The sequence below is a fragment of the Talpa europaea genome (assembly GCF_964194135.1).
Source record: "Talpa europaea genome assembly, chromosome: 8".
Taxonomy (NCBI): domain Eukaryota; kingdom Metazoa; phylum Chordata; class Mammalia; order Eulipotyphla; family Talpidae; genus Talpa; species Talpa europaea.
Window position 1 is genome coordinate 85,718,832 of NC_140075.1, and position 144,179 is coordinate 85,863,010.

Genomic DNA, 144,179 nt, shown 5'->3' on the forward strand with positions numbered 1-144,179 from the left:
TTTTTTTTAACTTAGCTTTTTTCTGCCTTTTTTTTTTTTAATTTATACAAGAAAGTGGGTACAGGCCAGATCCGTGGGAGGGTGAGAGGATTCACCAGAGACAGAACGGGGAGCAGAACAGGCAGACTGATGAAATACACTGCTGAGGGGAGCAGCGGGCGAGACCAGAGAGGTCTGCTGCACCATGTGGGACCCTCACTGACCGCCCGGAATTGAACCGGAGCTGTAGAGGCTGCAGACAGCTTCACATGCTGCGCTCAACCGCCTGCGCCATCAGAAGAGGCCCGAGTTCTTTACATCTTGTATCTCTTATTTAAAGCTTCAGTTGCTACCATTTGATCATTAATTTTTTTAGTTTGTATTTCTGAGTTTTGTTGTTGCTCTTTCATTACTTTTTCTGAGTTCAATCACTTTGCCTGGCCTTTCTGAGTTTTCTTCTGAGTTTCATTATAGTAGCAATTTAGAAATCTGATAGGAAATAAAATCTTCTGGTCCTTGTAGTTGGATTCTGGAGAGTTGTTTTCTCCTGTGGTATCATAGTCCCCTAAGTTCTCCAGTTACTAAATGTTTTGGTCTGCCCATTACATTTCCTCTTCCTCTTCTTTCACTCCTTTTTGTAAATATCTGTAGCAGTAACCTAAAGAGTTAAACTGTTAGTTTTCCCTGCCGGTGGCACTGTGATTTTATTTGTTGGCTCTTTTGCTGTGTTCTGTTGGTACTGAAACCTGTGTTTGCTGTTACTGTGTTGGCAGGGTGAGGGAGGGGCCTGGAGGAGTCCAGCCACTTAAGTGCTTAGGTGGTGGGTATGACACTCCAGATACTCTTCCTCTCTGGAAACCCAGATTTGAGACTCGGTAGTTTCTCCTCTGTTAGCGCTCTTCATTAGCTCACTGCCAATTCTGAGTTCTAGGGGCTGGAGAGGTGCAATTTATAACGCCTTCTCTGGTGTTTTCATTACTGGGAACACAACATGTATGGCCCACTCTAGCTATTCTGTGTGGCTTTTACCTCTTTCTAGATAAATATTTTCAGGGTCCACACTGCATACACTCCCCTTCCTAGGGCCCTTAACTTTGTCAGCAGCCCTTGCAGTCTGTGTCCTTCCACCTCTGGTGCAGTCTGTACTGGTCTGAGGTGCAAGGGTTGCTTCAGTATCCAAACAGGGAATTCTCTCAGAAGTTTGCCTCTGGTCAGTTGTTAGACGGCCTTTTGGGAGCAAAGCAAGGAATCTCTTCTACTGCCATCTTGGTTTCTTTAATTTATATTTTATCTCTTCTTACGTGTTAGCTATTATTGTTGAAAATTAAAAACATGATTGGATTATTTAGGTATATGAGAGAATATAGAATGTGTGTATAGTTTAAAGATAAAATATAAATTATATACCCATGTACCAAATACCAGTGCATCTTTCACTCATATTTAATCCTTTCTTTTAAAGTTACATATAAAGGGCCTCCCTGGTGGCGCAGCAGTTGAGCGCTGGATTGCGAAGCTGCCCGCGGCCTCTGCGGCGCCGGTTCGATCCCCGGCTGCTCCTCGGCCACCGGAGGAGGGTCCCACATGGCGCGCAGACCTCTCCTGCCGCCCGCTGCTCCCCTCAGCAGTGTACTTTGGTCCTTCTGCCTGCTCTGCTCCCTGCTCTGGCTCTGGTGAATTCTCTCACCCTCCCGCGCTTCTGACTGTACCCAGTGCATGTATAAACAAAACAAACAAACAAACCAGCAAACAAATAAATAAAGCATGCCTCTATAAAAAAAAATAAAGTTACATATAAAATATAGATATGTTAGATACAGTAAAGACAAAATGAATGCCCTGTACCTAACACCAGTTCAAGAACATTATCCTAACTTTAAATTTTTTTATGTGTTCCTCCCTCTTACAAGTAACTACTATTGTTGTTACCTTCATTTTCTTTTTTTAGGTTTGCCACATCTGTTTTTATTCTAAACTTCTCCCCCTCCCCCTTTTGTTTTTGTTTTTGAATTCTGTAGATGGGAACCTTCTGCATTTGTTTACTTGCATTTTCTTTTTCCTTTCAACTTTATGGTCTTGGTATTCTCCTACAATGTTGTATATAAATAACTGTTGCAGTCTATATAACTACTGCATTCACTTTCACCGCTGCATGGAAATTCATTGTATGACTATTTTCCAGTGTGATAACTGTTAATAGATACTTGGGTTGTTTCCAGTTTTCTTTTGCTGTTGTAAACATTGCTCTTATGAACACTTTGCATAGGTATATTGGAGTACTCCCATACATGAGTGTCTCTAGGATAGTGTCTTTTAAAACTTTTTGTTATCACTTACAGTAAATAATTTTTACATTATTACTCAGAACTTATCAGATGTACATATGTAACAGTTTTTTTTGAAAAAAGTTATTATGCCATTTCATTAAAAATAATGATGCTAATGAAGGGCCACTAAGTTGATTTTTGCTATCCACTAGTGAGTTGAGAATTGCACTTTAAATAAAATTGTGCTAAAAAAAATAAAATTGTGCTGGACTTGATATCAAGCTAGAAGTGGAATTGCTCTACTAGGTATGTTTTCAGCTCTACTAGGTTGTACCAAAATGTTTTCCAGTATAATTGTGGCAGCTTACTGTCCTCACCAGTGTATACATGTGATAGTTCCATATTCTTGCCTATACTTGATACTGGTAGCTACTAAAGTCAGACAGGCTATTGGGTGTCAGTTGTTATCTTTGTAGGTTTTGCATTTCTGCTTTTGACAGGAATGTTTGTTTGCTGGCCATTTTTATTGTCTTTTCTCTGGAATGGGTGTTCATTTTTACCTTGGGCTGTTTTTATTTTTAGTGGCTAGGGGGGTTTTTGTACATCCTGAATACTAAGTCTTTGCTGATGGTCACAAATGTTTTCTTTGTGGATTGTCTTCACTTTCTTACGGTGTATTTAGTTAAGACTTAATTTAGTTGATTTTATTAGTCTTTTCCTTTTTATGATTTATATTTTATGTCTTGTTTAAGGAGTTAAGTATGTTTATGATATCATATAGGTGATAGAGATAGTCTTGCATGATGTAAAGATTTATGTGATCTTTCACAATTCTTTCCCTGGAATTGATTTTTGTATCTTCCCTTTTTATGCTACTGTTTTCTTTTCTCTAAAATTCCACTGTTCAGTATTCAGTTTAAGTGCTAGAATTTGGTGGATGCTTTGAAATAATTCTTTGAGTTACTAGTCTATACCTTGCTTTTGGAGTCACAAGAGAATAATTATATAAGAATGTTAAGAAAGTATGGATAGAGTTACACAGTAAATTTTGAAGTCTCCACTTCCCCCAAGCCCCATATGACATTTGTAAACATTTCAAAGTGATGCCAGTGTTTGCATGTGGTTTTCCTATACTGTTACAGACATTTGTTATGAAGTAATCTGTTTAATTATTTCCTTAAAATAAACAATTCTTTGTGTTTGGTATTTTGTAGTTTCACCATAGTGTACATTGAGTGGGGCACACATATATTTGATTAGTATTTAGACTACAACTAAAATTTGAACAATCAAATTTATTTTCAGTTTGGAAAATTCTCTTTGTATCTTAGTTACTCTTTCAGGTTTCTCTAATTTTCTGTTCCTTTAGTAGGTGAATTCAGTAGTAATGTAGCAATTTACTGTTTTTTTCCTATATCGTTCAAGACTTTATTCTTTCTATTGAGTCTATATACAGTTTTAATTTCTTAGATTTGGAATTGCTTTTTCATACACACCTGCATATTTCACTTCTCTCTTTTGTTTTATTGCTATTTCATAAAAAAAAAAATTCCCTTATCTCTCCTATCTTCAACATGTTCAAATTGACAAAACCTGTTTCATAAACCTAATGCCATGAGGTATGAATAAATATATTTTTTCTGTCATCAACTTTCTTACTGTGTTTTAGATTGTTGATTTGTTAGGATCACTTGCGTGGAGTTTTGTTACTATTTCTCCCCCATTATTAAACATGGCTAGGAGCCACTAAATAGTTTCCATAAAAAAATTTTAAAAACCTTTCAAAATCATAAATAAAGTGAAACAAGTGAATCTTAATGTATTCACTCTGGCCACCCAGAGTGAAACTATACCTAGTAGCTTCGAAACACAGTAACTGGACTGTATATTTAGTTGAAATAGGAAGATAGTAAAGGAATGTGGATAACCCATTGGTGCGTCCTCACCTGAATGCTTAGGACTGCAGACATAGAAACATCAATATTTATTTACACAGGGAGTGAGAGAAGGGAGAGCTGGGAGAGAGAGAATTTACTGGCTAGTACATGGCCAGTTGCAGCCTGTCCTAACTGGGATGTAATGTTGAAGGTGCAGAGACCAGAGTCTAGACAGGAACTACACCTGCAAGATTGCATCTGACCATGTGGAGTGTGACCATCTGTAGAATGGTCAGAGCCAAACTTGTGGGGGCAAGTCTGGGTGGGAGCTGTAGAGGAGAGGAGAACCAGATGTGTAGCAAATAGGTGCAACTGTGTGCTGCTCTGACTTTTAAAGCTCCCCTGATGACTCCACCAGCTCCTGACTCCCTGTCCCACCCCATTCCATGCTGATGTCAGAGGAGTGGAGTCTGCAGTCTAAGGATCCCAGTCTCTGGAGCTTTTTGGCTCTGTGTAACACCCCAAGTGCTGGCAGCCAGAGGTATAGGAGTGCTGCTAGCATGTTGGGGTCCACCAGGTAGAGGGGCTGGCAGCTATCAGTGGTAGCCTTGAAGCCCTGGATCAGGGGTGGCTGTGGTGAGGGCCAGTACCTTCTGCTGCCCCATTGGACAGGCTCAGAGGCCTTTTCTCTTACAAAACATTTCTATAAATTTGGGGGCTGAACACAACATGCATTTATTATATACCATGATTTTGGTGGTCAGGAATCTGGGCATTACTTAGCTGATTCTTCTGATTCAGGGTTTCACAAAACAACCAAGGAGCCATCCTGAGTAAGAATCCTGGGCCTCCCTTGTGGCGCAAGGGGTTAAGCACTGCACTATGAAACAATTCGCAGCCTCTGCAGCACGTTTGATCCCTGGCCAGCCAGGGAGCAACCACATGGCGCAGCAGACCTCTCCTGACTCGCCCGCTGCTCCCCTCAGCAGTGTACTTTCATCACTTTGCCTGTTCTGCTCCCCACTCTGTCTCTGGTGAATCCTCTCTTCCGCCCTCACCCCTGCATCTCAGGCCTGTATCCTAGCTCTTGTATGCATAAATAAATAATCTTTAAAAAAACAAAAAAACAAAAAAACAACAAAACCCTTTGGCCCAAAAGTGAGAGTTTGAACATTAATATGAAACAAATATGTTTGAATCTGTAAATTCATAATAATACTACATTAAAAAATTCTTAATTAGTTGCTGTTGGAACAACTCAGTATTTTGACAACTGGCAAATAAAGAGAGTGAATTATTTTTCCTACTTTATCTGATTTGTATTTTAGGGTATGTTTCAAACAGGTCAGAAGTTTCTTTGCATAGATATAGCCTGGCTAATAAAAAAGGAATGATAGTCTTAGAATATTAATATTTTACATCTCCTAGTGAGTGATACCTAAGCGAAGATCACCACTAACTGCTAATATCACAAAGAGATTTCCAGACATTAAATATGTCCTTTGGGAAGCAGTGCTACGCGTTGCTATAGTTTTATACTTAAGTCATAACACTGCATCTGATCTGACTTTTATATTTAATTAACAATTTATAGAGAATAGAAAAGACTAAAAATTTGTCAAATATTATGGGGATGCTGCCAACAGAATTCATGATGAGAAGCTATACAGGACCAACTTCTGGGTTGTTTCCCAACCCAAAATTCTAAGAATTGCAAGAAACTGAATAATAATAGAAAAGAAATGCAGCGATGATAAGTGAAAGGACAAGAAATTAATACGTCGCTCAAACCAGAATAACTAAAAAATCTTTGTAAAGGAGCTGGGGAAATGTGATTACTGACTTAATATTGAAAAGTCATCGTTAATTTAAAATTTGCTATGAGACTGGCTCAGATTTCCAGAAAGCTAGGTAGCTCTAGGTAATAGATATGTAGCTGATATTCTTTCATACATCATCTTTCCCTTTCCTTCTCTTTCTTCATCCATTTCCTCCTCCTCCTTCCCCCAAACTCTGCAAATCCTATTCCTATGCCCATCCCTTGGTGTCAACTAGTGAACTCTTAGTAGCTGACCTTCTGACTACCTGCCAAGTCTTAAGCCTGTATCCCACGTAGTCTTCATTCTTTTTTCCCTATACTTCATATGGGTTACTGTTTGAATTTTCATTACATTCTGACTCAGGGAGAGGTTTATTTTAGAGTTTAGCCATACCTTTTTGATTTATCTCCTTTTATGTTTCCTCTACCATAATTTAGTGTTTGGAATAGAAGCATCCTCATTGGAAGTCATCTTCATTTCTTTTATAATCTGACTTGTTTTTTTAAGCTCTAGTTTAGTGGCTTTTTCCCTCCCTTTGCTCAGATTTTCCCTCTTTTAATCCTGTTGGTATTATTCATTTCTACAGAACAAATCTGATTTTAGCACGCTAATTTTTATGATTACTGTCAATTAAAATCCTTAAACTGGGGCTCCCCGGTGGCACAAGCGGTTAAGACGCAGCACTATGAAACTGTCTGCAGCCTCTGCAGCACAAGTTCGATCCCCGGCCAGGGAGGTGACCCACATGGTGCAGCAGATCTCTCCTGATCTCCCGTTGCTCCCCTCAGCAGTGTATTTCGATAGATCTGCCTGTTCCGCTCCCCATTCTGCCATTCTGTCTCTGGTGACTCCTCTCCCCCACCCCTGCACCCCCCACCCAAATCTCTGGCCTACAGCCCAGCTTTTGTATGCATAAATAAATCTTTGAGAAAAAAATCCTTAAACCTTTAAGTGTGATAGTTGCTCTGCTAGTTGATTTCACTCATCTTTGGTTCTTTTGTCTGTTTGGGAGTACAGATATTCTTGCTAGTTTAACACACAGAAAGTTTTTTTTCTTTTTTGAGGTAGGACTAGTATCCTTTGCTATGTGAATTCTTACTGTTTGTTGCTTAAAACTTGGGAATCAAATACAGCTGTTTTGTTGAATGACTTGCATACATCCTTGAAAATCCTGCTGCTAAGTGATAAACCATAGCATAAAAACATTTTCATTCATTCATTTATTTATTTATTAAAGATTTATTTATTTATTTATACAAGCACTGGGTACAGTCAGAAGCGCGGGAGGGTGAGAGAAATCACCAGAACGGGGAACAGAACAGGCAGACTGACGAAACACACTGCTGAGGGGTGCAGCGGGGCAGCAGGAGAGGTCTGCGCGCCCTGTGGGACCCTCCCCAGCAGCCGGGGATCGAACCGGCACTGCAGAGGCTGCAGGCAGCTTGGCGGCCCAGCGCTCAACCGCTGCACCACCAGGGGAGGCCCCATTTTCATTAATTTAATGTTGCATATCAAATTGCTGATTGCACACATTGGAAAATGTTAATATAGCCAACAACAATTGAAAGTTAAAGGAATGCCCTTTGAACATAAAATGTAATGTAATAATAAAGGAAGATATACTTGCCAAAGGAGGAAGAAAAAACTTGATAGAAGGTGGTAGCTGTGGGGGGGGGAGGGGGAAGTCATTCTTTGGAAATACAACATTTTCTCTACTAATTTCAACCTTTTGAGGTTCATGATTATGTTGCATTCACTTGAGTCAAATTATGTTACAGAAAAGCATTTGTAGGGGAATAGTAGTCAAACACAAGTCCTTTAAGTAATGTGGAGATAGAAAATATGCTGAAAAGATTGAAAAGTATGAGATAACTCTTCATCCCCTTGGCATATGTAGACAAAGCAAAATGTTCTGAGCTCATCCAAATATGTGCAGTGTAGATTTGTTGCATATGATGTATTCCAACTGGAAACCATTTAGCTGAATAAATGATGTCTTAGCTGAAATCATAATGTTGCAATTTCATTCTTTATAGATATTTATTTTGTATGTGTTTTAGATGAACAGTCACTAATACCAAAAAAGGCCATTGATTGAAAGTAATATTTTTCAAGAGCAATTTCATTAATGAACTGAAAATTCATTATGTGAGATAAGTCTGTGGATTGAAATTATAGTTTCTCTTTCTATAAACTAGCTATTAAAATTTCTGATATTCCAACTAGGGAACTGGAAGAGTTTGATAGCAGAATCTAAAGTAAAAGCCTGATTTTATGAAACATTATTTAGTTGCTTTGTCTTTTATTCTCTTTTGGTATATTCTTGTATTCAGTACAACATTTGTAAGCTGGCACTCTTGTATCATTATCCAAGTTATTGATTAAAATGTTAACAAGGTTTGGCAATGAACAAGTCCTCTGATACATGATTAAAATACTTTGTAAACCATTAATAGACAACTTTGGGATATGGTCATTTAACCTTATAAATATTTCCCAATTTCTAGTACTATTCAGCCGTGTTCACTACTGATCTTGTAAAGGATAGCTTATCTACTTTATCTAGTGTTCTGTCAAAATCAGCCATTCTATAATTTGTACTGGGTTTTCCTGATTTAGTAAGCTTTTTATAAAGAAGGCATAAGAATGACTTGTTTATAGTGATGACTTTTGATGCTCCTAAATATTTTAATTAGTGACGTCTGAATTTACGAACGATTAATTCACTAATTTTATTTTTCTGCTTTCTGCTATTTTTAGTACATGACAGCTTTTACTTAAAAAAAGAAAAAACTTTTTTTTTTCCCCCCAAAAGATTTATTTATTTATCCATACATACAAGAACTGGGGTACAGGCAAAATTTGCGGGAGGGTGACAGGATTCACCAGAGATAGAGCAGGGAACAGAACAGGCAGACTGATGAAATACACTGCTGAGAGGAGCAGCAGGCACTACAGGAGAGGTCTGCTGCGCCATGTGGGACCCTCGCTGGCCGGCTGTGATCCAACCTGCGCAGCAGAGGCTTTGGGTAGCTTCACAATGCTGCGTTCAACCACCTGCGCCACCAGGGGAAGTCCAAGAAAAAACTCTTTAGGCATATTCTAGTGATGGGGAAAGCAGATCTATCTCATGGATCTTGAATTGCAGTATAGTGGCAGCTGTGTACTGTCTGTTGAAGGAAGATTTTTATTTGCATGAAGGTTGAGATAGTTGTGTAAACCTAAATTCTAAGTTCAGTTTCCAGAGCAGGATGATCATAGGTTGAGGGCTATTTGTTGCTGTGTATTTTAAAATTTTTAGATTGTTGAGATACAGTTGACACCCCCTATTGTGTAACTTTAAGGTACATAGTATGGTGATTTGATAATAAGTATATATTATAAAATGATTACCACAATAAGTTAGGTAGCAATTCATCACTTCGCATGAGTTTGGGTTTTTCAGATTTCCACATATAAGAGAGATCATAGTTTTTGTCTTCATCTTTTTATTTCACTTAGCATAATGCTCTCAAGGTTCATCATGTTGAAAATGGCAGGATTTTCTTCTTTTTTATGATTGAATATTCTGCATATACCACATTTTCTTCATCTGACAGACACTTAGGTTGTTCTGTGTCTTGGTCTGGCTCTTATAATGCTGCTGTAATGCATAATGCAGATATCTCTTCTGGCTAGTGATGTCATTTCTTTGGATATATACCCAGAAGTGGGATTGTTGGGTCGTATGGTAGTTCTGTTTTTAAGTTTTTGAGGAATCTCCACACTATTTTTCACAGTCATCAGTTTATATTCCTATAAACAGTGCACAAAGGTTTCCTTTTCCCATATTCTTGATAGTACTTATTGCTTGTCTTTTTGATGATGGTCTTTCTAATAAAGATAAGGTGATAGATACCTCATTGTGGTTTGATTAGCATTTTTCTGGTGATTAGTAATAATGGACACCTTTTTGTGTACCTGTTGGCCATCTATAAGTCGTCTTTTAAAAAAGTGTTCATTTAGTTCCTTTGGCATTTTTTAAAAGGATTGTTGTTATTTTTGCTATTGAGTTGTATAAGTTCCTTATGTATTTGGTATATTCATCCTTTATTGATACATGGTTTGCACATATTTTTCTCCCATTATATAGGTTTTTTCTTTTTTTTTTAAAGATTTATTTATGTATACAAGAGCTGGGGTACAGGCCAGAGATATGCGAGGTGAGAGGATTCACTAGAGACAGAGTGGGGAACAGAACAGTCAGACTGACTGAAATACACTGCTGAGGGGAGCAGTGGGCGAAACAGGAGTGGTCTGCTGCGCCATGTGGTTTCTCCCTGGTCTGCCGGGGATCAAACTTATGCTGCAGAGGTTGCGGATTGCTTCATAGTGCAGTGCTTAACCCCGTGTGCCACCAGGGAGGCCCTGTTTTTTCATTTTGTTGATGGTTTTGTTTGCCGTCTAGAAGTTTTTTGGTTTGATGTCCAACTTGTTGCATTTTTCATTTGTTTCCTGTACTTTTGGTCTCATAGTCTTAAAAAATCGACAAGATCTAAGTCAAGGAGATTTACCCCTTTATTTTCTTCTAAGAGGTGTAGTTTTAAATTGTACGTGTAAGTCCTTAATTTGCTCTAAATTAATTTTTGGAGTAGTGTAAGAGAGCGTTCCAGTTTCATTCTTTTGCATGTGAATATCCTGTTTCCCCATCACCATTTAAGAAGAGGCATATTTTCCCCATTGAATATTCTTGGCTCCCTTGTCAAATGTGAGTTGAACATTGTGTGTGTGAGTTTATTTCTAGGCGCTCTTGATTCTGTTCCTTTAGTCTATGTTTTTGGTGCCCATACCATACTGTTTTGATCACTATACCTTTGTGTTATAGTTTCAAACCAGGATGTGTGATGCCTCCAGCTTTGTTCTTTCGTAAGATTGCTTTCACTATTCTGGGTTCTTCAAGGTTCTATACACATTTCAGATTGTCTTCTCTATTTATATAAAAAATGCTTTTGGAAGTTTAATGGGGACTCTATTGAATTTCTACCTGTATGACTTTGGGTAGTGTGGGCATTTAAAAATATCCTTCAACTCTGAATGCTGGATATTTTTCCATTTATTTATGTTAGTTTCAATTTCATTAATGTCCTATAGTTTTCACTGTACAGATTTTTCACCATGGTTACATTTATTTCTAAGTATTTTGTTTTTTGGTGCTATTATGAATGGGATTGTTTTCTTGTGGCTATATTTTAGACTTCCTGATAACTGATCATTTTTGAATCTCTTAAGCTGTATTTCTATTTTCTGCAAGGAATTACAATTACACTTTTTAAAAAAAGATTTACTTATTTACTTATTTATTTATTTATTTATTTATTTATTTATTTATTTATTTATTTATACGAGCACTGGGTACAGTCAGAAGGGCAGAGGGTGAGAGAATTCACCAGAGCCAGAGTGGGGAGCAGAGCAGGCAGAAGGACCGAGGTACACTGCTGAGGGGAGCAGCAGGTGGCAGGAGAGGTCTGCGCACCATGTGGGACCCTCCTCCGGTGGCTGGGGAGCAGCCGGGGATCGAACCGGCACAGCAGAGGCTGCGGGCAGCTTCGCAACCCAGCGCTCAACTGCTGTGCCACCGGGGAGGCCCCAATTACACATTTTAAATGTTCATTATAATCAGAGTTTTTATGTTAACTAGATACTTTATAAACCATTTTAAGAATGTGGAAATTCAGCAGGTGAAATCCCAGAAACTTGACTTTTTCCTGGAAATTGTTCTTAATAACTTCATGGTTTTTTGCCTCATTAACTTGTTGGAAGTGATGGCCAAATAATGGAGTCTGGCAATTTTATTTATCTATTTATTTATTTATTTATTTATTTATTTATTTATTTATTTATTTTCTTTTTGTGCTTTTAATGCTGAAGTACAGATGTTACACTTATTTACAATTGTTAAAAATTTTTATCTTGACTTTTTGGTTTTGAATTTTCTTTTATCCTTTGGAGCTTAAAAAACATTGTAATGAAGTCTTTATAATGCTAAAAAGGCATTGTGTGGTGGACACAAGTGGTATTGATGTGTGCTGTTTTATGAAGGTTGTATCTTGAAAGAATATCCAAAGGGAAACAACTCACAGGAATTCTTACATATGGGCCTCCCCGGTGGTGCAGTGGGTTGAGTGCAGCACTGTGAAGCTGTCCGCAGCCTCTGCAGCACGGGTTAGATTCCTGACTAGCCAGAGAGATTCCCACTTGGCGCAGCAGACCTCTCCTGTCTTGCCCGCTGCTCCCCTCAGCAGTGTCTTCGGTCCATCTGCCTGTTCTTTTCCCTGCACTGTCTCTGGTGAATCCTCTTTACCCTCCTGTGCTCTGGCCTATATACCCCAGTGCTTGTATAAATAAATTAAACTTTAAAAAAAAAATTCCTGCACAAAATTGTTTTTGTTTTGAAGTTAATTTTGTTATGAAATAATATTTTCATCTCAGATTTATACTGCTTGCATTTTTAGTCAACAAATGTTTTACTGCTATCCATTGCACTCCGGTGGGCTAGTTGGTAGGTAATCGAGGGAGAGAACATACAGATAAGCAGGAAAGTCACCCCTCTGGCATGGTAAACTTTTCAGCACTCCACAGTAACCTTGTATAATAAATAACGCTCTGTGAATGGCTTTTTAGTCATACTACTTGTACGGTTTCAGAGAAAGATAAACATAAAAGTAAATGCTGCTTAGTTTCAGTGATTGGGAGTAATTACAAATTTTTGTTTCTTTAACATGGGTCAATAATTTGTTAACAGAAGAAAATGTCCCAGAAAAATATGAAAATAAGTTTCCTGGCACTGTTGTACTTCCCTCATTTGTATGTACTTGCAGTTTGAGTATGTGTAAGATTTTGCTACTTATTTACAGTTTTGTGTGTGTGGACTTGTATTTTTGCTTTTTATTAAATAGCAGAGGTAGGAATTTGATTTGACAAGATTGAAATATATGCTTGTTGAAGTGCAGAAATTGAGATGGAGGTTGCAGAATAGATTGTAAAATCATAGGAAAAATAATCAGGTTTTGCATCAAGTAATTTGTGCACTTGATTATAAAATGGTGTGAAGTTTTGTCCTTTTACATAAAGATTTTGTTCTTGGAAACGCTGAACATTAATTGAGGGAACAGAAAGAGAAAATTCTTTGCTATAGCACTTTGCCCCCTAATTTCCTGCAAACTTTATGAGGAAGAAGGTCTGTTGTAGTCCTTCATGTTAGAATATTGGAATATTCAGTCATATTCTGGTAGGACAAATTGCTCATTTATGAAATCTATGTTCTGGACTATTACTTTCAGATAAAAATTTTAATTGGTAGCTGAGGTTAGTAAGTTCTGTTACACATTGTTGACATACTTTATTGCTTCTGAAAACAATGTTCCAATGTTTAGCTGCATCTGGACTTCTTTGTTAATGGTCATTGTTTCTGTGGAGATTTTATTCCTTTAATCTTTGTCTTCTGTGAGTAATTTTATTTCTTTTTTTTAAAAAATATTTATTTATGCATATAAGAACTGGGGTTCAAGTCAGAGGTATGGGTGTGAGAGGATTCACCAGAGACAGAGTGGGGAACAGAACAGGCAGAGGCAGTGAAATAAACTGCTGAGGGGAGCAGCAGGTGAGTCAGGAGAGGTCTGCTGTGCCATATGGGTCACCTCCCTGGCCAGGGATCAAACTCATGCTGCAGTGGCTGTGGGTTGCTTTATAGTGCTGTGTCTGAACCCCTTGGGCCACCAGGGAGGCCCCTTTCTTTCTTTCTTTCTTTTTTTTAAAAAGGTTTTTTATTTATGCATACAAGAGCTGGGGTACAGGCCAGAGATGTGTGTGTGTGGGGGGGTCGTGACAGGATTCACCAGAGACAGAGTTGGGAACAGAACAGGCAGACTGACCAAAACACACTGCTGAGGGGAGCAGCGGGCGAGTCAGGAGAGGTCTGCTCCACCATGTGTGTTGCTCCCTGGCCGGCCAGGGATTGAACTCCGGCTGCAGAGGCTGTGGATTGCTTCATAGTGCAGTGCTTTAACCCTTTGTGCCACCAGGGAGGCCCCCCACCTTTATTTCTTTATAGTTAATTTTTATGTTGCTTTAAAGATCTGCCTTATATTTCTTTTGAATATATGTATTTACTACACACATTTACATAGGTTTCTTCAGTCTAACGCTCTCCCGGCTAAGCTATTTCGGCCGCTTACATAGGTTTCTTTGACTTGGAAGATTCATATCTTACAACAGTTTTTGAAGATTCTCATTTTCTCATCAAGTATTATCATCATTTTTCCTGTTTCTCCTTTGACTTAATAGTACCTTCTCACTCTTTTTCATGTCTTTGTTTTTCTTACATGTTTTTCCTAATATGTTCTTTTGTGCCACAGTTTTTTCTCATGTTCTTTAACTGTATAATAATCTGTTTAGTGTTTAGTGTTCTGTGTGTTTAATTTATAGTTTCTCCATGTCTTTTTTTTTTTTTTTTTAAAGATTTATTTTATTTATTTATTATACAAGCACTGGGTACAGTCAGAAGTGCGGGAGGGTGAGAGAATTCACCAGAGCCAGAGCGGGGAGCAGAGCAGGCAGAAGGACCGAAGTACACTGCTGAGGGGAGCAGCGGGCAGCAGGAGAGGTCTGCGCGCCATGCGGGACCCTCCTCCGGTGGCCGGGGAGCAGCCAGGGATTGAACTGCTGCAGAGGCTGCCGGCAGCTTCGCAACCCAGCGCTCAACCGCTGTGCCACCGGGGAGGCCCTCTCCATGTCTTTTTATTGATGTTTGTTTTTCTTTGAGAAACTTTTGTGCTTCTAATAGCTGGAAAGAGTATTTTTTAATAGTCTCTTCATATGCTATTTGGAATTTTGGGAGGCTATAATCCCTGTTTGTATCTGTTTACCTTTGTCCTTTCTTACAAGTTCATCTTAAGTAGAAGCATTATCTGTAAATACTGTGCATACTAGACTGGCTAGGAGGAATTTTTTGCCAGAGGCTTTCATTACTTTAAAGCCATTTTTGTGTTACTATTTTCTGTGGGGGTATATGTAAGCTAGACTGGCAGAAATTATAGACACAAATCTCAGAACCCATGGTTAATAAAATCTTAATGAAAACTAGCTGTTGAGTGTTAGGAAAAGAAGGCAAGCTTTCTCTTTTCCTTGTGTCAACATGGGGAATTAATGAATATTTTTTCTTAGTCTATTCTTTGCTGAGTGTAGACCCTTGAAAGGGCTCTTTTATGTACCTGTCTCATTTTCACTTCTCCATCTTGTAGCCCAGCATCTCTTGACTTAGCCTTAAATGACCATTAACAGTTTTCAGTTTCTATTTGATTTTTCCTTTCATCCAGGATTTTCCTTTAATTTTCAAAAACTCACCTAGTCTAAAGCAGCACAATTTTAGCTACATTGGAAGAGTGTTTTGCTCATTTTGGTAGAAATGGATTCTTCAAGTTAGTTTTTACAACTCATAATTTATAATTTAAAAATATAAATTATGTAAAAATATTATGTGCTCCTGGTGGGAAATTATAACCATTCTGAAGGATATAAGGAGAAAAATCACCAGAAAAGTAGCTGGAAGTCACTATAGAGTTAATGGTTTCTGATACGTCCTTTCACGTGTTTTCTAAGTATATATGACTGTGAACTCTGTCACATATAAGGAAGTTTTTTTCTCTATACAGTTTTATAACCTGATTTTTAACGTATATTTTATTTAAAATATTTTTTGAATGTCTTCCCATATTATATTTGAGACTTTACTGCTTGCTTAAATAGCCACATGCCTAAAACTGGACATATGGTTCTTTCTAGTTTTAAGTTGAATTGCTGTGTATTCCTGAGTATACTAAGTTTTGTAAAAAAACAAAAGTTTCTTGTGTTATCACATGATACTTAATGTATAAAATAAATTTTTTACTCATCTCTGGCATTAATTGGATTTGTTTCAGATTGGGGTAACAGTATTGTAAAGTGGGTATTGCTGAAATAAGGAGTGTGTTAATGAGACATGAGTCTTAGAAATAACTATGTATTGCAGTTTAAAAGGAGAAATTGCACCACAACTTTGAGATTTCAGTGTAGTCTATAAATTTAATATTAGAAAAGCTGTTGTAAATGGAGTTCCCATGTCATGAAACTCAGTTTTGATTTACTAGAGTATCTTGTCTTTTGGCTACTTTGAATCTTTTTTTTTGGTGAAAGGTGATTTTTTTTTCTATTGCAGATATTGAGGCCATTGCACTTCTGGTGTAATGACAGACTTGAGAATAGACATTTAGGTGAGTTTTTATATTTGGTGGCTGTTTGAGGAAATGATGACTAATGCTTTTTTCCCCTCATCAATGTGTAAAATCAAATTTTTAAGAAGTTATTGCAGGTGTAATGCTTGTAAACATTTAAACATATACATAAGGTGAGTACTTATTTTCTTTAAGTACTTTATACATTTTCTTATATTTAAGACTTTACTGGATGCCTCTACTGATTTGAAGTAACTTCTAGTGAACTAATTTTTAAAAATCAATTTGGATATGTTTTCAGATCCGTTATTTTATCTGAATGACAGTCGAAATTTTGGGGAGCCTGACTGAGGGAATATTTCACCATAAAGGATGTGGGTTTGTTTTCCATCGTATGCTCTCTGGGCACCAGCAATTTGGGACCACTTAAATTTGGGGGTTGGCATTTCCAAGATCATGCAAGTAATTTGATCAGTGAAGTTGGATAGTAAGAGGCCCCAAGAGCCGAGACAGATAGGTTATAAAAAGTCAGGACTTGACTCTTGTATGGTACTTCATTATATATTCATCAATTTTAAAACAATTTTTGTTTGTTTTTTGCTCAGGATATATTCAACATACAACATCCATACTTTGAAGGCTAGCAACAATCCTCTAGCCTTAAATTAGCAAAAGGAGTTCAGAGAAATGATTGTAGATAATTCTGTTGTGGAAAGGCACTCTGATTAAATACCAGTAATAGACTTTATAATTGTGAGATAGGGCCCATAAATAAACCATACTTTTAAAAATGGTTAATTTGTGGGTTTAAAAAAAAAAAAGATTTATTTATTTATTTATTTATTTATTTATACAAGCACTGGGGGGTACAGTCAGAAGCACAGGAGGGTGAGAGAATTCACCAGAGCAGGGAACAGGCAGACTGACAAAATACACTGCTGAGGGGAGCAGTGGGCACGGCAGCAGCTCTTGCCCCTTGTGGGACCCTCACAGGTGACCAGGGATCGAACAGTCTCTGCAGAGGCTGAGGGCAGCTTCGCAGCCCAGCGCTCAACTGCTGTGCCACCAGGGGAGGCCCTAATTTGTATGTTGTTTAAAAAAGCAATAGGAGCTGTTATTTCAGATTTAAAGAAAGGGAAATGTGGTATGAATAATGGTATGTTTGGAATGCAGAGTATTTAGATTTGGTGTGATCAGCTTACAGTTTTTTTTTTTAACTTAGGAACATTATTTTTATAGAGGACCTATAGTAATAGATTTTGGCTTAGACCTTATATCCACTCTTAGTAATTGAATTATGTTGTATCATTGACTACAGCTCTTGTAGTAGACTCTGGTATCTTATACATCTTTTAAAGATGTATTCATTTAGGTTTTTTTTGTTTCGTTTTGTTTTTTAAAGTTTTTTTAAAATTATTATTTATACAAGCACTGGGTACAGTCAGAAGCACGGGATGGCGAGAGAATTCACCAGAGCCAGAGCAGGGAGCAGAGCAGGCGGAAGGACCGAAGTACACTGCTGAGGGGCGCAGCGGGTGGCAGGAGAGGTCTGCGCGCCATGCGGGACCCTCCTCCGGTGGCCAGGGAGCAGCCGGGGATTGAACTGGCGCTGCAAAGGCTGTGGGCAGCTTCGCAACCCAGTGCTCAACCGCTGCGCCACCGGGGAGGCCCTTCATTTAGTTTTTCCTGACATTCTCTCAGGAAAATTTACAAAGTTAAGTGTTCTTAGGTTGAAAACAATCTTTCCATCAATTGATTGCCCTTTATAAATATGTATGTTTATTTCCACATCAGTGGAAAAATTGACTTTCAGTTTATTCAAATTTTAGTGATGATTTTTAATTTTTTCCTAGCTGTTCTTTAGAGTCCCCTTAATTGACATAATTTTGTCAATCAAAAAACAGAAAAATTTACAAAATTAGCTTTTTTGGTGTCATTTGTTTTAAATGTTCTCTTAGTCTCAAGAAAATGATGGCAGAACGAAGAGCAGTTGAAACACCGTGATAGTACAATAACAAGAAAAGAATTCAAATTTCTTATTTACTAGAAATTCAATAGTATACTGATCAAACTGCTTTAGATTTCTCTCCAATTATCTTAGCAATCGTTCTTTTAAAATTGTTTTTACTTAAACTTTTAAATGTCTAATTTGCTTTCAGAGTGGTTACTTACATTTCTTTTTTTATGTAGAAGAAATTTAAGAAGTTCAACAGTTTACTAAATTGAAATATTTGTAATATTTTCTAAAATGTATAATGATTTTTGCTTTTAATATAGTTTCAAACTGTACTCGACATTAGTAATGTTAGCTGTTATGTATTTTGGTGCATTATGTGGTCTTAATTATTTTAAAATAGTGTGCTTATTAAATGTGTCATGATTCTATAGAAGTTCCATACTTAGATCATTTCACTATCTTACCATTATTTACACTGGGCCTACTTTAATGTATTTAGTTTTATCCTTTCTGATTAAGCATTTTGATTGAAATTATAACTGTTCCTAGATTTTATTTTTATATCTGAATGTTTAGGTTTCAGGTTGTTTTATTAATATAAACATGTTTTGAAATCTTCCTGAATTTATAAAATTTAACTGTGATGCATCTCAATTTTTGCATGAGCAAATAAATGTGATAGGGAAACAGTTAATATAATCTTAAAAACTATGGTGAACAGTCACTATACATATTCACAATGAACACAGAACTTATGTATTGTTTCTCCATTGTTAATTTTTTTTTCTTGGTATTCTGCAGGGGTAGGAATAAAATTTTTAACCTCTTATTTTAGAGCAGGATTTTTAAAACATGAATACTCTTCAGGGAGTTCACAAACCTCCTGAAATATGTGTATACTAAAGTATCCCCAAGATGGAGTGTTATCTCTCAATTTCTTGAAAGATTTATGTCCGAGTAAAAGAAGTCATTGGTTTGGAGTGTGATTTGAAAATAGTTTATGATCCTGTGGATATCTCAGCCCTTCCTGGTTTACTTGATAGATAAATCTTTGTGAACAACTGTCTGTTAGTTGCATTCAGATCGGAACCAATTGAAGTTTAGTTTGTGATTAGGTTATAAAGGTTATTTAGTATTGCAAAGGGAATGTAATAATGTGGGAGAGATTACTATTGGTAACTTTGCTATCATCTCAAAACCCGAGCTACTTCATGTGTCCATGTTTTCTCACCTCAACAAATAAACATTGAATTGCATACTATATACTTAGAAAATGATCCCTGTCAACCTTGAGCTAAATATTAGCCTTGTCTCAAACTTTTCTTGCTCCTTTGCTTTTCCACCTCTCCCGCCCTTCAGAAATTTCCTGTGTGTACTTCCCCTGGATTCCATTCTCCTTTTGCTTATTTTTTCCTCTTATACTACTCTTGATACCTCTGAGTATAATGTGAAACTAAGGTATATTAATTGATACTGTGGAACTTACTCATTTTCGGTTTTTGGCCCTATTATATATATTAAATGTTTTGATCAGTAAAATTGTGATTATGATGGGCCTCCCCGGTGGCGCAGCGGTTGAGCGCTGGGTTGTGAAGCTGCCCGCGGCCTCTGCAGCGCCGGTTCGATCCCCGGCTGCTCCCAGGCCACCAGAGGAGGGTCCCACATGGCGCTCAGACCTCTCCTGCCGCCCGCTGCTCCCCTCAGCAGTGTACTTTGGTCCTTCTGCCTGCTCTGCTCCCCGCTCTGGCTCTGGTGAATTCTCTCACCCTCCCGCGCTTCTGACTGTACCCAGTGCATGTATAAACAAAAACGAACGAACAAATAAATAAATAAAGCATGCCTCTATTACCAAAAAAAAAAAAAAAAAAAAAAAAAAAAAAATTGTGATTATGATAATTTAGGAATGCTGAATGTAACAAAGTCTCAGTAGGGTTTACAATTTTAATAGCAATAAATTTTTAGTTGCTATTTGCTAATTTAACCCATTCTAATGTTGGATATTTATGTCACTTTAAATTTTCTTATATGTAATGTTGCTATGAGCATCTATGAACATGCTTTTCCTTGAAAATTTTTTGGGATAAAGAATCAAGATTGTTGGATTAAAGGAATGCAAACATTTTCTTGACTTTAAATTTGTCTTGATATTCTTGTTAGGTTTCCCTAGAGCAGAAAGAGTGTTCAAGGGGAATTGACTTGTGTAATGAAAATCCAAAGATGGGAGTTGTTGTTCCTCCAGACTTGTATGGGACCTGAAAAGGGGAACTAGAAAATCATCAGAACATCAGAACATTTGAGGAATCTTTGTTTCAAAGTTCTTCATAATCTCATGGCCTCTCTTCTCCCTGCACATTTGTTTCTTGATCAGCTTAATTTATTGGTTATGCTTTCTTAACACCTAGGCTGCACATCCCTGCGGCTTGCTTTCAAATGAAAGTCTTTCTTACTATGACTTGACCTGTTTTTAGCGTCTGTGACTGCTGCTAAGTACTTTAGACTGTCTTCTTCGTCAAAGCAAAAATCCAGTTATTACACATTTTTTTGGTCTTTTTTCTTTCATCCAGCTAAAACTAAGTAAACAAAACCTGAAACAAAGCTTGGGTCCTGTAGGCTGCGGACAGCTTCACAGCACTGTGCCAACTGCCTGCCCTGCTAGGGGAGGCCTAGCACAAGATTCTTTTTTTTTTTTTTTTTTTTAATTTTATAGAGGCATGTTTATTTATTTATTTATTTATTTATTTATTTATTTGCTTGTTTTTTTTGTTTATGCATGCACTGGGTACAGTCAGAAGCGCGGGAGGGTGAGAGAATTCACCAGAGCGGGGAGCAGAGCAGGCAGAAGGACCGAAGTACACTGCTGAGGGGAGCAGCGGGCGGCAGGAGAGGTCTGCGTGCCATGCGGGACCCTCCTCTGGTGGCCGGGGAGCAGCCGGGGATCGAACCGGTGCCGCAGAGGTCGCCGGCAGCTTCGCAATCCAGCGCTCAACCACTGCGCCACCGGGGAAGCCCTAGCACAAGATTCTTAACCCCCTTCAAGATTTTGTTCAAATTTCACTTTATGCATGTCCGGGGTTATATTAACATCATTTAAAAAATTTGCTTGTGGGGCTTCCCTGGTGGCACAGGGGTTAAAAGTCTCAGTGCTATCAAGCTATCACTAGCCACTGCAGCTTGAGTTCTGTCCCTGGCCAGGAAGCTGACCCACATGGCGCAGCAGACCTCTCCCATTTCACCCACTGCACCCTTCAGCAGTGTATTTCAATGGATCCACCTGTTCTGCTTTCCACTCTGTCTCTGGTGCATCCTCTCACCTCCCGCACCTCTGGCCTACACCCCAGTTCTTATATGCATAAATAATACAAAACAAATCTTTTTAAAAAATTGCTTGTGGATATATAAAATGTTAACAACTTTGTTCTCAGCTTCCATTTCTGGCTATTTTCCGATTTTTAGGGCATTGCTGGTATTCTTTGCATTTTTTAAGTGAAATAAAAATTAGTTGAAAGACTAAACTTAATAAGCCTAATTTTAGTTATCTTTATAAGATCCATTGGTCTGCCTATCATGGCAGTTAACACAGACAACTGTGAAAAGCAGTCATTTGTCTTGGAAAAATTTCTGAGTCCTACTAACATGGTTCTGGTGTACTGTTATATTCAGTAAACTCAGACTTATCCAAGGCAGGTGATTTCTAAGGTCTAAAATAATTCTTAAGATAGTGATTCCTCTCTTAAGGTAGAATTTGGTTTCTATATATAGCTTTTAGCTGTTTTCAGATTTTTTTTCTAATAATTCAAAAACTTATAAAAATCTCAGATTTATTAGTTTATTAAAAGTACAAAAGTTGGGCCTCCCCAGCGGCGCAGCAGTTGAGCACCGGGCTGCGAAGCTGCCCACAGCCTCTGCTACGACAGTTCGATCCCCGGCCGCTGGGCAAGGGTCCCACATGGCGTGCTGACCTCTCCTGCTGCCTGCTGCTCCCCTTAGCAATGTACTTCGTCAGTCTGCCTGTTCTGCTCTCTGCTCTGGCTCTGGTGAATTCTCTCACCCTCCCAAGCTTCTGACTGTACCCAGTGCTTATATAAATAAATAAATCTTAAAAAAAAATAAAAGGACAAAAGTAGACTTTTAGTTTTTATCTTCAGCATGTCATGGGATTTAATTTCATCTATTTACACCTTCTTTCACAGCTACTTTGAGATGAATTACAAGAATACAAACCAGTTTTATGTAGCTTATACATATTTATAGGAATAGCAATATTTGGAATTTAAACATTTAAATTTTAGCTGTAACTATGCGTATTTGATTAAAGCAATACCTTTTATAGTCTGGGATGGATGGTGATGGCTAGTTTTGCACTATGAATTGTTTGCAGTAAGGGATCCCTAGAACACATTTGAGGAAAGTATCTAATTTGTAATTTTATCCCAAATGACACATTCTAACATTTTGATTTTGTATTTCTGTATCTTTCATGTATCCCACCACATCTTGAGGCTATTAGTCACTGGAATAAAAGTGCCATCAAACTTGTGAATGGGCTTAAATTGCTAAATGAAGAAAGTAAACCTTCTCTTTTTTGTTCTTTGCTATCAAGAATGTGGTATTTTCAGTGAATATCCGGTGCGTTGGTAGTAGTTTAATGCCTCTTTATTTCCACATTAAATAGTATTCACCAACATTGTGCAAGAAAAGGAAAAAAACCTACGTTTTGATAAAATGACAAAGGTGGATGGGGGGGAGAATAGGATGTCTTTTTTTCCTTCCATTAAGATCTTTTCACGATTTAAAAAAATAGAAGGGTGTGTTACCAGCACTTTTTCTAGTTATGCTTTTGTTTCATAGTATATTTGAATTGCAGTTGGCAAAGTAATCAATATGTGATTTTGAACAACTAACCTGCTTAAATGATCAGATGAGGTTTGAAATGCCACTTGAATGAAAAGAGTTTTGTGTGTTTAATTTTTATATGACTGAGTTGTTTTTTTTTTTCTTTACATTGAGATTTTACAGGATCACATTAAGACGAGTACCATGGAGTTTTATGAGTCAACATATTTTATTGTCCTTATACCCTCAGTCGTCATTACAGTCATTTTCCTCTTCTTCTGGCTTTTCATGAAAGAAACATTATATGATGAAGTTCTTGCAAAACAGAAAAGAGAACAAAAACTTATTCCTGCTAAAACAGATAAGAAGAAGGCAGAAAAGAAAAAGAATAAAAAGAAAGAAATTCAGAATGGGAACCTCCATGAATCTGATTCTGAAAGTGTAGCACGGGATTTTAAGTTATCTGATGCCTTGGCTGTAGAAGATGAGCAAGTTGTACCTGTTCCATTGAATGTGGCTGAAACCTCAAGTAGTGTTAGAGAAAGAAAGAAGAAGGAAAAAAAATACAAGTCGGTACTAGAAGAGCAGGTCACCAAAGAAAGTGATGTATCAAAGATTCCAGGCAAAAAAGTAGAACCTGTCCCAGTTACTACACAGCCGACTCCCCCCTCTGAAGTAACTGCCTCAAAGAAGAAACCAGGGCAGAAGAAGTCTAAAAATGGAAGCGGTATTATAATCTATTCAGCTTTGTTGTGCAGTTGTATTTGTTTTAATATCTTTAGAATTTTCAAATAATTTTCTAGAAATTTGGATACTTTGTTAGGTATGGACACAGAATGTTGAACACTAAGTACACTTTCCTGTCTTTGTGCCTTTGCTTTCATTAACATTCATTGCTGATAGGAATTATTATTATTGACCATAAAGCGACATTTAAAACTAAGCTTCATATAAAAGATCTTTAGTAGAAATATGTAATGTCCAACTGTTTTTACTATAACCACCTGAGGACTTGTGAATATCAGCAGTTGGAAACATTTATTACAGTCAATATTTTATAATCACTGTGATAGGAATTAAAATAGAAAAGAAGTTAGATATAATTTCTAGATCTTGATTGGCTCATTTTGCAAACATCTGTTTTATGTTTAGGTATTTGGACTAAAGAGATGAATTGTACATTTTCAGTGTAGTTACATGCTAGCTTTAGACACAAACATAAATAGGTCATTGTAATATAAAGAGTTCATTCAGTATAATGATTTAGGTAACTCTAAACCAGTATAGGAATTCTAAGGTAGGACACTAAGCATGTAATTCCTGAAATTAATCTTAAAGGTTGAATAAGTACTATCTAATTTTTTTCTTTTAGTCGTTAGGGAGTGTGGGATAGGGTTTATCAGGGAAAGGGGTTAACAGGTGTAGTGGAAAGGATATGAAAAATTGCATGGTTATGTACAAAAATTACAAAAGGACTGTGTATACTGTTTGTATCTTATGGAATGTTAAATTAGTTATATTGAATTTTAAATATTGCTTGTCTATCTATGATCAGGCAATGATTACTAAAGAAATGAGTAAGCAAAGGATATCATTTTAGTGGGGGGGGGATAATATAAGCAAATAATAAAATTAGAATATGAGATGTACAAAGAACAGAAGTTCAGAAGCCAGAGTAACCAGTACAACTGGGAACTAGGGGTGAAAAACTTCATAGTGGAGGCAGTGCCTGAACTGACTTCTAGAATAGTTATGTCGCCTAAGAAATATTGGGGTTTCTTGTTCCACATTGGCAGAATATTATGTCACAAGAGTACAGAGTATCATTGAATGATGAAATGTGTATTAGGGAGTAGTTGGAAACAGCTGAAAAAGTATGCAGTGACTAGATCATGGTTTTTCTTATGTGTGTGTGTGCGCAGTGCTCAGGAACTGAAATGTAGCAGCTTAGCCATTGTTGGTAATTATCAACCAGGTTACTTTACGGGGTTAGACATATATCTTAGAAAGCTATCTTTGTCAGAATTTGGGAGGACAGATTCCATGAGGAAGTAGTTGATATAAGCTGATTAATTAAGAGGTTATTGTAGTTTTCCAGAGTGAAGGATGGAGGACTGAACTGTGGTAGTAACAGAAGAAATAGTAGATTGGAAAGGTCTACAGAGTAAAAATGACATAAGTTAACATATTGAGTAGGGTATGGCAGATGAAGGGGAGTGCAAGAGCGAAGCTTATTTGCCAGGTTTTAAGTTAGCTCAGAGTTGGCAAACTAGAGTAGCCAAATCCTAGTCTGCTTCCTGGTTTTTATGGTCCATCAACTAAGAATAGTTTTACATTTTAAATGGTTTGAAAAAATTTGAAGAATAATATTCTGTTAAATAAAGGTTTTTAATTGCAGCCATATACTAACATGTCTTTGATCGGCTTTTACTACAACAGAAGGTGAATAGTTATGGACAGTCTTTATGGCACACAAAACTTAAAATTTTTTACTTTTTGGCTCTTTATAGAAAAAGTTTGCCAATTCGTAATGGGTAATGTTTGATAGTACTAAAATAGGAAATACTGAAAAGAGTGCATATGCAGAGGAGAGCATTTTTAGTTGTATTTCATGTACCTCTGGGACCATCTACCTGGAGAACAGTTCAGGACATGTAAGTGTAGATGCATAAAGCTAGAATATAGATTCAGAAGCCTTAATCATGAGGGTAATAATTGAAGTCATGGTTAGCTGTAGTCTTAGGGAAGAATTTAAGTTGAAGACACAACCCTGAGGAACACCAACATTATGTATAAGGTGTTCAGTAAGAGCAACTCCCAAAGATTGCAAAGAAGTATTTCAAGTGTAAGAAGAGAATTTTCATGGAGCTGAGAGAGAATTCTCTATTTTATTGTGGTAGAATATATATAACTTAAAATTTACCATTTTAACATGTAGAGTTCTGTGGTATTAAAGTACATTCACATTTTTTGGTGCATTATCACCACCTGCCATCTCAAGAACTTTTTCATCTTCCCTAGTTGAAACTCCATGCCTATTAAAGACTGATTCCTCATTCCTTCCTTCCTCTGGCCACTGGCGACCACCATTCCACTTTCTGTCTATGAATTTGACTACTTAGGTATAAATGAAATCATACAACATTTGTCCTTTCATGACTGGTTTATTTTACTTAGTATAATAGAGAGTAGAGAATTTTAAAAAGCGGGTAGAGTATGATATGCTAAGAGAAAGTCAAGTAAGGATTCAAGGATATTATTGGTAGAGTATCCATTTTGGGAACACTAGGGACCACCCGAGTAACTTCTTTCATGGTTATACTGAAGGAAATGAAAACCAAATTGCAGTAAGTTGATAAGTGCTTGGTAGAAAAGGTAGTACAGAGCACTGTTTTGTCAATATAAGAAGGAAATGGGTGTGGTAAGGCTTTTATTTTTCAAGGTGGTAGAGATTGGACCATGACTGTATGTTGAATAGCTACCTGAGTGTAGCTCAGCAGTGGGCTATAAAAGGAGGAGCGGGTACTAGCAATCTAAATGAAGTTAAAGAACAGATGTAGCAGAGAAAGACAGAGTGATACGTTATTGGTGAGAGTTACATATCAATTAAAATTTTTAGTGATAAAAGTTTCTTTGAATTATAATTGCATTGTTTGTGGTATATTTATTGTTTCCTGTGATATTTCTCACTGATATTTTTCACTGATTTTAAATAAAGATGATCAGGATAAAAAGGTGGAAACTCCTATGATACCTTCAAAAAAGCAAGAGTCATTACCCCTCCATCAAGAGACTAAACAAGAAAGTGGGTCAGGAAAGAAGAAAGTGTCATCAAAGAAGCAAAAGACAGAAAACGGTGAAATTTGTCAATATGTATTTTATAAATATTCTAGAGATGTACACTACGACAAGGACCCTAGGGACCTCATATGTGTGTACCATAGAAACTGAAATACAAGTCCAGGGGTTTCTTTATGCCTTGTGGCTTCCTAGTGCTCTGGCAGATGGGCAAGGTATAAGTTTATGAAGAAGTTTATCTGAAATTTATGAAGGATAAAGCATTTATAAGTATTTTCTGAACTCTGTTTTGACAAGATAGGTGGCATAAGAACTTTAAAATAAAAATTCTGAAATATATATAGTTTTTAAATTGCATAAAGATTGATTTATTACTATCCTACATTCCCAATTGTTCCCAAACATAATTGGTATGTATATATGAGAAACATCTAAAAAGGTGATATAGCAGTTTTTATAGTTGAGGAATTGTCCAAAAAAAGCTTAGCTATGAATTTTTTTTGTAGATTAAACTGATTTTCAAATAATATTTGACTGGTATCGACTAGTGTTAGAAAAACGGTGAAAATGGAAAGGGAAAAGATGAAATTCTATTATTTGTCTTAAAATTATGGCATATCAACTAATCAGGTAGAAAAAATGTATTACCCAAAAATATTTGATAAGACTAAGTCTTTAAGTTTCAAATTAAAGAAGTGTACATGCCCAAAAGTCTCTTTAAAATGCTGGGCATATAGAGTGAGTTCCACATAGTTATTGACGTTTGTATCTCTAACCAACAAAATATCAGATTTTAATGTTCAAACGTTTAGATTTCTTCCCATTAAAATTAGGAACATGGGCTTCCCTGATGGCCTGGGCATTATCACTGTTATGGCCTGAGTGCAATCTCTGGCCAGGGAGCTAACCCACATATGGTGCAGCAGACTGCTGTCTCGCCCACTGCTGTTTTTAGCAGTGTATTTCAAGAAATCCTCCTGTTCTGCTCCCCACTCTGTCCCTGGTGAATCCTCTCACCTCCACCCTCTACCCTGCACCTCTGGCCTATACCTTAGTTCCACATGCACACGTACACGCACACGGAACAAAATAAGGAGGCTTCCTCCATTTTTAATGTTGTTCTGGAAGATTTAACCAGTGTAGTAAGATGTGCAGTGGAAATGAGAGGAGTAACAATTAGAAGTAGAAGGGTATCTGTGAGGAGCTGTGACTTTTGTACTTAGCAAGTGAAAGAAACTCCATTAAAAATTGAGTTATAAATTACCAACATTAAGTAAAAATAATTTCCTTTAGCACTAAATAAATGTGAATGGATTCTTAGGTTAAAACAGAAGAAAAGTGAGAACTAATTTACAAAAATGCAAAAAATGCATAAGATGAAAATTTCAGATATTACTGAGAGGAAATAGGCTACATGCTTTTAGATGACTTAATGATTTACTGTAAAGTATAATAGTGAGCTGGTACTGCTTAGAGTGTTTTGACTTGTTAAGTAATAAAATTAGGTGGTATTAGAGATTTAAAAATAACTACATTATCGACTTGTGTGCTTAATGTATTTATTCATTGTTACAAAAAACCCTGTGTCATTATGATTTTGTTGAATTTTATTTGCAGTCTTGGTAGATGAACCCCTTATTCATGCAACTACCTACATTCCTCTTATGGATAATGCTGACCCAAATCCTGTGGTGGATAAGAGAGATGTTATTGAGTTGATTAAACCTCAGCAAATAGAAGGAATCCAGAAAATGGGGGCTAAAAAACCGAAGATTGAAACTGATAAAGGTAATGTGTAGAATGTTACAACACATTTGCAATACATATTTTTTGCAAAAACACATTTTTTGAGTCTAATGGAATCTAGTCTGTTTTCTCAAGAAGTGATGAATTGCAAAGAATAGTAGTTTTCTAGTTTCACCTTCTTAATTTTGTAGATCTGGACATTGGAGTTTGATTTGCTTAGGGTCTCAATTTGCTTGGGGTGTTTTGCTGTCTGATGATTATTCCCCTTCTACTATTTGCTGTGAAGGCTATATGCTAATTCACAGCTTCCTTTTAAAAAAAATTTTTCATTTTTTTGTAGAACACTTAGAGTCACAGCAAATTTTGAAAAGTACAGAGATTTCCAACATACTCTTGTCCCCACACTGCATTATTATTATTTTTTTTTTTAAATGAGCTCCTTTGGGTCTAATGGGTGGCAGTTTCTTTAAGAGTAGGTGCCTAATATGAGAATCCTGGGGGAATTAAGGTAGGTGTATCAGAAGGTGTTTGATGCATGGATTTTTTTTTAAAATTAATTAATTTATACAAGTGCTGGGTACAGTCAGAAGCGCGGAGGGTGAGAGAATTCACCAGAGCGGGAAACAGAATAGGCAGAATGATGAAATACACTGCTGAGGGGAGCAGTGGACGTGGCAGGAGAGGTCTGTCGTGCCATGTGGGACCCTCGCCGGCGACTGGGGATTGAGCCACAGAGTCAACTGCTGCGCCATCCTGGGAGGCCCGATGCATGGATTTTTAATCAGATCTTTTTTAACTTCAATCTTATGTTCTCATCTTTTTTTTTTAATATGTCAATTATTAAGGTTAAATGAGTATGTTTGTGAACAGATTTAATGTAGACTAACATGCAAGACATTTAATTTTTTTTTTAAGTGAGCATACTGGAACTTCATACTGACACTTCAGTGTTCTGCATTTTGAGCAGATTTTTAGTTAATTTCATATTGTATTAAAGATTATAAAGGTGGTTTTTTTTCTGTCTTGACTGGAACAATTGTTATTTGACCTGAAATGTAAATCTATTTTCTCTTGGTTGTTACTTTCTTGGTCAGGGATTCTTGATGCTTACCTTTGCTAAAGTCATTACTTGTGTCTTTTAAATGTCAACCTCCCTCCCTTTTCTTTCCCCAAAGAAAATGCTGAAGTGAAATTTAAAGATTTTCTTCTGACCTTGAAAACTATGATGTTTTCAGAAGATGAAGCTCTCTGTGTTGTAGACCTGCTAAAAGAGAAGTCTGGGGTAATACAGGATGCTTTAAAGAAGGTAAGCATATTTTTGATATGGGTATATTTGGGAGCAGAGATTGGCAGTTCACCAAGCAAGATTTCTGTTAGAATGCTAAATTATTACCTGCTCCCATCCGTCATACCCCAAAGCACATAAGTCATATTTGAAAACTCTAGAATGCCTTCAGAAATTATTTCATATGTCCATAATAATCAGTATAATTTATTAGCTTAATCAGGTATCTGAGTCATCTGATGTTTTAACACAAGTGGATTACTTATAATAAGATGGTTTATATGATTGTAAGGTCATATGACACTTCGCTCAGTTGTACCTTGCTTTCAATAAAGTCATATGATTTCTGGATAACATGCATGGATTGTGACTGAAGATATCCACCATTCGCAGAACCTGGGAATCTGTTTTCTAGAGAGATTGTTGTGGGTGTATGTGATAGAATCTTTCTCAAATAAATTATTTGGATGGTGAATCATTGCTATAGCTGATTAAAATTTGTAAAAACAGAAAAGAGATCTGTGGAGTCAATATCTTAATTCCTGATGGCTCACATATTATTGCATCAACTATGTCATACTGGAGAAGATGACAGGTTTTCAAGTGTAACTTATATGACACTGATGTCTGGTATTCAATATTAGATTGTTGGACATAAAGCGTTCCTCTTCTGAAATGTACACACTTACACACACAGGTGCTCACATACACACACATCTAACCACTTACATACTTTAAACCTTTGATTGGCTTCCACTTTTTTCTCAAAGATCACTTTAGTCTGTAAGTCATTACCTCTCACATGGTTACCTTTATGGTCTGGTTGATGTTCATGCTTTCCTTCTTAATCCTCAAATTTAGTTTTTCCCACACTACTCCAAGGTGACTTTTAAGAGGTAAATAAGGTTACATCATCACTGTTTTGAAAACTCTTTAGTGCCTTTCTTTTTCACATTTAAGCCTGGGCTTGCTAAAGTATTAGGATTATATTCCATGTTGCTCTAAAACCTTATCCATCTCATGGTATTTCCCCTATCCCCCTAACTACATTTCACTCATTCTAGGTTTTTTCTGGTTCCTCCCCACTTTGAATAAGCTTAGCTGGAAAAGGGAAAATAGAGTAAAGGCTTTAGGGGTTGCTTAGTTGGAAAGATGTTAGGTTGTGTGTATATGCACATGTCTTTGTGTTTGAACTCCCAAGACATTTGTGTTTTTATTTAGAGTGTAGATTAAGATCCTGGTTCTTGCTTCAATTATGTGATTTTTCAACTTTAAATTATTGTTTTGGTTTATACTATGTATAAACAGGAGGCCTGCCTACTTAATTTTTCCTTGACTCCTCTCCTTTTGTTAATCCTATCATTCCTATTTATCAAAACCCTTTAATATTTAGTGTGTTCAATGACTGTAATTGTTTCATCTCAATTCTATTGTAAATGATAGATTTGAAGTTTCATATCAGTTCTTTTGAGTTAGCTTATGTATTCCTCTCTTGGTTGACTGGTTATTTTTCCTGGAAAATTTTCAGAAGGACCCACGGAAACTATATTTCCCAAATTCTTTGTTGTCTCTCTCCTTGAGTTATGTGGTGTAGGGTATGATGTTTCTGTGTTTCACTTTGTTTCCTTAGGAATTTTTCCAGTTTGCTTTACTGTTCTCTGTGTTCATACCACAGGTTATTGCCCAGCCTGAATTTTGTATTATTTTCATCAAACTACACTCTCACAATAAAAATATCCTTTGAGCACTCAACCACATGCTTATTATTCCTTGGACTTTTCTAGAGTCCATTCTCCTTACAGAATCCAGGGGTTCAGTTCTTTGATGTTCCGCAGTAACTTTACTATAATTATAATCTAGCTTGATAGTGACTCCTCTATTAATATCTAGCTTGATATTGACTCCTCTGTGGTCCTTTGGATAAAGCATGTCTTCAGTCTTGAATTTTACTGTCTCAAAATAATTGAAATAATGAGTATCATTTAAGCACATGTTGGATCATCTTGGCTTTTATCTTTCACTTGTTAGCCCCCCAAGATGTTGGTTTATATCGAAATACTTCTTTAAATCCCTACCCTGGACTCATGTCTCTTAAATGTATATTCTGTGGATGTCTTCTGTTAGCTGCTCATTGGATTATATATATATATATATTTTTTTTAAAGATTTATTTTATTTATTTATACAAGCACTGGGTACAGTCAGAAGCACGGGAGGGTGAGAGAATTCACCAGAGCCAGAGCGGGGAGCAGAGCAGGCAGAAGGACCGAAGTACACTGCTGAGGGGAGCAGCGGGCGGCAGGAGAGGTCTGTGCGCCATGTGGGACCCTCCTCTGGTGGCCTGGGAGCAGCTGGGGAGCAGCCGGGGATCGAACCGGCGCTGCAGAGGCATTGGGCAGCTTCGCAACCCAGCGTTCAACCGCTGCGCCACCGGGGAGGCCCTGGATTATATTTTTGAGATGGTCCTAATTTTACTTCTACTTTGGGTTTTGCCAGCTTATATTTCAGCTCCTATTTCTCTTATTTTGCCAACTCATATTTTACCTCATTTTATTCTCTTTCTGTGGTCTTAACTTTTCTCTTAGCTTTTTCTTGTGAATTCTGTTTTTTACTCTTACTTTCCATATCTAGAAAATCATGTTGATTTTTTTAATCAAATTTTTGTTTGCTCTTTGATCTTTTTATGGTGGTTTTTCTTCACTTACCTTTTTCTATCTTTCTTTTTTTCTATCCTGCATACCTACTATTTCCTTCTTTTTGATCAGTACGCCTCTTCCAGTGATGGGTATTTCTCTTGGATCATCTTTATGCTTGGGAATAGAAAATGTGGAAGGGCCAAGGGTAACTGATGTTCTCCTTGAGCTGTGTATTTTGCAAATGAGTTCTTTTAAGCTTTCCATTCTCCCATGTGAAAGATCTCACTATAGAAAGTGTCTCCCTACTCTGTCTCACTGATGAGTTGTTCTCTCTGAGTCAAGTTTGATTTCTTCTTTATTCTTTGAGACTTCCTTCCAAGATAATTCCTGCCTTCTACTTTGCACTTGTTCCTGATGTCAAAGCTGGAGAGGGCTGGGGGGAGATGTGGATTGTTGGTTTTACCTTTAATAACATACCTATTAACTTCAGAAAACTGTGCTTTCATGGCACCTCTGTTGTCTTGGGTATATTCTGACAGTTGTTGAGCACCTGTGTTTGATCTCCGCTACTTATGATAGTCTTTCCTGATACTTGATTCATAGTCTTCCTTTGAGCTTTCATAAGGAGAAGGCAGAAATTGTTATCTTGATTGTGGGTTTAAAACTGAAAGTCCTGTAGTTTTTTGTATAATCTGTTTCTTGATTGTTATGAATCCTGTTGTATAGTTCAGAATATATAATGACACAGTGACTTTTCAGATATTTCATTTTTACCCCTAATATTTCAATGATCAGTAATTGGCAGTAATTCTCTATATGTAACAGAGAACTCTGCATTCACCTGAGAGCAATTGCAATTAGATACTTCCTTTTCATAATTTTTAGTCACCCATGTTAACTATTGATTCTGTATTGATTTCTCAATTGCAGTCAAGTAAGGGAGAATTGACTGCACTTATACATCAACTTCAAGAAAAAGACAAGTTACTTGCTGCAGTGAAGGAAGATGGTGCTACTGCAAAGGATCGGTGTAAGCAGTTAACCCAGGTGAAGATATTCTTTTAGGAAACGTACTTTCTGAATCAGAAGCAATGAAAAATTTTAGAAATTGCCATTTCTGCTTTAATTATTTGTGTAATAAACTTTTTAAAAAAGATTTATTTGTAGAAGAACTAGGGTGTAGGCCAGAGGTGCGCAGCTCTACTGAAATACGCTGCACCATATGGGGGTTCCCCTTGCCAGGGACTGAACTAAGGCCCTACCAGTGATAGTGTTGAGACTTAACTCCTGTGCCACTAGGGAGACCCTATGTAATAAACTTATACCCAATAAAAGTTATCTTCTTTTAGAATTTTGGTGGTGGTAAAGGCGTGTCTCACTCTTTTCTTACATAATTTTATGGCATATTTTATTATAGCCTATAAGTTGAATTATGAGTAACAGTAGTTACAGATATCCTAATGGCAGAATAACAGAAGCATTTGAACATTGGGAGCATGTTCTTACTGGATTTCATCTGGAATTAGTCTTTATAAAAGCACAAAACTTGGTGTGATCTTGTTTAAATCTGATCTACATATAAGTATAAAACCCTTACATAGATTATTTATGAAGTTTCTTGTAATAAACATAACTTTTAATTAATGAAGTTCTTCAAACCTTAGTTTATTCTGAAAAGTAAAAAAAACAAAAATAACCCTTTAAAATTTAATCTTGTAAAAATTATGTAAAAAGATACAAATTTCTAGTTATAAAATAACAGTCCTGTTAGAACATGGTGCCTATAGTTAATACTAAATCATATATTTGAGCATTGCCGAGAGAGTAAATCTTAAAAGTTCTTATCACAAGAACATGAATTTGTAGCTATATGGTGATTGGAATAAGTAGACTTTTTTGTGGTGATCATTTTGTAATACAGTTGACCCTTGAACAATTCCGGTTTCAACTGCGAAGGCCCACTTATGTGCAGATTTTCTTGTAAATAGACTATGTGAACTTAAAATAATTGATATAGTGCTATAAATGTTACTTTTCTTATGCTTTTATTAATATTTTTCTAGATTGCTTTATTAAGAATACAGTATGTAATACATGTAACTTACAACATTCAATAACTAACTGTTTTGAGTAAGACTTCTGGCAGACTTCAGTAGCAGACTAGTAGGTAGATTTTGGGGGAGTCAGCAGTTACATGTATATTTCTGATCCATTGGGTTTTGACACAGTTAGCCCCCACCTTGTTCAAGAGCCAAGAAATTAGATGATTAGAAACTTCAATTTATGTGGTTGTAGTTTTTTAAGTATATTTTAATTAAAAATCAGATGACTGTTTTGATAATTCATTCATCTGTACACTTATGATGTGTGTACTTTTTTCTAAGTGTATTGTGTACATCAGTATAACAGTTTACAATTTTAAATGATGTAACCCTTATGGGTAATCACAGTTTACATAAAAATCTTTAGTTTTATTAGTTTCTTAGAACTGGAAATGTGAACTGATGATCATACCTGCTAGTTAACTTTAGAGTTGCTTGGTTTTCTTGTACTTTAATATTTGTTCTAGGAGTTCATAATACTTGCAATACAAAATGAAATCACCCTTTTAAGATTTGACTTGGGAATATGGTAAAAAATTGCTTTCTGATTTTTACTTTATGTTATTCCAAACTTTACTTCTACCATTAAGCATATCTTATCCATTATCTCTTCCCCTAAGAGAGACTTTTGTCCAGTCTGTTTTTCCTTTTTTCTGTACCCTAAGAGAGCTCTAGTACCTGCAAATAATAGAGAATTAAAAATGTTGCTTTAAAAATGTTGTTTCTTAAAATCAAGTCAGAATGTAGGATTTATTCCATTTTAACACTTTAACTTAGACCAGAAAGTGCATTTGAAATAAGAGTAAACAGACCCGCAAAGTGTTTATGAAGGGAATTGGTATAAAAAGTAGATAATATGCAGAAGACAATGTTTTTATTTTTTAAGTATTTAACCTTGTTTGACAAATACTTATTTCCCAATTCATGATTGTTTTAGTGATACTGTTTTCGTATGTTAAAAATGTTTTATTTTATAGCCTGTTACTTTTTAATAACTCTTTCATAATTTCTGGTGTACTCTAGGAAATGATGGCTGAGAAAGAACGAAGCAATATGGTTATAGCAAGGATGAAAGAACGGATTGGAACATTAGAAAAGGAACATAATGTGTTTCAAAACAAAATGCATGTCAGTTATCAAGAGACTCAACAAATGCAGATGAAGGTATATTTTTATTCTTTGCAATAAAAATGAATGAAATATCTGCATTCATTTAATTAGCAGATTTTAACTCTGCCTGCATTTGGGGCCATCCAGCTACAATGACTGGTTAAACTGACTCCTTGTACATAATAAGTAAGCAACTTTGGGAGGCTAGAAGCTGACACAGATAAATACTCCATTGCAATATAGTTAAGCTTTGGATGCTTGGAACAATGGTGATGAGAGAAGACAAGGCTGAAAAGGAAGACTTGTTAGAAGTGATAAGTAGATTGTGTTGAGTCTTAAAACAATTAGGCATTGTTAGGGAAGGAATGGGCACCAAGTGTAAGAGTTGTTACTTGCTGTGGTTCTGTAGTCTCATGGTGATAGTTCAGTGGGTCCATTTTTAATAAGTGTGCCCCAAGTGTTTCCAGTTTAGGCTATCCATTGATAACAATTTGTGAGAAACACAGTTAAGTAGTGTAGTTTTCGGAATCAGGTTTGGCATGAAGAAGAAAAGATTTACAGTGGTAAATAGAGGTCTTGACTTTAAAGAGGACCTTGTATACCTTGAGATTGGGGAGGAGTGTGTAAAGGAGTTTAAGCAACCACCTGGAGATTATAATTAATATTTTTTTTTTAAAGATTTATTTATTTATTTATTTATTTATACATGCACTGGGTACAGTCAGAAGCACTGGAGGGTGAGAGAATTCACCAGAGCCAGAGAGGGAAGCAGAGCAGGCAGAAGGACCGAAGTACACTGCTGAGGGGAGCAGCGGGCGGCAGGAGAGGTCTGTGCGCCATGTGGGACCCTCCTCTGGTGGCCGGGGAGCAGCCGGGGATCGAACCAGCGCCGCAGAGGCCGCGGGCAGCTTCGCAACCCAGCGCTCAACCGCTGCGCCACCGGGGAGGCCCTATAATTAATATTTTTACTAATAGTATGGAGAGTGCAACAAGGGATAGTTGGAAGGCTTTTGCAGGAATCAATGTTGGAGAGTAACATGAAATTTGAATGTTGAGTAGGAGGGAGGTGAGACCAAACTCTTAGTATATGGAACTGGGAGACAGTGGAGGAGGGAGGAAGAGAGGTAATAGAAGGATAACTCACGCCTAAGGTTTTAGTCCACATGACCTTCTGTTTCTTGTTCATGATTTCCACTTGTCTTCTGTCAGCATTTTTAAAAGTTTAAATCTTACTCTCTGTTTCATGTATCATCACTCCAGTTGGGTCTGGATCAATTTGTGTGTGTGTATTTCCTTTTTCTCCTCCCTTTTTCTTTAGATTGAAATATCTTTTTTACTGATAACAAGGTTTGGGTCAGCTTGTCAAGTGAATTTATAATACTCTTCTCTAATTGAATTTTGTGAAGTTAGTGATAGTTTGCAAAAAATTGCTTCCACTCTCTGCTAATCCTTCAATTTGGAAGCTTGTGTCATCACCTCAAACTGTAGGTGTAAAAAAATCAGACTCTTGATTTGCTCAGTAGTTTATGTTTCCCAGTATTTGAAGCATTATTATCCTTATGCTTGACTCCTTTTACTTCTCTCTCCCTTGCCCAGTATATAATTTGTCCTGAAGTTTTAAGTTTTTATTTCTAGTTACTTTTGCATTTTATTGTTACATGTCACCTTAGTTTATTATTTCATAGTAGTATAATTATGGCACCATCTTAATAGGTCTCTCATTTCCATTCCAACATGTGATTAGTGCCAGATTCTTGTTTGTAAAATATTACTATAATAATATGCTGAAAATTTAAAAAATACTTTTCACTATTGTCAAAGTCCCAATATTTTTCACAGAAACACCTCCAGTAACAAAAAAAGTGGATTAATCTGTTAGATTTTTATTCCATCCACTATTTTGCAGCTTTTATTTGACCCAGTCCTCCATTTTACCATCCCACGGCTATTTGAAGTACTCTCTTTCCCACTATTTGAAGAACTGATTGAAGGTTATTGAAAAACTGATTCTCCTAGTCTCAAGTGCTCTTTCTTAATTCCTCCTTACTGTTCATTTAAAAATTAGTGTAGTACTTGTAGAAATATGTTTTTATAGAGAATAAAAGGTGTTGAAGCGACTCATCATTTTTTTTTCCTTACTTGATTGTGTGTAGAGGTTAGGATATAGATTCCATGTGATAAATTTTCTGAAAAATAGAAATAAATACTTAATTTTTCTTAATTGAATAGGTTTATTAGACGTTATTACTAAAATTTTCACTTAGTAAGAACTATTTCTTCCTTATGTGAATAAAAGGTTCGGTGTTCTTTATCTTTTAATTCTGTGAATTTGAAATTTAAAATTAGAAGCCAGAATATTTTGACAAGTAGGTTTTTGTGTGGTGGTTTTGCCATCTATTTAGTTATGGTTTGATTTATAACTGAATATAAATGTATTGAACCTAATTTTAATTTCTAAACTTTTGATTGCTGAAATTTTTCATTAAAAATACTAATATAGGGCCTCCCCTGGTGGCGCAGTGGTTAAGCGCTGGGCTGCGAGGCTGCCTGCAGCCTCTGCAGCGCCAGTTCGTTCCCTGGCCGCCAGCGAGGGTCCCACAGAAAAAAACAAAACAAAAAAAAACTAATATAAATTTGAAATGTTCTAGGATCAAGACAGGCTTGATATATGAGTCTACTGGATAGAAAATAAGTTTTGAATTATCTTTTAGTTCTAAAAGATCTCCATATGTATTTATTTTGCATTTGCATTTCAAATATGATAGCAGCTAGCATCATTCTTGAATGCTGTGGTAACTTGTATTTACTTTGTATCCATTCCTGTCAAAATGTAATTTAGCCTGTAAATTTGTATGTATTTGAGAAGTATGGTCTAAACTTCATTCTATTGATTGCTTATGTATTCTCATCATAATAATGTTTCTTTAAAAAGTTAGCTTTGGCAGGCATTATTTTTTAAATCTTACATGTGTAAAATAATTTTAGTTTCAGCAAGTTCGTGAGCAGATGGAGGCAGAGATAGCTCATTTGAAGCAGGAAAATGGTATTTTGAGAGATGCTGTCAGCAACACTACAAACCAACTAGAAAACAAGTATGTTTCCAAAAGCTTTATTTTTAATTGAAGGCAGAGTGTATTCTTGAATCATTGAAAAATGTGCTTGATAGTAATTGGTATAGATGTTTCATTTTTACATTTGTTTCTAAAATGATTTAATTTTCAAAAGCAATTATCTTTTGCTGTATGAAAAAGTCTTCAGCTGAACTATTTGATAAATACTAGTGCCATCAGTGAAACAGTATACAAAGTTATAACTGAATTTATAACCTTAAAGCTATCTATTCACTTTAACAGTAGCTCTCAGACTTTTTTATTATGAAGAACGTCTGATACATTATAAAAACATGCTCTTTAGACCTAGCTCTAGAAGATTATGAACCGGTGGCTCTGAGGTGGGGCCTAGCAGTCTATATATTAAGACACATTCTTTGTGATAATGATATCAACTTATGCTGGGTCATACTTTGAGAAACATTGCCTTAAAGAAGACTAGTAAGATGCTTTCACAGAATAATATGAAGCTTATACTCTGACTGGTTTTAATAAATTCCTACTTCTGAGAGTAGTACGCATGAGTGTGTGTCATCCATTTTTCTTGATTTACTTTATAATGATTTTAGAACATGTGTAATTGTCATCAAAATGATTTGGGAATTGTACTCAACCAAGCTTTATTATTAGTGGTCATGTGTAGCATTCCTTTTCAGTTGGTTGTAAGTGAAATTACTAACTTTTCAAAGCTAATATAAATTATGTTTTGTTTATTCTTTATATGTATTTGTAATAATGAAAGATTCTAATTGGGTTACTGTTTTCAGGCAGTCTGCTGAACTAAATAAACTGCGCCAGGATTATGCTAGGTTGGTGAATGAACTGACTGAGAAAACAGGAAAGCTACAGCAAGAGGAAGTTCAAAAGAAGAATGCTGAACAAGCAGTTACTCAGTTGAAGGTCCTATATCCCCACATTTATTTATTATTTAATAAATAATGTTTAATTTATTGACCTAAATGTGTACCCAGGTTTGAGAAATGTAGTTTGATGATTAATGGGGTCCCATAGTCTAAGAGCTCTGCCTATGTCGACAAGTGTGCCCCCATGAAAGTCTTAAATATAGGCTTGAATTTAAAGCTAAAGATTTTTTGAAGGTAGGGAAAATGAAGTTAGCTGTCAACAGATGTAAACAGTAGAATTCATCTTACCTATGGGGCTTAGGGTATACATGTGTAAGATAAAAATCATGTAGTTAAAATTACCACTTATCCATAACTTGCATTTTTCAGTAGTCTATTTTTCTTCCATCATTGAAGTAGATTTTTCTTTGCTTGAACAAAGACCCAGTGTTCTAGTAGCTTTCACTTCGGCCATAACACATTTCCCTTGACACTGAATGGTACTTGGTACCATGACATGTCCATACTGTGAAAAAATGCATGGGATTGCTTAGGCCTATTGAGAGAAGTAAATCAATTATCTTGTGTATTACAGCATGTGCACACTGAGTAGAATTACCTCTTTTTCCTTTATTCGGAAGAGTTGGTTCATTTAAGTTAAATGTAGTACAGATTCCTATCTAGGTCGTTGATAAAATCATATACTAGTTCCAGAGTACGAGGGACTTAAAGGGCTTTGAGGATAATTGAATGTGAAAAATAATTCTTTTTTAATATTTGTCTCATGAGGTCACTTTACTGCTGGCATTTATAAACTTGGAAGTTCTGTATGGATATAGATAAATAGATAAATGACACTAAAGATTATAGTTATAATCGAAGGATTGTGCTATACTTCAAAATACTAGTTTTTGGCACCTGAGAGTTAGCGATAAAGAGAACATCCTATCTTTGGAAAATGTGATCGCTGAAGGAGAAAGAAGGGGAAACAGACTGCAGCTGAGTGGAGTATATATAGACATAGTAGCCGCAATACTGGGTCAGTAACACAAATACTGAGTTTCAGAAATACATAATCTAATCAGTGAATCCTGGGTATTTGAGGGTAGAAAGACTGGCTGGTAACATCTGTGCCTATTTCTTAGTTTGGGCATGTCTACCTATCTGATAGCATTTTTGTTTTAAAGATTTATTTATGCATACGAGAACTGGGGTTTAGGCCAGGGGTGTGGGGTGAGGATTCACCAGAAACAGAGTGGGGAGCAGAACAGGCAAATCTACCGAAATACACTACTGAGGGAAGCAGTGGGAGAGACAGGAGAGGTGTACTGCGCCATGTGGGTCAGCTCCCTGGCCGGGGATCAAACTCATGCTGCAGAGGCTGCAATAGCTTGATAGTGCTGAGACTTTAACCCCGTGCCACCAAGAAGGCCCCTATCTGATAGCAGTTTTATGATCCAAAAGTAAAGATAGAGGATGCTGTTTTTTAAATTGGAACCGTATGTTTATGCTGACTTATTCTTTCTCCAGGTTCAACTACAAGAAGCTGAGAGAAGATGGGAAGAAGTTCAGAGCTATATCAGGAAGAGAACTGCAGAGCATGAGGCAGCACAGCAAGGTAAGAGGAAGAGGTATTCATGTGTATACAATTCTGTGTGAATTTTCTCCCTTCCATATGTGAAGAAAATTTGATTTGGCAGTTTGGTTATATCTCAATAAAATTAGCATTAAAATTTCAGAGTACCTTTTTTTCTTTAACATTTCTTAGGATTTTAAAAATAGTCTCTAAACTAGTGTTTTCTGAAGCATTAAATTGCAGTCCATAATCCAGTAATGGAAAGCTTAGCTGTGTTTCTGTAGTTGTTTCCTTTTTGGTTCCTTGATGAACTCTTCATTTTTTGTTTCTAAGGACTCCCAGCGTTGTCAAGAGGTAAAACAGCAAGGGTATTTATTACCATTCCAAGTAGTTGGCTTGTAATTGCCTATTTAAAGGATAACTTTGACTACTCATTCTCAATTTGATGAATATAGTAGAGATAACAGAGTTTGTATTACATATATCAACACTACTCCGTTTATCCTACCAAAGAAGTAATAAACTAGTAAAATATGGTTTGAAACAATAGGCTTGAAGACACAGAGTTTTGACTCTTGAGACATTTGGTTTCCTCTGAATTTTTTTTTTCCCCTATAGGTTCAGTGTGTAAATATACCCAACATATTTTTCTTCAAGTTGAAATTTTTTTATCTGGTGAATATATAAATAGAATTAATAGTTCACATCCTGTGGTTTCTAAACATTTAACCATTGATGATCTCCATAAGATGCTGTTGTCTTTCATAGTTAACAGGCCTGATCTTCTTGCTTTCCTTTCTATTCACCAAAACTTGTCTTTTCAGAAATCTTGCCAGATGTTTTCTTTGTTTGCCTCTCCTGTTGCTGCTTCATTTGAAAGACATTATTTTCTAAGTACACAGTGGTTGCAATCTCATAATTCTTACAGACCAGGGATACCCAATTTGACTCTCTCTGTCTTAATTTAGATCCAGTTCTGAATTGCCTGTTCTTTCATTTCCAGTTTAAATCTTGAATGTATTTCCTTAACTTCTGGAGCTCTTTCTGTGTGTGTTCAATCATATGAACTAGATTTACATTATATGCTTTCCAGGCATTGTATCCATAATTCCAATTATAGATTCTCATTCAAACTGCCTGATGTCTTAACTGGGCTATAGAACTTTTTATACATTTTTGCCAAGCAATGCTGCCATTTTCTATCCTGAGGAAGGGGCTAGAAGTTCACATCACTTCATACTGAGTAATTCAATTGTTTGTGCAGCAGCCAGTCTTTCAAATTCATTTTTCATTGTCAGTTTCGAAAGTAGAATCCAGGACTGTCAGGTAGCTCAGATAATTCTTAGTAGGTTGTGTCTACTAAAGCCACAGCTGCTTCCCGCATATCAGGCTCTTTATAACTTTGTTCAGAATAGGGCAGCCCATACACCACAACCTCTTCAGCTACCAATCCCTTGCCCGCCATTCTTAGGTTAGCCTGAGTTTTATTTCCCAACATACTGGGAGGCCTTTTTTATATATTAAGTTTGTGTGTGTAATTTGTATTTCTATTAACATGTGGAGCTTATTTTTTAAATTAATAATTCATCAACTAAGCAAACAAATTTTGCCAAGAGTTTTCTATAAACTCGGTGTGCAAACTATGTAATATTAACAGTAAAACCTTACTCTGACCAGGACCATGTCTTTTGATTTTTCTTATTACAAAAAACAGGATGTCACACTCTCACGCTATTCCCACCTTTCCCATATTCTCCCTATGTGATTATGAACATTCATATCAACTTTCATTGTTTATATCATAATATTGTGTAACTACTGAGCCAGAGTAAATAAATAGTAAAACTGCCATTCTTAAAACAATTTTAAAAAATTCCTGGAGCTAATAATTGCTTTATGTTTTTAATTTACTTGATATTTGTTTAAAATTTTACCTATGGTTAAACTCTCCTTAACCCTTCTTCCTTTCCCAGCATCTAAATATATTAGATACTAGACACTGTTAGATTCTCAGATCTTTCTGGGAATATCTCTTCTGAAGTCTTTGACTCCTTACTGCAATACTTGTTGCTTTCTTGGTTAACAGCATAGCTGTCTTCCTGAGAGTTCTTTTAGTCTCTCTACCTGTATATTGGATACTGTTTTACCACCATATTTATTGCTTTTCCCCCTTTGTTTAATAAATATCTTTTAATTGCTTCATGAGAGTATGCCTTGAAGTACTTTTTGGAGGCTTTGTATATTTGAAAAATGTCTTTATTCTTTCTGTCTTCATGTTTAATTAGTGGTTTGGATGGTAGGGTTTTAGGTTGTACATAATTTTCCCTGTAGAATTTTAAAGGCATTATTCAGTGTTTTAACTCGTACTGTTTCGAGTAAGAAATATTATGTTCTTTTGAGTTCTAGTCCTGGATATGGCCATTCTGTGTTTAATTTTCAGAAATTCTTTTTTGAACTAATGTAGAACATTTGTGTTACATTCTGTTGTCATATTGTTAGGGAAGTAATATCGTACTTTTCTTAAAATATCAGAGCTATTCATATAAGTGTATATACAAATACCAATACACACATTATCTTCTCTTTTTCCCTACATTATATCTCTGTCTTTGCTGGACTTGGACTTGTTTACTTTATAGGGTTAGGAGGGGCAGCTCTCATGATACCGGGTGTTTCAACCTCCTGAACCTTACTATTTTTTTTTTTAAACAATTTCACATTCCTCTTCTGTGAACAAGTTAGTATTTATCTTTCTTTCATTTTATCTTGTTTTTAATTGCATTTATTTTCTGTTTGCATCATTTGTAGTTTGTGTTGGTTTTTCATTTTGTTTGTTGTTTTGGGGTCATCCTGGGAGGAGAAACAGACAGGAAAGTTTTACTTCATCTTTAAGCAGAACATTTATCATCCTTCAGCATCTTTCTCTGTTTTCCAGGAAGGAGAGTATAGAGAATTAACAAGAAATGCCCTTAATAGAGTACTTTTGGGGAAATAAAGAATGCTTTCAAGGAATGATGAAAGAGTTTTAAATATCCATATACATTCATTTCACACATATACTTTGTGCTATGCCTTGGGCATAACTGGATATAGGGAAAAGGTAATCTCTGATTTCAGACATCCCCCTCTCTGTGTGAGGAGATGAACTAATACTGTATGGCAGGTGCTGTGATAAAAGTACACATAGACTGCTCAGAGAATATGAAGGAAAGGAAGAAGAGAAGAGATTAAAGGAGGGCTTTCTAGAGTAGATAATGCCCACACTGGATATAATTAGCAGTGAACCGGGCAAAGGCAGAGACCTTGTAAAATGCAGTTTTTGTTACAGATTTACAGAGTAAATTTGTGGCCAAAGAAAATGAAGTACAGAGTCTGCATAGTAAGCTTACAGATACCTTGGTATCAAAACAACAGTTGGAGCAAAGACTAATGCAATTAATGGAATCAGAGCAAAAAAGGGTGAACAAAGAAGAGTCTCTACAAATGCAAGTTCAGGTATCTATGCTTTTTTTAAAATTAAAATTTCATTTGATTTTATCTGTGTAGAATAGAGAGCAAAGTCTACCTTATCTAATTCTGGAGTGGTGATAAATAATTACAATTCAGTTGTTGAGCAGTCGTCACAATAGAATGTGTTTGCTCATTGTTACACGCTTTGTAAGTTTAGGAACATCACAATACACTTTTCTATATTGTAAATTAACTCTCAGAATAGAATGCCTAGTCATTGTTTAAAATGATGCCTTTTGAAATCTTAGAATGATTTTCTAAGTATCAACATTTATTTGAACTCATTTGGTTCATATACATTGTTAACAGCATGCTTTTTCCTCCTCTTTGGTTGCTTTTTATGAAAGGATATTTTGGAGCAGAACGAGGCTTTGAAAGCTCAAATTCAGCAATTCCATTCCCAGATAGCAGCTCAGGTAATGGTGCTTTCTGATTGTTCATCATTGCTAATAGCTTCCTAGCTGTTTAAATAACCATCCAAGTGCCTGTTAAGTGCTAAACACTGGATTGGTAGTTGGGAGACTAGTCAGTGAATCAACAAGGATGATCCTGAGTGCTAAGCGCTCTGATAATTCTGTATAGTGCTGTGGGGAAACACTAAAAAGGAAAGCTCAATATAGTAATTGGGAGGTGATTAGAGCGTTTTACCATGGGAAGAAATAATACCATAATTCTGACATGAAACAAGAGAATTTTACCAAATGGTGTCAACAGTAGTGGTTATTATATTAAAACTGTTCACTATATATTGACTAGCCATAATAGAAAATCTTACATGCCTTCAGATGGTGGCATAATGCTCAGATTATATATGCAAAATAATAATTTCAAAATTTATATTTCAGTTTAGTGAGTGCTGGGCAAAGCTTCCAAAGTTTTGCAGGTGTCATTGTAATATCTGTTACTCTTTGGGAACAATGTTATGTAATATGATACATAACTACATCCTTTAGAATATAAATAATAAATCATTAAGAAGAAAGATAAAAACTTCAAGTACCTGTTTCCATTCTGTGAATTTCAATTCTTTAACCTTAATGTTGTAAATTGTAGAAGCATTAGTTTAGAATAGAAGTCTGACTTTTCTGTTTAAAATGTGGTTTTAACATTAAAAACTTACTTTTAAGGTTCAGGTAAGTTCAAACTCTCAAAGCATTCAGATCGCAAACATTTTTTTTATAATTGCTTTCTTTGTAGAAACTGTAGTCCAAAATTAATTAGCAAAGAAATATTTAATGTAGGAGAGAGTGTTATTGTATATATGGATTTATATGTATATGTAAATTAACTAAAATTAGATTGAGATCTAAAATTACCAACTGAGAGGTAACTACAAAACTTACTAGTAATTAAATACCCAGAGAACCTTTTAAGTACCTTTTAAAAATTAAAGATGAGCATGAGTTTTACCAAATGACTTTTCTTGTTAATCATGAACTATTACATTTCATTACTATAAGTTTTTAATGAGGAAATACTGCACAGAGATGAGAATGACATTCGTAGCTATTATTCCTATGTATTTGTTGTTATCAGAGATACAGTTTCCAGGCCTGTAAGTTTGTTTTACTTGAAATGTCTTTTGGAATTCCCTGATACTGGCTATTAGTGATTAAACTTGCTTTCAGAATAATAGCAATTACTTATTAAATGATCACTTATGGGTTAGATACTACCTTAACTTTATAAATATTCATTTCTTTTAAATTTTTAAAACTTTTGTGGTGATTGTTGTATAACTAATTAAACTTTTATGTTTACACTGTTTTTCTTTCTTAGACTTCCGCTTCAGTTCTAGCAGAAGAATTACATAAAGTGTAAGCCTGCCTTTCCATATTCTCTATACTTTCCTAGTTATCATTAACTGATGCTTGTCAGATACATTACCCTTATCATGTCACACTCTGACTTGTTCAGAAAAATACTCTCAAGGACATTGGGAGCAACTTAGTCACTGTACCCCACTCAGTGAGATGAGTCCTAAACATTACACAATCTATGTTTTTAATGACTTCACTGTAGAAAGAGTTTGGGAAAACTCATTTGGGCTTGAGAAGTTATTTGGAAGAGATCACTGATTTGGCACTAGGGGAAATAAATTAGTTTTTGTGTCTAATGAGTAGTTGTAGCTACTTAACTAAATGGTAGTGTGCCCAAAACAAAGTTCTGTGATTATGTATATTGCATAACTTGAATACATACGGCTCATTCAAATTTAAAAGACCTGAAATCTGTTACTGACATTGCCAGCCTTGAAGTATAATTTATATATATATTAGCGTATGATCTAGACATTTGAAATAGGAGTATGTTTTTAAAGAGTTGTTGTAATGTATATGACAATATTAAACTGAAAGATCTATAGAAGTGAAAGGTATAGTTATATGAGAGTAAGGCTGACCATAATTAAGACTTACTTTTTTGATTTCTGACTTGATTTGTAAATGTTTATTGAACGTACAAATATATTTCCTATTGAAGGATTGCAGAAAAGGATAAGCAGATAAAACAGACTGAAGATTCTTTAGCAAATGAACATGATCATTTAGCAAGTAAAGAGGAAGAACTTAAGGTACAGTAATTCTTATAAATGACTACAGTATTATATAGAAGCTGAATTACACTGATTTAGTAAGTAGTACAAATGTCTATAAATAATGGAAAGTACTCTAGAATTCATGTGAAAAGTGTCTATTTTCTATAGAGAATCCTCTAGCTCTTGAAGAAGAAAAGTTCAAAGGGTTTTTCTTCATGATAAAATTCACAATTATTTGGGGAATATATAAAAAAAAAAAAAATCAACCAGACAAAAAAAAAAAAAAAACACTAAAACAAAAAACCCCACAAACAAAAAACCTGGAATTGATGGTTTCTTTCTGATTTAAAATACTGTAATTTGAACCTTTGCTTAGGTAGAAGATATGCTTTACAAACTCATAGTCAATTATTTTAAAATATTTCTAATACTGTTTTTTCTTGTTATAGGATATACAGAATATGAATTTCTTATTAAAAGCTGAAGTGCAAAAGTTACAGGCCCTAGCAAATGAACAGGTAGCTCTTTATTTTTGAGCATTTTCTGTAGAATTTATTTGGTTTATGTTTATTTTTATTGGTATTGTATACCCTAAATTTTATTCTTATAAATAGTAAATATAATAACTTGTGTTGACTGATGGTATTTTGTTGGAAAAATCTCTTCTCTTTGACCAAGACTGTTAAAATCCATATAGATGTTACCATTTTCATATTGAAACTGATACTGGGCAAAACCAGGGGGGTACCCAAAGAACCCACACTGTTACAAATGATAACCTTTTAATCATTTTTAATCAGTAGGAGGTTTAAAGGGAATAAAGAGGAGTAGGGGAGAGAAGGATTTCAAAACACGAATTCCCTGTCAAACTTTGAGATTACCCATACCCTTCTGGGCAAAAGCCCAGTTAAATAAGAGTGCGGCCGCTTAGGCACAAAAGCATATCCACCAGGAGAACAAATCAAAGGTACCTCCTGGCAAAGAATGTAAGCAAGAAGTCTGGACAGAAGGAAAGAACCAAAGTTCAGAATGTATCACACAAACTGAATCCACCATAGTCACGACAGCATCTGCCATAGTCTGTACAGATTGGGTTGTTAGAAATGTCTGATCCTACTTTAACTTTATTCCAGATATATGAAAACATAACTTGAATATGTTAAGTGAAAGAGGTTTTGAGTGCTTCATGAGAAATGATATAATTCTCTTCTGATTCCAAACACAGGCTGCTGCTGCACATGAACTGGAGAAAATGCAAAAAAGGTGATTGAAGTATTGCTGTACATAGAGTCATTCATATATTTATGTTTAAGTATAATTGCAGGGAATGTTGTTGGTTATAGCTGACAGTTGTACACTGATTTATGTAAACTTTCTAAATATGTCAAGTATTTTATTTGATTCCCCCCCCCCCACAGTGTTCATGTTAAGGATGATAAAATAAGATTGCTTGAAGAGCAGCTACAGTGTGAAATTTCAAACAAAATGGAAGAATTTAAGGTGTGTGATTAAAGTTGTCAACTTACCTTCCTTATGTCATCCTTGTATGGTTGAGGTGCATTAACAAATACTATTTATGTATGTACTCGGTCTGAAACAGTGTTCCTGTAGTTAATTTGGGGACTCGAATGAATTTTATCATAGACTTATTACTTAGATTTCCCTTATCTGTTCTTATAATAAGCTTTTAAGATTTATTTTGCCGCAACCTTTTCTCCACTCTTTGTAGTTAATAGTATGTGATATGATATGTTGTTGGGGGCTTAGTAGAAACTATGGTTTCAGAGATAGATCATTATACAGTAATCCTACAATAAAACTGTAGACCTACTCTTTTTTATGGTCATGGACAACCAACTTGAGTATTTTCTAGTATTCAGGTAGTCGGGGTACAAACTCTACAGGTCAAAAAGATTAGCATTTTCTTTTCTTGAATAGGAATCCTGTGAGTATTTATTTGTAAATTCAGGGTTTCCCAGAATCCATTGGCAAAAATTGTCAACTGTTTGAAAAATCACATGAAATATTTCCAAGCACAGTATTAACACTGTGTTGGGATTAGCCATAAGACTGAATTAGGGGGCTCAGTAGAAACTACGGTTTTAGAGATAAATCATTATACAATAATCTTACACTAATACTGCAAACCTGTATTCTGGAAAACATTCACTGAAATTGTGGAAGGTGAAACCACTTGATTTGCATTCTTACATCAAATATATAATTCACCTGTCATGTTATGAGTACTGAAAGCAATAATACGGGTGTGATTTTTCAAAATCCCACTCAGATGATTACACTACTACCATTTCTTAATAAAACAGTGAATTGATATTCTTTCTTCCAGATTTTAAATGACCAAAACAAAGCATTACAACTAGAAGTTCAGAAGCTACAGATTCTTGTTTCTGAACAGGTAAGATTTCATGAATTATGAGGTAGAAATTTCCAGTATATAACAAGATCTGATTCTTCCTTTTTTTTAAAGATTGATTTATTTATGCATACCAGAACTGGGGTATAAGCCAGAGGTGCAGGGGGTGAGAGGATTTACCGGAAAGAGTGGGGAACAAGTAGAACAGGCAGATCTACTGAAATACACTGCTGAGGAGAGTAGCAGGGGAGGCAGGATAGGTCTGCTGTGTCATGTGGGTTGCTCCGAGGCCAGCCTGAGATCGAACTCGTGCTGTAGTTGCTGGCAATAGCTTGATAGCGTTGTCTTTAACCCCTGCACCACTAGGGAGGCCCAAGATCTGATTCTTAAATAGTAACCAACTCATTAATTTTGAGAAATTTTGCTTAAACTTAGAAGTCTTTTATTTTTTTATTTTTTATTTTTAGATTATTTTTATTTTTTATTTTTTAAAGGTTAACAAAAAGTTTATTTACCAGGAAAGAGGAATGAGGAAATGTACAACTCAGGGAGAAAAGAGCGAGATAAATTCTTAAATGTGTCCTACCCGTTCTGCTGACCTGGAATCACAAATGACCTGCCAAGACCAAACCTGCCTGGCCAAGAGCATGAGCCAAGTGTGCCCAACCCTACTAACATGGCTGGTTTTTATTTACAAACAGAGAAAATGGCTGCTTAACTCCGTCCTTGGTTCTTCGCCACTTCCTTTTGGGGATCCTAGGATTTGTAGTTCCCGATGTCTTGATGGTGTGGGGGTTCGCATCCACGAAGCCTATATAGAATTAGCTTCACTTTTTGCCATCATTTCCATGGTGTTGAAGATCAAATGTATGGATGCTGGGTATAGTCTCAGATGAAAATTTTTCTCAGGGTTCCCCTTGGAAAGCAAACCAGTCTCTCCAGGTATTGTCCATTGTGGAAAGCAAAAGTCCTCCATTCCTGGGAAATAGTTTATCAGCCCAAGCCCAAAAAAAAAACCCAAAAAACAAAAAAAAACATCTGGAGGCATTAGCCAAAACAAGACAGCAAAGATAGCAAATCACAGGAAAAATATTAAAATTGATTCAACTTAACGCAAAAACAGTCTTTCAACCTTGATCCCAAATTGTTTCAACAGCGTAGCGAAAGTTTGCAAACCAAATCTACTTTTAAAACCATGTTACCTATTTTTGTATAAAATCACAGGTTAGAATAACTAAACTGCAATTTCAGTATTACAGTGTTGACTCTTACTTAGGTTTTAACAAAAAGCCTGAATCTTTAAAAATATTTTAACTTTGTTCTGTGTTAGAAATGTTATCTTCTGTCATTAGACAAGAATAAAACCACTAACCTTCAATTTTTCTTGATGATATGATACCCTAAGGATTGGTATTAGAATAAAATTCCCCATCATATTTAATACACCTATCATATTTTTAAAAGTCCTCTGATAATTATTGAGCCAGCCTTCTATCAATATTTACTTTTAGGTTTTGTGTGTACTTTAGACATTTTTTTAAAACAGTTTTTACCATGGGATGGATTTTTCAAAAATGAAGAACAGTTTTTTTCTTTTTGGAGAACAGAAGCCATTTTTTATATCACAGATTGAAATGAATAATAATTTTATCAAGAACAGTTAACTGAGGGTCTCCCTGATGGCACAGGGGTTAAAGTCTCAGCACTATTAAGCTATCACCAGCCACTTTGGCCTGAGTTTGTTCCCAGGCCAGGGAGCTGACCCACATGACACAGCAGACCTCTCCTGTCTCACCCCACAACTCTGTCCTACATCCCAGTTCTTGTATGCATAAATAAATAAATACAGACAAATGTTTTTTTTTAAAAAAGAACAATTAACTGAACAAAACTTTATAGCCACATTTTTTGATTGATTTAAAAGAATTATTTGATGAGAGAGGAAATTCATTTTGTGTTACTAAAATTTTTCTATGTGGTAATTTTTAAATTTTTCTTGTTCTGAAAGCTTCATTTTTTTTTTTTTTTTTTTTAAGTAATCTAGAAGGCATGTAATGGTGATTTTAAGTTTTTGGTTGTAGTTGTGAATTTTTTCTCGTCTTGGTAGGCCAAAGAACCATCTTACTGACTTTTCCACTGGTCATTTTTATTGTTATTGTTAGTGAAAGAAGACATAAAGATTAGTATAATTTTAATTTCTTTCATATCCACCTTTCTTTAACCCCTTCTTAGCCAGCAGCCAGAATTCCAAGTGACAGTTGAGAGATGAACAGTTTAGTTATGTAAAAAAATTTAGTTCTTTTGCCCCATGGATTTTTATACTGGAGGATAATATTGAGCTTGCTGAAACATTAATCAAAAATGGTACCAAGTTGTTGTTTCTTCTGGTGTAGGAAGCAGAAAAATAGCAAATACCAGGTAATGTCACCTATTTGTACACTGAAAGGAATGCTCCATTTGGGTGTAGGCCTATAGATAGATGATGCAAATAAATGAGCTACAAAGATCTCATTTATTCAGAATAAAATAAAACTTTATTGGGGGAAGTGTTCTAAGGTTTCCTGTTTTATTATCTTGACTTTTTTAATCAAACGACAGGATGACTTTATTTACTCTTGATTTTTATGAGTCAGTGTTCAGCATTATTAAATAATAACTGCAGGAATAGTAAGCTGCTTTTTTCTTTTTTTTGCCTTGCCGTCTGGCATTATATTGCAGGAAAATTTATTATTATATGAGATGTGATTTTGAAAATCAGCCAATAGAAAAAAGTAGGATTGACCAGTAACATATATTTAAAGGAAAAAAAAAAAAAAACTGTTGACTCAGTGCTAGGCTGGGTCATTTTTGTACGACTGAATATTCCGAGCAATTGACTAAGAATACTTGTGAGACTATGACTTTATTAAAGGTAATTTTACAACTTTAATATTTGCTAACACTATGCTATATGCTGAGACTAGAGAGATGTATGAAGCTTGGTTCTTACCATCCCTTCAAACCTGATTTTGAAAAATGGCCATAAACTTGGCAGACAGTTAAGGAGCAAGCCAGGCTGAAGGAAAACAGTGTTAAAAGTCATGACAGTGTGTGGCAAAATTGATATATTTGTAGAACTGCAAATAATGCGGTGTAAGGAATAGAGAAGGATTTGTTAGGGCCTATTCATGAAGGACTTTGTATGCTCTGTAAGAACCATGAACTTGATCTAACATATAGGTAAGTCATTGAAGAGTGTTGCAAGGATGAATAGCCTTTTAGAAAGATCATTCTGGTAATGATAAGATGTTTGAATTTATGTGGGAAAGAAATATGTAGGACTGAAATTAAAATATAACTAAATGATTAAAGTGCAGATGAGTTGAACTTAATTTTTTGTGTGAGTTGGCAGTCATCAGGAAATAAAGGACAAAAGTATCTCAATGGACACTTTTTAAGTTGCTGCATGATTGGGTATTACTCATTTTAAAAACCTGATTTAATGTATTTTGATGACTCCTGTCTACTTTCTGATAGTTTGAAAATTCTTTCCCCATTGGAAAATTCTTAACAAAATTACCCTAGACTAAAGGTAGCAAGAAGAATTAGGGTATTGTGATATTTGAGATGACTGACTAAAAGTGATACCCTAAATTCAGTGAAAAGGAGTTAATTTTAGAAATATCTAAGAAGTGGAATCTTAGAATTTTGACTTGTCAATGAAATGTTAATAGCATTTGTGAAAAATGGTTGTGATAAAAGTGGAAAAAACTAAACTAGCAAAATTAGGAGAGAACAGATAGGGAATGGTATGAGTAGAAGAGAACGTTCAAACCTGTTTTTTAGGCAGTTTAGCTGCCCGAAGACCTCGGAATGTCAGGGAGAACAACCTGGTTCTGAACTCACAATAAATTATAATAGTGGGGACTTTTGTGTCTATTTGTGTGGGGATTCTAACAGGGTTAAAGGTGGGGGTTAACTTATATTTTGTGCTTTACAAGGAGGATGTCAAGTGTTGATCTTCAATTTTCAGTCTTGGTCTGCTTAGTGGTTATATAATATACGTTAAAAATGTGTTGAGTTTTATATAGGATTTGTCTACTTAACTAAGATACATATTATACCCTAATTTAATAAATTTAAAAAGGGGGGAAAAAAGGAATGCCTTAGAGCCTTAGATTTTTTAACTTTGAAGAACTGAATTGATAAAAAGAAAATAAGGCTGATTTTTTACTTACCTTCAAAATTTTTCTTCTGTAGTAACTAAAACATTAATCATGTGGTACTAATTCATTTTGCCAGTCAATTTTTCTGTTACTTTGTGTGGCAGCTTCTCTTGTTTTCCATTTATTAAGTCCTCAAGCGTGGACCATCTTCCTAAATTTTGTATCTAATTAAAACTAAACAATTTTCAAAGATTTTTATTTATAAACTAGTTTTACCTAATGGAAAATTGGTAAAATTAAACCTTTTTTTGGTGATTTTTTTATTTTAGCCTAATAAAGATGTTGTGGAACAAATGGAAAAATGGTAAGAGTTTATGATTTTCTTTCTGTAATTGTTAATGACTTGTTTCGGCTAATTTTAAGATGACAGAATTATTAACTACATTAATCTAAATTCTTAATTCTTTTTGTCTTTCATGATTTAAGAGGGTAGTATGCCACTGATTGATTTTGGTTTGACATTGCTTTAGGTTTGTGGAAGTTGTTTGGCAACTTTTTATTTGTTTAGGCTAACATGTAAGCATGAGTTACTTGAATCCAATTTACATACACACTGGTAAAGAGGAAGTACCCTTCACCCATGATCAAATATCTGTAGAAATCTTCCTATAATTAAGAATTTATAAGAGACAGTGGACATGGGAGTTGATCCCTTTAAATGTCTAGGAATCAACATTCTTTGATGCTTTGAAAAATAGTTCACATGTATGTTCTAAATTTGTAATTTTAGCATTCAAGAAAAAGATGAGAAGTTGAAGACTGTGGAAGAATTACTTGAAACTGGACTTATCCAGGTGGCCACTAAAGAGGAAGAACTGAATGTAAAGCATTTTGTAGATTTGTTTTTTCTGCTTTTCAGTGAACATGAAGGGGTTTTACTGTAATTTGTATAAGATTTTTTCCCCAGGGCCTCCCCGGTGGTGCAGCAGTTGAGCACTGGGTTGCGAAGCTGCCTGCAACCTCTGCAGCGCCGGTTCGATCCCTGGCCACCAGGGTAGGGATCCACATGGCGTGCAGACCTTTCCTGCTGCCTGCTGCTCCCCTCAGCAGTGTATTTCTTCTGTCTGCCTGTTCTGTTCTCCGCTCTGTCTCTGGTGAATTCTCTCACCCTCCTGTGCTTCTGACTGTACCCAGTGCTTGTATAAATAAATAAATCTTTAAAAAAAAAAAAAAGATTTTTTCCCCCCATAGTTTTTATTACTTTTTAATTTTTTTTAAAGATTTATTTATTTATGCATACAAGAGCTGGGGTACAGGCCAGAGGTGCAGGGGAGGGGCGAGAGGATTCACCAAAGAGAGTGGGGGGCAGAACAGGCAGATCTACTGAAATACACTGCTGAGGGGAGCAGCTGGGGAAGCAGGAGAGGTCTGCTGTGCCTTTTGGGTTAGCTCCCTGGCCAGGGATTGAACTCGTGCTGAGACTTGACCCCTTGAACCACCAGGGAGGCCCTCCCCATAGTTTTTAAAGTTAATATTACTCACATTTTGTGAATTTGTCTTTTTTCATCAAACTTCAGGTTTTATTAGAAATACAAAAAAAGGGTAGTTAAATGATGCATGGTTTAATGAAGTAGATAATCTGTTGTTATGGTTTGTAATGTATGCTTCCCCGTGGATACCCAGTTATAACTGGATGATAACTGCCATGCTTCTTAAGTTCTTGAAATAGTATTGGAAGTCAGAGAAAGGAGATACAGTTCTACTGTATGATTTTCACTATCCTTAAGAAACTTTACTAAGATGTAGTTGCTGGAAGACATAAGTTAAAAGATGTGTTTGAATGCAGGGAGAGAAATGAAAAATGGTATACTGTGTAGTTTTGAGGTTGTGGAAGTATAAATTCTTGGGATGATTAAGTTAAAAATCCATTTGACTGGCTATATAAGTAACAGAATTGTAGACATATGGAACAAGTATGATTTCTGGGCCTTGCAAAGAAGCTAAAAAAAAATGAGACTATAACTGTTTTGAACGTAACTTTTTTGTGAAAATAAAAGTATTTTGATGTATGTTTTTTAAAAAGGCAATAAGAACTGAAAATTCATCTTTAACAAAAGAAGTTCAAGACCTAAAGGCTAAGCAAAATGATCAGGTAATATATTTCATAGATCCTTCACCCATTCTCTTTTTTTTTTTTTTTTCACCCATTCTCTTTTAAAACAGTAGACAAACCTATTATATTTGAAATTAAGTTTGTTGTTTGTCTGTTCCTCCCTTCTCCAAAGTGGAATTTTTCGATAATAGTTTTTATTCTTGAATGATTAGTGACTTGATATCAGTAATAGAGGCTGTGATTTACTAATATCATTGCTTCTAATACTACAGTGATAAAAGGTTTTGTGCATGTGAATATAAACTAAGAGTAATAGTAAGAGAGACTACCTGAAATAAGGCGATTTTCTCGTAATTATTTTTTTCTTTATCTGGTTAGAAGGATTATTCAGTAATTTTAATGCCTATCTGTTGAGTTATCTTTTGGTCTGCATTTACATAAATAGCTTTAAAGCTGCTTACTTTCAATGCTTTCATGATTTTGACATTTAAAAAAAAAAAACAGAAAAGTGTTCCTAGGTTTACTTTTTCCATTTGGATTTTTGTGTAGTCAAATATTTATGGTCACTCATTTTCCTATTTCTGACCCATTTATATTTTAAGCAAATACTAAGTAGGATATCTTCCTATTTACAGGTTTCTTTTGCATCTCTAGTTGAGGAACTTAAGAAAGTGTAAGTGATGATATTAAATAAACTTGTTCAACTTTTGGTCTATTTTTTTAGTACTTAAAAGATTTCAACAGTTTCTCCTAGTGTGCATTAGGCTTCAGCCATCTGATAGTTACTGCTTAATTCTCCTTTAGGAAGGGCTTTCTCCTTTTTTCCCCTTTCTGTCTGTAGGATATGTTTTTATTCTATTTAAAATGGGAAGAGCTTTGGAGAGCCTATTTATGATTTCATGCTATTTTCATATCTTAATTGGTGGATCTTATTGATTTCTATTCAAGTTAATACTGCATTTCTTTTATCTAAGCATCCATGAAAAAGATGGAAAGATCAAGACTGTGGAAGAACTTCTAGAAGCTGAACTTCTCAAAGTTGCTAATAAGGAGAAAACTATTCAGGTACCAGGAAAGAGAAAGCTGTGTTTTATTTTTTGTTGATCAACTTTAGTGAATACCATTTAATTTCATGTGTTTGTCTGTACATTGCATTTTATGTCAATTTCTGTGTTTCCATTGTCCAATCTTGTCTGTTTTGTCATTGTCAAGGATTTGAATCAGGAAATAGAGGCTCTAAAAGAAGAAATAGGAAATATCCAGCTTGAAAAGGCTCAACAGGTAAAAATCCCAGAGCCATAGCATGAAAGATTTGTTAGTGTGTATATATTTACGAGCTATTTTTTTTTTTTTTTCTTATCACTTAGAAAAAGAACTTTTGGTAATGTGTTATAAGTATACTGGACTATGTGCTTTTTTTTTGCTTGATTTGAGAAATTTTTTTGATAACTTTGCTCCATATATTGTAGCCTTTGAAGATTCTTTCCCAAAAAATTTTCTGTATTAATGTTTCATTTTAGTTTGCCAACTTAAAAAAAAAAACCACTATGGCAAATCTTATTTTGGTTTGTTTTTAACTGCATGTTAAACTAAAATGTTTTGTATAGACAGGTATTGCTCAACCTTTGCCTGTGTAACAGGATATAAATTTAATTGGGGAATTTCAGAGGTAGATGAGGTTATTGGGACTAAATAGATTTTAGTGAATTTATTTATTTTTTAAGGATTTATTTTTGTTCATGCATACAAAAACTGAGGTTTAGGCCAGAGATTGGGTGGGGTGAGAGAATTCACCAGAGACAGAGTGGGGAGCAGAACAGGTGGTGTTCTGCTGCGTGTTTCAAGGCAGTGTACTGAAATGCACTGCTGAAGGGAGCAGTGGGCAAGACAGGAGAGGTCTGCTGCGCCATGTGGGTTAGCTCCCTGTCTGGGGATCGAGTGCATGCTGCAGTGGCTAGAGATAATGCTGAGGCTTAACCCCTTGCACCACCAGGGAGGCTTGATTTTGGTGAAGTTAATCTGAAAAGATCACATTGAAAAACTGATGAGATTGCATGGAAGAGTTTACTTATTCATTCTTCTAACAGTCATTTAACAATATTTACGGGTTCCTCCTACTTGAAAGCACTATGCTAGTGATTGGAGCTAATGTATTGAAATGAAACAGGGTATGATGAAAAGATCATACTCCTCTGATAAAGATTGAAAGTTCAGGCAAGTTTTCCTCCTAAGGAACTGACATCTAATTTAAAATTGAAGTTACTGTGGAACGACAGTAGGACATAAAAGGTACTATTGAATTGTGTATATTAAGGGGATTAAAGAAGGACAATATAGAGTACTAGTGAATAGTTGAGGACTGGATGGAGAAGAGCTCAGATACTTATGGTAGAGAGGTATGTAAACAGTTGCTATTCTAATTTTCATAATTTTAGAAGTATGTTATTTAGACGTATTATTGGTAACTGTCTTCCTTGCCACACCCTCTTCTACCGGCTGATATTTAATTTGTTACTTGTAATGACAATGGAGTGAAGCGACAGCAAAAATCAAGACATATCTCATTTTGGCATGAATAATTCAGCCTAGGTTCTTTGTACTTAGAATTGTATATATTCTAAAGTTTATCATAAGGTAAATTGAAAAGATTATAAAAGGCTGTTTTCTTTGTATTTCAGTTATCTATTACTTCTCAAGTTCAGGAACTTCAGAACTTGTAAGTACCATTATTTCTCATTTTCCCTTAATACAGCTTTCCCACAAGTTAAATAAAATAAAATGAATATCATAGCTGCTTTGATTTCAAGTAATATTTTAGAGAATACCAAATTACATTTCAAAAGTCTTCAAGGTCTTAAATTTTTTGTCAGAATCTAACCTGTAGTTTTTAGATGGGTGTGGGAATAGAGCAGGAGGTCCTAATTTTCATGATTTATAATCTGAATATGGCCTCAAACTGAGATGTTGATTTTATATGTTTTGTAGCCACTGTGAAATTGGTTATGTTTCATATCCAGCCCAGCTGTAATAAGCTGTCTGAATTTGCTGCTGTTGTCTTAAACAGGGTTATATGGGGTGATAGTAGAGCGACTCTAAATTATTCAACATCTGGGTTTTCAGTGTTCGGTGAAATTACTTTCTTTAATCATCCTTTATTTTTTAATTTAATAGCTCCAAAATCTTGTATGCCTTTGTACTAAAAATATTTTTTAATTTATTTTATCAATTTGGGCTGTGAGTATAACTAAAATATACTTATCCAGTCACCAGTGTTTTTGTTTTTTATACTTACATAACATTTTCATTGATAGTTCTTACTGATTTGTTGTCAGATTAAAAGGAAAGGAGGAACAGATGAATACCATGAAGACTGATTTAGAAGAGAGGGAGAAAGATCTAGCCAACAGAGGGAAGTGGTTACAGGTGAGACGTTAAAAACAAAAGCAAATATTTTTTTATGCTTGAATATCAGTTCATATCACATCTATTACTTTTCAGGATCTTCAAGAAGAAAATGAATCTTTAAAAGCTCATGTTCAGGAAGTAGCACAACATAACTTGAAAGAGGTATAGTATAAATAGATTACCAGCATATTACATAAGGAATGAGAACAGTCTTTATTTTACTGTACTAAAAAAATAAGAAGTTACTATGTTCCAAGTTTCTTTGCCATGAAAATCATTGTACCATAGTTTTGTTGTTGATTAAGTCAACTTTTATCCCTGTCAAATCACTTACTGTTTGATTTGTCCACCTGATCTTTGCTATCCTTACTTTTTCAGATGGTCATTAAACTCATCTTTAAGTGTCTGTTTAATTGGTATATCGATTTGTAATCCTGTAAGAAACAGACATTAAAAACTGAAGTAAATAAGGCAGATTTCATTTTGGTTTTGTTTTATAAGTGTCCCAATCTAAAATTTATCCATCTACCCATATAATTGTTTTTATTTTATTGGTGAGCAATTTCTTCTATATGTAGGTGTACACACACATGCTATGTATTGGTACCTGTCTATTTGATGTCAGAATTAAATATATGAAATCTTTTTTAGGCATGCCCTACATCACGATTTGAAGAACTTGAGACTGTGTAAGTACATTTCTAGCTAGCATTTTAAAGAGGAAATTACTATTACTTTCCAGAATGTGTTTAAATGTTATCATGAGTTTCTTCTAAGTCATTAACTTCTTTGTTAAGTAGGATTTATAGTCTGGAGGCAAATAAACTAAGCCTTTAATTGATATAATAAAATGGAGACCCTATAAGTGCTTTCAAATATTTTTGAAGACTTTATCTTTTCCAAACCCTTCAGACTCATTTTCTGAAAATCAAATTCCTCAAATAAAGTCTGGTTTTTGAGTGTTGTTTTTTTTTTTTAATGAACTATGCTATTATAAAAAGAAATTAATTTTTATATTTGCAGGAGTAACATCTCTGAGTTACCCATAAGATAGTCTTGGCGATAATCTTGATCATGAATATTGTGTCTTTCTAGAAAAATAATTTACTTATTGGGGAAAATAGTACACATGTCATATCCGTTATCCTGTGCTGAATAGTAAAAATGTTGAATCTAATCAAGTATCAGAGCCATTTTTACCTGTAAAGTCTGTTCTTTTAACCTAAATCAGTCAACAATAGTGAGAAGGTTATCTAGACTTCATCTTCCCCTCTTTCCTCCCATAGAAATACGTTTTTCAGGGATTTTGCTTTGATATAATACCATCAGTCATTACTGATGTTTGTCATAAGAAGTGGCAAGTGAACCTGTGTCTTATATGAGGATATTTATTAGGTCATTGTCATTTTGAAGATAAAGGGTATATTTCTATTCATGGTAACATGATAGCTCATTTGTACAAGTAATTGTTAATCCTGTGGCATTATGTAACTGTCCAGATGTTTTGCTTATAGAAAACTTTGAGTCACATTTGTGGCCTATTTGAACTAGATATGTAGATCATTAAAGTATGATTTTAGATTTATTTCTATTTCACAATTTTATTTTTTTAATGAATAGAATTTTGGGGAGTGTGTTTTTAAGTTTACAGAAAAAAATCTTCATACTTTTTTTGATTTAACAATGTATATTTAAGGTTTGCTGTTTTCTTTTGTTCTTTAAACCCACTCTTCATTTTTCATGTAGACCTAAAAGAATATTGAAATTCTTTCTAGGTTAAAGTGGGATAAAAATAATTTTCAACTCAACAAATATTTGAGCGTCCTCTGGCATTGGGAATAGCATTGGGAATACTGAAATGGCTAAAACGGTTTCTTGCCCTGAGGAGAAAATTAAACAGGTCACTTCAGTAGTGTTAACTATTATGCTAGAGAGCTCTTGATTAGGATGAAAAGGGCAATTGGGATTCACTTGGACTGGATATAGTAGGATTTACACACACACACACACACACACACACACACACACCCCACCCCAGATTAAATTATATGTAAAACCTCTTTAGTCCAAAGGGTTGGGCATGTTCTAACTTCCAGGCTTAATTAATTATGACTCAAGATCCTTGGGAGCAAAATTTATTTTTTTATTTATTTATTTATTTATTTTTTATTTTTTATTTTTTTTTTAATAAATTTTATTGTTATATTCCCCATACAATTGCAGCCCCCCCATTCTGACCCCAATCGAGCAAAATTTATTTTTTAAGTGGTAATATTTATAATTAGGTGATGAAATAATGGTTTTGTTCTTGACTTTTTGAGTTTTTCTTCCTAGCTAAAGCTATTAACAAATTACTAACTATGAAGTACACTGTTGAGTTTTTGGATGTCCTTGACTGAATTGAACAAATTTTTTAGTTATTGAGAAAGAGTAGATTCTGTCTTTTATTTAGGCTTGATATTGGAGTCTGGTTGTCCTTTTTTATATACACAATTAATATGAGATCTTTGTAAAAATTCTAGGTTGAAAGAAAAAGAAAATGAGATGAAAAGAGTAGAAACTGTGCTGAAAGAGAGGGAAAATGATCTTTCTAGCAAAACAAAGCTGTTACAGGTGAGTATGTTTACTTAAAATTATTGTGTGACTGGTTGTCTTTCATGCTTTTAAACAATTTTAACCACTATAAGAAAAAACAGAATACACAGTGAATTACCTCTTACTAGATATTGGGTCTCATTCCTGAGATAACTACTATTATTTATTTCTGTATCTTTTGAAGTTACACTTCCATCTTGGACATGCTATTTATAACAATATACTTTTTATATTTTGCTTACCCACCCCTTTAATGTTTTTGAGATCTTTCTATATAAGCATGTTTCTGTCTTTACTTTTTAGAATAAATATTTCTATTGAGGTAACATTGGTTAGCAGCACTGTATATGTTTTAAGAGTACAGGTTTATACCTCTACAAATGAATGTTGCAATGTCACACCCACAAATAAAATCCCAGGACCCCTCCAGCACAGTTCATTGGACCCCATCTGCCCTTTGGTTCCCTCCTTACCTCAGTTTTGCAGTTCTAGAGTTTGGTTTTGTATATTTCTTAGCTTAGTTTCTGTATTTTCCATATATGAATAAAATCATCCATTACTTGTCTTCTTTTGACTTTTCCTTATAGCATAATCTCCTCCACTTTCAACCATCTTGCCGCAGATGGCAAGATTTCAGCTTTCTCTGTAGCTGGGTAATGTTCTATTATGTATTATATCATCTTTATCTAGTCATCCCTTGTTAGACACCTAGGTTGTTTCAATGTAACTTGGCTATTGTAAGTATTGTTGCAGTGAATATAAGCGTGTATGTTTTTTAGTTAGTGTTTTTATATTCTCCAGTTAGATAGGAGTGGGTTAAATGATAGGTCTATTTCTAAAATTTTGAGAAGCCTGCATACTGTTTTCCATAGAGGCCAGACCAATTTACACTCCCACCAACAGTATATGAGAATCCCTTTTTCTCTATACCCTTGACAACACTTATTTCTTGTGTTTGGTATAGGTTATTCTAATCTTTACTGTAAACTTTTTTAATGGCTTCTTGGTTTTTCTGTAGTATGATTGTGTCATATATAGCTAATATCATTGGATTATTTAGTTGTTCCCTGTTGCAAAGTTTTATAGTTAATATCCTTGTATGTATGTTACGGACATACTAGTCAAAAGTATTAATGTTAAACTCCTAGAAGTGAAATTCTGGGTCAAAGGTTTATACAATTGAGTTAAAATAGAAAATGAGTTTATCCTTACCTTCATGTAGTTAATATTGAACATGCTTTACAGAACACTGATTTGAAGTGATAGCAAATTTATAGATGGCTGTGTTGTCTATACTAGTCTTACTCTGTTATATGTCTTCTCTTTCCTAAGTATGTTCATTTAAATTATGTTAGATGGCAGTAAGTTGACTTCCAAAAGTGTTTTTAGGGCCTCCCTGGTGGCGCAGCAGTTGAGTGCTGGGCTGCGAAGCTGCCTGCAGCCTCTTCAGCGCCGGTTTGATCCCCGCCCACCAGCGAGGGTCCCACATGTCACATGTCACAACAGACCTCTCCTGCCATGCCTGCTGCTCCCCTCAGCAGTGTATTTTTGTCAGTCTGTCTGTTCTGCTCCCCACTCTGGCTCTGGTGAATTCTCTCACCCCCCCAGTGCTTCTGACTGTACCCAGTGCTTGTATAAATAAATAAATCTTTAAAAAATAAAAGAAAAAAAAATTATAAGATGCCTTTTACAGGGCCTCCCCAGTGGCACAGCGGTTGAGCGCTGGGTTCTGAAGCTGCCTGCAGCCTCCGCGGCGCCGGTTGGATCCCTGGCTGCTCCCCTGCCACTGGAGGAGGGTCCCGCATGGCGCGCAGACCTCTCCTGCCGCCCGCTGCTCCCCTCAGCATTGTACTTCGTCAGTCTGCCTGCTCTGCAACCCGCTCTGGTGAATTCTCTCACCCTCCCGCGCTTCTGACTGTACCCAGTGCTTACACGAATCCCGCGCTTCTGACTGTACCCAGTGCTTGCACGAATAAATAAACAAACAAACAAACAAACAAATAAATAAATCTTTAAAAAAAAAAAGATGCCTTTTACATGTCAAGGGAAATTGCCTTTTGTAATAGTGTAAAATGATAATAAAAGTTTTCTTTTGATTTCATTTCCTCATAGTTTTAAGTCTGGGGAAGAAAGTTCTCTATAATCATAAAAATACTTCATTTTCTTCTATATATTTACAATTTAGTTTTTGTTTTTTATTTAGATATTCTATGCAGTTTATTTGAATTGTGAACTTTTCTTTAACAAAAGAAAGGTAGCCACAATATGAAGTAATTTGTTAGCAATTATCATTAGCATTTAGTAGTATCTGGAGACATTTTTACGTAATACTTACAGCTTGTGGAAGGATACTACTCATCTGGTGGATGGAGTCATAGATCCTATACAGCAGATTGTCTACACAACAATGAAATACCCAGTCCAAAATATCCCTACAACTTGCTCTATTGATTTGAAATACCTAATACTAATTTTTTTTTAGATATTCTGGATCTTTTGTTCTACTGAGACATATCCCACTCCCAGACCAATGCTAAATATTTTTTTTTTTTTTAAAAAAGATTTATTTATTTTTACAAGCACTGGGTACAGTCAGAAGCGCGGGAGGGTGAGAGAATTCACCAGAGCCAGAGTGGGTTGCAGAGCAGGCAGACTGATGAAGTACACTGCTGAGGGGAGCAGCAGGTGGCAGGAGAGGTCTGCGCGCCATGTGGGACCCTCGCCCGGCAGCTGGGGATTGAACTGGTGCTGCAGAGGCTGTGGGCAGCTTCGCAACCCAGTGCTCAACCGCTGCGCCTACGGGGAGGCCCTGCTAAATAATTTAATTCTAATTTCATAATGTGTTTTAATATAGGACTTATGCCCTTTAAAAATTATTAGTATTTTAGAATTTTTCTGCCTTGTATGCTATAGAAAACAAAAATCTTCATTAAATTCATGTGTTTAATTTTTGTTTAACTAGGTGGTACAAGAGGAAAACAAATTGTTTAAATCCCACATTGAGCAGCTTAAGCAACAGAACTACCATCAGGTAGGTAATGTTAAATGACTTGCCTTTTCATTGAAATAAAGTATGTGCTGTTTTATAAAATGTTTAGCTAATTTCCTTTAAAAAGAACCAGCAACAGTTCATTGTTTATCATATCCAAGATAAAATCTATAATTTATAAAGTATATGCAAATAATATCTTATTCCAGCTTTTATGTATTTGAGTAATTCAGATTTTTTAGAATACTTAGCAAGTCAGTTATAATCCTATGGAGGTCAATTTAGACATTTTGCCCTTTTCCCTCAAGCACTTTAATTGGAGAGAAAATAAGAAATGTGTAATATTATAAGTAATGGTTTGCCACTATTTAAAATACTTTTTAAAGGTATAATTCTGCTTGGTTAAAAATAAAATAAAAATGTGGCCTTTTAAAAGGTGTTTCCAAATACCCCTTTAATTAATTTTTAATTTATTTTGTAAACATAAAATGTGTTATATGCAAGCTGACTAACTTTTCCTAATGTTTCCTTTGATTTTCATTTATGGTATTTTTTGGAGACTGAGAGTAGTCAAATAGAAATTTATACAATTTGAAAACTTAAGATACTAATGCAATGCTTTGCACATAGTAGGAAACTGAAAAGTAGTTTATAAATGAAGAATGTAGATTGTGACAGTGAAGATTTGATATACACTCAGTATATTTTAGATTTGTACATGTTTTTATTAAAATTGCTTAGTAATGGGTATTTAGAATATATGGTAATATTACCTTTAGTGTTGTCCTAATTTATATATAAGGAGAGTTTTCATTTTTTTCAAGTCTTAGAAAGCCTTGTTTTGAAATGATATTTAACTCTTTTTAATAGGCATCTTTTCCTCCTCATGAAGAACTGTTAAAAGTGTAAGTAATAATTATGGTTCACCATTTGGGAAGTGGTAACTGTTTTTATGTGCTAAACAGTTTCAAATATTTAAACAATTTAAGCATTTTAAAGTAAGTTAAGTATTTAAAGCAATGTAAGGTAAGCAAATGGTCACCTAATTTTTACAGTTATATTTGGATTTCTTGAGCTGCATGTCAGTGAGCTTAGCTATGTTTTAGGTTGAACTAAAGAATCTTTTTTTTTTAAGTTGTACTTTTTACTATGGCAGTGTTGGTGTATGACACTGTAATATGATGCAGAGATTTATAGGTTTATACCTCTTCAAACATGTCACCACATCACACCCACCACTATATGCACCCATTGTCGTCTCCTATAATCCATTAGTCCCCCTTCAACCTTTGCTTTCCATCTAACCCTCCCTATCTGGTATCCTCTGTTCTACAGTCAGATTATAGGTGTGATTTTATCTGTTCCTTTGCTTTGTTTCTTTATATTCCACATAATGAGTAAAGTCATACAATATTTGTCTTTTAATGTGTCATTTTATGGTGTTTAGATTTCCTTGAATATTTTATTGAGATTTTCATGTTTGATTTTTCAGGCACTCAGAGAATATCTAACTTAATTGACGTGGGGCTTTACTAATTTACCTTAAATTATCTCAGCTGTCTTTGTGATACTGTGAAATTATTCTGAATAAGGCACATTTTGGTTTAGTGTCTGCATTTTAAAATGTCTCATAATCTTTATGGTTGCTCTCTTTTAAGGAGACTTTTGTTTTAGTGAAACATTTTTCTTTTATTGTTGTCTTATTTTTTTTTTTAAAGAGGCTACATTTTAAGGTTATTTCAGTTAAATTGGTATGTTTCAATGTGTTAAATGTCAATTACATTAAGTATGTTAGGTGATAGAAGTAATCTGAATGTTCTTCCATCTTGGCTTATTTATAAAGTTGGTGCTTTACTAAGTTAGAATTGTTTACTGTTAAATTGAGTCTTGATTTGTAAGGATCAGCAAACTTTTTGTAAACAAACCTGATAGTGGGCCATAAGTCTCTGAGTGGGTTTTTTTTTTTTTTTAATTTTAAAAAATTATAATAAAGTCTTGACTCAAGGATCATACAAAAACAGACTATAGGTCACACAGTGCTAGTTTTTCCAACCCCTTATATAAGGTCTTATTTTTAGGAAGAATGATTTGTAATTTAACTTTCTACCCAAGCTGCTTTCAACTGTAACAGAACTGAGTTGTGAATCTTTGCCATTATTGTCTGCATTTATGGGATAGAAGTCACTCATTATACAGAATGAGGAAATGACTCCTGAGGTGGTTATGAAAATGACAAGAGAACACCTACTTCACTTTAATATCATTCTTCTATTGTGGGTTAGCCACTTAAAGTAATAATTTATTTCATTTTCATTCTCAGGGGGAAAAATATATATGTATAGGTGGGAGTGCTTTATATCAGTTTTGCTCTCTGAAAAATGGCTACTTCATTGACTTATGTAAAAAGAAGCTGCAGCAGTTCATATGTTTATGAACTGTTAGATTTTTTTTTTTGGTACTAGTGTAAGCATGTCCTATTGTAAAAATGCATTTAAAATTCCCTTCTGAAAATTCTTGGGTAGACTTTTTGTGATAATAATAGCTGAGTTTAAAGAGTTCACCTAATAATACATTTTTCAAAGTATCACCTATTTGTTTTTATTTTGTAGTAACAACTGTTATATTCCCTGTTTACCTATAATATTGCTATATATGTTCATGTTCTGGTTTAGAATTTCAGAAAGAGAGAGAGAAATATCTGATCTCCAGAAGGAGTTAGATTCTTTGAAGGATGCTGTTGAACACCAGAGGAAGAAAAACAATGTAAGTAAATTTTTATCAGGATAAGACTTTTCTTTTTATTACTTTACTGAAATTTCATGCATCAGAATTTTTTCTTTTAATCTACTTACTTGAGATTTCTTAATGTTCATAAGAAAGTACTATTGTGTGTAACTTTTTGGGAAGAATTACAGGGATAATCATTGGAGATCATATTTTTAAGTGAGTAAATGTAAATCACCAATTTGTGTAGTTCTGAATATCGTTTCAAATATTGAAGCTGTAACTACATCTTCTGATTTTTTTTTTTTTTTTTTTCCCTAGCTAAAATTTTCTTTGGCTCTTTCATTCGGAAAAATTTTGTTCAGCTCAGTATTTGAAATGCAAAGATAATTTCAAAGTCTTCCAGACCTTTCTTTTTTAAACTGAAGATGATACAAGTTTTGGTAATTAAGCATGTTTGAGACCTCACAGCCTGCATATATATGTATGCTAGAATGGGAGAAGATAGTGACATAAGAACTTTTTCTCTTAATCATTTTACTGATAGACAAATAATGAAATTAGGTGAATTTTTAATATTCTCTCTCATCAGAAGGTGACATAAGTGGAACCCAAATATTCTTGGTAGAGAAGGAATTTTTAAACAAAAAAGTGTGATTGCTAAGACTTGAGCAAAGCTAAAATTATTATTGAAATCTAAGAGGGATATTAATAGTAAATTGATATGTGTTTTCTCCTCTAAGTTAAAATTTTCAAAGTTTGTGTTTGTTAATACAATGAGTTGACATGTTCCTACATCCTGAGTTTGTCAAAATTAGGTATGTGAATTACCCTTTGTGTGCTTGTGTGATATGACTAACAGCATTGCTTAGCCGAACCTGAGGTAAATTTGCCAGGGTACTGATAACATTATAACTTGGTTATATTATCAGGATTCTGAGATGAGTAAGGCATAATAATGACAGTATTATGAAGTAGCAACTGTAATGTTAGAGGCATTGAGCTTGTGAAAAGAGTTAGGATACTGGAGGCCAATAGTTTGCTGTCAGTCCATTCTACTTCTCCCACTTCATTTGCTCTGTTCATTTGGCCAAATTTCTTAATCTGCCTGAACTGTAGTTTACCCATCTATAAAGTGGGGCTGAATACCTCTTAGGTTTGTGGAGATTAATGAAAATTTATGTGAGGTGCCAAGGCATATAAAAGAGCATTTAACATTGATGATTATTTTTTCTTATTTTTTTGTTTTTGATGTTTGGATCTCTCATTCTGAAGACTGAACTGTAACATTGTTATTATTTATACTTGCTAATGAAATGCTGTTAAAATCTAGATTTGAATTTCCAATAGCTTCTATTACTCTTCAAAGAGGATATGTTTTATAGTTTTCGATTTCCCCCTTTGCCTCGATCACATAGCTCATAGAATGTCTTGTTGTTTTATGGTATACACATTTGGCCATGCCAAGAAAACATATATAAAATCATAGGGAGTTACTGTGTCACTCCTAGGTAGACTTGAAATATGTTAATTTAAGTAAGACATAATTAGAGAAAAAAAAGTTATGCTACAGTAGAAAATCCATGAGTAATACTGGTCCTTGTCTAAAAATCACTTGTAAACTCTTTGCTAAACTTGTGTATTTGCTCTGTCCTTAATCCTCTAATATCAGCTGTTCCTGAAATCATATTTGTAGTCTTGATGTGTGCTTTTACTTTTGAATGTTTTCTTCTTTCCCACATGTGCACAGTAATAGCTTTAAAGCTGGCATAATTGGTGTGTATACTAAAACATGGGAAGCAGGCATCTTTATTTTCTCATTCAGACTTCTAAACATTGCTTTTTATTTTTTTGCTAATATACATATTTTCCCATTGAAATAATTTTGCAGTAACCAGCATTTAAATGCAGTGCAAAATACTGATGAAATAAAAAAGCAAAAATCTTTCAATAATGGATAAACTGAAATCATTCTTTCTAAAAATGATTAGGACCTTCGGGAGAAAAACTGGGAAGCAATGGAAGCATTGGCATCAACTGAAAAAATGCTGCAGGACAAAGTGAACAAGACTTCCAAGGTTGTAATGCTAACTCCTAGAAACAGTCCACTGAACAGAGAAAATCTGCAGCTTGTTTTAAAACTAGACTTAAAGCATTTAATTTTACTGCAATTTAAATATAAAAATCTCCTTATCATCTACATTTGTCATCTCTACCATCTCTGCTTTTTTCATCCACATCTTGAAGCTTTAATTTTGGGCATGCTGTTTTGGGGGTTATAATTGTTTTGAGCTTGGTGATTACTGCTTTGACCCGAAGTGTCTCAGAAGATCTTCGCTACTCATGTAAACTCTTGTCAGACAGGGTATGCCTATTGGATTGTTTAAGAGAACTTTGATGAAAACTCTGAGCCAAAAAAAGCTTAACTGAATTAACAAAACACATTTAAATACCTAGGATAGAGTACCTGCAGTGAACTCTTCTAGTTATTAGGGTACACCAAGATAGTTCAGACCATGTGAAAAATCTTAAATATAGGGAAGGGATCAGTTGTTTCTATGTCACTGGGGTTGGTTCCTTAGAAGGAGTGGAGTTAAAACTAAAAGGTTTTGTAAAACAGCTAAATGCATGTTTGTGGAATATTAAATATAATTATAGAATAATTCTCTTGACCAGAATTTATAAAGTACTTCTGAAATGCATACCCGTCCCCCTTCTGTCTTTGAAATGGTGGTGGATAGTCTCCCTGAGTTCAAGGTGTTCTGTGGGCTTAAGATTTCTGATGAATTATAATTGAAAAGTTGTTTTTAAAGATTGAGAGCAATGATTTTGGCAGTTCAGTCAAGCATTTTGAAAATCCCCAAGAATAAATGTGAAGCAGAGAAATTGAACTTTGTGGATTGGTTAATAAAGATCATTAGCTGTGTTACTCAGCTTTGCATTTCATAAGTATTTGTGTGTCAGGATCATGTATTGAATTTTAAATTCAATGCAAGTCTTATTGTGTGGTACGTGAAGGACTTTTTTAAAAGTAGCATAGAGCTTTTATAAAAAGTTGTCATCAACTGTGTTTGTAGTTCTTTTAGTGTAATGGATTTGTATTTAATTATGTGCCTATTCACCTGGCTATGATTTTCATGAAAATCTCAATTTCAGACGGATAGCAGATGTAGAGATCAGAGACTTCTAGACCAGGGAATAGAAAAATCTAGGCTAGGTAGAACTTTATTATTTCCTTGTGAGTGGTTGCAGTCACTTCTGTCAGCACTGAGGGTTTTGGCATAGCTCCTGAGTGTTTCTTAACTTTGTTTTTCACTGGTAAGCGCTAACTACCCTTTAACTTTTATTTGGTTGTGACAATGGGTGTCTAGTACTTGCTAATCTCTTCATTTTGTCATTCTAGCAAGAAGTTATATGCCACCCTTCATGGAAATTTCTGCATATTGTGATTCTAAAGAAAGCTTTAATTTATCCATGCTTCCTCATGTGATTGGTGATGAGTATCAGAATTTACCCATATTTCAAAACTCATCACCAAGTGCTTAAGGTGTTGCATAGTCAAGGATCTGAAAAGAATAGTATTCAGCTTTTGTATATTTTAATGGAATTTAGAAAGTCTTCAGATAGCTTAGGTAATAAAGAGTGTTGACTGCCCCAGTACCACAGGTTATGCTGAGTTAGTAAAACATCTTTGTGTTTCAGATGACAGAAATACATAACAGTTGATTTACCTTAAATGTAGCAGGATGATTTTCCAGGATAATTTTTGAAATAGTAAATATTCTTTTTTTTTTTTTAAAGACCTATTTATTTATGCATACAAGAGCTGGGGCACAGGTCAGAAATGTGGGGAGGGTGAGAGGATTCACCAGAGACAGAGCAGGGAACAGAACAGGCAGGCTGACTGAAATACACTGCTGAGGGGAGCAGCGGGGGAGACAGGAGAAGTCTGCTGTTCCTTGTGGGGTGCTCTCTGGCTCGCGGGGGATTGAACTCATGTTGCAGAGGATGCAGATTGCTTCATAGTGCAGTGCTTAACCCCTCGCGCCATCGGGGAGGCCTGAAATAGTAAATATTCTTAAGTGACAGACTCAGGCTCACATGGAAGATACTTCATGTATAGTACATTTAGTTAATGCGAATAAGGAAATGAAAATAATGCAGTTTCCAATAATCAGTCTTTCCCATGTGTCTGAAATCTACAGTCAAACTGTAACAGTGAAATGAGAGCTTTTTATTAATACCTAAAAATGTTAGTACAGAATAAAATAGTCTTTTTCTTTGTGCCTGTTGATTATAAGTTAGAGACTTCCTTTAGTTATATTCTTTTTCCCTTGGGGAAGTTTTCAGAAGAGCTGGTCCAGTTTTTTTCCTAACTGATTTTCTTTAGATACTATTCTACTACTGTTGTGCTCAGGTGATAGAAGTGCTCTCTTAAGTAACTCTACGTTAGCAATTAATTATTTTCCTTGAGTGAGTGTATCTTATTTTACGTAATTAGGAGGTGTATTTCTGAGAAAGAGTAGGCTTTAATGAATTATTAAAAACACTCGATTTAGATATCTTTTTAAAATCCTGCCAGTAAAAGTTAATAAAGTAACAGCTTTTTCTGTGTACAGAATATGATTAATCTTTAGCTTTTTATTATGTAACTTTAGGTTTATTCATGTCACTAGATTTTTAAAAAGTGAAATGTATTCATCTTAAATCTATTGTAGATTTCAGCAATCAACTACAAATAGTGAGGGATTGATAGGATAGCAGTCTCACTAACTTGCCTGCTTTCTGATTACCTGCTGAATTTCACAGATGTTTTGAGATGATTTTCTTGTCTTGGTTTAGCTATGCATTTTATTAGGTCCTAATTTTTTTAAATCATGTAATGATAGTTTGAATATTAGATTTTTATTTTGCCTGGTCAAATCATTACCCTAATTTTGACAAACCATGGTTTGAATTAATAATTGATGTTTATTATACTTGGATTTAAAGTCAACAAATTTAGACCTGTTTGTCATACTTTAAATTTATAGCTGACAGAGTCTATCATAAGTGTCAGAGTTAGTCTAGTATATACTATCAGTTATTCTTTCTCTTTCCCTTCTACACTTTTCTACAGTTATTCTTTCTCTTTCCCTTCTACCACTCATCAAAATTATTTTTAAATTATTTTTAAATTATTTTTAATTTTTATTTAAATTTTTATTTTCAGCCAGAAGAACTGGGGTGTAGGTCGGAGGACCAGGGGTGTGTGTGTGTGTGTGTGTGTGTGTGTGTGTGTGTGTGTGTGTGAGAGAGAGAGAGAGAGAGAGAGAGAGAGAGAGAGAGAGAGGGTTCACCAGAGACGCAAGGGAAGCGGAACAGGTTTTTATTATGTGTAGAAGAACTGGGGTGTAGGCCAGAGGTCCAGGGGTGGGGGGTGGGGTGTGTGTGTGTGAGAGAGTTCACCAGAGACACAAGGGAATCCAAAAAGGTGGATCTACTGAAACACAATGCTGAGGGGAGCAGTGAGTGAGGCAGGAGGTCTGTTGCTCATGTGTGGGTTAGCTCCCTGACTGAGGATTGAACTGTAGTGGTGGTGATAGCACTGAGACATAACCCCTAGGCCACTAGGGAGTCCCTTTGGTCATTTTCTTTTACTTCAATTAACATTAGTAACTTCACCTGACCTTGAAGCTTGCCATGTGAAAGTGCTATTTTAATGTTGTCATAGTCCATATCAATGAAGCATTTTTGTGGAGAGATTTGTCAGCCAGTTAGCCTCAATTATTTTGTTCAGATGCGTATTTTTTTGCATGTGATTTAAGTTTCAGTTATAAGAAGTGTTTTTTTGTTTTTGTACATGTAGTTTAAAGATTTTGCTGTAGGAAGTGTATTTTTTTTTTGTTTCTTAATTGTTCCTGGAAGGGTGAACAACTTGATTTCTAATGACAAGGAAAATGTCTGTTATTAGACAATGCTTTTGCTTAACATAACACATCACTTATTATTTTTGATGCTTTAGAGATTTTGAAGACTTTCTTATGGAAGTATTTTGACATTTTAAAATAGGAAATTTTAATATTAATCAGTACTAAAATAATTTTTTAGAATACTTTGACTTTTCCTCCCATAGAACTTAAAAAGACCATAGTTTTTTTATTTCTGTAATCTTGTAAGTTTGATTTGATTCATCTTCTGCTTTAGGAACGACAACAACATGTGGAAGCTGTTGAATTGGAAGCTAAGGAAGTTCTCAAAAAATTATTTCCTAAGGTGTCTGTCCCTTCTAATTTGGTAAGATTAATTATTTTTTAGACGTGCATCAAGGTACTTTTGAATAATCAGCATTTGAACTCTGCATTTGGTTTCAATAGTGCACCCAAAGATGAACTAATTCCTTGATCTTTTGCATTTTTACCTAGGGTACTTTTACTTAGTTAAGACAGTGAGTTCAAAATTTGTTTCTGCTTATTCTAATGATACTTTCATTGTATTCTACAAAACATACATATGAGATATCTAGCAGAATATAAAGGGAAAGAAATAATAGTTAATAAACCAATCTGTTCTTAATGACTTTTTTCAAAAATTGAACTTAATTTTAAGTTGTTATTAGTTTTAGGAACACTTTTAAAATTGAATATGCAATACTATGAACTATGTTCTTTTCATTTCAACACTCAAAGATTTTGACCATCTGTTACAAACTTCTTCAAGCAGATCTTGAGGAAGTCTTGAAGATAGTAAGAAGCAACCTGCACTACTTGGGGGAGAAAAGTTGCTTTGGCTTAGAGAATTAATATAGGGAACATTTGAAGGCAGAGAAGGCCAATGAGTGTGCATGTAGTTTCCTAAAATGGTGGTGCAAATTTTTATTTTATCGAAAATTGCATGCACACTCAGAAGTAGAGAGAGTAGCATAATAAGTCTGATGTATCCACCATCATTTGGATTTCAGCAATTATCAACACATAGAATGCATTGATAGGTAAGCAGTTATGTCTTACCTCTTACCCTGCACTTCCTAGATTATTTTGAAGGAAGTCAAATATCAGAGCATTTCATCTGTAAATATTTCAGTACATTTCTAAGAAGTAAAGATTCCTTTAAAAATAACCATTTATTACAATTATAGAAAACATCCTCAACTTCATACATCTAGTGAGTACTAACATTTCTCTATTTGTATGAATTGTCTGTTTTAATGAAATGACATTTATTGTAGTTTGTATTAATTTTTTTTACTGAGGTATCGTTTTACAACATCACGTATGATTTAAGAGATAAAGGATCACACCCTTCAGGTGTATGTTACCACACCAAAAATGCTCCATCATAAACCATTGTTACCCTTCCCCACTTTCCTCTCCCCTCTCTCCCTCCAAATCTCATAGCCTCAATTCTGTCAGATTTCTAGGATTTCTTACTGGTTTGTTTTTATCTGACCCTTCGTTTTGTTTCTCTATATTCCACATATAAGTGACACCATCTGATATTTGTCTTTCTCCTTCTGACTTTTGCTTAGCATAATCTGCAGTTCCATCTATGTTGTTACAAAAGGCAAGTAGGGTTCACTACCTCACACCTTTAAGAATGTCTGATATTCAGAAAGTTTAGAAACCACAAGTGTTGATGAGAATGTAGGAAAAACTGAACCCTCATACATTGTTGGTGGGAATGTAGACTGGTGTTGCCCCTACGGAAAACCTCCCAGTATGGGCTTAGCTGAACTGCAACCCTATAAATATTAGGATTTTCCCGTATCCTTTGTGTCTTCTGTAAATTGGTAGTCAGTAGAAGCCTGATTCAGGCACAGTACTTTGGAGTAGGTTGGGGTCAGGGCAAAGCTACTTTACATAGGTAGTATTGTGCACTTTAAAAAAAAAAAAAAGATTTATTTATTTATGCATAGAAGAATTTATGCATAGGGCTCACGAGACAGAATAGGGAGCAGAACAGGTAGATTTTACCGAAATACAATGCTAAGGGTAGCTGTGGGCAAGACAGAAGAGGCCTTAAGCGCCCATATGTGGGTTAGCTTCCTGGCTGGGGATTGAACTTGGGCTGCAGTAGCGATAGCACTGAGACTTAACCCCTAAACCACCCAAGGAGGCCCAGGTGTATCAAGGTGATTCTGATTTATCATATATATTTCCTGCTCCGAACTTGGGCTCAACTATTTCTCCAAGAAACTCTTGGCTCTTCTTTCTGTAGATGGTAGATATAGTATAAATAAACTTAATGGCCGGTTTTATTTGTACTCTTGAGTTTAACTGCTTGCTTTGTAGATTGTATCTACTAGTATACATTTAACTTGTACAAGAAGTAGAATATTTTTTTTCCCATTGTAACTGTTGAGGGGTAAATTTAGGTGTGCTAAATTTAGTGGAACTCATCTATCATTTGAATTGATGAAATAACTTACTGGCTCAACATAATGGATATACTGTTGGTTCTTCTAGTGCTGTTCTTATTTTGAACCTAGAAGGGGTTGTTGTTAACATAGTTCATATTTAATATCATTATTCCTAATTTATATTTAATAATTATTGGGAATAAAATTTGAGAATTTATATGGTTTTATTTTTGAGTCAAAACTTAATGATTTATCATTTCCATTCCTTAAAAATTATATATCAACAGTATTGAATTTTATTTTTAATGTCACATTGATTTTTTATTTTTAATTTTTTAAAATTTTTTACATCATTGTTCATTTTTAAACAACATATGCTTCCCCCAACCCCTTCAGGTGTAGTACCCATAGACTTTTCTTCACCAGTGCACCTATGCACCATAACCACAGTCCCTTGTGCTCCTCCCTCCCTCCCTCTGATCCCTCCCTGTCTTCCTCCCCTGCTGTATGTGTCTGATTTATGATTGTCTGTTTTTGCTTTGTTGTGTTTTGTATTGTACCATTGATTCTTAATAGCTGTCTTATTCATCCTGAGCAGCCATGTCTTTTTGACACTATAAATATATATATACGGTGTTTAATATTTAGCTTTTGTTTATCCACTTGCTAAAAATTGAATATTTCTGCATGTAGTCTGTATTTAAGAAATGTGTTAAACTTTGTTGTACTTAGCACATAGCATTTTAGGCTTTTAAAGATAGGAAAAAAATGACAGGTTATTTTCTTTATAGGATAAAGCTATTGATTAAATTCAGTGTTAAGATAAATTAATATAATCAGCGGGTATAAAAGGGCTTTTTTTTTTTAAAAAAAATTTATTTATTTACACAAGCACTGGGTAGAGTCAGAAGCGCGGGAGGGTGAGAGAATTCACCAGAGCGGGGAACAGAACAGGTAGAGTGACAAAATATACTGCTGAGGGGAGCAGCGGACACAGCAGGAAAGGTCTGTCGCGCCATGTGGGACCCTCACCGGCTGCCAGGGATCGAACTGGTGCTGCAGAGGCTGCCGGCAGCTTCGCAGACCTGCGCTCAACAGCTGCACCACCAGGGGAAGGCCCCTGAAAGGGCTTTTATGCATGAAATAGATTATGTTTTACTGCTTGGTGTTCCTTTGTTGTTAAATCAGCATAGAAGAGATCTCAACTGAGGTAATCTTACCAGCCAGTTTTGTTTTTATGCTTATTTAATAGAGTATAGAGAATTCTAATACAGCCACATAAGTAAAGCTTTAAATTAGAACAGTTAGTTGAAATTTCATGTTTTTTTCTGGAGGGCAGAGGGGAGTAAGCTAACTCATGACTTAAAAAGTGGACTAAGAGGAAATGATTTAAAGTAATTAACACTGTATTAGTTGAAAACTGGATCAAGAAACAGCAAACATCTAGAATAACTCCAAAATTTAAAATAAAAGTTATTATATGTATCTTGTGTTTAAATTAGCTACCCTGCCAGTACTTAGTTTTGTTGATTTCAACAAATAACTGTTTCATTATGCTTTTTAAGAACACTTTGTAACGTTGTAAAACATACTTAATTTTTGAAGTATTTTTAGAATCCCTGGAGTACTTTGACAAAACTTGAAATTCTCGGAAATATTGTTAGTTGAGTTTTCAGTTTATGAACTCAGAATACTTTTTTTTTTTAAGATTTATTTATTTATGCATACAAGAGCTGGGGTATAGGCCAGAGATGCGGAGGGGTGAGAGGATTCACCAGAGACAGAGTGGGGAACAGAACAGGCAGATTGACTGAAGTACACTGCTGAGGGTAGCAGCAGGCGAGTCAGGAGAAGTCTGCTCGCCATGTGGGTTGTTCCCTGGTGGCCGGGGATAGAACTCATGCTGCGGAGGATGCGGATTGCTTCATAGTGCGGTGCTTAACCCCTTGTGCCACCAAGGAGGCCCCGGTTTTCTGTTTTTAAAGTTTGACTTCTTGTGCCCAAGATCAGCAGACTCGGCCAGCATAACCTCTAAGAATCCAAAGACAGCTGATGCAAATGCAAAAGGGAGTTTATTACGGGCTCGAGTCCAGGCTCACGGCACTTACCAACACAGTGGCAGATAGCGAGAGCCCCGAACAGAGGAAGCAGGGATCTATTATAGGGTCACGAGCGGCGCGAATTTTGAAAGAAGCTGGTAATTACTCATTGGCTATTACAAAGGCATTTTGGCGCGCACGGTTATAGTTTCAAACTGATTGGACGGTTAGTGATGCTGTCCCATTTATGGATAGGACTGCCCTCATTGGTGGCTGGGGTGGTCTGCTTTTTCGTCACCAAGTGGAGTGAGGGTTGTGACTATTGAAACTATCTCCGGAATGCAGCTGTACAAGGACTAACATATCAAGGTGGAGGATATACAAAATGGCGAAACCTTGGCTAAGCTTGGGACCACAGACTCTGTTAGCCCTGGTATTAGTAAGTGATGGAAACTGAGTTTGAGCTCAGCTCTTCTACCTGTAAGTCCAGACTTAAATTGCAAATAACCTGGTCAGGACAAATAATATTTAATTGTGATGATGGTACTTAGTTAACATTTTCAGTGTGTATTTTCAAGACTGGGTTATGTACCACTTCCATAACAGCATATTTTATTCTTTGAAATTTTGGAGGGAGTAGTGTTTGTAGGTCTTTTGTAATCTAATCTAGTTATTTAATTTTTTTAAACCTATTTAGTGTATTGGAAATTAGTTGTTTTGATTTTTTTCAGAGTTACAGCGAATGGTTGCATGGATTTGAAAAGAAGGCAAAAGAATGTGTGGCTGGAACTTCAGGTTCAGAGGAGGTTAAGGTTAGTTCAAGAAATAAAAGGATATTTTAACTGAACATGGAAAAAAAGAAGTAAATCAGAATTTTTTTTATGAATTTGGGAATGATAAAGCTGTAAGTAGAATAATGATCTTTTGAGGAAGTGTAAGGAGGTGATTTCATTTTGTGAAAGTTTTGGGTGGAAACTGTAAATATTCTTTGGATTTGTTTTATGTACAAAGGTAATTTTTGCCATTTAACTCTATCTTAAGCTTTTCTGAAACTGAACATTTAGCAATCTTTACTCCCTTTTCAAATTTAATTTTTTAAATTGTATCTTTTTTTTTTTTTTTTGAGGTAACATTGATGTATAATACTATATGTGATTTAGGAGTATAAATTCATACCTCTTCAGGTACATGTTACTACACCATGTCCACAACCAAAGCACCAATAATTCTCCACCATAGTCCATTGAGGCACCCTCCCCACTTTATAACCTGAATTTTAAAAATAAAGATCAGTTGAGGTACGTAGACAGAAATTTGTTTACTAATGTACCCCCAAATTCATCATTAGGTATTTTCAGAACCTGGATGCATTTTTATCCTTAACAAATTAAATGTGAGAGATTTGTTTGATTTTTGTATCTACTTCAGATGAAGATCTGTTTGATTTTACCATCCAGCTAGAGAGTGAGAAGTCTGTTTATTAAAAAATTTGTAATGTATTTTATGGTAAGCAGACTGAGGGAGTTCTAGCAAAAGCCAAATGACCAAAAAATCACTGACCTCCATTGGTACTTGAGAAGATTGAAATGCATTGTTATATTAAGTATTGTGTAATATCTAGCTATTTATATGTATATATTACAGCTATAAACAGTATTCATTTGTCTTACCATTAAGTATTAAAACGAATTTGAACCACAAATCTTTCTGGTAAAATGAGAATTTTTCTTTTTTCATTCTTTGCAGGTTCTAGAGCACAAGCTGAAAGAAGCTGATGAAATGCACTCATTGTTACAGCTAGAGTGTGAAAAATATAAATCCGTCCTTGCAGAAACAGTAGGAAATGATTTTTAATCTACATTTTTGTTTTTTTTTTTTAAATCATTACTTTATTCCTTTAGCAGCTTAAATAGTTTATCTTGGCATTAGAATCTGAATTTATCAAAATAACTATATTTTTGTCTGTAGGAAGGAATTTTGCAGAAGCTACAGAGAAGTGTAGAGCAAGAAGAAAACAAATGGAAAGTTAAGGTCGACGAATCACAAAAGACTATTAAACAGGTATTTGAAAAAGAGTATGTTAGAGCATTGGTTCTCAAAGTATGGACTAACAGCAGCATTGTCTCCCAGGAACTTTTTTTTAAAAGTACACATTCTTGGGCCCCACCCAGATTTCCTGAATCTGAAACTTGGTAGGGCCAGTAGTCTGTATCAAAGAGTGTCTGAAGTGATACTGATGCTCACCCAAGTTTGAAAAATTACAGGTTTAGAATATAGCCAATGGGTAATGATACAGAATGTGCTTAGAAAGTTAAAGAAATAGGTGATGACACAGATAGGGGATTTGGGGTTCAAGATAAGTTTTAAAACATTAATGTGGCGTATTTAAGTTAAATACTACTTCTATTCATGGAACTTGAATGTTAGTTTTTCTCCCATTTACTTGGATGTAGGGAAGAATATTATCTGTTGCCCCTTTTTTCCTGGGCCAGCCTTGTAGAATTTAGGTTGCAAATGATATTAATCATTAATACACTTGGTGATTAAATACAGCTGGTCAGCCATTAATTGTTAAAAAATTAATCACTTTTAACTGGGCCAAATATAATATGTAGATGAACGAGGTTTTGAGTACAATTTAAATCAAGTTGACTATGATACTGCCTTGTTAAAATCATTTAGAATTCAATATGACTTTCTTTATATGAGGTGCAATTTAAAACCTCTGAAGTACCTTAATTAGCTAAACTGATTAGAACTGTAAGATATAATAGAAACTTCTGTCTTTGTTTTTTTTTTTTAATTTTTTAAAAGATTTATTTATGCATACAAGAACTGGGGTGCAGGATAGAGGTGCAGGGGTGAGAGGATTTACCTGAGACAGAGTTGGGGGCAGAACAGGTAGATCCACTGAAATACACTGCTGAGGGGAGCAGCAGGCAAGACAGGAGAGGTCTGCCGCCCCATGTAGGGTCAGCTCCCTGGCCTGGGGATTGAACTAGTGCTATAGTGGCTGGTGATAGCTCAGTGGTGCTGAGACTTAACCCCTTAACTCCCACCAGGGAGGCCCTGTCTTTGTTGGTTTGCTTAGGCATGTAATTGTGTCACATTTCAGATGCAGTTGTCATTCACATCTTCAGAACAAGAGCTGGAGCGATTAAGAAGACAGAGTAAAGATGCTGAAAATGTATGTTGTTTGTTTGATGTATAGCTTGTACACTTAATTTTTAGCCTTAAGGTTTGTCCTGAGAGCTGTGTTTTAAGATTTATTTTATGATGCATTTATTATGCTTTTAAAGCTATTAAGGGTAGTGTTTGATGTGACAATTATGAATATAAAGTTAGCTTTCCATTGTGGGAAAGCATTATGAAAAATAATCTTTAATGTTTTTAACTTCTCCTTTTTTATTGCATTGCTAGCTGAGAAGAGAACGAGAACATTTGGAAATGGAACTAGTGAAGGCAGAACTTGAACGAGCTACCTATGTTACAGAAGTCAGAGAGGTACTTACAGCAGAATTTTTTCAATCTTGCTTCTCAGTTAAAATTGACTATAGCAGAGTAATAAAATATTTCAGTATAAGTTGTTACCAGAACTTCCGAGTAGCAAACACAACATGAGATATCATAAGGAGATCAATCTTAAACTCTAAACTTCATTGCAGCTGAAAGATCTGTTGACTGAATTGCAGAAAAAACTTGATGATTCATATTCTGAAGCAGTAAGACAGAATGAAGAGCTAAATTTGGTAAGAAGCTTGTTCTCCACTGAGAATCAAGTAGGCTCTGAAAACACTTGTGTCAACATGTGGAGAAACCATCCAAATCTTTTCTCCTTGCTAACATCTTTAGCTTGGCATTTTTATAAGTTTAAGATAATCTTCATATTCTGATGACTCCTTAGGATCATCTTTCTTTTCTTGACTCCTAAGATGATCCTTCTTTCCTCAGCTCCTAACAATGGCATGTTTGGCTTGCAACTCTTTTTAAAAAAATTTTTCCATGTTTTATAATACCTAATTTTTTTGTTTTTTGTTTTTTTAAAGATTTATTTATTTATTTAATTCATAAAGATTTATTTATTTGTTTATGCAAACACTGGGTACAGTCAGAAGCGCGGGAGGGTGAGAGAATTCACCAGAGCGGGGAGCAGAGCAGACAGAAGGACCAAAGTACACTGCTGAGGGGAGCAGCGGGCGGCAGGAGAGGTCTGTGCGCCATGTGGGACCCTCGCCCGGCGGCTGGGGATCGAACCGGCGCTGCAGAGGCTGTGGGCAGCCTTGCAACCCAGCGCTCAACCGCTGCACCACCGGGGAGGCCGTAAAGATTTATTTATTTATACAAGCACTGGGTACAGTCAGAAGCGTGGGAGGGTGAGAGAATTCACCAGAGCCCGAGTGGGGAACAGAACAGGCAGACTGACGAAGTACACTGCTGAGGGGAGCTGCGGGGCGCTGCAGGTGAGGTTTGCGCGCCATGTAGGACTGGGGATCGAACTGGCGCTGCAGAGGCTGCAGGCAGCTTTGCAGCCCAGCACTCAACCACTGTGCCACCAGGGGAGGCCCTATCTAATTTTTTGAATAACATGCTTTTCAGTGAATGAAAAAATGAAACAGGTAAAGATTGGCTGAGTTGTGAAGATTCATTTCTTAAAATATCATATTTAAATAGGTCTCTTGTTTTCTAATCTGGAAGATCATTGAAGGTTGACAATACATAGTTTTCATTCACAGGCAATATCCAGTGGAGCTTCTTATTTTTAACTGGTCTTTCTGTAGATTACAGATAACAAAAAACTTTATGATCAACATAACATTTAAAACAGTGATCCTAAGAACACAAACTTACAGATTAATAAAGCTCTCTAAGTATCTTATAAAAACATATTCTCTATTCCCATTCTTAAATTTTCTGGAAATTTACAGTGGTTGTGACGGACTTAGTTGTTAGACAAATAATGACTATCTTGTTCTGTTTCTTTGTTTCTTAAAGATTTATTTTTATTTATGTGTACAAGAGCTGGGGTACAGGCCAGAGGTGCAGGAGGTAAGAGGATTCACCAGAGACAGTGGGGAGCAGAACAGGCGGATCTACTGAAATACACTGTTGAGGGGAGTAGTGGGTGAGACAGGATTGGTCTGCTGTGCCATGTTGGTTAGATTCCTGGCCAGGGACTGAAATCATGCTGCAGTGGCTGACCATAGGTTGATAGCAATGAAATTTTAACTCCTGCGCCATCAGGAAGGCCTTCTTGTTCTATGTTTCAAACAATGATCATTATATGTTTTTGTGATTCAAAATTGCTACAGCACATTATTAGGTTTTTTGTTTGTTTGTTTGTTTTTAAGTACCTGAATAAATTTTAGGAAGGTAACAGTAAGTCAGTCTCCTTACCCCAAGTTAACTCTGTTCACTTTGGAATATTCTTTCCTTTTTTTTTTTTTGAAGATTAATTAATTTATTTGTTTGTTTATACAAGCACTGGGTACAGTCAGAAGTGCGGGAGGGTGAGAGAATTCACCAGAGCCAGACCAGGGAACAGAACAGGCATACTGACGAAATACACTGCTGAGGGGAGCAGTGGGTGTGGCAGAAGAGGTCTGCATGCCATGTGGGACTCTCGCTGGTGGCCAGGGATAGAACCAGCGCTGCAGAGGCTGAGGCAGCTTAGCAGCCCAGCGCTCAACCGCTGCGACACCAGGGGAGGCCCACTTTAGAATTTTCTTACTAGCACTGCTCTCTGTCAGAGAAAACGTCTTGAGTTATTCAATTGTGTTTGGTCTTCTCTTTTATTATACTGATTTATAGAAATCAAATTAGACTAAGGCTAATTTGAAATGCTAAGGCTATGTGAAATGCTCACATAGAAGCCTATATACCACACATACATATAACTATTTTTTAAATAAAATTTGTTTTATTTACTTTCATGTTACCTTAACTGAACTCATTCCTACTGCATTGTATTCATGACTGTGATATGCATATGCCACAGCTATATGCCTTATTCTGTGATTGTTTTTAAAAAAATAACTTCTGACTGTAATTATTGAATATTTTTAACTTTCATGCTTGGTAGCTTTCTCCAACAGGAACATGAAGCCCATAGATAGGATTGTGGTTTAATCTCTTTCCAGCTTGATGTTCTCTATATTTTTTGCCCTTCTGCTTCTTCTGGAGGCCATTTTGAGTGTCTGTCTTTACTTTTATCTTTGCGTATGTCCTTGTCTTTTTGTTTGCTCAGGGTGACGTGCCGCATTTTCGGACAAATTAATGTTGTTTTCTTATCCATACTTTGTATTCTTGAGCCAAAGGAATGACATCTCTGATGTATTATAAGTCAGAGTTAAGCAAAGAAGAAAAACTGAAACATTTGGGTATTTAGCGTTCCCAAATAAAATTCCCAAATGGAATGTCCCCTCTTATTTCTCCAGTTTGAAATGTCATTGATCTTATTTCCCTTGTGGTTCTCTCAAACTGTTTAGTGTTGTACCTATGGGTGAGAGGCAAAAATTTAATAAGAATGTAATTTTTTGTCAGCAGAGTCCATTTCCCTTACTCACATTTAGTTAGAAAAGTTATCAAGAGAAGACATTCTGTGTTGACACTAGAGTTTTATAGAACTTAATCTGTTGACAAGTTGATTATTAAGAAGCATATTTTAAGACATTTCTTGTTATATTAGATCCATGTGGTCTTACACTGATCTCTCTAGTGAAGAATGATCAGCATTTAAATTTTTGTAGTTTCCCTTTTACTGGCTTTATAATCCTTTCAATGTTTTTTGAAATATTATACAGTTGATTACTTAACTATTATGTATAAAGAAAGCCTTTGAAAACTGCTTGGTAAATTTCTGACTACCTTTTAATTTTGAATAATTACAAACAAACTATTTTATGAACAGTAAATAGTAATACTTTTAAAAGGCACATTACTGGAATCTCATGGTTTTGTTTTTACATTTGCAGCTTTCTACTCTCAATCCAGTTTGTTTCTGTGGCTTTTATTCTGTTTAGCTTTACAGATGGGAACCTCCACTGCTTAGCTTTTCTGTACATCTGGTGAAGCATATTGGCTAATCCACTGTGCACAATAATTGTTAGAGATCCCATTCTTACTCATTCTTCAGTCCTAGAGTTCTCAGAATAATCAATGAAGGATGCAAATTAAGTTGTAGTATTCTTTTATTTTCAGTTAAAGACACTGTTGAATGAAACACTCACAAAACTTAGAGCTGAACAAAGTGAAAGACAGAAGGTAGCTGGTGACTTGCATAAGGTAAGACACTGCTTGTCCTGAAAATGCCATATTGTGCTGTGTTGTGCCTTGAATCTTAAGCCAAATACTGCTGATTCTGGATTTGTTCTTTTGCATCATTATTTTGTTTATAAAGTTAAGCTACTTGTATACTGATTTGCTTTTCCATTCTTAATTTGCTTCATTATTTCATCTCATTTTTATAATTACTTTATAAACAGATTAAAAGTTAAATATATAAAGGTTACTCTTTCAAAGTATTTGATTACATCCAATTTTTTCAGTTGGGATTTGCTTAATGTCATTTGTGGAGTATGTTCCTTTTTTATCTTTATGAATCTGAAAGATGTCTAGACCTTTGATGTTTTAGAAGTTTGTTTTCTTTGTAGAAAGGCGTATTACTTAATCTCATTTATAAATGGGTGATTTTTAGGATTACTCTTATTCTTTGCTTTAGGTTGTTCTTTGTAACTTTGCTTTGAGATATTTTTATCAATGTAATTCACATGTGCTCATCAAAGCTGCTTTTGAGCTCTGATTGTGTTTTAAGATATCATCATTGAACAAAACAAATACATCATGTTTTTAAATATTTTTGTTGGTTCTGTGAGAATATAGCTTTTTAATTGTTAAGCAAAAACCCCGTATCCAGAATTGATCCAAATTATTTTGGTGTTGCTACCAGTAGTTAGAATGCAGACTTAGGAAAGTTTGTTTTAGAGCTCAAACTTAGATACATGATACATTGATTGTCATAAACTGAGCCATTCAGTTTATGTTGATAAGTAGTTTTAATTTTTACCTCTGGATCAAAATATAAAACACGCAGTTTTAGCCTAGAACTTTAGTTTTTCAGAAGATACTTTTAAAATACTAGCCAGGATCTCAAAGATGTGAATATATGAAGTAGAAACAATGGGTATCAATAGGTGACAATGAACTGCCTTATATTAAAGTGATAGAAATACTTGCTATAATTGATTGGAAATGCTCATAAAAAATTTATTGCCATGAAAGAGATTGTAAATACTTTGTAAAACAAGCAATTATAGCATAAAATAGCATGTATTTGTTAAAAGCCTATTTGTATGAAATTTTCTGCCAGTTTTCTTTTTTTTTTTTTTTTTTTTTTTAGCACATGTATAAAAGAGATCTAGACCAAGGGTCAACAAAGCCACAAACTATTTTGGGGTTTGTGGGCCACATATAATTCCTCTCACCTACCCTTCTTTGTTTAACATAACATAACTATTTAAAAATGGAAAAACCATTCTTGTGAGCTGTACAAAAAGAGGCTGTGGCCAGATTTGACTGATTCTTGTAAACTGTTAAGTATTAACTGGTTGTTTCTGTTTTTAATTTAGGAAGCCATTTTTATTTTGGAGAAAAAAATCCTATAGGTTGGATTTACGTTGTGTTTTGGAAAGAACTTTGATCTTGTACAAAATAAGTAACAAAAATAACTTTTTTAATTTATCAACTATTATTTAGATCTACCATATTACACTCCTTATAGGCTCAGCAGTCACTGGATCTTATCCAGTCAAAAATAGGAAAAGCCGCTGGAGATACTACTGTTATTGAGAATAGTGATGTTTCCCCAGAAACGGTATGCATTTTTATTTTTAACTCTTTATCTCTGGGTTAATTACTTTGTAAATTATATGAAGAATAAATATTGAACAAGATCTCTATCCCTGACTTTTTAAAAAGCTTTTGTGGTGTGCTTCCATTAAATTATATCACATTCTTAACTGAAGTGCATTGTGTTTCTTTAGTGGTTGTTGTTTTTTTTGAGTTATCCTATTTCTAAAATGCAGTTTTTGCTTGTTTTCACTTTAGCTTGGTGAGATACTATGTGATTTTTAAAATTTATGTTGAGAAATATGGTCTATATGCATAAAATTGTAGAGAATATTAGATTGCTTATGGTTGAATCCTTCCCCTGCTTGGTAGCTGTGTGACTTTGGCCAATTCCTTAGCTTTACTGTGCTTTAATTGCCTTATCTATAAAAGCCAGTGATAATAGTACCTACCTTATAAGATGATTGAAAGGAATAAATGAGTAACCATGTAAAATACTTTGAATAGGGTGTAGTACTTAATAATAGTGCCTAGCACTTAGCAAGAGCTCAATATATGCTATTTTTCACTGTTATGAACTGCCCTTCGGTGCTTGGCTATTACTGTTTTCCTGGAAGGAGAAATGGATTTATATTTGATATTCAAAGTCCATGTTTTTCCCATTGTGGCTTAGTGACATTTGTAACATGACTTTCTTTTATGCAAACTAACTTGCATCATTATGTATCAAACACTTCCTCCATGTGGTTTTTGCTATTGTTAATTTTCATGTCATTTTTCAGATTTTAATGGTTGTATACAATTTTAAAGCAAGAATAAAATAGTTTTTGTTTTTAGTTGTAGATGCTCTCCTTTTGTGATGTTTGAAGTTTTTGTATCTTGTTTTAAGGAGTCTTCTGAGAAGGAGACAATGTCTTTAAGTCTAAATCAGACTGTAACACAATTACAACAGTTGCTTCAAGAAGTAAACCAACAGCTCACAAAGGAGAAAGAACACTACCAGGGTTTAGGTAAGAATAATGAAAGTAGTATTAGTGTCTATTCAGGGGTGATGGACACAGTGTGTATTTATACGTATGTGTAATCTTGTTTACCATAAATACATGCATTTTCATTTTCCTAGAGGAAGGATTCCCTCTTTCAGGACTTCCAGAGGACAGCCTTAGCTTTCTTGGAGTTTTATTTCCATCTTGTATATATTACGGTCTTGCACCTTGGGTCATGGGATTGGAGGAACCCTATATTTTTGCGTGCTTTTTTTTTTTTTTTTTTTTTGTTTGTTTTTTTCTCTAGAACCACTCTTGTAACTTGTTTACCTATGCTTTGTTCATTGCCATAATACCTCCACGTGCTTCTTTAGTTCTGGTAAATTAGCTGTGTGACTTATTTTTAATGACTTGGTAAGATAAAGTGACTAACGTTTTTATTGAAATGCCGAACTGAAAAATAATCTCAATTTCTTTAAATTAGAGCTGGTTTTATTTAAGTTTGCTTATCAGTAACTTCTGAAGAGTCTTAATTGAGGATGAATACATTAACCAAAATCTTGTTAAGAGTTTTTATTGCCCAGGTTTTTAAAAATATCAGAAAAAATCAGATTTGTTGACATTTAAAAATGATTTGTAGTATGCTGGCTAATGCAGATATACTTATTATATACTTATTTTTTGTTAGCTGAGTTTTACCTGTTTTAAGAAGAATAAAGTTTCACTGCCTTGGGTAATTAGGCTCTCCTGAATATAACTTGGAATTCTTTTCTCCTCTAATGAACATAAGTCCGAACTTGGCAAGTGAAAGGTGCTTGGGTGTCAGTAGTTTATCATGAATGATAGAATGCTTTTATAACGCTAGAGGTCCACCAGGCTTGGAGAACTCTCTGCCTTTCTTAGTCGTTACCCGGCATTGACAGGAATAACTCCCTTTTACTGATCCTTTAGTTTCCACAGCTCTGCTTTATGCCCTTTAAATGTTTGTGTTACCAGCAGAATTTTTTACCTTTAGCCATCATTTTTCATCAATATATTGTGCAGTAATCTTTTAAAACTACTACTAATTAAGTTGTAAATATGAATTTTGTAATCATCAAACTAAGTAGTAGCTAATACCTGTGAAGAAACTCAGAATTTCTTTTTTAGTATATACTGCAAATACATTTGAATTATTTAAGACAGTGCTGTACATATTCACTAAATGAAATCTGACTTGGTAAGTTCATATGAAGTCAGAAAACATATATCTGAACCCTAATCAGAGGTAGAGAATTGGAAATTTCAGTGTTTTTTTAAGTGCTGCTCACTTACCTCAGCTTTATGCCCTCAAGTAGAGCTAATAAAAATGGATTCCCAGTGTTCTCTTAAATGTTTTCTTTTAATATTTTAAATCCCTACATTATGTGGTCTGAGGTTTTAACTCACATACTTTAAAATCCATGTAACACTACCTATTTTCTGAATCCTGAGGTTTTTCTCTTGCTTCCTGAGTATCATTAGTATCAGTTACTTTGACCCTAGTTAAAGGGTTAAGTTAGATCAAATGGCATATACTTGTGGTTTTTGACAAATGTCTTCTGATTTGCTTTTTGTTGCTTTGTTTTAAAATCAGTTTCTTTCTTTTACAGAGTGAAGTAATTGGGAAACTGTTCATTCAAGGATAACAGAAGGCATTGTATTATATTTTGCCAAATTAAAGCCTTATTTATGTTTTCACCCTTTCTACTTTGTCAGAAACACTGAACAGAGTTTTTGTCTTTTCTAATCCTTGTTAGACTACTGATTTAAAGAGAGAAAAAAAAGCCAACTCTGTAGACACCTTCAGAGTTTAGTTTTATAATAAAACTGTTTGAATAATTAGACCTTTACATTCCTGAAGATAAAATAAACATGTAATCTTTTATTTTGCTCAATGAAATTGTTCAGAAGATCAAAGGTGGTAAAAACAATGTAAAATCTAACATTTTATTACTGATGTTGTACACTGTTTTACTTAACATTTTGAGGAGTAACTGCCTCTGACTACAACTCAAGAGAACACTTTTTTGTTGCTAATGTAATCGGTTTTTGTAATGGCGTCAGCAAATAAAGGGATGCTTATTATTCAAACTTGTTCTAATTTTCATTGAGCTTTAAGATTTCATTGGCAGTACAGATCAACATAATTTATAACATAATTATTAATTGCAATGTTCAAACAAGATGGGTATTGTTGCTTATACAACTTCTCTAAGAGGAGTGCTGGATTTTCTGTGTGGTTCTCTGCATTGTAAACTGTGCCCAGAAGTGCTGTGGGTTAGAGAAAGGACAAGACTTTCAGATTTACCATCCCACTAGTTAGAGGAATGCTGCTTTATTTTTACTATGACTGTTTTTTTAAGTAATAATAATCAACTTTTTGTTTCCTTGTCAGGCTCTATGTTACATATTTTACAATACATGTGTTGAAAATTTTTTTAAAAAAATATGATTGAAACACTGAGCCCTTCAGGTGCTAAATAATCATTGACAAATATTTTGTACCATTCAGTATTAAGTTACTTGTTAGGCAGTACTTTTGCCTCCTTGCTGTTTCTTTTTTTTTTTTTTTTTTTTTTAAATTTTTTTATTTATAGAGGCATGTTTTATTTATTTATTTGTTTGTTTGTTTGTTTTGTTTATACATGCACTGGGTACAGTCAGAAGCATGGGAGGGTGAGAGAATTCACCAGAGCCAGAGCGGGGAGCAGAGCAGGCAGAAGGACCGAAGTACACTGCTGAGGGGAGCAGCGGGCGGCAGGAGAGGTCTGCGCGCCATGTGGGACCCTCCTCCGGTGGCAGGGGAGCAGCCGGGGATCGAACCAGCGCTGCAGAGGCTTCGGGCAGCTTCGCAACCCAGCGCTCAACCGCTGCACCACCGGGGAGGCCCTCCTTGCTGTTTCTTGAACATAACTATCACGCTACTACAGGACCTTTGTTCTTTCTGTTCTCTCTGCTTAAAAAAATCTCTTGGATAGCAGCTTTGGCTTGCTCCCCCATCTTGAGATTGGCTTAAATGTCACCTTTCTTGCAAGGTCTGTCTTGCTTATCCAGTATGCCCACTGTCCTTTCTATTTCCCTATTTTTATAATGTTGATAGTCTTCTAGTATGTTTCCTTATTCCCAGTCAGAAAATAAACTCCTTAAGGGCAAGAATAATTTCTTTTGTACTTGATAGCCCTAGACAATACCTGAAGCTTAATTGTGCTCAAATATATTAGGAATAAATGGACGAAATTATTTTTTATAACTTGAGGGGTATTTAAAATTTGTCTCCTAGCTATTTCACAACTCTTAGCATATGAACCAAATGGTATTTTTAAGGTACACAGAAATAAACTGAAAGGGCTGCTTCTTGCCAGGGAAGACTATTCTGGGCATTTGGACTATTCTAGGCCTTACCTGATTGCTTTTAGCAAACCACTGCAAAATTGATCTGAAGGCCAGATATTATATCATCAACTTTTCTCATTTCCCTTTGCTCTTATTGCCTATAAAGATACTCGTGTGTGTGAAGGGGGAAAAAAACCCTGCAATCCATTTTATTACCTCCTCTTGCTACTCTCCCTTCAGAGCATAATTTCTCAATACAATTGTATAATTGTACTATTTTTCAGCCTCCCGGTATATTTGAAATTTAAAAAAAAATTATTACAAGAGACTCTGAGGACTCACTGTAGTCTCCTATCAATTTGTGTCTTCTCGTTCAACATTCCACCAAGTGTGCATTCATCTTTTTTGCCTCTGAAATGTCAGGAATGCCATAACGGTGCATATTGCAACTAGGAACAGCTGTAATTATTAATAGATGTATATGTTAAAAGTTGTGTTTCTGTTACTTGCATCAATTTGTCTTACTTCCAAACTCCAGAATCATTAGGGAAAAACTTACCACATACCCATTCATTTTTTAAGATAGGATATCTGTGATAGCTCCATCCTCTCTCACATTCATTCCTCTCTAGGTTAAATATTCTCAGTTCCTTAGTTGTCCTGAGTAATGAAAGACCATACTAGCTTACTCATCTCAACCATCCCTAACTGTCCACTTTCCCCCCCCCCACTGTATTTTAGGTAGAGAATTGGGAGATGAAAGGAGCATCAAAACAGAGAGTGGGTCCTGTGTCCTCAATTTCTAGAGGTTCCTCTTGCTGCTACTGTCACCACTTGAGGCAGAAAACCCTAAGATTTGGGAGAACCTCCTTGTAGGGAAGGGAAAATGACTACTAAAGTTGGAAGCGGAGTTGTAGAGGTCCAAAAAGAGAATGGAGAAAGGTGGGAGGGGAAGCAAGGGGTTGCCTATGTAGAATGCAATAGCTTCAGTTTGTGTGGCAAAGCTAGTAAATCCGGGAGTTAGTGACACTGAAGCATCTAGGCTTGAACAGCACCTTTCAAGCATTCACCCCAGCAGTAAGAGGTTATGGAGTGTGCAGCTGTAATTTTGCCCACACAGAGTTTGAGCCAGGGCCAGATTTCCCATGGGTTTTGCAACCCAGGGCAGACTGCATGTAGGCATTGCTGTTTGTGGGATGTTCCCCAGATGGCATGTATGACAAGCTGTGACCAAGGGAAGGTTGCAGTTGTACCCTCAGTTGGGAGATATTTGTTCCTTTACCTTGTTTATCATCTGGGTTCCCAAAGGAGGGAGGAAGAATTAAAGAATAGATTCCACCTTGTCACTAAGGCCATTAACCAAGCCTGAGCAGGGATATGAGTTATTAAAGTGGACTGGACTAGACTGGTATTAACCAAAGTTACAGGACAGCTATGTTATTTGCTCAGGTTGTGCTTAAGAGGAAGATGTCACCGAGCTACATTGACCTTTATGATTGGGAAAATGAGAACAACTTCAAGTTATTCTGCCAACCAGAATAGATTTTTCTAGACTCAATTTTTGTCACATTTTCCTAGAAAATTGTACCATTTCATACTCATTGGCAGAATTTTGATGTAAACAGTTAACATTTATCCCTTATACAATTTACCATGTTCTAGACTTTTTAAAAGCCCACTATAAAATCATTAATTCATTTAAAGTCTCCCCAGAGTTTATTGAAGGGATGACCTCACCTCCGTTCCATAAACTTTGGCACATGAAAGATTAAGTTAAAGGTTAAGTTGCCATGGTCTCAGCTACTAAGTAGAGAAACCAGCATTCCAACTGCCAGAGTAAGCTGTTTGAGTTGATTCCCTTATTCTTACTCATATATTCATATATTTGTGTGTGCAATACCACACACAAATGTGCATTCACACCACACCAAGTGTGCATTCATCTTTTTTGCCTCTGAAATGGCAGGACCACATATGTGGTGTTAATTTTTTTTTAAAAGATTTATTTATTTATTCAAGCACTGGGTGCAGTCAGAAGCATGGGAGGGTGAGAGAATTCACCAGAACCAGAGTGGGGAACAGAACAGGCAGACCGACAAAATACACTGCTGAGGGGAGCAGCGGGCACGGCAAGAGAGGTCTGCGTGCTATGTGGGACCCTCCCCAGTAGCCGGGGATCAAACCAGCTCTGCAGAGGCTGCGGGCAGCTTCGCAACCCAGCACTCAACCGCTGCGCCACCAGGGGAGGCCCTGTGGTCTTAAGTTTTTAAAAAATAACTAATTTTCCCCCTCATGTATTCCTGATGTTAATGTGACTGTTGTCATTTTCTCTTGATTATGCTTTCCAAGGAATTGTTAACCTTAGTGGTTCTGCAGACCCCTAAGCTCCCCAAAATCCCTTCCAGTTGTCTGCGAAGGAAAAACTATTTTCACAATGCTAAGATGCTATTTGCCATTTTTTGTTGTGTTGTTAAAGCAATGTGGGTAAAACTGCAGGTGCTTTAGCAAAGAAAACCATGACTCCTAACTGAGCTAGTAGTTGTATTTTTGTCAAACTCCCAGTAAAAACAATATCAGATTTACATTTCTTTTCTGATGCTATTGGAAGGATATTAATGACTTATTTTCTGAGAGGTGGAATAAAATGTGTCAATGTTGGGAAGAGCTGCTTAACTCAGGGAGCCAATATTTTCCAAATGACTGATGCACAATGTTACAAAATCATGCATAGGTAAAAAATCCATTCTAGGCAAGATAAGCTAATGGATTTTAATGTATCTGCGTGCCAGTTCAATGATATGGTTGTAGACCTCACATTGTTGGGGGGAAAGGATGTCCTAAGCAAACTCCATACAGGCTTTGTGGACTCCACCCCCACTCCAAGACCCTGGGAACTACAAATCACCAAAGGGAAGGTTGCAAGGACCGTAGGGCGGAGTTAAGCAGCTCTGCTCTCTTGAGTATTTAACTGGCGGTGTGGCGGGGGTCTCTCTCGGCCAGGAGGCGTGCTTGATTTTTCACCAGCTCAGCCGGTCATTGGGATTCCAGGTCAGCAGAACGGGTAGGATGCATTTACACACTTAGCTCCCTCTTTTTCTCCCGGAGTTACTCATTTCCCCATCTCCCCTTCCCTTGTAAATAAACCTTTTATCAACCTTTTGTGTGTGTCTGCAGTTTAGCATTAATAAGTGCCCTTTAAGTGCGCGGGTGAGGACCTGCAGTCAGGCAGCGGTTTTATATTGGGGTTGCCCTGTAACAACATTGCAATTAATCTTTAAGAAATATCACTTGTTGAGTTTTTGCTGTGGCATCAAAGAATATCCACAATTACCTGAATGACTTCCTCTTACCAACAATGTATCTCTGAGAAATCAGATATTCTTCATATTAAGATTGTTTGCCAGAGAATTACTAGCAACAGCTTAAACCTCAAAGGAATTGGTGGGACTCTGTATCCCTCTATCAAAACAATAATACAGATTGAATGCTGAAGCAGTTGTCTTTAGGTAGTAAAGAAATGTATAAATGTGAAGCAAATGGTTTTGGAAATTGAGAACAGTGGTCTAGTGTGTAGTTTTTTCCAACAGGTTTTATTTTTTTTTTTATTTTATTTATTTTTTTTTTTTTTATAGAGGCATGCTTTATTTATTTGTTTGCTGGTTTGTTTGTTTGTTTTGTTTATACATGCACTGGGTACAGTCAGAAGCGCGGGAGGGTGAGAGAATTCACCAGAGCCAGAGCGGGGAGCAGAGCAGGCAGAAGGACCGAAGTACACTGCTGAGGGGAGCAGCGGGCGGCAGGAGAGGTCTGCACGCCATGTGGGACCCTCCTCTGGTGGTCGGGGAGCAGCCGGGGATCGAACCGGCGCCGCAGAGGCCGCGCGCAGCTTCGCAACCCAGCGCTCAACCGCTGCGCCACCGGGGAGGCCCTCCAACAGGTTTTAATATTGGGCATCTCTGAGCATTTTTTTGTTGTGCCCTTTTCTGTTTGATTCATTTATGTTTTCGTCGTTTTCTTTTTACTTTTATTGGGTTTGTTTTGTACTTTACCAACTTCTTTAAAATGGGTTATTTTCAATTCATGTTTTCTGACTAATTTTAGGCTATAAATTTCCCTCTGAACTTTTTGGCATCCCCACAGATTTTGATTTGTACGGATTTTTGTTGTCTTTCAGTTCTTTTAAAAGTGTTTCAAATGTCCAGAAAATAAGTATTAAAAGCCTGTGTGTACCACACAACATAAACGTTTTGTTACATTTGCCTGAGTTTTTAATTTTTAAAAAATGAGGTGTGATGAAGCATCTTGTATATATACACCTCCCTGTCCATTCCCCTCTCCCCCGGTTAGCCACTATGCAAAGTCATGTTTATCATTTGATTTTGTGTTGTTACGCAGTTAAGATGTGTATATCCAGAAAATGTGGTAGGCCTTTCTTTGCATGTTTCAAATGATAGATAAATCTACCAATTGCTTTATTTGCTTGATACTGAAATTCATGAGCTTTCATTTTTAACAATGGACACCTCACATTTTATTTGTACATTCCTCTGATCGAGTTCCTCTAAGTGGTCACCAGCTTACAAAGTTTTTATGTAATTTTCGTTTGATTATCTTTAAGAGTTTATTTGGAATGTTGTTTTGTGTTTTTCATATAGTGGATTTTTAAAGTACTGTTTGCTAATACTGCTTTGGGTCAGTAAACTTGACCTGTATGGCACCAATGTCCTGGATTTGTGAAGACTTTAGAGAGAAGTATAAACCAAAAAAGAAGAAATTAAGCTTGGTTTAGAAAAGTAAGAATACTAAGTTAAACTTTGACAGGAAATGATTTTATTGAAGTAGTTTCTTTTTTAAGATCGATTTTATTTTATTTATGCATATAAGAACTGGGGTGTAGGCCAGAGGGGTGGGGGATGAGAGGATTCACTGGAGACAGAGGAGACACAGTGGGGAGCAGACCAGGCAGATCTACTGAGATACACTGCTGAGGGCAGCAGTGGGAGAGACAGGAGAGGTCTGCTGCACGGTATGTGTTAGCTCCCTGGCTGGGGTTAGATTGATAGTGCTGAGACTCCCCTGTGCCACCAGGGAATCCCTATTGAAGTAGTTTGGATTTCCAAATGGCTAGGCTAGTTTTTATGCTCTTCGGCTTAAAGAATGAAAAACAATGGGAAATGTTTCCCAGTGATCTCAGAAACAGGAAACAGTCAAACAGGTGGTGGAAAGTCTTGTTTACGTTGATGCATTGTCTTGGCTTGCTATGAAAAATCAAGCCGTTACATATTTTTGAGTTAAGAGCAGCTTCCTCCTAAGCTATTCAATTCACAGTTTTTGGGATTTTATTCAGTGCCCAGTACAAAGTTTCTGTTTATTTGCTGGCTGTAGTAATCATTTCAAAATACCTAAAATATGTTGTTGATTTAATTCATAGACTATAGTTATAGGGAATGCAAGTTTGCTCATTTATGTTACTGAATTGTGTTGATAAGTTCTATCACCATCTAAATTGTGCACTCTTCCCACCTATGCATCTGGTTTTTCTCCCTGCTAGCTGTAAAAGTCAAGTAGAAATGGTGCTCTAGTAAATTCTAGCCCAAATGAGTTGCAGCAATGGATTTTCTTCCCCAGTTCCTTCATTGCCAAATACATGGTCAATATTTGTGAATATTCCAAGCAATAAAAAGGATGTGTTACATGGCAGGTAGAGGGGCACCCCAGAACCCCCAAACCTGCCTTCTCTAAATAGGTTCTGCCATCCTCCGCATCGACAAATCATAGAAGACCTTTAAAGGAAAGGAACTTTAATACAATTAGTGAACAATACAGAAAAGACAAAGAATATAGTTTCTAAATCAAGCACCCAAAAGTACCCATCCCCTCGTGGGTAAAAATCCACCCAAATGGGACTGGCACAGAGCAACACCCGAAAGCCTGTCACAAGTCTAAAGTACCTTTGGGTGGGGGCCCATAGACAAGGTCAGAAACAGCCAGACAAGTCCAGGAAGAAAAGCGCAACATCAAGATCAAGATAAAAGCTGCCATTGTTAACCTCCTCATGGGTCTCACCCACATCTGTTTCACCCAATCTAGGACCAAGAAGCAAGCAGTTTCTTCACATGTCTCTGCTCATGTGCCTCCTCCAGGTCTCCTGGTTCTCTGTCTTGCTTCCTTCTCCAGTCTCCTCTCCAGCTTCTCCTCCTTGTTCAGCTCCACCCTTCCTTGGGTGGGACAAGGAACCTGGAACCTCCCCTTTTTCCTGGGTACCACCCTGTTACAGATGGAATATTTCTATTAAATTTATTTTCTATTAAATTCCAATTTATTGATATATTCCTATGATCCCCAATCTGAGGTGGTACTCAAGAATTTGCATTACAAACAAGTTCCAAGGTAATGCTAATTGGCTAGTTTGAAGACCACCATTTGAAAACCCACGCATATTGGTTTTTAACTTGCTTTTGCTTTGGCAGTCTCTTAACAGTTTCTTTTTAAATAAAAGTTCTTATTTCCAAATATTGCTGAATATTATTAGTTTGTGTCGTTTGTCTTATTTTTACAAATTTGGGAGGAGAGATTGCAGCATGTGTTTAGCCTACCACATTGAAAACTGTATTCTCCCAAAATAAGTTTTAAAAAGATAAAGTTCTAGTTAATTGGTGGTGTTCCTGGTGTTTCTTTGTATTTCCTGGTAGTGCCACACAGGGAATAGTTTGAAAAACAAAGTGTATAGTAACCTCTTTTACGCTAGAAAATTTTTATAGCCCCTCCCCAATTCTGAGTATGTATGAATATGCTATTCGCCCAGTGACCAATGTTAAGGATTTTATTGCCTGAAGAAGAATCTGTTGGAATACAATAAGGGGTGAAAAGCATAAGTTGTTTTCACTTTTGATACCAAGAGCAGATGACTTATGTACTCACCAGTGTGAATTCCTTACAGAAACCAAGGTATAAAGATTCTTACAGAATCTTTGTCTTTATGTCCCTTTAGGAGACAGCCTCTGGATTTGGTCTTCTGTTAGATGAACATATCCAATCAGATGAATCAACCAATCTTAGTAACTTTTGCCTGTAACCTTACACCTTCTTTGAATAAACTAACTGCATTTCTTACCCACATGTGCATAAAGAATATGAAACACCCTCATAGGTGCTGAACAGCAGAACAAAAGATATGTGTCTGCCGTGGACCAGACACAAACCATGAGGGAAAAAGCCAGTGGAACTGTCCTGGACCTCAGTAGACAGGAGCGAAGGCACCCCCCAGACACCTGTGAGTTGAGGAAGAAGTAATTAGTAAGTTGAATGAGAGGTGTTCTTGCCCTCAAGGAGGTGCAGGTGAGAGGTCTCCATGACTGGTCACCAAGGACTGGGAGTTAGGGGAGCCACACCAAGGGCCTTAGATCCTGTGTCCCTGCATGGAGAACTGTGCAATAGCGCCCTGGCCTGAAGCACACTGTGTGGTGTCTATGTGGTATTGATACTTTATCAGGTGTAGCCACTGGAGCCTTTCTAGTCCTTTAGCCTTGTTTCCCCAGGCATAGCCATTTCCCCAGAGGGTAAGCAAAAAAAATGAGATGACATAGGTGAAGTGCCTGGTGCATGGTGGCCCTCGGTAATGTTAATCTAAATGGTGCAACTAGTGTTTCCTTCCTCCCTCCATCCCTCTCTCCCTCCCTCCCTCCCACACTGAAGCAGAGCAGCCCTCAAGATGTGAGTGCAAGAAAGGAGTCCGCCTTAGCTGAGGTGAGTCTGGGGGGGCGGGGGGGGGGGGAAGAACTGGGCTTTTGTTGCCAGGAAGCCAGTTTAGGCTCTTGGAGCACCTTTTCACCGTCATCAGTTTGTCTTGCTTATCCTAAAATGGGTTCCAGTGTTAGGACTATTTACATTTCACCACAGGAAGTGGCATCCTGGTGTTGGGACATTGCAAGGTTAAGCCTGTTTCTTCTTAGCTTCACTTCTAGAGTAGTTTTTCTTTATTTACTTGCTTGCTTTTTGACATGAAATAAAGGTACATCCCTGAAAATATGGGAGTGCAACAATATGTGTAAGGAGGTGAGAAAGGATGGATTCAGGTTTTGTAGGAGGCAGAAGGCACGGAACCTGGTTGGTACTGAGAGAAGATAGAGAAGAAGGGCTCAGGATGGCTGAGAACACAACGCCTGCTGGAACGTGTGCTTGGCTGTATGTCCGCTGTTTCTGTGATCTTAGATTAATTACTCAGCCGCATTTGTGTCTTAGTCATTTTATCTGCGAAGTAGGGAAAGTAGTAATACACAGCTGTTAGATTTGTTGTGTGAAAGCTCAATACATGTCATCAGTTGTCACCCCCATCCAGGGCAGGAGAACACAAAACTCAGAAGTTGTTGAGAGAGGAGGGTGAGGGTGAGTGGGCGGGGAGATCAGGAAGGGTGAGGAAGAAGTTACATAGCTTGCAGAGTGACTTTAGGAGCTAAACACCTTTTTAGTCCCTATCCCTGGAAAAAAGGACTTTATTTAAAGTAGAACTAGAAGTCATTTAATGAGCTCAAGAATAGTGGGATCAGGAACAGCCTGCTTTTATCAAAGACTTGTGTCACTGATTATGCTGCTTTGATTATTGTTGTAAATATGCCCCAAGGGGTTTGAGGTAAGAAATGAGGAGCTGAGGATGCTAATTTTTAATGTGAAGAATTGTAAGCTATTCGAACGCACAGGGGAAGTCTCTGGAGGGTTGTGCTTAACAGAATTCGGAAACAAGGAAGCCCAATAGCAAAAATAAGAGGTACCATGTGAGGCCGCTAGTCTCCAGGCAGTGGAGGATGGTGATTAGGCAGGTGGGGGGGGGGTGCTGAAGGGGGTAGGGGTAGAGCCCTCTAGTTGCTGTGGGTCATTTGTGAGGTTACATGGGAACCATGACAAGGCCCCACTCCCTAGCCTGAGAGGGCCAAGTGGTTTATATATGTCCTTTAATCCTCTTGATTTCTTGTAAGGGTGGTATATTACTCAATCCATTTTAAGGATGAGAGAAGTGGGCCTCCCTCGTGGCACAAGGGGTTAAGACGCAACCTATGAGGCTGTGGACACAGCCTCTGCAGCATGAATTTGATCCCCGGTCAGTGAGCTACCCACATGGAACAGCAGACCTCTCCTGACTGGCATGCTGCTTCCCTCAGCAGTGTACTTCAGTCAGTCAGCTTGTTCTGCTCCCTACTCTGTCTCTGATAAATCCTCTCACCCCCCATACCTCTGGCCCGTACCCCAGTTCTTGTATGCATAAATAAATAAATCTTTAATTAAAAAAAGGATGAGAAAAGTGAGAATTGAAGAGATAAAGTAACATTTCCAAGATATACCAACCAGGGAGAGGTAGAATCAGGATTCAAAGCAGGTTTGTCTGGTGGCCAAAATTTTTCTGTTTACTTTTCATGGTGTAGTAGCTCATGACACTGCTTTTCAGGAAATTTTATGAGGAGTTTTCACTTCTGAATTACAGGTGGTGCTTTTCAGCTTATACTCAATCTGGAAGTTTACTTACTATCAGAAAGAACAGAGTATAACATCTTTATCACGGCAAAAATCATGAGCAGAAGTTAGAGGCGGCTGGGGGATACAGAACTGTAGCTTAAAGAAAAAAAGCTTCCAATTACATGTGTTGGTTAATATGATGTGTTGACTGGGCCGGAGGTGCACAGATACTTATTTCTGTGAGGGGGTTCTTGGAAGAGTTCAGGAAAGCAGATTGTCCTTCCTGTGGTGGGTGGGATATCCCATCAGCTGAACAGAACAAAAACACTGACCACCTGAATAAGAGAATTCTTCCTGCCTGACTTCTTTGAGATGGGATGTTAGTTTAGTTTGCTCTGCCTTCAGACTTCGGCTGAAACGGCAGCTCTTCCTGGGTCCCTAGACTGCTGGCCTTCAGACTGGAACTACATCGTCAACTCACTATGACAATCTTAGGACTTGTTTTCAGCCCCCATATTCCCATGAGCCAATTCCTTATGATAAATCTCTGTCACTCTCTCATCTCTCTCTTTCTCTGTACGCACACGCACACACGCACACACACACTCCTTACTGGTTCTGTTTTTCTCTGGAGAACCGAAATGAACACACTGTAGTGCCCTATATTTATATGCCAACAATAGAGATAAAATAACTTTCCCTTTAAAATGCACTAGATAGTGACTACAGTTATAGTGGACGTGGAGCAAATAGTGCATTTAGTATTAAATTAATATTAATTCCAGGAAAAGGACAAAGCACAGATGCAAGACATTGATGAGCAAGGTAGTGGATGGCTCTCTTGCCCAGGCCTCAGGAGAACTATGATCAGACTTCCATTGCAGCCCCTGTAGATATTCTAATCATGCTGGTATTGCTGACCAGCCTGGAAACTTGGTCTTCCCACAGGCTCAGGAGTGAAGAGGGAAAGGAGAATGTGTGTCAGACAGAAAATAATCTGCATAAAATACAAAACCCAAGACATTTCTGTTAGCCAGGCCTGGTTAAATTGCTCATCAGTTCCTAACAAGGAGAGATTGGAAGTTAATATCAGAGTCCATGTCACTGTACATTATCCTTCATTGTGATTGTAACACAATAAAGTATGACAATTCTGAATTTCAATTGGAATGATGGTAATGGCGACCATTTATTGAGAGATTGCTATGCTGCTGTGCTAAACACTTTAAGTGGCATCTTTGCTTAACTTTCACATGAAATGAAGTAGATTCTTAGTATCTTATTGTACAGATAAGTGAGACTCCGAGAGATTCATTAACTAGGCCAAGATCATACAGCTAACCAGTGACCCAGTCAAGGCAGTGTGATGTGGAGCCTAGGTACATAGCGCCATTCCCTCGGTGAATGTGGTTCATCTGCTGCTTTTGGTTGCCTTCATAGAGTTAAAGCGTCCCTCCAGGCTCCTGAATGGGTGCCCGACCTATGTGACAACTGCAGTTAAGATTTTGGTGTCCAGGCTGGTCTAAGCAGAGGCACAGGTTGCCTTGGTCAAGCTTGTCCTGATTTGTATGTCATCTTTTTAGGTGACATTTCTTCTAACAGTGACATTTGCTGCCTCTTAGGATGTCAGCACAATAATTATATCACTTCTGAGTCACCAGGCATTGGCTTCAACTCTTTGCTCTCTTTCTCAAGCTGTGTGGTCATGAGTAAGAAATCTAAAGTTTTAGAGCTCCAAGCTTTGCGTTTGTCCAGCAGGGATTCCAGCACCTTCCTAATAGGATCATTGCGAAGATTAGAGGATAAACATGGATCAAGCATCTCACACAGTGCCTGGCATTTAGAAGGGCCTTATAGGGTAAATGGAAGTCATCAGATTTTTCCTGCCTGCCCACATCTATGATCAACACCGTGGTCTTTCACACATGCCTGATGGTGGCACCTGGAGTGTGGTCTGGGCGTGCGTGAGTAGGAGGTCAGGGCTATAAGGGTGGCGTCACACAGAGGACGGTGTGTGGTGCACAGCGGTGGAAACAGGCTACAAGAGACCACGAGATGACCCCAGAGAGAGCCCAAAGAGTAAAGACTCGCTGGGGACCAGGAGGCCTGCCAGCCTCCGGGCCCCCTGGTCCCCTGCCTGCCCTGCACCTGGTTGCCTCACTACAACTGGTGTAGAAAGATCATTAAAGCCTGAAAAACCTACTGAGGGCTCTGGGACTCCCCTTAACCTGTCTCCTGAATCTGTAGCAGGGTGGTCTCCAGGAAAGGGGGAGGTTCCAGGTTCCCTGCCCCACCCAAAGGAGGGTGGAGCTGAGCAGGGAGAGAAGAAGCTGCAGAGGAGACTGAGGAAGGAAGGAAGCAGGATGCAGAGCCAGAAGGAGACCTGGAGGAGGCACGTGGAGTTGAGAGACACGTGAAGAAACTGCGCTTGCCTTTTGGTCGTGGACTGGGTGACACAGATGTGGGTAAGACCCGTGGGGAGGTGGCAATGGTGGGTTTTGTCTTGATTTTGATTTTGCTCTTTTCCCTCCAGACTTGTCTGGTTATTTCTGACCCTTTTCTATGGGTCTCCACTGGAAGATGCTTTAGACTTGTGGCAGGCTTTGGGGCCTTGCTCTGGGCCAATCCCATTTGGATGGACTTTTACCCACGAAGGGACGGGTAACTTTGGGTGCTTGATTTAAAAACTTTATTCTTTGTCTTTCCTGTATTTTTCAGTAATTGTATTAAAGTTCTTTCCCATAAAAGTCTCATTTGTTTCGTGTTGATGTGGCGGGTGGCGGAACCTACTTAGAAAAGGCAGGATTGCAGGGTCTGGGGTGCCCCTCTACCTGCCCTGCAACAGATTGACAGAGAACCTTCCTTGTGCTTGCTGGCACTACTGTACTCAACAGATGTTAGTCTCCCAGAGCAAGAGCTGTAATTAATCTCCCAGAGCAAGTCCCGCATCCTTAATTCATCATCATCTACCACTCAGAGTCATTATAGAATTTTTCCAATATATTTAATAGAACCCTTCAGTTCAAGCTGACATTTGTTGAGTGCAAATCTGATGGTCTGATTCCCAAATGGCTTCTGGGAGTGCGGAGGGGGGTTCTGCAGAGCAGGTACTTGGTTTGTCACGGTTCTGTTGGCCCTTGGGGTGGACTTGCTGGGCGACTGGAGGCTTTGATGAAAGTGTGACATGGATGTAGCCCTTGTTTGCTCTGTTGGAGACTGGAGTATGCATTCTTTCACGGTGCTGCAGAGAAGCATGAACAGGCTAGGCTGTGTGGCCAGTGACCATATCCAGAAGCATGAATTTTGGACAGTTTCTTCCTATTGCAGGGTAAAAAGAATTCCAGTCCTCTGCATTTTGCGGGTGGCAAGGGTGGTGTTTTCTGTAGCAATAGCAAGGGGACTTTAGAATAAAGAGTTCCATAGTTCAATTTCCCTTTTCTCTTTCTCTTCTACTTATCTCCTAAGACCCCAAAGGGACCTGGTGGAGTTTTGCCTTTGACTCCTCCATGAAGCAGAGACAGAGGCTGACACCTGTGATGAGGGCTGTGACACCTGTGATGACTCCTGTTGTGTGAAAGGTGTTTGCTCAGAAATAGGCTGTTTGGTCTTCGTCCTGACATCTGCTCGGTCCAGGTGCTGCAGCTATTTTGGGTAGCCAACTGCAGGAATTACTTCCCACCATCCCCAAGCAGATCTCATGAGCCTCTAATTACTCTAAACTGTGTGTGTGTGTGCTTTATAAGCTTACTCAGTGATAATAAGTCTCATTTAGAGTCTTAAAGAGCTCTCTGCAGAATTTTCTGTGCTTCCTCATACCCACTGGCTCATCCTTATCCACTAGGGAAAGAAATCCTGGAGGAAGAGAGTATGTTCTGAATTCTGGTTGGACCATGCTTTTCTGGTTGTGCTTAGCTCCCTGGGGGTGGGCAGATAAACTCTTCCAGGGCCCAAGTGAATAGCAGGAAAGGGCATCCTGTGGGTTTGTATGTGGCTCTGGGTTTGAGACCACATCTGAGGGTACTGCTTATAATGCCAGGGTTCTTCTCCTGCAGAAATGACTTGTGATGAGTTATAAGGGAGAAATAGCTGGAAGATAAGGAAAACTGAATGAAAGAAAGTAGTCTTAAGTAATTATAGGGACATTTATTCATTTAGTTAAAAAGAAGAACTAAGAGGTTCAGAACCCATAAATGGTTTTCTAAATGGACGTGGAAACCCTTTCTCAAAGGTGCTGATAATGTTAGGGGGAAAGGATGTGGCAACCCGTTTTGTATCGGGGCTGCCCTGTAACAATAACAGCAGCAGTGGCAAACTGATGTCGTTTTTTTGGAGTCTGTGGGTTTGGAATGTGGGGTCCTTGGGTTCACTCTGGGAAAGGTTTCACCAGAGCTCCCTTTTCTGTGACACACGGTGAGTTCCCAGGCGAGTTTCTCCACGAGACAGAGACCTTGGTTATATTTAAAGGGCAGGTGTATTAGGGAAAGGGACAGAATAATAAAAGACATTTGCATAGACACAAGCGGGCAGGAAGAATGGCCCCGAAAAGGACAGGTTTGCTGAGAGAGGCCTGCATGGTTGCAGGCGGGCGGCCTTGAGAGAGATCAGGTACTGCTGAGGGAGGTCTGTAGGGGAAGTCCTGGCTAGGTACAGGGCACGGTGCAGGCAGCAAGACTGCTGCCCTGCAGAGGAGAGTTGATGAAAAGAAACACCTGCATAGCCACAATGGGCAGAGGGAGTGATGCCCTGAGCCTGTGCAGAGACTGCATGGATAGAGACTTCTTCTGTTTGGGAGGGGTCACTCCTCGTGTGCCTATGGGTTAGTTGCTGATTTTGGATAACTACTAGAATCTGAAAAGGACCTGAGATTCCACAATGGGCTTAATCTCCATATCTTTACCTTTGGATGCTGCTTGGATGTTATGCTTTGTAATCTAGGTGTCAGCGCCTAAGGATCTTGGTTTCCATAGCTGTGTCAATGGCTATGCCATAATCTCTTCTACCCCCACCTCCTTTTGTGAGCCAGGTTTCTGGTCTTGTGGCACACCTCCTTTTCAGTTTTTTCTATTCCTGTCCCCCATCAGCAACCACAACCCTACCAATTTGACAGGCCATCCCCACACCAGGTACAGTGGTGAAGCCAGTTTGATTATGACCAATTAGGTTTTTTTTTTTTTTAATAAAGGCATGTTTTATTTATTTATTTGTTTGTTTTGTTTATACATGCACTGGGTACAGTCAGAAGTGCGGGAGGGTGAGAGAATTCACCAGAGCCAGAGCGGGGAGCAGAGCAGGCAGAAGGACCGAAGTACACTGCTGAGGGGAGCAGTGGGCGGCAGGAGAGGTCTGCGCGCCATGTGGGACCCTCCTCAGGTGGCCGGGGAGCAGCCGGGATCGAACCAGCCCCGCAGAGGCCGTGGGCAGCTTCGCAACCCAGCACTCAACTGCTGTGCCACCAGGGAGGCCCCCAATTAGGTTTTTATTGCATCTCTATAGTACATGCAGTGTCAACCCATTCATATATATGGAAATGGAGACCCAGGATGCAAGCCACTGGCTGGAAATCACAAAAAGGATATGCTGCAGCACTGAGTTCAAATACAGCTCTGAACCCAAACCTCCAGTTTTGATTTAGGCTCCAAAGCAATGTCAGGCAATTTGTTATTACCACACACCCTGCTTGTGTCACAGGCTGTTGCCAGTATACATCTATAGGTTACATGTGTACATTGAGAACGGTGCAATCAACACAAGTATAAAGAGAAATTATTATTGTGGGTGGGTCTTTGTATTTTCCAACTCTACCAATGGACTCAGTGTACATCACATATTTGATCACTAGGGGGAGGCAATAGACAATGCATATAAGCAAACTTAGTCCTGGAGGAAAAGTGTGTTTTTCTTGTAAATGATGTTCAAGGATTTGCAATAGAAAAGTCAAGCTTGGTATCGGAGACTGGCTGTCCTCATCAAAGTTGGAGCTGGTACTTTTGTTGAAGCGTTTCCATCTTAGTTATGAATACTTTGGAATAGTGGGTAGTGCCCAAAAAATGAATGAAAGAGACAAAAGGCAGAGAATTGACTCTTACTGTTCTCTGGCTCCTGGTCTTTGTCTCCTCTGTGATCATTTCAGTGTTTGTTGAAATTCAATTTCCCCTTCATTCTCTCCATTTCATTTCACTGCAAACCACGTTTGTTGATCTGTTGCGGAGCTAGTGAGGCATGTGCCGACCTTCCCATCCGCTCCTGGGAAGGCCTGCTTGACTGGTATATGCAGCCCTTTCTATGGCTACTTCTACATCATGGTAATTCCCAATTTTCTTTCTACGGTAACTTGTTCTCTTTCCATTCTTCAATTCTTCATTTTCCTTCAGCTGGATGGAAAGAATGTTGAAGTAGGAGTTCAAGCCTTGTGAATACCTCTGACTAGCTAGGTGACCTAGGCAGTTAGCAGAACCCATTGAAACTTTGTTTTGGGGTAATTAAAACTTTATTATTCAGGTAGAGTATGATTTATTTTGTAACCCAAGTTAATCAGACATTTGCCTTTGTATTTATGCAGAATTATCCAAGATGTCCATCTTCTCTCCCACTTTAAGTATTTCTCAGTTCAGTTCCCAGGTACTCCTGAAGAAGCCTCTGCCTTTGCTTGCTTTCTTCTACCAGATGCAGATGGTCCCCAGCCACAATAGATTCCCCTGAGGCTTCTTTAGAACCAAAGCAACAAGGGACTCTCTTGCCAAAGAGAAGAGGGACTCTTACCATCCACTTGTTACAGAGTTTGCCATGATCTCAGTTGCCTCTCTCTTAAGTTCAGGATTAGCTGGGGATGGAGTCATATAATAGCTCCTACACTTTCATCTTGAGGCCCTTGAAACTCCTTTGACAACCAAGGATGAAAAAGTTGTAATTTACACCCCCTTTCCTTTCTGCACCTCCCTCAAAACAGGCTATTTGGTAGGCATAACAATAATTTTGAATCTATCTGGGCAAAGACTCATGTTCTTCCCAAGAGACTTCCCTTGCATAGAGATGGTTGTCAGACCAGACCCTGGGGCTCCTAAACGTGTCTGAACCCCAGTGGTGGACATTGGGAAGCTCTGACTGAAGATGAAATCTGATTCAGTTGAAAAGGAGATAGCCAGTATCCCCTTAACTATCCTTTGTGGTTTTTCTTACTTTTTCCATTTCCTTCATCTCTTTTATTTTAAGTAACACCACAGTGTGCTCAAAACCATGTCAAAAAGACACAGAATTTGCTCAAAGGGTCTCCCCTCATCAAATTTGGGCCAACTTGGCATCAAAATGTGTAAGGACAGTAATTGATAGTCATCCATTACATTAAAGAAGAATATCAGTCTACATCCATACTACATTAATGGGGGAGGTAAGAAGGAAAATCCTTTATTTGTAGAAGAATGTCAATTAATACAGAGGAATGACAGAGCTACAAATTGATCATTTTCAAAAATCAGAGTAACAATTCAAGCAAGAGTTATTAAGTTGGATGCTAAAACTTTTGAATGAAAAGTTACTGGTGAAGAGTATATTCACATAGTCTCAAAGTATCTTAACTAATTACAAAGTGGAATTTATTTTTATGATGGAAAAATATTAACCAAAAGATCAGACTAAACATCACCAATAATGGACACATCGAGATGTGGGCCTGGTGTGACATCTGGGAACACTTCATCACTTGCATGTAATTCCTGCCAAAAGTACTGAACTGAAATCTATCAAAAGAAATACCCAAACAAATCCAAATTTGGGATATTCTGCAAAAATTCTTCAAAAATTCAATATCACAAGAGACAAAAATGTCTGGAACTAACCCAGATAAAAGGAGATTTACAAAACATTTCAATTACATGTAATCTGTGTTCCTTGACTGGATCCGGGATATTGGGGAAGAGGGGGTGGGAATCAGACTCTAAGGATGGTCCTAAGGCATTTAAGGAAATTTCAATTTGGACTCTGAGGATATAACAGCAATGTTAGGAATGATAATTTTTATACAAATTTGTACATACAGGAAAAAATTAAGTAAAATTAGAAATTAAAATGGAGTGTCGTTTGTTATTTATGCATATATGTCTCAGAAAAATGATATCTGTTTTTTTAAGTCTCTTAAGTTTTATGGGCTGGTAAATATTCTTGGGATTCTTATCTTTTTCTGATCATCTCTCTATTTTATTTTTCTGTGAGAGGGAACACACACAAAAAGAAGGAAAGCCATCAAAACATGGCAGTTTGAAGGGCTCCACGTCAGCTGGAGTTTCTCTTTGGGACATTTGTGGAAGAGCCACAGCTTTTGATGGCAGGAGCAATTTCTGATTTTGTTGGGCTTGTGCTTGTGTGTCACTGGTTTGGGGTAAGACATTTTACTTCCTTTGGATTCTAAAAGTTTGCTTACTTGAAAAGCACAGAATTTCCCTTCTTTCCTTGTGTAAGGGCAATACTCAGGGCAGAAGCCTGGAACAAGAGAGGATCCATAAATGGGTCACATGGGCAATATCTCCCCATGGACCAGCTTCAGACAGTGAGAACTGCAGTTCCTGGCCAAAGGGAGACTGGTTGCTACTACTTACAAAAATAACGATGATGGGGGCCTCCCTGGTGGCGCAAGGGGTTAAGCGTCAGCACTGTGAAGCTATCCGCAGCCATTGCAGTACTAGTTTGATCCCTGGCCAGGGAACTACCCATATGGTACAGGAAGCCTCTCCTGGCTCACCAGCTGCTCCCCTCAGCAGTGTATTTCAGTCAGTCTGCCTGTTCTGTTCCCCACTCTGTCTCTGATGAATCCTTTAACCCCCCACATCTCTGGCCTGTACCCCAGTTCTTGTATGTATAAATAAATCTTTTTTTAAAAATAGTGATGATGTTAATAGTAATGATTCTCATTATCTTTATTGAGTCTCAAAAGCAAAAAAAAAAAAGAGCCAAAAAACAAAGTCTGAAGGAATGTAAGGTTGATTTCATAAAACAGAATTGGAAATAATGAATAATTATCTAAACACAGTCTTTCCTATGAAATACAAACCTTTTCTTGGCTTTGTTTTTTGAATTAGGAGAGGAGATCTATTGAATTGGATATCTGTCAGCAGTATTTGAGAGAAAGGATCCTATTCAGCACAAGCCATGGTTTGGGAGGATGTTGGTAAAAACACCTGATAGGCCTGGGTGAGCCTTGTGGAGACCTGGCACCCTATCTTAGCACAAAGAGAATACCCGAGGTCCTGTGCCCCGGGAGGGCACGCAGGGTTTGTGAGAGGCCTGGAGTGGGACGGGGGGAGATAGAGTGTGTATGAACGTTTATTTAAATTTGGTGAGATGAAGTTTGATATAATTGAAACCGAGACTAGCTGATTAAATTTGTCTCAGATGCTATAATACAAAAGAGAAAAAACAAAAAAACCTAACTTTCTCTTTGAGGCCTATATTTACAGACACAGATTATTTGTCACAGTCTGAATAAGTAGAATCTAACAACCTTGAGCTCAGCACCAGGTTGGCTGGACACTGAGAACACAGAGGATGGGGGCGACCCAGAGGCAGGGGAGCCCCAGCAGAAACCCAAGACTCCAGTTATCTGGAGAAAAGCCTTTTCATAGTTCATGTATGCGACGCCCTGTGACTAGCCATGAACTTCAGCCAAGTCCATGTTTCTTTGCCCCAACTGCTCCAACTGGCTTTCAGCCAATAAGAGTTGACTCCTTTGTTTGCAACCTGGGCCCCCAAACCAATGTAATCTCATTTCCTTTCTTAATCAGGGAAGGAGGTAGATTTGGGTTTATCTCCTACATCCTTGCCAATCAATTCACAAATGAAGCTGATATCTCAAATATCCGATGTTCTTATCTGATCTCTGCAGGCAGGACAGAGACCCCAGCTTCGTACACTATCAGCAGAATGGTGGCTCAGGTTCAGAAATTAAATTGATTTATATAATTAAAGTTATACCTAGACAATCTGAAATCGGAATAGTATACTCATTTTGTTGCAGTTAGCTGAGATCTGAAGGATGAGCAGATTCCAGATTCTGCCAACCCCAGTGATGGGTTCAGAATTGACAACAGCTATGTTGAAAATCAGGTGCAAGGGAAAATGTTTTCCATTAAATATGTCATTTTAAGAACACACCTTAGGTGCCCATTCTTTATCTAGGCCTTACCTCCTTGTATATTCAGCTGCTTACTCCATCTCAGCTGTTGTGATAGGAGGTGACTCTGTTGGGCCCTTGCGATGTCCAGGCTCTGCTTCCTCCCAGTACTTCCGGACATGAGAAAACCTCTTGTCACATGGTAGGGGGAATGGGTTTCCTCAGGAGCAGGGAGACATTCTGGCCAGTGAGAGTGGAGATGGTTCGATAAATTTCCTCTCCATCCCTTCCTTCCATAGGTTGTCCCGAGGTACATTTTTCTCTTTATAGCCTGACCAGAGGCGTCCTGTGTTGCCCACCAAGAAGGTGTACTTGCTGGGAAACAGCTGCATCGCGCTGAGACTTGTGGGAAGCAGTGGGCTGTGTAGTAAAATCTGCATTGACTCCCCATCCCTTCCTGCCTCACAACCTGGACCTGTGCTTCCCCTGGCCTGGCATTGCACTTTCTGACTACAGCATGAACCCTGACCCGTGCCTCGGGAAGCCAGGCTAAGAGTAATTTCATACTGGCTTTGGAGTTCAGAATGAAGTTCCTTCTGAACTTTTCCTCTAGCTCATTGAGTTTTAAGAGACGATGATTCTGTCCATGGACCGGACTGTGTAAGAAGCAGAGCCCTGTGGACTCTGCTCAGAGAAACTTCTGTCCTGTCTTTTCACAGCAAGTATGGTTGGGCAGGAGAGAATTAATTCAGAATCAGAACTCTAAGACATTGGCCACCATTTTTAATTTTTGCTGCTTACCTGGTCCTGCTTTCTGGCCCATTTCTCTCTTCTGTGAGCTGGAAAGCATGCCGTTGGCTTTCAGATCTTATTTGACTGAAATGATCCAAATTCCTCTGACTGAGCCTTACATCTTTCCTTTCTAATAAGCTAAATGATGTCTCACTCCCCAAGGACTGCAAATCTCTGTTGTGAATTAGTGGTATTAGAAAGTTGCTGTTGTAACTTTCCATTCTAATCGCTTTGAACGAGTTCCCTTGCTCTGATGTGACTGCCAAATTCTTGTGGGACACTTCACAGACAAATTCTAGACAACTGAGCATCTTGTTGGCAAACAAAAATAGGGATTGAAACTGTTCCCCCATTGGACTAAGAAAATGCTAAAAGTAAGATGTCCTGGCTTCCCATGACAGCGCCACCTCCTTCAGCGAGGGTCCTCTGCTGGCTCTGGCTGTGGAGACGCCTCACTGTGAGAAGCCACATGGCCTGAGACACATATTGAGGTCTCTTTCTATTGACTTGCACATGACAATGACATAAGCTGAGAGATTCCATTAGCTAGTGAATCTAAAAATCCAAGTTCAGTCTTTAGGGTTTATAAAATGTTGCCAAATTCTTTTGTAGTTGTAGATATCATAATGAAAATAGCAGAGAAAAGTCACCCCAGAGCAAAGCTGCTGAACCTCTGTTCCAAGTTAATAATGAGGGGCTGCCTTGGAAATACCAGTTTGAAAGAAGTTGCCTTATTTGGGGTGAGAAAGGATTAATTCATGACTTCAGCATCCCTTAGGCTGAGTCAGATTGGAAATAAAATCAAGAAAGTTTTTGAGGGTCACAGAAAACCCAGCAGCGCACTACTTATATAAGTCTATTCTTTCCACCTCAAAATCTTCAGGTAGACAGCTCTGAGTCAGAGAGTTACATGGGGGGATCTGTGCCCCTCAAACCGAGATTGGAGCCTCACCTGGAATCACTGAGTGGCAGAGCTGATTGCCCTAGGATCCTCAAAGAAGTGCACTTTGGGCGTATGGCTTGGGAGCAGGAGCCACCCTGGTCAGCTTGGCAAGGCATTCAGCATAGAACAACATTGGTTGATGGCAGGCAGGGAACTTAGGTAAATGTAAGGCAGAGAGATGTCCCAGGATGCCCCGCGAGGGGGCGTCAGAGTTTCTGCGTGTAACAGCTGCTCTGGGCTAGGAACTAAAAGCAGGCTGAGAGTTCTAAGGCCCCACTGCCAAGCTTTGGGTCTCTTTCTTCATCTGCCATCAATGTTCTCTCATTCCCCTCTCTGGTCAGTGAGACCACCTGCCTTGTCGAGTCCCCAGGAAACAGAATAGGTGAGGGGGACTCGAGGACAGAAGGATCCGCACACAGTGGCTTCTAGGATCAGCAGGACCCTTTAGGAAACTTGTGGTCTGGGTTCTTCCAGGAAGAGCTTCCTGCTTTTCCACTTTGGATACCATCTGTTGCCTCATGGATGAGCGAGCACCAGAACAGCACAGGTCGGTTTCATTTCAGGGGCAGCCAGGGTGAAAACTGTCTAATGCTTTTGGAGTCAATAACTTTTCCTATCAGGTTCTTTTGGAATCACAGACCTGTAAACAGAGATGAGTTCTCAGTGTCTTCCTGGTTGTATCTTTGGTGCCACAGTGTCTGCTTGCTGTTGTGCCTGGAGACAAAGCCGGACCATTCAGCGTGGGTTCTAGTTTCTCTTTTTGGTAGACTCAGCAGAACTGAGTCCATAGGTTACCACAGGCCTTCGGAATATTAGCAAGGCTTTTACATAGCATCTCTTGTTTCTCAACTTTTCTTCAGTCTGAGTGTACCTTTCTATCAGTGGGCAGGACAATTTCTATAAAGGTGGGAAAATTCCCATGAGACATGGTAACAAGATAGTGTTTCCATGGTAACATTGTTATTTTTTCCATTATTTTCTGTTATTTTTCTATTTGTTTTGTTCATCTCTCTTCTTCTTCCTCTGCCTTGCTTTATTATTACTACTACTATTTTTATTAGCATTATTATTTTAGGTTAATATAGTTGTGGTCCACTAGGCTGGATCTAGCCAGGGTGATAAGTAGCTCACTGTCCAGAAAGGAAAGTATCTTATTCTGGAAATTCAGGATGTTGCTATATACACAGCTGCTTTTCTTTGAAGAGGTGCACTAAATGCTTTCTCATAATCTGGGCATCTCTGAGAACAGTGGTTTTCAAACATCAAGCACTAAGTTCTTCTTCAAATGAAAAGCCACAGTCCTGATATATTAAGCAGATAAAGCAAAAGCCTTGGTGGTAGAAGCAGCATAGACACTCCATCCAGTTGACTTCTTTCCCCTTCATGTCCTGGCAGCAGTTCATGAGCCCTGCACAAACCCCAGTGCTCTGCAGGGCACTGAAGAGTGACTGTCAGCATTATGAGTGGGAGCTGGTATATCCTGGTGGGCATTGTTGAGCCCATAATACCACTAAAGATTTTTTAAATTGTTGTTTGACAAAAGCAGTTTTGGGGGTTGGTGATACAGGTGCAGTGGTTCCTACACCAGGTCGTTTGATCGAGTCATTTCCTGTCTAAAGGGAAATAATGACTTGTCTATGGGTCATATAATGGGCACAAAGATATGAGTATGGTGTGTTGCCCATTTCGAATATGACCTAGTCCAGAAAACATAAAGCTGTGAGAAAGACCACTCATTGTCTTGTGAACTACAAGTCCACGCATGACTCAAGCAGAAGAGGGTCTTACATCATTTCTGAATCTCCCTGAGAGTGAAAAAGCCAAAGGGATTTACTATGGGTTACATTGACCCTCTGCTGGGCGCAAGGAAGCTAGTTCATCACTGATAACAAATTGATAACTTTGGTGACTACTACATAATTATTTTAGGGCCTTTGAGATTGGATTGACTTCTACCTTGGCTACAAGTTGTCAGTGCCCATGTATTTCTGATCCTCATTGCTGGAGTTTACCAGGGACTACTCACACACTTGCTGGGGTTGAGTCCTTCTGAACAAGCATGACTGCAAGTCAAGTTGTGTGACCTGAGACTTGTTAACTGACAAGGCTTTGTATGATACCAACTTGCCCTGGGCACTGCTGTTACCCAGTTGTTACCCACTGCTGTTACACTACTCTATTTTGAGCAGAGCCCCTTTGTCATGTGAAAGAAAAAGGAATAAGGTCTTGAAAATAGCTTATGGGCTTCATCTGCTAAATTACATCTCATTAATTTCCATATAATTCTGAGAAATCAGGAAGGAGAACCTAGTAAGTTGTATTAGTTCACGACTGAGTGATTACTAATTGGTTACACATTTTAAAATGCACAATCACATTAACTGTTGTCTTCATCTGACAGAGATTTGTTTTGTTTGACAGAATATTAGCACTGACTCGTGGGGGTAGTACAAACTACTTGGTCCTACTTGAAAATACACAGATAGAGAATTTTAAAATTTCCATTAGGCATATTAAAATAATACATACTAAATTTTCTCTCCATTTTTTTTGGTCTCATAGCACTGAAATAGTGTCTCAAACACTGAAATAGTGTTTGTCAGGCCTGTTGAAGCTTACCTGCTCCTTCTGTGGGGTCTTCTCCAGTCCTCAGAGATGTGCTCCCTCTTCTGCCTCCGCCCTATGATACTTCCTTAAAACACATTATTCCACAAACTGTGGTTTCTGAAAAGGCAGTGGTGCAATGAAGTTCAATATTCAGAATCTGGCATGAGTATTTTGTGTTAATGGGCTTTATTCGTGGCAGGGATGCTGTTAGTACCACAAGAAGGGCATCAATTTGATTTTTTCAGTTTGTAATGAATTTGCCATTCACTCATTGATAACAAATTGATAACTTTGGTGACTACTACATAATTGTTTTAGGGCCTTTGAGTTTGGATTCACTTCTAACTTGCCTCCAAGTTGTCAGTCCCCATGTTTCTTATCCCCATTGCTGGAGCTTACGAGGGGCCACTCATCCACTTCTGGGACTGAGTCCTTCTCAACACTGCACCTGCAACACTGACCACACAGTAAATATCCACTGACCACTTTCTCTGTGCTCCAGTCTATCCTTTTGCGCTTTCTTTACATGTTCAAGAAGTTACATATTGGCTAACTGTCTAGTGCTAGGGAAATGCTGAATGTAGTCACTGACTTGACTATAACAATATGTTGAATGAACCTACAGTTTCAGCACAGCCTTGAGTCTATGGAGTAACTGCATCAGTCACCATTCCGTTTTTCTGGTAAGCATGATTTCAAAATAATTGCAATATATTATTTAAAGCCAGAGTGAGGAAGCTACGAACATGGACTGCAGAATAAAATTGCCTCGGCTTGACCCTTGATTCTGCTCCTCCCTGTTTAGGATACTTGGAACAAGATATTTCATCACATGGCTCCTGATTCTCTCACCTGCAAGTCTGGGTATCTCTACCTCCTCGAGTCAGTGTGAAGATTAAAGGAGCTAATGGTCTAAAAGTTCTTAGAATACAACCTTGCATGGGTAAATTCTTAAAAAGTGTTAGCCTTTATTGTGCTCATTAGAAGTATAATCATTTTCTTAAAAAGATTTATTTTTATACAAGTACCTGGGTACAGGCCAGATGCGTGGGAGGGTGAGAGGATTCACCTGAGACGGAGGGGGGAACAGAACAGGCAGACTGAAAAAATACACTGCTGAGGGGAGCAGCAGGCGAATCAGGAGAGATCTGCTACGCCATGTGGGATTTTCACTGGCCAGCTGGGATCGAACCCGTGCTGCAAAGGCTGCGGACAGCTTCACAGTGCGGTCCTCAACAATCTGCATCACCAGGAAGTCGCAGAAGTATAATCATTTTTGATCTCTTTAATTTTCCTTAATTATTGGGTTGTTGGAAAAGTCATGACATATTTTTCTATGTTTTTCAAGCAAAAATGTAACATGATTTTTCCCACAATCCAATACTATTGGGAATATAGTTGTGAAGAGGGGTCATTGCATGTAAATGTGACAATAACCTTTTAACTTACCTGGTCTTTGTCTAAAAGCTTGCTGCCAAAGATGTTCTCCCAGGGTGCCCTGTGTTACCCTCCTTTCTTGTCCCCATGACAGTAAGTAGGGCATAGCGAGGATTGTAATGGAAGTCAGGAGACAAAGTCAAATGTTAAATCTTCTTCTTTTTTTTTTAATAGAGGCATGTTTTATTTATTTATTTGTTTGTTTGCTTGTTTTGTTTATACATGCACTGGGTACAGTCAGAAGCGCGGGAGGGTGAGAGTTCACCAGAGCCAGAGCAGGGAGCAGAGCAGGCAGAAGGACCGAAGTATGCTACTGAGGGGAGCAGCGGGAGGCAGGAGAGGTCTGCGTGCCATGTGGGACCCTCCTCCGGTGGCTGGGGAGCAGCCGGGGATTGAACCGGCGTCGCAGAGGCCGCGGGCAGCTTCGCAACCCAGAGCTCAACCGCTGTGCCACCGGGGAGGCCCAAATGTTAAATCTTCTTAACTATGGAACAACTTTGGGTCAATTCTTCAATCACCTTCAGGTCACCTTTCCCCATGTACAAAATTGAACTTTTAGAAACCACAGTTTGTGGTAGTGAGAGCATTGAAACATGTTTCTGTTTTGTTTCAATATAAAATTTAAGGAATTTTTGTGCAAAATGTGGTGCAAATGAGCAAAAACACACAATTGTGTGAGCCCACTGGGCCCCATGGAGATCTTTAATGTAGTAATAAACAAAAGTCTGTCTTTTTTTTTTTTTTTAAAGATTTATCCATCCATGCATATAAGAGCTGGGGTACAAACCAGAGATGTGGGGTGGGGGTAAGAGCATTTACCAGAGACAGAGTGGGGAGCAGAACCGGCAGACTGACTGAAATACACTGCCGAGGGGAAGCAGTGGGAGAGTCAGGAGAGGTCTGCTGCACCATCTGGGGTGCTCCCTGGCTGGCCAGGGATCGAACTCCTGCTACAGAGGTTGCGGATTGCCTCATAGTGCAGTGCTTAACCCCCTGTGCCACCAGGGAGGCCCAAAGTCTGTCATTTTGAATAAAAATAATTCTATATCAAGAAATCTATTCATGGGGCCTCCCTAGAGGCCTAGGAGTTAAGTTTCAGTGCTCTCATGCTATCACTTCTGCGGCCTGAGTTCTATGCCCGCTCAGGCAACAAACCCACATGGCACAGCAGACCACTCTTGTCTCTCCTGCTGCTCCACTCTGCAGTGTATTTCAGTCAGTCTGCCTGTTCTGCTCCCCACTCTGTCTCTGGTGAATCCTCTCACCCCCTGCATCTCTGGCCTGTACCCCAGTTCTTGTATGCATAAATAAATCAATCTTTAAAAAAATAGATTTTGGGGATTTTGTTATTGCAGCATACAATGGGATAATCTTGACTAATACGTACTCCAATAATGTGATTAACATTAATGCTGAATTAACTCTAATTATACTATTCATTAGGTAGAGCCAGAAAATTGAACCATCTTTGGGGTAAAATGATTAAATGTTTCTAAGTGCTAATGGGGCAGGTCAGAGGTTGAAAAAGGATTTTCTATCATATTTTTTCCAATCGTTTCCTTATGAACAGTTTCTTTTTCCTCCCTTGTCTTACCTTCTCTGGCTTCTCCCTTTCCCAAGCCTGCCCTGGGCCTCCTTTGAGTCTCTAAACAGATGGAATTCCTGGTGCCTAATGGCACTTAAATATTTTTTGAAAAAGGAGGAAAAATCCAGAATTCAGGAAAGCACATTGACTTTTTTTTTTTTTTGTGGTCCGGGGATCGAACTGGCGTTGCAGAGGCTGCAGGCAGCCTGGCAACCCAGCGCTCAACTGCTGAACCACCAAGGGAGGCCCCTCGGGAAAACACATAGTTTGACTTCCAAATTCTTTTCCCTTTGTTCACAATTGCTTAAAAAAAGGTGTTAAGGAGTTTACCTTTAAACAAATAAAGCATTAACAAAGACTGGATTTCTTAGTTTTTACCTATCTTTAAGACATACACCCCCCCCACCCCCCCACCCCCTTCTTGGTCTTGCATGTCTGTGGTCTGAGGAGGAATCCTGGCTAGGGTGCTCATGCGGCAGATTGAATTTATTTCTGGCTCAGCCCGGTGCTGTCTGTCATCCAATTATCATCAATAAATATTTAAATGTCAGGCCAGCAGTCCCCCAGTGGACTGCTGGGTATTAGGCCTCGTGAGTCCCAGCTGATTGTTATTAATTCAATGAATGCAGTTGTAAATTGCCTAAGAACACAGAATGGAAGCGATTACAAGTGCTCTTGTCAATGTGGGCTCACTCTATTGAGAGATGTTTTAGATTTGCTTTTGCTTCATTACAAGAAAATATGAGATGCAATTTGCGTCAAACTAAATGCTTCTTTAGTTTTCTGCTCAAATATTAAACAAGAATAAGCCTGGTTGGAAGAGCTGTCTCTGGAATCTATTGTTCTGAATGACTTAGAGATTTGTAGGGTCACTCTTTTGAGCTAATGTGAATTGGCAGGCAAATGCTTTTCACTGAGACAAATTATATGCTCAGGGTTACCTGGTTTTTTATCCGAGTTAGAGAAGGCAGAAGTAGATAGAAATGAAATGACCCATTATCAAATAATCAATGAAAAAGCTACACTCCTGCAATGTTTCTGGATCAATATACAAGTTACCTTTCAGAGAGATGAATTATTCTTGTGTAGTTCAGAGCAGAACAAAGCCCACTTCCAGCCAGACTCCCCGAATGCATTGTTTGTGAGAGCAGAGAAAGAAGTCATTAACCCTCTACATCAGGGACAAAAGGAGGATGCTTTTGAGGCTTCAGCCTCTCCTAAACAGTACCCTAGGAGAGTATTTTGCGGAACATGGTTTGATAAACACCGAGTCAGAGGCACAAAGTGTTGAAGGTTAAGGGGGTACAATTTCAAAGTATCTATCAGGATTCAAATTTCTATACTCTTTGACCCAGCAATTCAAATCTAAGAATTTATCCTGCAAGTGTAGTTACTTATGTATAGAAAGATATTTGTGTAAGAATGTGTCTTTGTTGTAATGGTAAACATACAACACACTTTGAAAATATCCGTCAAAAAGGGAATGGTCAAATAAGTTATATTAGTATTGTAAATATTATCAGTCATTAAAAAATGAGACAAATGTATATGTGCTGACAGATAACTGTTCCGGAAGTTATTCTTTCAATGCTTGAGGCTTTGCATTTCTAAAGTGGGAATAATAATAGGATTTACCAAGTATTATGACAGACTAAGTGAATATTTATGTGATGTATAAGTTTTTTTATGTTGAAAAGATTAAATGTAGAGAAATAACTAAGATACCCGTTAGATAGAATTGCAGTTATGCTGCACGTAGCTAATGACTCCAAAAATGTCAGTGAACTGCCCGCTGCTTTGTCATCTGTACTTGTGGATTCACCGCACTCTGCTGCAGATGACCTTCATTTGAGGACCCAGGTTGAGAAAGCAGGTCCTTCCTCAGACATTGCTGGTGTTGTTAGGGGGGAAAGGATGTCCTAAAGCTAATTCCATACAGGCTTTGTGGACTCCACCCCCACCCCAGGCCAAAGCCAAAACACTGGGAACTCCAAATCCCATCACCACCAAAGGGAAGGTGGCTGGGACCTGAGGGTGGGGTTAAGCAGCCAGGTTTGGTATAAAGCCAGACAAGTGGGCTTTGGAGGGGTCCCCCATTTTCGCTCCCCGCCAGCTCGCAGCATCCGGCCAGCTCGGAGAGAGCCTTTGGGTTTCCAGGTAGGCCGATCGGGCAGGACGCATTAAAGACTTTATTTCCCTATTTTCTCCCTGAGTTGTACATTTTCCTTATTTCCTTTTCCCTTATAAATAAACCTTTTATTAACCTTTTGTGTGTGCCTGTAGTGGAGTATTAATAAGTCCCTTTTAAGTGCGCAGGTGAGCACCCACAGCCAGGCAACCGTTTTATATAGGGGTTGCTCTGTAACAGTCTCACGGTGGAGGAGATGAGGGATGGAAGAGTCATGCTACATCCCTTAAAGCTTCTGCTCAGAAATAGCTTTTGTCACTTCCACTCACAGTTAATTGGCCAAAGTGAGTCAGATGGCCAGACATGAACAGAATAGGGTGGGAAAAGTATGCTCTTCCCATAAGGAGAGTATCAGTTGGGAGCGCCCATTTAAGGGAAGCAGCTGAGAGGAGCAGCAAGTATTTTGAAGAACAATGCATTATATCCTGTAATCCGACTGTCACAGGGCAGGGAGAGGGGCACCCCAGAACTTGCCTGCTCTAAATAGTTTTTGCCACCTGCTGCATCAAGACAAAAACATATAAGATCTTTATTGTAAAGGAACTTTAATACAATTTGTGTGCAACAAAAAAGAGGGAAAGAATATAGTTTCCAAATCAAGCACGCAGTTACCCATCCCCTTGCAGGTAAATGCCCAGCCAAACAGGGTTGACCCAAAACAGGGCCACTGAGGCCCGAAGGCCTGCACAAGTTACCTTGTGGTGGAAACCCAGAGGAAAGCAGAAGAGGGCAAAATCAAGATAAAAGCTGCCACTGTTAACCTCTTATGGGTCTCTCATATTGTTTCAACAAGTCCAAGGCCGAGAAACAAGTGTAGTTTTTCCACACATCTCTTTATTTCATGTGCCTCCTCCAGGTCTCCTTCTGATTCCCCATATCTCCTCCTTCCTTCTCCAGTCTCTAGCTCCAGCTTCCTCTCCTCCCTGCTCAGCTCCACCCTTCTCTGGGTGGGGCAGGGAACCTGGACCCTCTCCTTTTACTGGGGACCACACTGTTGTACTATGCCTATAAATGTTAAATCCCTTGAAGTAAACACTGTGTTTCTACTTCTGTTTGGTTTACATTTTTAGTATGGAACTTTTTTCTATTTCTAGTGCTTTCTTCTTGAAACAGTGTGAACTTACTGTAAAATGTTCTAGAAAATGATCCTTCCAGGATCTGGCAGACAGGAGAGCAATGCTGCATAAAATCTGATGCCTGCAGGCATAGTCAGTCTTTCTACTTCCAATGAAGACTAAGGATCCTTATGAGGGAGATTTAACAATGGGTGCCCCGGCCTTTGCATCTCCATAGCCCTTCTTTATAAACGAATAGATTAAACTTGCATTGCTTTCCTCAGTGTCTAGATACTATAAGGATGGCTTTAGGTTGGGACAACTTAGAACTAGAAGCCCCTTGTCAAGAATAACTCTATTTTTAATATCAGTGACTCACTATTCCTACCTATATAAAATAAATTCAAACTCTTGTTTACTGGAACATCTTTCACATAGTAAAATCTGTCAGGCTGCTTCATAGGTTTGAATTTTCACTTTGATTATCTAAGAAACTTTTGTCTGTCATTGAGACTTTATTTTCAGTTAGCAATAGTAAAACTAATTTTGCTTTTATAGGAGCAGTCTTATCAAAAATGAGCAACTCTCAAAATGTTGAGAAACATGGCAATTCCTAAAATAATCTCAGGAGGGTTGTGAGGTCAAATCTACTTTAATAATAATAATGACAAGTTGTTACTTGCCTATTTCATTTTTTTTTATGAGTATACAGTGGAGTTTTCCAGATGCTACATGATGTGTAATATTGGAACAGATTGTATACAGAAGCAGCTATGAGTATCCAGTTATCTTTTATCAAGTCAAGCACTAAAGAAATTACAAACATATAAAACAGTATTACTCATTAATGTTTTTACTTTGGAAAACAGTTTTGTTTTGAAACTGTTAATGTCTAATAAGTTTTAAAATATAGTTAACACATACATATTACTTTTTTTGTTTTAATTTCCAATGTGGCAAATATTGAGACTATTATAAGACACCTAAGCAAAAGCTCCTTAGGGGTCCTTAAGGTATTTTCAGAGTGTAAAGAGACCCCGAGAACAAAGTATTTGAGAACTTCTTTCCTCAAATGGTGTGGGAGGATAAAAGCCTGTCTCAATAAAAGTATACGTTGGGAAGATCATTAAACACAGTTCAAGTTCCCTTAGCTATACTGAAGATAGCATGGAACCCAGTGGGTTTTTATAAATACTGTTATTTTTCATAATCATCACCAGTGTTCCATATCTTGTACTTCCTGAAGGGGAGAGATGATTAGTTTGTTAAAGAAGATTGGTTGCATGAATTATTTTCAGCCTTGCAGAAGTTTGCAGCTTGATGTTGCATCAGTAATGAATAAGAAAAATGGCAATACATAACCCCAAAAAGAAAAATGCTGCTTTCTAATAAAAGGCACTAGTAATTTAACGTTGTCTTGGAACTTTATCATCATGTCTCAGTGACTTCAACACACAAAAATTGAAAACAAGCCACTGGTTTACCCTGATTGTTAGGGGGAAAAGGATGTCCTAAAGCTAATTCCATACAGGCTTTGTGGACTCCACCCCCACCCCAGGCCAAAGCCAAAGACACTGGGAACTCCAAATCCCATCACCACCCAAGGGAAGGTGGCTGGGACCTGAGGGTGGGATCTGAGGGTGGGGTATACCAGGTGGGTATAAAGCCAGACACGTGGGCTTTGGAGGGGCCCCCCATTTTGGCTCCCCGCCAGCTCACAGCATCCAGCCAGCTCTGAGAGCGCCTTTGGGTTTCCAGGTCGGCAGATCGGGTAGGACGCATTAAAGACTTTATTTCCCTATTTTTTCCCTGTGTTGTACATTTCCTTAATTCCCTTTCCCTTGTAAATAAACCTTTTATTAACCTTTTATGTGTGCCTGCAGTGGAGTATTAATAAGTCCCTTTTAAGCGCGCGGGTGAGGACCCACAGCCAGGCAACCCGTTTTATATCGGGGCTGCCCTATAACATGATGAATAACAATAATGAGGAATACTTTGTGAGAGTCTTTTTTTCAGGCTTTGTGGAACTTTTCACATATGAGAAATAACTAAATTTTTTTTCGCATTTGTAACTAAACTAAGCTAGTTTTTTCCTTTTTATCTCCTCCTATTTTTCCTTTGCGTTATGCCATACCTCCTCCCCACAGAGGTGTCTCCCAATAAAAGGACTTAAATTTATGGGCAGTCTTTTAATCTCTGAAGCAGAATTCTTACCAAATAATTTTATTCCGAAAGTTAGCTCTGAAAGGATGGATCTAAGTACTTTCTCTGCAAACAACTTCACCACAAGCCTTTTTACAGCAAAACTCATATAACTCATTGGCCGTTAGGCAATTGTGGCATAAAAGAGGAAAGGACAAAGTGGTGGAGGTGGTTTCCTTTCTCCACTGATGGATCCATGAGTCAACCACCTTCACAGACTTTAATGTATTTAGGCTAGTTGTCTGCTTAGCTTCATTTCTCCATAGGTGACCTAAGAAACTCACTCTGCGAAAGATGTGCTGTTCTTTTCAAGTACAGTGGTATGCAATCTGGCTCTATGTTCTTAAACATCATACTCTCCGAAAGTTTGAGCAAAAAATGTGCAATACTATGAACAAACAAAAGACTTGGAACAAAGTCTTGGAAAATAAGTGATTAGGTACAACCCACAGAAAAAAATCAATTCTTTGTGCAGTATTGCTGAGATCAAACACATTTTTAAATGGATTCAAATATTTTTAATTTTGTCTTTGATTTTGTTATTATTTTTGCTTGTTTCATGACATCCATTTGAAGTCCCTCTTTGAATTTTTTCGTTTTCCCTTATAACAAAAGAACATCAGTTGCTTGTATAATATTGCCATGAAAAAAGTCATGGTTCAAGATATCTTTTTAAATGTCCCACTTTTATTTTTGTTCTTTTCTGTTTTACTAAGGCCAGATTGCCTTAAGGTCAAATTGCCTTAAGGCCATTTAGTTATGCAGCATAAATGCTTGTGGTGAGCCGGGGAGTATGTGTTTTTGCAATTTAGTGTCAGGAAGAACTTGGTTTTTTTGGAGAAGCTGAGAGGACAGGGTTTGCCAGCAGGAGGACTAAGTCTAGGTAACCAACACGCTGCATTTGTTTTCTGCCTTGGCTTCCAGGAAGCTCAGTCCTTGCAATAAATTTTGCTGGTTTTTTTTTTTTTTTTTTTTTTTTTTTTTGTTTACAGCAAGATAGTTCCATTATGGAAGCGGGAATAAGATATAATATTAATAAATGAACAACAAATGCAGTCAGATTTGCAGGACATGGTGGGAGAGAGGGTGTCCTGTAGGAACTCCACAGACTGAGCTTCTATGGACACCACCCCACCCCAGGCCAAAGAGATCCAAGGTAGCAAGGACTGCAAATCCCATCACATGCTCACCACCGAAGGGAGGATTGCTCCACCCTAACGAGGTGGAGTTAAGCAGCCAGGCTTGGTGTATAACCAGCACCTGTGGGCCTGGGTTGGTTGGTTTCTTGGCGGCTTTCAGCATGTGATTAGGTCCCAGCTCAGTGGAACTGGTAGGATGCATTCACGAATTTATATCCCTCACTTTTCCCTGAATTATTCATTTCTACATTTCATAAATAAACCCTTTATTAACCTTCTTGTGTGTACCTGCAGTTGGGTCTCAAGCTTTTTTTAAGCTCATGGGTGAGGACCCACACTCAAGCCAACACATTTCACATTGGGTTGCCCAGATATTTGTTCTGTAAAAGGCTGCTATTTACAGAGAACTTAGACTATTGGGGAGAGTCCTGTGAAACCTGTGGGCTGCTTGGTGGCCCCTGCTCCATTTGTATTTATCTGCTTGGTCATATTGAGGGGAAAGGGAGGAACTGTACTTACTACAGGGACTGGCTGGGTCGTGAGGAACTCCAGACAGCCGAAGGGGAGGTGAAGGGCCAATGTGGGGACACATGGACTGGGAAAAGATTTGGTCAAGGGCATGGAAAGGGAATTGGCATCATTATGTGTCATCTCATGGTTGTGCTGGTTAGGAAGCACCGAGGAGAGTGGGCATGGAGAATATGGAAGAAGCCTTGGTATTCAGAACTTAGCTGGCGTACTATTGGTTCCAAAGATGGATCTAGAGAGCAATGGCTGGCATTTGTAGAGAGATGAAATACACAGTTGTCTTGAGTGACTGCATTGATCCCCTGAATATTGCTAGTCAATACTTAGAGGTAGTGGATAGATTTTTCTCTTACTGATTTTAACAGAAATAGTTTATACAAATCTACCATTAAGTGATAAGGTGGCTGTTTTGAGTTCTGCATATTAATATTTAATATTAAAGATTCATAAATATGTATTATGTTACTTTTATAACACATATTCTTGTATATATATCGTGCTACCTTATTAAGAGTTTTTGAACAATGAATATTAAAATTACTAAATTCAACTTAGGAAAGTATGCGATGACGTGATTTTTCTCCTTTGACCTGATTATGCACTGAGTCATATAAATAGATTTCCATTTTTTAAAAAATTTATTTATTTTTCATACAAGATTTGGGGTATAGGCCAGAGGTACAGGGGGTGAGAGGACTCACCAGAGACAGAGTAGGGAGCAGAACAGGCGGACTGACTGAAATACACTGTGGAGGGGAGCAGCAGGAGAGACAGGGGAGATCTGCTGTGCCATGTGGGTTAGTTCCCTGGTGGGGGATGGAATTCAGGCCCCAAGAGTGATAGCATGATAGCACTGAGACTTAACCCCTAGGCCACTAGGGAGGCCCCATGAATAGATTTCTTGATATTGAAATATTTTTATAATTTTGTAATAAAACTAGCCTGATTTATTAGTCTTTCAATGTATTGCTAAATTTTCCTTACTAAGGATTATCAGGATTTGAAATCAGAAGTATTCAGACATTTGAAAAGATACTCCTGTATCTGGAACAGGTTTGGAATTTAATGTCTGAAGAACTTGGTTTCTTTTGAGAAGATGGCAGTGCTGTTTACCAAGCAGTGAGAAGTATTTAACAGGCTGCATTTCATTTTCTGCCTTGGTTTCCTGGTAGCTTGGTGCTCACTGAACTTGGTGTTATGACTTGGAATTATCAGTTCTTTGAAATTATCCTTGCAATTATCAGTTTCTTGAAAATTTAAGAGAATTCATCCATGTGGCCATTGAGGCCAGATTTTTTTCTGGGCCAATTACTTGCAATTTTGACCATTATTATCAAATATGTATTTTCTTTTCTCTCCAGTGAATTTTCATAAACCATTTCCTAGAAAAATTTCATTTTATTCAGGTTTTCAAATTTATTAACACATAGATGTACACCACATTCTTTTATTTTTGATTTATACAACATTATTTTTGAAGTTTGCAAATGTCCCGTCACATAGTTCATGTAACCGCTTCTTAGCAGACTTTGTGGAACTATCTGAATATCTTCTATTTTAAATAATAGTCTGAGAAACAAACTTGTAGGTAAATCTTTTCACATATTTTGCTAGTACACCACTAGTAAATGCAATCAGTTTTTCATGAGTTTTATCAGTTTCATGAGTTTGCCAAATCTGTCTCCTCCCATTATTCTACCCCTCTTTTGTGATTCCCATTGGGAGGGTCTGGACAAAGGATCTGGACTTTGAATTAAGATCTTGGCTCTGCCACTTAATTGATAGGGACCTTGGTGAATTAAAAATCTCTCTACACCTTAGTTTTCTCTTCTGGAAAGTGGAGGTAACGATAGTAGTTCCTGTATTCAGTAAATACAAGAAGCAGAAATCCTCAATTCTTATTGAGGCAACATTTATATATTGAGGTTTATAATTCTGCACAGGTTTCAGGTATACGGTTTTATGCATCAACCTGTGCATATACTACTTTATGATCACCACCTGGTCTAGTTTCCTTCCACCACCACACACTGAAGTTCTTCTAAATACTTTAAGCAGAGAGGGATTGAATACAGGAAAAGCTCTGCTCACACAACTGTTGGCAGGGCTGGAGGAACAATCGTTGTCTTTCCTCCTGGAATGATTGCCTGCGGCAGAGCTGACCAAAGTGGCCTGTTGCCACTGCTCCTCCTTCAAGTGCCCGAATCGATGGAGAAGAGCTACAGTGCTGTTTCAGAAAGATCTCACATCTCCACACACTTGCTTGCCAGAAGGAAACTCCCAAAGGGTGGTAGGAAGTAGCTTTTGCATCATTTCCATCTTTTCAAACTCATGCAGATTTAGTGGAACATAATTTACATACAAACCCCAAGGGAGCCTCCCAGAACTCTGAGGGATAGTCTTTGGCTTTGCAGCTGGGGTTGAGCAAGCCAATTCCCAGTATCATCTTCATGAAATTGTCATGAAGATTAAGGAAAAGAATTCATGAGGGTGCCAGGTTGAGAGGGTGATGCAGTCTGTATTGTTACTTACTATTGTTTACTAAGCAAAGCTTGTGCAGAGACTGTGCTCATTTACTAGGATGGAAAGACTAATGTTTCTTTGCTGTCCTCATATTCCCAGTATAAATAGAAAGTATATAATAAAGAAATAACTATAGCACAACAAAAACGTGCTGTGGGGAGGTAGGGGTGAAGTGACTCTGTCAGCAGTATATGAGTTCACTTATTCATTCATTAAAAAATAGATTTAGCAACATAGTTCATTAAGTGGGCCAGACTTGGAGCTAGGTGCTGAGACACAGAAATGCAGACAGGTGTCTTCCCTGCCTGATGTGGGGTGAAGGGGAGGCGTGTGTGTGTATGTGTGTGTGTGTGTGTGTGTGTGTTGGGGGGATGCTGATGGTGGGGGATGGGGTGTCAGGAGGGGAAGCTTCATGAAGGAGGGAATATTTGGGCTGAATTGTTAAGGATGAAGGAGATTTTAGGTACAGAAGGAAATTACAGAATCACAGAATACAGATTTACAAAACAGTTTAGGCATCAACTTAGTGTTTCCCTAAGTGCGTTCCATAGAATACCAATCTCCAAGTGGCCTCTTGAAGGTATGGTTCTGGCACCACTTAGAGCTCATGATAATTATTAGCACTCTAAAATGTTGAGAAATTTCGCAGTAAAATGTCTTTTGCTTTGTTTAACTTAGTGTTTCTTAAATTTTTGGCCATGGAAACATTTGATGTCATATCTATTATAATTATATGACATCACATACAATTACATGAAACACAGTCCCGAGACAATGAACCACTTCATTCCATGGATGGCACAATGAGGGACTGAGAGGCTAAGGTCACATAGCTGCCTTGTAAGGGGCAGAGCCAGGCATACTGCATTTCTCCAGCACCTTTATTTTCCAGCAATTAATTCAGTACCTGGCACATAGATGTGCAAAAAAATATTTTGGATGAATCATTGATGAATCAGTGAGTGAACTAGAAGGGAAATTTCAACTTTCACACTTATATTTTTATTAATTATATTAATACACCTCTTGGCTAATGAGAGACATTTTAAAAAATGAAGTTCTCTCCATAAGGGTTATGCAATGCTTTTTCTCCTTTAGTAGGGCTGCCAGGTAAAATGTAGGACATATGCAATCAATATTTGGGATGTGCATATCCCCTCAAATTATTTCACTGTCTACTTTACTGAAAGAACTGTGCAACCTAGATATTTATTGCTAAGTCTGACGATCCTCCTCTTGGGGGAACAATATGGAAACCTTTCTATTTGCTAATGTTACCTGCTAATCACCTTGAAAAGTGACCCATCCACAGACATGTGTTTTACTTCCCAGTATTTCACAGGGTCAATCCTTTTAAGTGGACCTAAGAAGATAAATGGATTATGTACAGCCTCATTTCTTTCAAGGCCTGCTGAGAGGGAAAGCTTTAGTATAAACAGGGAAGTGACAAAGAATTTATCTAGTCAGCCTGGCCCCAGCACGAGTGGGAGAACACCCAGGGAGGGGTCTTCCAGCCTGGGCCTTGCTGCCACCTGTGTGCCTTGGCCATGGGAGAAGTCTGGGACAGAGATAATGGGGTGCATGCGATGGCACAGGGAAAGCACACCTCTAAAATACAAGGTTGTTTAGACTTTGGAGAGGGTGGACACTAACTATCAAACTACTTATGCCAGTATGTGTTTCCAGATAGTTTTAGCCACAACATTTCTGGAGTTTGGACCAGATGATTCCTCCCTTTTGTGAAGTGCAGACCTGGCTGTGGATCATAAATTATAATGCTTTTAAAAGCCTTTTTGTTCCCCATCCCTCTTTTCCTGCCCCTCATAGGTGCACTGAGACTCCTCCCACAAATCATCCCTTATTACTTTGCCAGGTGGATCCTGAACATAAGATAAAGAGTTTTTTAAAGAGCAGGAAAAAAGAGCCCAAACTTCAAACCTCTGCTCTTTATGTTATGAGTAGGTTGGGCTGTTTACTTGCTTTGTTCTCAACTCTGGTGTGAATTATACATGTTTTTGTAAACCCAAATTTAAATCTAGTAAGCTTTAGATAACTTCTTGCACCGCACTCCTTTATGTGGGTCACTTCTCACTGTTCACTAATATGATTCTGCTTCTGCAGTCATGACTTGCTTAAAGTATGAATTACATGCTCTTTCATTCATTGCTTATTTTACAAACTTAGAAAACAAACTATGTGTGAGAAGCTGTATGCCAGGCACAGGTGAAATAGAGATAAATAAAGCACAGTCCATACCCTCAGGGAGCTGACAGGTTAAACAAATATTTGCAATTCAGTGTGATAAGTCAATAGAGGTGATTTTAGTACACAAATACTGCAAAGAGGGGTTGAGAGATCACACCTGTGGGAGGTGGATGGGAAGGGAGAGCTGTGCAGAGATTTATGAGCTGAAATGAGGAATTAATAGGCATTTTCTAAGTATAGAGAGGGAGGAATAGGCGTGACACAGGCAAAGGCCAGGAATAGGAAGCACTGTGACTTGTTTGGTGACAGATCACAGGCCACAGAGGCCTCACTGGGATCTAGGAAGAGACTAGCATGGCTTCTTACCTTTATTTTTATGTAAAAATATCAGTACGTGATTTACTGATGTACATATACTTGGGCATGTCATTTATCAGTAAATAGATGTTTGGCCAGTTACATGCTCAAAATTGCCCCAAAGGGGGCACCGGTGATCAAACTATTATAATTCGGCCACCACTGCTGGAAGGGTAGAGGTGGGGATTCAACTCATGGGGCTGCAGCAGTGCCAGCAGGAATCTAGATTATGATTATGTTTCTCTTCGATCAAGTTACCTCAAAATATGGGCCATGTTAGCAAAAAGCAAATTCCTGAGCCTACCCCCCGGTCAACAGAATCTGTGTCTTACAGGAAGAAACTTCCCCAGGAACCTGTGTGAACTAACAGCTCTCCGGGTGATGCTTTTTAACCTACTCAAGCAGCTCAAACAAAGTAGCATAAACAGCCAAAATTTATTATCCCATAGTTATGGAGTCTGGAAAATCCAAGATCCAGGTTTCACAAGGGTTCAGAGTCTGGTGAGGCTCTTCTGGCCTGTCTCCACACGGTGTTTCCTTCTACAAGGGCACTGGTTTTGTTGGGTTAGGGCTCCACCCTTAAGAGCTCATTTTACACTAATTACCTCCTTAAAAGGCCTCATCTCCAGTATAGTCACATGGGAAGGTTAGGACTTCAACATCTGAATTTTGGGGGGACATAGTTCAGTTCATAGCACTTAACATTCATTGAATTTTAAGGACAGCTTCTCCTCTAGTCTAACTAAGAAAGAAACGGTAAAGGCAATGATAGCTTCTGATGGAGGCCCTTTTGCTTCTGAGTGTGACATAAGAGGAAGAAACAGAGAAATGTAGGATTTCCAGCTTCTTTTGCCTTCCACACTAGTGCTATACAAGAAGAATGTAATAGGGGCCACATGACAAATCACTTACATAATTATCAACTTTCTCAGAGCTACATTGAAAAAATAGGTAAAATGAATTTTAATAATGATTTAGTTTAACCCAATATATCAGAAATATAATTCAGCAAAAAGTATTGCCCATAAGATAGTATACAATATTTTGTACTACATCTTTGAAATCCTGTGCATATTATTTCACACTGATTGTGCATCTTGATTCACACAAACTAGGTTTCAAATGCTCAGTGGCCACATGTGCAGAGTGGCTACCATTTTGGACCCTTGGAACAAGATTATTACATCTTCAACTCTGTGCTGGGTTTGGTAGAATAGACAGGTGTGGTGTGAACATGTACAAGTAGCCTCATTTGAAGAAGGGCTTTATGATAAGTCCTGAAATGTTTTTTGTTAACATGACTCTTCTCTAACCAGCAGCTGAAGATGTCAAGTTTAAGCAGAGAACAGAAGCCAAAGGCTCATCCTAGCAGTTGAAGAAATTGTGACCAGCTAGTGTCCTGTTTACTATTTACATATTAAGTCACAAGCCACCAGCTCTGCCTGCTGACTGAGCCAGGCTGACTGGATGATAGTTTGCCCTTAAATGAAAACTGAGCTGCTTCTGATTTATCACCCTCAGCTGTCACTTCTCACCTCCACCAAACCTTTCCCATGACCACAATAAATGTCACTTCAAAGGTTCAGAACTGGATTTCAACTGTAAAGAGCATTTTATTCCTAAAACAGCCTTCTTCAAACAAATCAGTATCTGCAGTCAGTGTTGGGGGTGGGGGTGGAGAGAGTCCCTTGAGCTTTAAACAGTGGAGGAAGTGTGAGGCTAATCGTGAAGGTAACTTTATCCATCTCCCACAAGACCATGTTTGGGGCTACAGGCTTGTGATTGGTGTTGAGATGCATCTTGGGACCCACTGGAGCCCAGATGTTTCTAGTTACTTTGAAGATAATAAATTCTTGTCTTGTTGGAGGAAATTGGGGGATGTTTGACTGGAAAAGAGAAACTTTAGCGGAGAGAGTGTAAAAAGTCACACACATAGAATTGAGGGTTTTTTTGAAAAAGGAATTAGACTCATTCTACATAGTCAACAAGGGCAGAATGAGAACACTCTTTACGTTCAATATGAGAAAGACATTTTTTTTTTTTTTTTTCCCTGTAAATGTATTTTTATTTTTTTTTTTATTTTTTTTTTTTTTTAATAAATTTTATTGTTATATTCCCCATACAATTGCAGCCCCCCATTCTGACCCCAATCCCTCCCCTCCCGCCCCCGCCCCCCTAAAAGTGTCTCTGGTTCATAGTTTTTTGTTGATTTTGATTTTCACTTTCTTATAGTTATTCATTTTCCTGGTCCCTTATTTAAGTTTTCTAGATTCCTGCTATGAGTGAGACCATCCGGTATTTTTCTTTTTCTTTTTGGCTTATTTCGCTGAGCATGATCCCTTCCAGCGCCATCCATGTTGCAGCAAATTGCATGTGTTTATCTTTTTTGAATGCTGAGTAATATTCCATGGTATATATGTACCACATCTTCTTGATCCAGTCATCTATTTTTGGGCATTTGGGTTGTTTCCAAAGCTTAGCTATTGTAAACAGTGCTGCTATAAACATAGGGGTGCAGGTGCTCTTTGGAATTGATGTTTCTGTGTCCTTTGGGTAAATACCTAGGAGTGGAATTGCTGGGTCATATGGAAGCTCTATGTTTAGTAGGTCCAGAAATCTCCACACAGCTTTCCACAGTGGTTGGACCAGTTTGCACTCCCACCAACAGTGCAGGAGAGTTCCTTTTTCTCCACACCCTCGCCAACATTTGTTGTTGCTAGTTTTTTTAATATGTGCCATTCTCACTGGTGTAAGATGGTATCTCATGGTAGTTTTGATTTGCATTTCCCTGATTACAAGTGATGTTGAACATTTTTTCATATGCCTGTTGGCCATTTGCATTTCCTCTTCAGAGAAGTTTCTTTTAAGGTCTTCTGCCCATTTTTTGACTGGATTATTTTCTTTGTTGTTGTTGAGACTCATCAGCTCTTTGCAGATTTTTGTGATCAGTCCTTTATCATTAGTGTTGGGTGCAAAAATGTTCTCCCAGTTGGTGGGGTTTCTCTTTGTTTTTGTTATTGTCTCTTTTGCTGTGCAAAAGCTCTTTAATTTGATATAGTCCCAGCTGTTTATCTTTGCCTTCACTATCACTGCTTTGGGTGATGTGTCTGTAAAGATGTCTTTGATGTGCAAATCACGTAGTGTTTCGCCTATATTTCCTTCTATATATTTTATGGTTTCAGGTCTTATGTCTAGTTCTTTAATCCATTTTGAGTTGATTTTTGTGTATGGTGTGAGGTGGTGGTCAAGCTTCATTCTTTTGCATGTAGCGACCCAGTTTTCCCAGCACCATTTATTGAACAAACTTTCTTTGCTCCAATGCATAGTGAGAAAGACATTTTTAATGGGACTATGGCATCATTCATAAGACACTGATTTCAGACTGTGTTATGTAAAGGAAACATTTATCTAGTACTTACTTTAGGCCAAATACTGTCACTAATTTTATTTCACAGCATTCTGCAGGGTAGGCCTTATTGCCTCACTCCAGAGGTGGCATTCCCTTGCTCCATAGCATCGATGGTAGCCACAGGGTAAGCAAGTCCTCTAATCTGGCACGGGGCCTGCTGAGCACTCAGCTTCCTGAGCAGACTTTATGCTCCAGACAGGAAATCAAATGTAAATGTCATTCACTTTCTGTGCTGCTTTGGAAGAGACTTCTTGTCTGTCCTGTACTGTGGAACTTGAATTTGACAGATGACAAAAATGGAAAAAAGTTTTATTTAAATCAGTGCTTTCCATTGTTGTTGTGTGCCATGGCAGGGACTAAATTCTCATCAACATGTGCATTGAAAAGTTATTTTTCTAGTCTTTACAAAGTGCATGTCCATAACCAGTCTATTTGGCTGAGATATAACATGTAGCACCCACGAGCTATGTTTCCAGCTTGCAGCTCTAAAATGGTTATTGCTGTTTCTTTTGTCCTACCAGCAGAATCTAGGTGTGGGCTACAGGCTATAGATTAGAGCATCCTCCATCTCTTGTGGCGGGAAGTGGACATAAATACCTGTATGTGATACAAATATAAATATTAAATGCCTAGCGTTATCGACTGCTGACTAGGTGACAGCCATTGTCCTAAGGGTTTATGGGACTCACTCATTAAGACATATGTCTCATAATATGCTGCCATTACCCTTGCTTTTTAGAAGAGGAAACTGAGGCACAAAGGTTATGTAACTTTCCCCGGATTGCACAACAGTAAGAGTTAGGCAATCTAACACGAGAGGCTCTCAGAATGTCAGCTATATTGTCTCCTGGATTAAAATAGCATTTTCCCTTTGACTTGACCAGGGGAAAGTGCACCAGTAAGGCCTAGGGACACCTAGGTGTGCATTAGCCAGCATGGTCACCACGTGTGACTCAGAGCTCTTGAAATGAGGCTGGTCCACACTGAGATATGCTGCCAGAGCATAATACTATACATACTGGATTCTGAGCACTTAGTATGAAAAAAAGAATACAAAACACCTCATTTGTAATCATTTCATATTGATGAAATGTGGAAAGGATAATATTTTATCTATATGGAGTTAGATAAAATGTATTGCTAAGATCAATTTCACCCATTTCTTGTTTCTTAAAATATGGTTTCTAGGAAACTTAAACTTACATGTGTGACTAACTTTTCTATTAACTTTTCTACTGGACAGTGCTGGCCTCGACAGTGTGCTCATTCATTTTTTCACTCACTCATTCTGCACGACCTGACACCAGCAGAGCTAACAAGACAGATTTGGTTCCTGTTCTCAGGTGTTTCCCTATTCTGGAAAGGCTGGTGGGTTGGGAGTGGGACTGGAGCCCAAGAAATAACTATATGTATAGGTAGTTAATTACCATCATTATAAGGACACCTAGCCCTTGGGGGCCACTCAAATATTTATTCCATAAACATTTGTTGAGCGAAAGCATGAAAATGGGAAATTAGAAGAGGCCTCCCTGATGAAGTAGCTTCCAGACTGAGTTCCTGAGAATTATGTTTGGGAGCTTCTGCTGATATCCCAGGCTCTGCTGTGCTGGGTGACTTTACTTCAGGGATGTTGTTTCTGGTCAGCTTTTGGTGGCACACTGAGCCCAGAATTTCTTGGGGGGTGCTGAGCTGTGGGGAGCTGTGATCCTGGGCATGGAGAGGGTCTGATCTGCAGGCACTGGGGGCATCTCAGGGAGTGGAGAAGGAGGAAGCCGCTCCACACCCTCCTCCAGATTCATGCAGCTCTCAGCACCCCTGCACTGGGACCTCAATTTCTCCCACTGGTGGCTTTATGTTGCTGCCTCTCCCTTTCCTCTTCACCCCCACAAGTTTTGCCTCTGTAGCATTTCCCTTTATTGCACAATCCATTTGACAGGTTTTATTTTGTTGTTGTTTCTGCCCAGTGTAAATGAGACCTCCAGTAGGGAGAATGACTTTTACATCTTTTGTGACTCTGGAGGACAAAGAGTTCCCAATTTTTTCTCTTGAGTAGTTTCCATTTCTGTGGCAAGAGAGTGTTTATTCCTGTCAGTAATAGTCGGGGCCGGGGGTGGAGGGGGAAATGTGAGAGAGAGAGAGAGAGAGAGAGAGAGAGAGAGAGAGAGAGAAATGGATGGTGGGGGTAAAGATGAGGGGTCAGAGAGAGCGGAGTGGTGCGAGTTGGCCACTGTCACTAGCCCAAGTGGGAGCTGGCTGGACTCGGGGCAGAGGGTGGCTCCGGGAGGAATGCCAGGCACCTGCCTTTGGACTTTAGGCCAAAGTGCATCCTTACACTTGTGATCCCCCTTAAGTTGGTTCTTGGATGGATCTCCTTCAGCTCCTTGCATACCTGAGTCCAGTTTGCCAAGTTACCCAGAGCTGAAAAAACAATAAAATCACCATGAACCCAACTGGGGTGATTTTCCTGGGTTCTGAGCCTGTATATCTTGCTTGATCTTTTATTGGGCTTGAACACAAGAAGGGCTCCCCCAGGCTGGGCAGCTGTTTCAACAGGGATATTAGGCACAGTGCTCTGAATATAGTGGGCACCCAACACATATTTGTTAAGTCAACAAATAAAAATTTGCGGTAAGGAATACCATCCTTAGTTAATTTGCTCCACATGGACTACCTGGGTGGGAAGTCAAGCCAGCAAAACATCACTAGTGTGGTTTGTTAAATATTGTGTAGCTTTGTTCTAAGTGTATCCTAAAATTCCAACTGGCTCTGAAGTCTTTTTGTGCTCAGATTCGGTGATTCTTTGAAATACGCCACGGCAAGGACAGGCTTCTGACCTGGCTGAGGCTTGTGTGAAAGATTTTGTGTTGACCTTGTGGAAACTGTTGCCTCTTTCTAGTGGGTGTTTCAGCTTCAGCACTGCTGTCAATCAGGGCTGGATATATCTCTGTGGCGGGGCCGTCCTATGCATGGTGAGATGTTTAGGGGCCTCATTGGGCTCTATCCGCTGATACCAGTAGCTCCTCTCTAGCCACCCAAGTGGTGGGAAGCAAAGATGCCTCCAGACAGTGTAGTATCCCCCTGGGAGACAAAACTGCCCCATCTGATAATCACTGTTCTGTAAGGAATTGAGGTTGATGTGGTGGCAACTCTGTGAAAAGCCTATTATCCAAAAGCAGTTTCTGTTGGAATATGTGGGGGTCAGATTGGGTGTATTTATCTTCCCACGCCATTTCATTCACACATTAAAGCTGCTGATACCTTAGTGCTCACTGATTGGGGTGGGGTGTTGGGGGAGAAAGCCACCTGCAGTAAAGCATGGATCTGGGGGTGGAGAACTGGACCTGCACGGCATCTGCCCACCTCGCCATCCTCTGTCCACCCCTCTGTCCTCTCTCCTTCATGTAGGCCAGTAGTTCCAGACCCCAAATGAGTGCTGTACTCAGCTGGGGCCTTTTACAACAGTAACACCCTTGGTCCCCTGCCAGGCTTCAGGCTTCACTGCTGGAGGCTGGGTCGGGCACCCGTGCTTTTCTGAAATCTTTCAGGTGACGTAACTGTGCAGCCGGGGCTGGGCTGGCAAAGAACACAGGCTTCGCAGTGGAGTAGCCCAGCTTTAGTCTCCGCTGACCAGACTTCTCTGCATTTATTGTTGCTGTAATGGGCGGGGGTGGGGGCCATGGTGGGCTGGGGGGGTTGGTAATAGTCCCCTTTGGTGGTGACAAGGAGGTAACATTGGAAGGGAGTCTTATTGTGAGGGGCATAATATTGATTTCTTGAGTGCAAGAAATGCCCTCTCCTTCCAGTCCGCCGTCCCTGATCTACTTGTTCTTTTCCTTCTCTTTCGTACCTTCTTCTCCCTCTGTGCTCCAGCCGCATCTCGGGATGTCTCTGTGTGGCTGGTGTGGGGTTGCCTCTGTTGGCTCACCTTAGAGCCACTTTAGTTTCCTGTGCCCAGAAAGAACCAGTTTCGGCACATTTTCGAGGCAACAGACCACAGCTGGGACTCAGTGGGCTCTCCTGGTATATTCCTGGGGGGAGGTGCCTGGTTGGGGGTCCAGAAATGAGCTGCCGGGGGTGGGGGGGTGGGGGATCAAGAAACAATTTTCTGGTGATGGGTGCGTTTCAAGTCTGGTCACATGGGTCAGCAGAAGGTGACATGAAAAAAGAGAAGGTCCATTCATTCTTCGCCTCATTTATCCTTTAAAGTTATTTTCTTTTTAAAGGCTCCCTGCAGGTGCAGGCCCCGGGGATTGGAGCCATGCCTCGGTTATGCTGTCTTAGAGAGTGATAAATACCCTCGGAAAGAATGGTCTTGTGTATGTCTGTTGGTTACTCACTGGTCACAATCTTTCACTAGGGGCCAGGGGCTCCTGTGAACATTTTGTCTCTGCCCACAGTTTAGCAACCCCCACCATTTAGTCAAGCAGAATTAGTAGTTATAGATGTATTAACAGGAAGCAGTTTTGTAAATAAGTATAAATGTTAGATGCTCTCCAAATTATTTTCCCAGTTCCTTCTCCTTCCTGGGAATGCAGTGCATGTAAAATATATGAGATGGCCGTTCTTCTGTGGTTTACAGAAAAATGTAACCTGTGCAGGTGATTTGTAACGAGAAACTCTGGGCAGTTCTTCGGTTTGGCCTAAGAAATGCATTGCAGATCTTGCACTGGACCAGGGCTTCTCACCCAGAGATGATTTCGTCCCTCAGCGAACTTTTGGCAGTACCTGAAACACTTTCAGTTGCTATAATTAGGTGACTGGCACGAAGTGGGTGGAGGCCAGGCGTGAGGCTAAACATCCTACAGGCCTCCCCAGCAAGGAATTCTCCAGTGCAAAGTGTCAGCAGCATGGAGGTTGCTTCATAGACAAACGAGAGCTCAGTGCTTGCTCTGTGCTGCCACGGGGATTTGCAGGCCGCTCCGTTCATACATGAGCTGAGCTTAGTGGTGGTCACACTCAGAGCTGGGTGCACTGTGTGATAATAATAACTAATGCTTAGCACCTCCTCTGAGGTTCCACAGCTGGACCTCTTAAGGACGTCCTCTTGTTGAATTCTGACAATGGCGCCGCATCATGTGGATGAAGGAGCAGAGCCTCCCACCAGTGAAGTTGCCTCTGAGTGCCACATAACTAGTAGGCAAAGGAAGCAGGGTTTGCACCCAGATCTCTTCCTTCCACTGCCAGGGCTGCCTATTCCTGAGGTAATCAAGGAAAAGAAGTGGCTAAATTGCTTTCATGCAGCTCTGGACAGATTTTGCCCAAGAGTTATTTTCCTCTCCTTCAGGTGGAGTAAGTCTTCACCTTTGTTACTTTTTATCTCCACCTTGGTCCATTTTTCATGAGTTGCAATGTTAGCCAGTGCCCTTTCTTTTTTCTTTTCTTTTCTTTTTTTTTTTTGTGGGACCCTCGCGGGTGGCTGGGGATCAAACTGGCGCTGCAGAGGCTGCGGGCAGCCTCGCAACCCAGCGCTCAACCGCTGAGCCACCAGGGGAGGCCCCTGCCAGTGCCCTTTCATAAGCAAAGTTATCACATCATGCCCTGGGCACAGTAACTTATGTGAATTTCTTAATAATCAGGCTGCCCGGGGCCCGTGGGCCTCAGCACTCCTTGGCTCTTCTGCTTCTTCCTCATAGGGTCAGATGCTGCATCTCGTCGACATCAGCTATGAGGATAGCCCCTAAGTTTGGTGTCTGGGAGGACTCTTTATTTATTTATTTATTAATTATTTTATATATGTTTTACATCATTCTTCCTTTTTGTACAATGTATGCCTTTTCCTCTCAGGTGTAGTCCCATGTAATTCCCACCACAGTTCACCATCACCATAGTCTCTGGGAGGACTCTTGTCATTACGAGGCTGGTGTGACTCAGTCCCCCCAAGCAGCTTTGGTGAGGTCCCAGGGACACTGGGGAGCCAGGCCAGATCCTTAATTCCAAGACAAGTTCTGGCACTAGGGATGCCGCACTACTTCTTGGGGTTTTGGTTTCTGTTTCTGAAGATGAGAAAATGTGCTCTTTGCAGTTCTTTGTCCCCTTCTGTATAATACTATGGCTCAGGCCAGAGAGAAGTTCGGGTTCCAGTCTGAGGAATGAAGGTGGAGGAAAGAAGTCCAAAGAGGCGTTCACTTGCCTAATCAAAAGGGAGGCAAGAACTTCAGACTTGGGCTTTCATGGTTAGACCTCAGAGAGCTTTGTGGCCACTGCAGCTTTGCACCTTTGTAATTCTGTTTTCTCTTTATTGATTGGCAGAAGTCCCTGAAAGGGGGGTGTGGACATAGGTGTACAGGTGCTCTTTTGAATCAATGTTTTTGTATCCTTTGGGTAGATCCCTATTAGTGAATTGCCGGATCGTATGGTAGCTCCATTTTCAGTAGACTGAGGGACCTCCAGACAGCTTTCCACAGTGACTGGACCAGTTTGCACTCCCACCAGCAGTGTAGGACAGTTCCTTTTCACCACATCCTCGCCAACATTTGCTGTTGCTTGTTTTTTTGATCTGGGCCATTCTTACTGGTATAAGGTGGTATCTCAGTGTGGTTTTAATTTGCATTTCCCTGATTATAAGGGCTGTTGAACATTAAAAAATAAAAAAAAAATAGGGGTGTTGAGGGACTTTGCAAGGTAGAGCAAAATTAAAAATTATATCTGATTTTTCAATATGCTTCCTAAAAGGCAATACAAAAGAAGCAGATGAGAAATAAATCCCAGTTCTGATTACAAAGAGACTCATGAGGCTTCACTTATTATCTCACCTAGAATAAAAGTGCAAAACGGTGAAAAAAAAAAGTGGGGTGTGGACAAAGAAGAAAGAGGCACACTTGTTATGGTGCCCTCAGAAACACTTTCATATAACTCCCTTCTTGTTTTGCTGGTATTTCTCAGAGAAGCTGAGGTGAACTTCTCTCAAATTCTTCTGGCTAAAACCCTCAGAGTACATCCCCTCTCCTCCCCTCCCATCATATACTTGGGTCTGACTTCTCCCCGCTTCCCCTGCCCCCTTCACAGATGCCAGTAGTGCCTGTGAGGTGAGAATCTGTCCCATTCACAGGCTCTGTCACACAGGCAAGCATGGTGTCACCTGTCCTACCTGAGTCCTGCTGACAGGTGAGGGCTGCACTTCCCCTAAGGGGGAGGTCCTCACTACATTGGCTGATGGGTGAGCAAGGTCAATCAGACCCCCTCTCTGGGGGAAAATCTGAGTTAGAAGTCACAGGGGAACAGAGAACCCCCAGACTAAAAGGACCTGTCAGCTCAGGGGACTGAGATGAGCATTAAAGTGACAGTTCATTTTCTAGATCAGGAAATTGAAAGAGGAGAGATGCTCATTTCTGTAAAGATTTGCACTCGTGAAAGAACCTGGGAAAGCCTACTCGGGCTATTTCCCGCCCTCATCCTCTGCTGTGCCTCCTCTGCTGTGCCGGCTGCTTTGGGGAAGACAAAACAAGTCAGACAGGCCCGGGACCTGGCCGAGCACGGTGAGGTGCAGAAGTCTGAAGAGGCTCTGACAGGGTTTGTTCTCTGATTTGCATTTTGCTTGAAAGTTTCTTAGTACTAGTGGGAATTTGGTTTTCCTGAGAACAGTGCAAGTGTAAAATCCATTTTTTTTAAAGCCCAGCTCGGAGCAGGCCCGAGGCAAAATTGTGATGTCTGTGAAGTTAGCTTTCCCGTTCTACTAGGTCCTTCTTTCTTGTTTCTCCTCTCTATTCCCCCAGCGTCCCGATCACCTTTACAAAATTTCCCTATATGGTAAAGCAAAAACAAGACTGTTAACATGTTTTTTTACATCATTTTTCATTTTTGCACAATGTATGAATTTTCATCTTGGTTATAGTCCCCACACAATTCCCACCCCCTCTTGTTTTGATCCTGCTCCCTCCGCCCCCCCCCCCAATAGTGTGCCTCTGGTTTATAGTTGCTTGTTGATTTTGATTTTTACTTTATTATAATTAAGGACTGTTAACATATTAATAAGTGAAAGAAGCTAAACTGAAAAGGCTTCATGGTGTATGTTCCAATTCTGTGACATTCTGGTAAGGACAGAACTATGGAGGCAGAGAAAAAAGATCAGTGATCGCCAAGGGTTGGAGGATGGAGAGGGGTGAGTAAGTGGAAGACAGTGGAAATAGGATGTGGTAACGTGTGACTCTGTGGCGATGAACTATATCATTATAGAAATGTCCTCACCTGCAGAATGGACAGCACCAACAGTAAACACTAGTATAAACAGTGGTCTTTGGGTGATAATCATGTCAATATAGGTTCATCGACTGTAACAGAAGTGCCCCTCTGGTGGAGAAGGTTGGTTATGGGATCATGCTATGTATGCGTTTGGGCAGGGGCTTGAAGGGAAATCACTGTACCTACCTTCTAATTTGCTATGAATCTATAACTGTCTAAAGACAAAGTCTTAAAAAATATCCTAAAACAAACAAAATGACCATTAAGTCAGGTTACTTGTACTCCTAATAATTTAACCATCTGAGGACAAGTAACTTGAAACCAAAGAAAAAGTTACAATTGTATCGTGAAAAGAATTGTGCACCACAATACAAATAGGTAGCATTTATTGTGCACCTAGCAAATATGGTTGACATTATTGCTTCATAACATATAGCTCCTTCCACCTGAACCGTCCTTGCTGCAGAGCCCAGATGTGGGGTGGCCCCTCCTTTTCATGTGTTCCAGGAAGGTGATATACCCAGTACCAGGAGGTGCATGTTACTTTGGTTTAAGCCACCATGCTGCCTGGATTCCTGTTTCTAGGGATTGTTTTCAGCATGAGAATGTGATGCAAACCTGACTCATGAGACAAGGGGCCTTTTGGGAAGTTTGCGTCTTTGATAGAGTCTCAGGGGAGAAGTTGTCCTCCCAATCTCCTGCTTCTTGTTGTTGACTGAGGTAGTGCTTCTTGGAGTGTCTTTCCACCATCTTGCATCCACTGGAGAGCTACATTGAAGATGCACAGCAGAACGGTGGAGAGCTTAAGTCCTTGGTGATATTAAAAACTACGTACCTTAGAATGGTTCTAATTCTGAACTTATTAATATAATTCCTTGTCGTGTTTTTTTTTTTTTTAATGACACTTTCAGTGGGGTCTTTTGTTTTTCAGGACTAAAGGCACCCTAATGGATGCCATGCTGAATGCTTTAAGTGGGTTTTCTCACTTGATCTTCACAAATCTAAATTGATGAGAACGTGATGGTTTAGGGACCTTATATAATTTCCCCAAAACCACACAAGCAGCAACTGGGACCTTAAACCCAGATGTCTGCCTTCAAAGAGCCTGGCTCTCAACCATGATGGTCAAATCTGTCTCTTGCTTCTGTCTGCCTCTGGGACCATCAATCCCTTAACCTTATTGACTTCATCTGTGAAAAGACAGTACTGAATGGGTTTAAATGTCCCTCCCAGCTCTAAAACTCTAGAAATAAAATTGCAACTCTAAAATTCTTGGCCCTCTATGGGGCTAAGTCCAGGTACCATTGTCCAAGAATGGAGGACTGTATTTATTTGGCTCCCTGGATGTAGACAAGGTAGTCCTGCTCCAGCTTACACAGAGGAAAAGAACTTGGCTTTAACATGCCAGGTGGGTCATAGTCAAAAGTCGTACACTGGGAATAATCTGGAGGAAATCCTGTGGCCCCTGTGACAGCCCTCTGCTTGTGCAGCTGGCCAGTGCTCCCACCTTGCAGAACCAGAGAGACCTCCCTGGTGGCTTCAAAATGCATTCTAGATGACCTTAATTCTTCATTTGCTGCAGGTAAGAAATCTCAGGTTGAGGGCCTTCCCTGTGGCGCAGTGGTTGAGCGCTGGGTTGCGAAGCTGCCCGTGGCCTCTGCAGCGCCGGTTCGATCCCCGGCTGCTCCCCGGCCACCGGAGGAGGGTCCCACATGGCGCGCAGACCTCTCCTGCCGCCCGCTGCTCCCCTCAGCAGTGTACTTCGGTCCTTCTGCTCTGCTCTGTTCCCCGCTCTGGCTCTGGTGAATTCTCTCACCCTCCCGCGCTTCTGACTGTACCCAGTGCATGTATAAACAAACAAACAAATAAATAAATAAATAAAACATGCCTCTCTAAAAAAAAATTATAAAAAAAAAGTTACCTCTGTGGGCAACTAGAGCTTAACCCATCTGGGGAGTTCCAGGAGACCTGTTGACCATGCACTTCAGAGCTGCCCCACTGAGGGGCAAAGTGGCTATCCAAGCTTGACAGGTTTTTGTTGAGGGTTGCTGGGTAAGAAGTGAACTGTCTAGGGCCTCCCCGGTGGCGCAGCGGTTGAGCGCTGGGTTGCGAAGCTGCGCGCGGCCTCTGCGGCGCCGGTTCGATCCCCGGCTGCTCCCCGGCCACCAGAGGAGGGTCCCACATGGCGCGCAGACCTCTCCTGCCGCCCGCTGCTCCCCTCAGCAGTGTACTTCGGTCCTTCTGCCTGCTCTGTTCCCTGCTCTGGCTCTGGTGAATTCTCTCACCCTCTCGTGCTTCTGACTGTACCCAGTGCATGTATAAACAAAAAACAAACAAACAAACCAGCA

The 144,179-nt window shown here is 38.1% G+C and overlaps 1 protein-coding gene and 1 pseudogene across 2 annotated transcripts; one reads left to right on the top strand and one right to left on the bottom strand.

Annotated features, from left to right (window-relative positions):
- Positions 1 to 22,906: 22,906 nt before the first annotated feature.
- Positions 22,907 to 98,430, top strand: KTN1 (kinectin 1; the record flags this gene model as incomplete). Its single annotated transcript, XM_084240278.1, has 43 exons — positions 22,907 to 23,707; positions 26,699 to 26,836; positions 28,396 to 28,566; positions 29,700 to 29,830; positions 33,376 to 33,492; positions 35,571 to 35,711; positions 38,643 to 38,749; positions 39,535 to 39,667; positions 41,140 to 41,227; positions 44,514 to 44,680; positions 45,043 to 45,111; positions 46,475 to 46,512; positions 47,177 to 47,267; positions 47,681 to 47,749; positions 48,457 to 48,494; positions 48,650 to 48,731; positions 49,579 to 49,647; positions 54,080 to 54,114; positions 54,541 to 54,631; positions 55,834 to 55,902; positions 56,499 to 56,536; positions 56,838 to 56,928; positions 57,076 to 57,144; positions 58,542 to 58,579; positions 59,196 to 59,286; positions 59,362 to 59,430; positions 59,920 to 59,957; positions 61,791 to 61,881; positions 64,826 to 64,894; positions 65,723 to 65,757; positions 67,525 to 67,615; positions 69,568 to 69,654; positions 73,763 to 73,852; positions 78,685 to 78,765; positions 79,700 to 79,789; positions 79,922 to 80,014; positions 81,069 to 81,140; positions 81,374 to 81,457; positions 81,619 to 81,702; positions 85,151 to 85,234; positions 86,730 to 86,822; positions 87,687 to 87,807; positions 98,288 to 98,430. Exons 1-43 carry the CDS (start codon positions 23,185 to 23,187, stop codon positions 98,428 to 98,430), a joined length of 4,209 nt encoding a protein of 1,402 aa, XP_084096404.1. The 5' UTR covers positions 22,907 to 23,184.
- On the bottom strand, positions 42,006 to 42,650 carry LOC311175664 (pre-mRNA-splicing factor SPF27-like; annotated as a pseudogene). Its single transcript has one exon. The product of its transcript is annotated as a pre-mRNA-splicing factor SPF27-like (transcript).
- Positions 98,431 to 144,179: the final 45,749 nt, after the last annotated feature.